This window comes from Tachyglossus aculeatus, chromosome 6, assembly GCF_015852505.1.
Source record: "Tachyglossus aculeatus isolate mTacAcu1 chromosome 6, mTacAcu1.pri, whole genome shotgun sequence".
Classification (NCBI taxonomy): Eukaryota; Metazoa; Chordata; class Mammalia; order Monotremata; family Tachyglossidae; genus Tachyglossus; species Tachyglossus aculeatus.
In genome coordinates this window covers 40818298-40934015 of record NC_052071.1, presented here as the reverse complement: position 1 = coordinate 40934015, position 115718 = coordinate 40818298, and the positions used below count along the sequence as shown (strand labels likewise).

Sequence of the window (115718 nt, the reverse complement as noted above, 5' to 3'; positions counted from 1 at the left end):
CTAAGCTCTGGGATAGATACAAGTTAATCAGGTTAGACACGGTCCGAGTGCCACATGGGGCTCACAGTCTTCATCCCCATTTTACAGATGAGGGAACTGAGGCACAGAGAAGTGAAGTGACTTGCCTGAAGTCACACAGCAGACAAGAGGCAGAGCAGGGATTAGAACCCAAGTCCTTCTGAATCCCTGGTCTGGTCTCTGTCCACTAGGCCATGCTGCTTCGTGGTTTCCCTCACTGTAAAATAGGGATGAAAATCCTGCCCCTGGGGATATGGGAACGAGAAAGGAGGAAATTCACCAAAGCACTTTGAAAAATAAAGGCATAAAGCTCATCCTCTAGACTGTAAGCTGGTTGTGGGCAGGGAATGTGTCTATCGTTGTATTGTACTCTCCCAAGTGCTTAGTTTAGTGCTCTGCACAAAGTGCTCAATAAATACAAATGAATGGAATATAAATCAAAGTATGATTATTTGGACCCTAAAACGACAGTCTCTCCCAGTAAAGGGTTAATGAGCACTTAGCGCTTAGTACAGTGCTCTGCACACAGTAAGCGCTCAATACATATGATTGAATGAATGAATGAGCAATCAGCTCCTGGAGCTACACACAAGAGATCTGTGCCTCCAAGAGGTGATAAAATTGACTGATAAGTTGCAGAAATCTATTTGCCTTTGGGGAATTTGAGCGAGTCGGGCTCCTGGGGCCGTCACCCTGCTCTCTTGGCCATGGAGATGCTGGCACTGCTCCTCACTGCACTGCACTGCACTACACTACACTGCATCGCCCTGCTGGACACTGCCCTGTATTGCCCTGCCTTACGCTGCCCGGCCTTAATAACTGTGGTATTTGTTAAGTGCTTACTATGTGCCAGGCACTATACTAAGCACTGGGGCAGCTACAAGCAAATCAGGTTAGACACAGTCCCTGTCCCACATGGGGTTCCCAGCCTCAATCCCCATTTTACAAATGAGGTAACTGAGGCACAGAGAAGTGAAGTGACTCGCCCAAGGTCACAAAGCAGAGCAGAATAATAATAATGTTGGTATTTGTTAAGCCCTTACTATGTGCCAAGCACTGTTCTAAGCGCTGGGGTAATAATAATAATAATAATGGTATTTATTAAGCGCTTACTATGTGCAAAGCTCTCACAAGGGGCTTACAGTCTTAATCCCCATTTTACAGATCAGGGAACTGAGGCCCAGAGAAGTTAAGTGACTTGCCCGAGGTCACACAACAGACATGTGGGGGAGCAGGATTAGAACCCACGACCTCTGACTCCCCAGCCCGTGCTCTATCCACTACACCATTCGTTCATTCATTCAATCAATCATATTTATTGAGCACTTACTGTGTGCAGAGCACTGTACTAAGCGCTTGGGAAGTACACCTTGCTACCTTGCACTAAGAAATGGGCAACAAAGGCCACAGACTTTCTAACAGACGTCCTGACTAAGTCCTCCTTTCCTTTTCTTCCGCTCCCTTCTGCGTCACCCTGACTTGCTTCCTTTATTCATCCCCCCACGCTGCCAGCCCCACAGTCTGTACGTACATATTTGTAATTTTTTTTTCTGCTAACGTCTGTCTCCCCCTCCAGACTGCAAGCTCATTGTGGGCAGGGAATGTGTCTAGTATACTGTTTTATTGTACTCTCCCAAGCGCTTAGTACAGTGCTCTGCACCCAGTAAGCGCTCAGTCAATACGATTTACTGATCCACGGATGGACTCTAGCCGGTGACATCAGCTCAGGAAATCACAGGGTTAACTTACTCAACACCAGACATTGCTTAAGTGCTGAGGAGACCGCAAAGAAGGTGTTCTTTCGCAGGCTAGAAGCAAGCCTGGCTGGCCTGGGTGTCAAGAAAGCTGGGTTGTCGTCCCAGCTCTCTGCCTCTTGCCTGCTAAATGACCTCAGTCAAGTCACTTAATGTCTCCAGACTTCACTTTCCTCACCTGTTAAATGGAGATTAAGCTACCTCTTCTTCTCCTTCTTAGGCTTTGAGCCCCATGTGGAACGGGGACTGCTGTATCTACCCCAGCGCTTAGCATAGTGCTTAGCATATATTCGTTCAGGGGTATTCACTGAACGCTCACCAGGTGCAAAACTCGGTTCTAAACGCTTGGGAGAGTACAATAGAGAAGCAGCGTGGCTCAGTGGAAAGAGTCCGGTCTTGGGAGTCAGAGGTCGTGGGTTCTAATTCCAGCTCCGCCGCTTGTGACTTTGGACAAGTCACTTAACATCTCTGGGCCTCAGTGACCTCATCTGTAAAATGGGGATGAAGACTGTGAGCCCCATGTGGGACAACCTGATCACCTTGTATCCCCACCAGCGCTTAGAACAGTGCTTTAAACATAGTAAGTGCTTAACAAATACCATCATTATTACTATTATTACAATAGTGTTGGTAGACAACATTCTTGCCCTGTAGGAGCTTACAAACATAGCAAGAGCTTAATAGATGTTACTTGACAAAAAAACGGAGGTCAAGTCAAAAAGCAAAAGATATAAATTAAACTTCAAGACTGAGAATAATAATATTAATGAGTAACTTCGGTATTTCTTAACTGCTTACTATGTGCCAAGCACTGTTATAAGCACTAGGATAGGGACACGGCTATCATTCATTCATTCATTCAATCGTATTTACTGAGCACTTACTGTGTGCAGAGCACTGTACTAAGTGCTTGGGAAGTACAAGTCGGCAACATATAAAGTCGGTCCCTACCCAACGGGCTCACGGTCTAGAAGGAGGAGACAGACAACAAAACAAAACATGTAGACAGGTGTCAAAATCATCAGAACAAATAGAATTAAAGCTATATGCACATCATTAACAGAATAAATAGAATAGTAAATATGTACAAGTAAAATAAATAGAGTAATAAATCTGTACAAATATATACAAGTGCTGTGGGGAGGGGAAGGAGGTAGGGTGGACTGGACACAGTCTCTGTCCCACATGGGGCTTGCAATCTAGGTAGGAGGGAGTGGGATTTAATCCTCATTTTACAGATGAAGAAATTGAAGCACAGAGAATCTAAGTGGCTTGCCCAAGGTCACACAGACTGTGAGCCCGTTGTTGGTTAGGGATCGTCCCTATATGTTGCCAACTTGTACTTCCCAACTGCTTACTACAGTGCTCTGCACACAGTAAGCGCTCAATAAATATGATTGAATGAATGAATGAAAGCAGCAGAGCCGGGATTAGAACCCAGGTCCTCTGATTCCCAGGCCTGTGCTCTTTCTATTAGGCCACACTACTTCCCAACTAGGCCATACTACTTTCCTCAGTTTCCCTCTCTGTAAAATAGGAATAATAGCCTCCCTCTAGACTGTAAATTCATTGTGGGCAGGGAAGTTTCTTACCAAGTCTGTTATATTGTACTCTTCCAAGTGCTAAGTACAGTAATAGGCAAACAGTAAGCACTCAATAAATACAATTGATTCATTGATTCCCCCTTTCCTACCTCACTAATATGGGGAGGAGAACCAGGAAACTCACAAAAGCACCTGGAAAAATAAAAGCACAATATAAAATCAAAGTATCTTAATTGCTTTATTTATCTGATCAAACTATCGGATCTCCTCCAAAACCTCTTCTGTTCGTTGGGTACCTCAGCGCACAACCTGTGTTGCTTGAGAGTTTCAATCTCTCAGCAGGCAGAATCTTGCTCTTGGACTGTTCAGTCATTAAGCTACTGCTGCCTGTGGTTTTTGTGGGTAGTGTGTATGCGTGAATTGTACCAAATTCAGCAGTAGGGCAAGCCTGCAGTTGGGGGGCGTGGGTGTGACTTTGTGGGTGACATTCTAGGGGAGGGGACTAAACACCTCGGTTTATTACAGCCCTGCTGTTGGGACAGGAGAAGGAGTATTGTATTGGACCTCGGGAGATCTGGGTGTTAGTCCCTGTACTGCCTACTCTGGCTGCCATGGGTGAAGATGGCACATGCCCTGTGCACCGCATTTGCCTGCCTAATAGCTCATTGCCCCCCAGGTCCCAGAGAGAACACAGCTGGCAAGGCCAAGAGGGCATAGATAGCTCCATGCAAGTGGATCAATTCCTCTCCAGAGTCTTGGGATCAAGGGACATGACCTTAGCCCACGTCCTGCCTCTGTCTCGGAATGCCCTCCCTCCTCAGATCCCTGGCTTCAAAGACTTACTGAAGGCCCATCTCCTCCAAGAGGCCTTCCCAGACTAAGTCCCACTTTTTCTCATCTCCCACTGCCTTCTGGGTCACCCTGACTTGCTCCCTTTGCTCTTCCCCGTCCTAGCCCCGCAGCACTTATGTAATAATAATAGTAATAATAATAATAATGGCATTAAGTGCTTACTATGTGCAAAGCACTGTTCTAAGTGCTAATATCTGTTGTTTTATTTATTTATATTTATGTCTGTCTCCCCCCCTTTAGACTGTCAGCCCATTGTGGGCAGGGAACGTGACTGTTTATTGCAGTGATGTACTCTCTCAAGCACTTAGTACAGTGCTCTGCACACAGTAAGTGCTCAATTAAATACGACTGAATGAATGAACGAATCCAACACACCTGAGGCATTTTTCTACCATGTACTGGTATTGAGGCAGGGCACTTGGGCATCCCATCCCTTGTACTCGGGCTTAGAGAAGTAATGTGGCCTAGTAGAGAAGCAGTGGCACCTAGTGGGTAGAACCTGGGCCTGGGAATCAGGAGGACATGGGTTCTAATCCCAGCTCCACCACTTGTCAGCTGTGTGACCTCAGGCAAGTCACTTCACTTCTCTGGGTTCAGTCAGTCAATTGTATTTATTGAGCACTTATTGCCTGCAGAACATTGTACTAAGTACTCGGGAGAGTACTTAGACTGACTGAGCCCCTTCCTTCCTCTCCCCCTCGTCCCCCTCTCCATCCCCTCCATCTTACCTCCTTCCCTTCCCCACAGCACCTGTATATATGTATATATGTTTGTACATATTTATTACTCTATTTATTTATTTATTTTATTTGTACATGTCTATTCTATTTATTTTATTTTGTTAGTATGTTTGGTTTTGTTCTCTGTCTCCCCCTTTTAGACTGTGAGCCCACTGTTGGGTAGGGACTGTCTCTATATGTTGCCAATTTGTACTTCCCAAGCGCTTAGTACAGTGCTCTGCACATAGTAAGCGCTCAATAAATACAATTGATGATGATGATGATGATGAGAGTACAGTGTAACAATATAACAGATACATTCCCCGTCCACAGAGAGCTTACAGTCTTGATGGGGAGACAGACATTCATTCATTCAATCGTATTTCTTTGTTTTGTATATGTTTTGTTTTGTTGTCTGTCTCCCCCTTCTAGACTGTGAACCCGTTGTTGGGTAGGGCCTGTCTCTACATGTTGCCGACTTGTACTTCCCAAGCGCTTAGTACAGTGCTCTGCACACAGTAAGTGCTCAATAAATATGATTGAATGAATGAATGAATGCAGGGCGCTATACTAAGCACTTGGAAAGTACAATTCAGCAACAAATAGAGACAATCCCTGCCTACAATGGGCTCACAGTCTAGAAGGGGAAGACAGACATCAAAACAAGTAAACGAGCATCAATGGTATCAATGTAAATAAATAGAATTGTAGATATATACACACCATTAATAAAATAAATAGAATTATAAATATGTACATATATCCACAAGTGCTTTGGGGCGGGGAGGGGGTAGAGCAGAGGGAGTGAGTGGGAACGATGGGGAGGGGAGGGGAGCAGAGGAAAAGGGGGGCTTAGTCCGGGAAGGCCTCCTGGAGGAGGTGAGCTTTCAGTAGGACTAGTTCCCTCATCTCTAAAATGGGATTTATCAGGACTGTGAACCCCATGTGGGACATGGCCTGTGTCCAACCTGATTATCTTGCCTCTACCTCAGCATTTAGTACAGCATCTGGCACATAGTAAGTGCTTGGCAAATACCGTAAAAAAACAAAATAAAATGAACAAACAAAAAAACCCCAAAGCACCATTGTGTGGGATGACTCTCATGAAGCATAACACCTACGCACACATAGAGATGTTGTAGGGGGAGGCAGTCAAAAGCAGGTTGGTTGAGCTCACTAGTGCGACAAGAGCAGATTTCCCGTTGCTTGGGCCCCTTCCTCTGCTTGTGGTCTCCCCACCCCCAGCCTCAAAACTGAACCTTCGCTTTTTAATCTCTGCGGTTCACAGACTGTTTTCTCCCTACCTGAGTTGGCTCCCTAATACCTGCTCCACCAGTTGTCCTAGGCTTTGTGACCTTGGGCAAGTCACTTGCAGCTTGGTGCCTCAGTTACCTCATCTGTAAAATGGGGATCAAATATCTGTTCTCTCTCCCACTTGGACTGTGAGTCGCCTATTGGGACAGGGACTGTGTCTGATCTAGGTATCTTGTACTTCACCCAGCACTTAGCACAGGGCTTGGCACACAGTAAGTGCTCAACAAATACCACCATTATCATCATTAGGAAGCAGTGCGACTTAGTGGAAAGAGCATGGGCCTGGGAGTCATAAGACCAGTCTTCTAACCCTGACTCTGCCACTTACCTGCTGTGTGACCTTGGGCAAGTCACTTCACTTCTCTGTGCCTCAGTTCCCTGATCTGCAAAATGGGGATTCAATACCTGTTCTCCCTCCTACTTAGACTGTGAGCTCCATGTGGGACTTGATGTTAGTGTATCTACTCCAGCACTTAGTACAGTGCTTGGCACATAGTAAACACTTAAATTCCATTAATGCTATTATTATCAATCAATCAGTGGTATTTATTGAGTGCTTACCATGGTCAGAGCCTTGTACTAAGCACTTGAGAGAGCACAATGCAACAGAATTAGCAGACATATTCCCTGCCCACAGTATTACAGAGTATTATTATTATTATTATTATTGTTCATTTTTAGCAGTTATTATTCATTTTTAGCAGTGTCACCTAAGCAGCAAGGGGCCATTCTCTGGGGCAAGGGGGACCCAGTTTGAAAAGAGTCACACAGTCAGCCAGCTCCACCCCCTCCCCAAGCTGGGCCCAGGTGAGGTTTAGGCAGACCATTGCTCCCCACAAGCCAGAGAGCGCAGGCATGGCCACAACCTGGGGAAAACTGGGCCGGAAGGTCAACCAGAAACAATAATAACAATAATAATGATTGCGGCATTTGTTAAGCATCTACTGTGTGCCAGGCACTGTACTAAGCACTAGGCTGGATCAAGCAAATCGTGTTGGACACAGTCCCTATCCCACATGAGGCTTGCAGTCTCAATCCCGTTTCATAGATGAGGTAACTGAGGCCCAGAGAAGTGAAGTGACTTGCCCAAAGTCACAGTGCAGGCAAGTGACAGAGCTGGGATTAGAATCCACGACCTTCTGACTCCCAGGACCATGCTTTATCCACTTCTAATCAATCAATTAGAAACTGAATCGGATCCTTTGGCTTGGGACCAAGGTTCAATATGTTTTTGCTTTCCTCCTGGCTGCGAATCTATGTTGCCGCCTATACTTGTCCTCCAGTGGGCTGGGGCATGAGTTCCCCAGTGACCCCAAGGGAGGCTGGGCACAGGTGGTATTCATCTGTGGGCAGCCTTGTGTCCGGGGACCCTGGCTCTCTTATCTCCCATTAATTTACTGCCATTCATTGTTTTTCCCCAAACTGCATTGGCAGACTTCTGCAAACACAGGGGAAATGCTACTGCATTCACCCCATCAGGGGTGCTAGTGGAAGGGTGAGACATGCAGGAGAGGCTAAAAAAACCTTAAGGCCATAGAATCTCAGCGATGCCATTGCCACAGAAAAAGGTGGGGGAGAGAATTTCACCAACTGATAGAAATTTTTCCACTCCCTGGTCGTGAATGCCTATTCCGGGGCTCATTTTGGGGACCAACAAGCATTGAATTTAATAGCATTGCATTCTGCCGGTTGAGATATTTTCCCTCTGATCGCCACGTTCCCTGGAGGCATTGTTATGACCATTTTCTTCTAGGGTAGAGAAGTGATTGGTAAACGAAGGAGAGAGACCAGTTAGTAGAAGACGAGGAGGTGAATGCATGGGAGGGTGGGTGGGATGAAAGGAGAGAACCAGTGTGGCCTAGTGGATAGAGCATGGACTCGGAAGTCAGAAAGACCTGGATTCTAATCCCAGCTCCACCACTTGTCTGCTGGGTGACCTTGGGCAAGTCACTTCATTTATCTGAGACTCAATTACCTCATCTGTAAAATGGAGAATAAGACTGTGAGCTCCATGTGGAGCATGGACTGTGTCTAACCTGATTAGCTTGATTACCCCAGCACTTAGTTCAGTGTCTGGCACATAGTAAGTGCTTAACAAATACCATTGAAAATAAGAAGAAAAAGGAGAGACTGACAGGTTGGTAATAGTGACTGGGTCACAGTTTTTATAGGGTACCTACTGATTGCAATGATAATTAATAATAGTTGTGGCATTTGTTCAGCACATACTATTTGCCAAGCACTGAACTAAGCGGTGGGGTTGATTCAAGATAATCAGGTCAGACGCAGTCCCTGTCCCACAAGGCGCTCACAGTCAAGAGGGAGGGAGAAAAGCTATTGAATCCCTATTTTACAGATGAGAAAACTGAGGTTCAAAGTAGTTAAGTGACTCGCTCGAGGCCACAGAGCGGGCAAATGGCAGAGCCCGGATTACAGCCCAGGTCCTCCACTCCCAGAACCATGCTCTTTCTCCTAGGCCACACTGTTACCCACAGTTCTAAGTGCTTGGGAAAGCAACAGCAGAAGCACAAGACCCAGTTGCTGCCCACAAGGAGCTTCCACTGGAGGAAGTGGCTAATTAATTTTTGGACTCACAAACAGGCACTAATTGTAGCCAGAAGGTCAACCCTGCCCAGAAGCTGGCCTCAAGAACCATTGTGCCCTGAATCAGAAGGCAGCTTCGAGTTGAGGCATCCTCAACCTCAGGGGCCCTGTGAGAATCGAAACCAACAAGTGTTGATTGACAGCCTTATAGTCACCACAGGCTTGCTTAGCTCTGGCTGCCTGTGGGGTTTTAGGGCTTTTTTTTGTTGGTGCTGATCCTTTGTTGTGGCTCTTTGTTTTGCTTGGTCTTTATTAGACTCTAAGCTGAAGCTCTCACAGTGCTGCAGTGGGACTACTCTGTGTCAGGCCTGAATTTCATCCCTGGTCCTTCAGATTCCATAGGCCTGTGGAACCGGGCTGAGCCTCTCCAGAGAAAATTTTAGACAGCATCCCCCATCACAAGCACACACACTTGCCGCTGCCTGGGCCCCTTAGCAAGGGGGAGGGGGAGGAAGGAAGCTTAATGCAGAGCTGAACACTCTTCTTCTTCGTTCTGGTTTCATCTTCCCCTGAAAGACATTTACATATGATTTCCCCACAGCTGCAGGACTACCTTTACCAGTGGGGCTGAGCAAATTCTTTTGAGGGGGCAGGGCTTCCCGTCTTGAGGTTACTGTGGGCCACCCCGGGAGCTGGGGCTGGGGTCTGGCCTGGCAGAGGGTGTTCAACCCTCTGGAAAAGAGAAGCAGTGTGGCCCAGTGGAAAGAGCACAGTCCTGGGAGTTAGAGAACCCAGGTTCTAATTCTGGCTCTGTCACTTTTCTGCTGTGTGACCTTGGGGAAGTCACTTAATTTATCTAAGCCTCAGTTACTTCCTCTGAAAAATGAGAGTCAAATCCTCCTCCCTCCAACTTAGGCTGTGAGCCCTGTGTGGAACGGAGACTGTGTCCAACCTGATCATCTACCCCAGAGCTTAGAACAGTGCTTGACACATAGTAAGTGCTTAAAAAATACCATAAGAAAGAGCTAAAGGAGTGGCTTTTGCCTCCAGGTTCCCAGGTAAAAGCTTGGTTCCTGGAAAGACCAACACAGCACCAGACCCAGCAGATGTCAGAGGGGCTACAAGTCCTTTAAACATTGGTCCTGACACATAGATCCAGGTTGGTAAAATTTGGAGCTTAGGCAGGCCAGACATTGAATTTTTCAATGCCTGATATTGTAAAGCATTTTAGTAAATTTTGGGATAGATCAGGTAGGACACACTCCTCATCCCAAATGGGGCTCACGGTCTAAGGAGGAGGGAGAACTGGCATTGAATCCCCATTTTACAGATAAGAAAACTGAGACACAGAGAAGTGAAGTGACTTGCTCAAGGTCATACAGCAAGCAAGTGATGGAGTTGAGATTAGAACCCAGGTTCCCCAGTTCACCCATGTGTACTCTTTCCACTAGGCCATACTGTTTCCCGATGGGCTTTGGTTGAGGAAGACCAGACTGTGTCATGTTGGGTGTCAAGACTCCAGCTCTGGCAGAGCTCTGATGGTATTTGTTGAGCACTTACTGTGAGCAGAGCACTATACTAAGCGCTTGGGAGAGTACAATATTAACAGAGGTGGTAGACATGTTTCCCGTCCACCAGAAGCTTACAGTTTAGAGGAAGACAGCTGATTAGACTCATCTTAGCCATGATGGTTCCTGTCTGTATGCTGCACCTTCAGCTCAGCAGCAGCTGCAAAAGCTGCTAAAAGAATTTGTCAAACCCATCAGGTGCTAGCATGCTATTAGGGGCTGTGGTGTACATACTAGGAAGCAAAGAGTCTTTGCCCTCAAAGCTCTTGCAGCCTGATAGAGCATAAGCTCCTCTATGACCACAGAATGGGTTGCTATTTGTTTTATATATCCCAAATCCTTCATTTAAGCCACTGCTCAGAAAATAGAGGAAGTAGACACAGAAATTTCAGAGTTGTCCAAATACAGATACAATTCTGACAAGATTGAGTGGAGCAGTGGGAGAGGGGAGGATTCGGGTCCTGAATTCTACTGACTCATTGTAGGAGGGTGGCGTCAGTTGGGCAGAGCTTCCTGGCAGGGGTGGACCATGAGCTGTGTTTTTCTGAGGAGAGATGCAGTCTGGCAGCCACAGGGAGAAGAAGGTCGCTCCATGTGGAGGGGAGTCTCAGACTTAGAAATGGGAGAGGGAGGACCAACACAGTAGAATTAGAAAACAAACATGGTTGCAGTAAAGAAAATGGGCTAGGGTTAAGTGGGAAAGTAGGTCCAGCCCAGTGTCTGGAGCCCCTGAAGGCCAAAGAAAGAAACTCGTCCTGGATCTAGGAGGTATTGGGCCATGACTCACATAACATTGTTGTAGACATGGAGGTGGAGGAGCAGTGTGGCCTGGTGGAAAGAGCAGGGGCCTGGGAGTCAGAGGACCTGGGTTCATTTTATTTACATTTTTATTTATTTTTATTAATGTCTGTCTCCCCCTCTAGACTGTAAGTTCATTGTGGGAAGGGAAAGTGTCTCTTTATTGTTATATTGTACAGTAAGTGCCCAATAAATATGCTTGAATGAATGCATGGTAGTTGTTAAGCGCTTACTAAGTGCTGAGCACTGGTTGAATCTTGGCTTTGCCACTTGCCTGCTGTGTGACCTCAGCCAAGTCACTGAACTCCTCTGGGTCTCAGTTTTCTTACCTGTAAAATGGGGATTCAATACCCATTCTTCCTCCCACTTTGACTATGAGCCCCATGTGAGACAAAGACTGTATCCGACCTGATTAACCTGTAGCTACCCCGGCACTTAAAACAGTGCTTGACACATAGTAAGCTCTTTTAACAAATACCATAATCATCATCATCATCAGTATTTGAGCCGCAGCCGGTCTGGTGAGAGGCTGGATACTGTAAACTCATTGTGGGCAGGAAACGTATCTGTTTCCTGTAATATTGTGCTTTCTCAAGCACTTGGCACAGTGCTCTGCATATAGTAAGCGCTCAATTCATTCATTCATTCATTCAATCATATTTATTGAGCACTCACTGTGTGCAGAGCATTGTACTAAGCGCTTGGGAAGTACACGCTGGCAACATATAGAGATGGTCCCTACGCAACAGTGGGCTCCATAAATATCATTGACTGACTGACTGACTGACTGAGGCCAGAGAGGAAGTGACAGTTCCCCAGGGATTCAGTCATGAGGGCCTGGTAGGGGATTTGCCTCTGGGGACAGAAGATGCTAGCAGTGTTGCAGAAACAGAAGTATCAGGGATTGGAAGTCACTGAGGAAGAAGCCGGAGCCTTCACCCGTTACCCTGCAGTTCTCCTTAAATCAGCAGCGGGGCATTTTCCATGAAAATCAATCAGAGCCTTTAGGCTTCCACTCCAGTGTGTTGCCCACTGAGGGAGTAAGGCACTGGGCAAGGGAGGAAACCATCCCTGATGGTGGGAAATGATCTAGATTTGGCCATTCCTTCTGCTCATTCCTTGCCCGTGTCCTCCCTCTGGCCTGGAACTCCCCCCGCCCCCACCTATATTTATGACAGAACACCACTCCCTCCACCTTCAAAGTCTTATTAAAATCACACCTCTTCCAAGAGGCCTCCACCTACTAAGCTCTCATTTCCCCTACTCCCTCTCTCTTCTGCATCACCTATGCAGTTGGTTTCACCCCACATTCAGCCCCGCAGCACTTATGTATATATCTGTAATTTATTTTTAGTGTCTGTCTCCCCCTCTAAACTGTAAGCTCCTTGTGGGCAGGGAATTTTCTTCCAACTCTGTTGCACTGTATTCTCCCAAGCACTTAGGACTTTGCTCTGAACACAGTAAGTGCTCATTAAATACCACTGATTGATTAATCGATTGGTTAAAACCAAGATTCCCAGACAGGGCCCAGGTACAGTACAACATGTCATCCTGCTGTCAACAAGCCCTCTGACTTTATTCATTCATTCATTCATTCATTCAATCATATTTATTGAGCACTTACTGTGTGAAGAGCACTGTATTAATAAAAATAGATCCAGAGAACCCACTCCCAGTTGCTTCACCAGATCTTAATCTGAAATAAAACTTTACCCTTTTCACCAAATTTATTTTCAGTAATATCTTTTACAAGGACCTCATCCAACACTTTGGATCAGAAGATTAGAAGCAGTATGCCCCTGCTGGATAGAGCATCGGCCTGGGAGTCAGATGATCTGGGTTTTAATCCCAGCTCTGCCACATGTCTGCTGTGGGACATTGGACAAGTCACTTACCTTCTCTGTGCCTCAGTTACATTATCTGTAAAATGGGGATTGAGACTGGGTCCAACTCGATTTGCTTGTGTCCCAGTGCTTAGTACAGTGCCTGGCATATAGGAAGCACTTAACAAATACATCATTATTATTATTATAATTTTCTGTGCCTCAGTTACCACATATGTAAAATGGGAATTAAGATTGTGAGCCCCATTTGGGACATGGACTGTGCCCAACCTGATTCACTGTATTGACCCCAGTGTTTAGTACAGTACGGTACAGTGAGAAGCAGCATGGTGTGGTGGATAGAGCCCGGGCCTGGGAGTCAGAAGGTCATGGGTTCTAATCCTGGCTCCACCACTTGTCTGATGTGTGACTGTGGGCAAGTCACTTCACTTCTCTGGGCCTCAGTTACCTCATCTGGAAAATGGGGATTGAGATGGGACAGGGATCGAGTATAACTCGATTTGCTTGTATCCACCCCTGCGCTTAGTACAGTGCCTGGCACAAAGTAAGCGCTTAACAAATACCATAACTATTATTACTACTTGACACATAGTAACTGCTTAACAAATATCCTTGAAAAGCAAACAGAAAAACCCAAATCCTATAATGATTTCCACTGCCTCAGTAACAACTTCCAGAAAGTGATTGGCTGGGGTGGCCATGCTATGGGAGCATTTAAAATCAGGAATCTTTCAATCAATCAATCAATTGTATTTTCTGAGAGCTTACTCTGTGCAGTGCACTGTACTAAAAGCTTGGGAGAATCCATTATAACAGAGTTGATAGACACATTCTCCACCCACAACAGGCTTACACTCTCAAAGGACTGAGAGGCATTAGGTGGAGGGTCACACTGATAGGATTTTTTTCTCTATCAATTAATCAATTGTATTTATTGAGTGCTTACCATGGGTAGAACACTGTACTAAGCACTTGGAAAAGTACAACAGAATTAGCAGACGTGTTCCCTGCCCATAATGAGTTTACAGTCTAGAAAAAACATCAGTCTCATATGAAAGAAAAATCCTTTATCAGGTCAGATTTGCCTTTAAGATTTCATTTGCAAAAATAAGTTAGATCCGGACCAAAAAGGACATTTTTCCTTAGAGTATATTTTTTTCTCAAAATGCATTTAGATCTTCTGCCAACCCACCTAGTGAGAATGTACAGATGTAGTGGAGTGGTCGGCGGGGATGAGAACAAGACCCGTGAGAACTGGGCAGTGGAGCGATCACATGATACTAATTTGGGATCTAAATTTCCTGCAAGATCTCAAGTACAGGTGGGGGCTTTCCCTGTTAATCAGTGGTTCAAGGCACATCATCTTCTTCTTCTTCCTGAGCGTGGGCATCCTTTGCCAACCCAGGAAGCAGTGTCTTTATTTGCATTTTATTTGCTGTATTCAGTCATCCATTTATAACTTGCTCACCACCAGGCCCTGGACTGCCCACACTGGCCTATAGAAGCAGTGTGACCTTGTGGAAAGACCACGGGTCTGGGAGTCAGCGGACTTGAGTTCTCATCCTGGTTCTGCCATGTGTCTGCTGTGTGATCTTGGGCAAGTCATTTCACTTCTCCATGCCTCAGTTCCCTCATCTATAAAGTGGGGAGTCAATCTTACTCCCTCCTAGTTAGACTGTGAGCCCTGTGTGGGACAGGCACTGTGTCTAACCTGATTAGCTTGTATCCACCCCATTCATTCATTCAATCGTATTTATTGAGTGCTTACTGTGTGCAGAGTACTGTACTAAGCACTTGGAAACCCCAGCACTTACAGCAGTGCTTAGCACATAAGAGCCTAGCAAGTATCATAATTTTTATTATTATAGACTAAAGTAGCTAGATGAGCTGTCTCTGTGGAATTTTCTCTTCTTTCATTGCCCTGTCACATTTTTTCTGGAAAAGGCTCCCTTGAGGGTCCTCCTTAATGTCTTTCCCCTAATTTGCATGGCATCGGCCCTGGCTCATGGCAGGATCAGGCTGCAGTTGGAGCTCCAAATTCTCCCAACTGGAATCTGGAAGGTAAGCTGCTTGTGAGCAGGGAATGTGTCTGTCTGTTGTTGTACTCTCCCAAGCACTTAGTACAGTCCTCTGCACACAGTAAGTGCTCAATAAATACAATTGAATGACTGAATAACTGAATGAAGAATCTGGCCACCCCAGTGGGCGATGAGCCCCAGAGTGGAGGCTAGCAAGGGGGTGACCCTGGGTAGTTACCTCACCTATAAAATAGATTCGGTACCATGAAGCAGCATGGCCTAGTGGATTAGAGCACAGGCCTCAGAGGGCATGAGTTCTAATCCCAGCTCTGCCACATGTCTGCTGAGTGACCTTGGGCAAGTCATTTAACTTCTCCGTGCCTCAGTTACCTCATCTGTAAAATGGGGAGCAAGACTGTTAGCCCCATGTGGGACAGAGACTGTCCAACCTAATTACCTTGCATCTACCCCAGCAATTAGAACAATGCTTGGCACATGGTAAGCTCTTAACAACTACCACAGTGATTATTATTACCTGCTCTTCCTCCTTCCTAGATTATGAGCCCCATGTGGGACAGGGATCACAGCCAATCTGAATCTCTTGTATAGAGCCCAGTGCTTAACATTTTAATAAGCTTAATACATAAGTCTTATAACATCCCCCTGTGGGGAGGAGAGAAATGGGACACAGAAAAGAGAAAAATGCTTAGTACAGCCTCCTGTACACAGTATGCTCTCAATAAATTCATTCAGTTCATGTTTATTGAGCACTTACTGTATGCAGAGCACTAAATACCATTCATTAACTAATTGAGTGATTGAGAAAAGAGAGAAAAGAAGACAGGCATCAAATGTTCTACAACTTCACTCAGGGTCCTTCCTCGGTTTTGCTCTCCCCTTTCACCTTGCTTCTGAGACATCAACTCCTGCTAAACAGCGAGCTGAATTCTGTCTCGCAGCTCTTGAAGTGCATCAGTGAGTGGCAACTCCTTACAACCCCTCCCATATTCTTCTTGCTGTCCTGGTTTACACCGGTCCAAGCTGAGCAATGCTCAGAGCCTCAGGCGTTAGTTAGTGCTCTCTCTTCAAATCAAAGACAAAGGAACAGTCAGGGTCCACTGGATGTTGTGGGCCATCTCAGTAGAGCTAAATAATAGTAGGTGGGGTACTTGTTAAGTGCTTACTATGTGCAAGGCATGACCTAGTGGACAGAGTACAGGCCTAGGAGTCAGAAGGATCTGGGTCCTACTTCCGGATCCTCCACTTGCCTGCCGTGTGACCTTAGGCGAGTCACTTTGCTTCCCTGTGCCTCAGTGACCTCATCTGTAAAATGGGGATGAAGACTGTAAACCCCATGTGGGACAGGGACTGCGTCCAGCTTGATTAACCCGTATTTATCTTAGTACAGTGCCTGGCGCATAGTAAGTGCTTAACAAATACTGTAAAAAATAAGGAGGATTCTGGGCCACAGTGTGGGCAGAGGCAGTGTCGCCTGGCTTCAGCTCTGAGGGGATTTAACACTGAGCTATAGGGTGCTTTCCCTTACCTCAGCTGCAGACCTTTGGTCTGGAATGCTCTCCCTCATACCCGACAGATAATTACTCTCCCCCCTTCAAAGCCTTACTGAAGGTACATCTCCAAGAGTCCTTCCCTGACTTAAGCCCTGCTTTCATCTTCTCCCACTCCCTCAGGGTCACCCAGACTTGCTCCCTTTATTCATCCCCCCTCCCAACCCCACAACACTTATGTCCATATTTGTCATTTATTTATTTCTATTAATGTCTGCCCCACAAAACTGCAAGCTCATTGCAGGGACAGGGAACATATCTGTTTATTTTTGTGTTGTACTCTCCCAAGCATTTAATACAGTGCTCCACACACAGTAAATGCTCAATAAATACAATTGACTGACTGACAGACTGACTGACTGTCCTCAGCTGCAGGGCCATGACAGATGAGGGCAGTGGGCTACATTTTTGGGAAAGGATTCCTGGAGTGCACAGGTTCCCTGGAAGTGGTGTTTCAGACCCTGCCTGGTGTGGGAAAGAAACCCCCACAACCCCGTCCCACTACTGGGCACCCTCCGACCCGCTCACCCTCCCTGCTCAAGGGCCCAGCCATCCTCTCTCGCCTTCACCCCTTCTGCCTTTCTCACCCTCCCAGGAAAGGCTCCATTTGACGAAATTTTCTTAGAACTCCATGTAGTTTTATACTCCGGATATAGGTAGCTTCCTGTTTGCTAGCTGAAGATAAAATCATACTTACAGTGGTAAAAGAAGGGAAAAAACCAAGAATGAGAAACAAAGGACGTTAAAGAGGTCTTGCAGATAAATATAAAACATTTGCCAGGCACTATCACCTCTTTTTTCCAGTCCTTGCTTGAGTTCTATTACCAGCACCACACAGGAAATCCAATAACTAAAAATCCACACACTTGACTGAAGATCCATTGGGTCTTTTGACTAGGTCTGGTCCTACAACTATCTGCAAAGAGGAAGTAGCCTGGGGGAGGTTGGGTGAGGGGGGGAGGTTCATGTTGGGGTTCTTCAGCCCCTAACAGCCCCCCCACCCACAAGCCCTCATGACATCTGTGGCAGACCCCACCAACCCAATGCTGAGTTCATGCTAGACAAGAGATACTAAAGGGATAAGTTAATGATTATACAAGACTCATGCTGAGGAGCAGTGTGGGCTACAGGAAAGGGCACGGGCTTGGGAGTCAAAGGACCGGTGTTCTAATCCCAGCTGCACCACTTGTCTGCTCGGTGACCTTGGGTAAGTCACTTCTCTTTGCTTCAGTTTCCTCAACTGTAAAATGGGGATTAAATACTCGTTCTCCCTCCTACTTAGACTGTGAGTTCCATGCAGGACAGGAACTACATCTGACTTAATTAACCTGTAACTACATCAGTGCTTAGAATGGTGTTTGACACAGGAAACACTTAACAAATACCATTAAAAAGGGATTTAGATGGGTAGCGGGAGCCAGGGGTCTTCTATAATACTAGGTAGCTCAGTTTTCATCAGGCTTGTCTCTTGTCTGCTTCTGATACGGTGCTTAATTTTTTTATGTCCAGTTTCTTATTTGCGCCATCAAACCTCTCTCCACCACAGCTCCTGCTGTGAAGTTCAATGATTCAAATGCTGCATCAGACTTCCTGTGGACCTGGGAAGGGAAGGCAAAAACATGGATCCAATTGGGAGGATCAGTATACACCGAAGGAACCCTCTAGGATTGGACCAAATTTAAGTGGATTTCCACAAAATGGTGGCCATGTGATGGACATGTGGTGGCCATCAGACCATGCTAAATGCCAGCATAGTGTGTGTGACTTCACATGTGCCTCACAATTATTGTTATTATTAAGACCAAATATGAAGGGAGTAGCCTCATGGACCCAGTAATAATAATAATGATAATGATGGTATTTAAGCACTATGTGCCAGGCACTGTACTTAGCACTGGGGTGGATACAAGCAAATCGAGTTGGACACAGTCCCTATCCCATGTGGGGTTCACAGCTTCATTCCCCATTTTGCAGATAAGATAACTGAGGCACGGAGAAGTTCCTCAGAGATCACGCAGCAAACAAGTGGCAGAGCCTGGATTAGGACTATTACCTTCTGACTCCCAGACCTGTGTTTTATCCATTACACCAAGCTGCTTCTCTATAACAATTACAACATTAATAATAACCACAGTGGTATCTATGAGGGGCTTTCTCTGCACCAAGCACTACGATAGATATAAGACAATTAGGTCAGTGGTGTGTCAGAAACCAAGCCCCTACACCATATTTATTACTCTATTTTATTTGTACATATTTATTACTCTATTTTATTAATAATGTGTATATAGCTATAATTCTATTTATTCTGATGGTATTGACACCTGTCGACTTGTTTTGTTTTGTCTGATGGTATTGACACCTGTCTACTTGTTTTGTTTTGTCTGACTCCCCCTTCTAGATTGTGAGCCCATTGTTGAGTAGGGAACATCTCTATATGTTGCCAATTTGTACTTCCCAAGTGCTTAGTACAGTGCTCTGCACACAGTAAGCACTCAATAAATACAACAGAATGAATGAATGAATGAATTTATTGAGCACTTACTGTATGCAAAGTAATGCCTCACAGGCCCACCTGAAGGCAGTCTTCATTAGGGTCCTATAAAGAGCTTTCAGGTGTTACTTCCCCTTCTTTTTGGTGGGTAGCTTCTCCCTTTTCTAGGTTAGACTCCTCCTTCCCTGTTGCTTCTCTATCCTGTTAGGACCTATCTCTCTTTGTTTGTGGTCTTATGGGGTCTCTGATTTTAGCAGTGTGGCTGATAATGGACTTTTTTTAACCACTGGACTTTCCTGCTTGGCTCTTGATGCTGTGGGCCAGTTCTAATTAGGTGAGAGAAACTTACTACCCCTAGGCCCAAATGTGGAATGACACACAGACTTTGGCAGAACTAGGGGAGGAGGGAATCAAGCCTCCCAAACATCCTGGGGACAAGTGACTAGATAAAATGTTAGCATATTTTGAGTGATGATAACTACAGTATTTAAGTAGTTACTATAATAATGACGGTATTTGCTAAGTGTTTACTAAGTGCCAAACACTTTGTACAAGATCAGTTTTGACTCAGTCTTTGTCCCCCATGGGACTCCCAGTTGAAGCAGGAGAGAGAATAGGTATTGAATCCCCACTTCACTGATGAGGGCCCTGAGGCACAGCAAAGTAGTTTGTCCAAGGTCACATGGCAGGCAAGTTGCAAAGCTGTGGTTAGAGTCTAGATTCTCTGACTCCTGGGCCCTTGCTCTTTCCGCTAGGCCATGTTCCTTCTCACTGTGCGAAGCACTGCGGCTGCTGACCACCCAGACATTTTCCAGCACTGTTAAATGTTATGGATTGGTGGATAATAAAAATAATAATAATAATGGCATTTATTAAGTGCTTCCTATGTGCAAAGCACTGTTCTAAGTGCTGGGGAGGTTACAAGGTGATCAGGTTGTCCCACGGGGGCTCACAGTCTTAATCTCCATTTTACAGATGAGGTAACTGAGGCACAGAGAAGTTAAGTGACTTGCCCAAAGTCACACAGCTGACAACTGGTGGAGCTGGAATTTGAACCCATGACCTCTGACTCCAAAGCCCGTGCTCTTTCCACTGAGCCATGCAGCTTCTCTCAGTGGATCACTGAAGGGGGCTGCAGTGCCTAAAGTACAGGCCTTTAAAGAGCACAGCACAGATCACTTGTGTTTAGTATAGTATTCTCCCCATAGATTGTGCTCAATGAATGGGATGGATTTCAGTCAATTGTATCTATTGAGGACTTACTCTGTGCAAAGCATCAGGTCTCCCACCTAGCTTTCATTTTTGACCACCCCCCGTGACAGAAGAGTTCTTTCTCTTTCAAACTGAGTTGTAAAGAAAACTCTCTTTAGGCTATAAGGTCCTTCTAGGCAGGGAACATGTCTACCAACTCTGCCCTTTTGTACTCCCCCAAGTATACTAAGCATTTAAGAGTAAAACAAAACTAGGCAACAGATATATTCCCTGCCTCCAACGAGTTTACAGTCTAGAGTGCTGATTCCTCTGCCCTCCCTGAGTTCATCATTGCATCTAAATGTTAAGGGGGCAAACTTGGGGACACCCCCAGTTAATGTATGAGAAATCCCTGAAGGATAGAAAGGAGTGATTCTCAATTACTTAGAATTGCCAAAGAGTTAGGGATGGGTAATCAGTGGTATTTATGGAGCACTTACTGTGTGCAAAGCACTGGACTACGCATTTGGGAGAGTACAAAAGAGGAGAGTTGGTAGACATATTCCCTGCCTAGAAGGAGCTTATAGCCTAGAGGGAGTTTTCTTTACAGCTCAGTTTGAAAGAGAAAGAACTCTCTCGTCATGGGGGTGGTCAAAAATGAAAGCTAGGTGGGAGACCTGATGCTTCAGGGAAGCCAAGGGCATGGTTAAGTCATAGGGATTGCCAGCTAAAAGGAATTCATTCCATTAACTGCTTTTGTTCTGCCTTTCTACTCTCTGCTAATTATTGCTAATTATCACAGCTGTCCTTGTAAAATGCTCACTGTGTGCCAAGCATTGTATTAAATTTTGAGGTAGATATGAGATGTTGAGATAATAATAATAATGGTATTTATTAAGTGCTTCCTATGTGCAAAGCACTGTTCTAAGTGCTGGGGAGGTTACAAGGTGATCAGGTTGCCCACGGGGGCTCAAAGTCTTAATCCTCATTTTACAGATGAGGTTAACTGAGGCCCAGAGAAGTTAAATGACTTGCCCAAAGTCACACAGCTGACAATTGGTGGAGCTGGGATTTGAACCCATTACCTCTGACTCCAAAGCCCGTGCTCTTTCCACTGAGCCTGTTCCACATGATACTCACATGCTAAGTAGGGGGAACATGTATTTAATCTTCATTTTTCAGCCATGGAAACAGGTGTCAGAAAAGTGAAGCAACTCGCCCAAGATCACCCAGCAAGCAAGTGGTGGAGCAGGATTAGAACTCAGGTCCTCTGCTTCCCAGGCCTGGGCTCTTTCCACTAAGCCATGCTGCTTTTGCTGGAGGGTAACAGCTAGTTTACTCAACCCTCTGTGATTTCTTCTGCGGAACCTCTCTCCTTTCACACTCCAGCACGTGAGCCTTGCCCATACTCCCTCACTGTCGGACTTTCCCACTTAATAGTAATAATAATAATTATTATGGTACTTACTAAGTGCCAAGTACTGTTTTAAGCGCTGGGGTAGATACAAGTCATTCAGCTTGAACATAGGCCCTGTCCTCTATGGGGCCCACACTCTGAAACCCCATTTTACAGATGTGGTAACTGAGGCCCAGAGAAGTGAAGTGACTTGCCCAAGATCACACAGCAGGCAAGTGGTGTAGCTGGATTAGAACCCAGGACCTTCTGACTCTCGGGCCCGGGCTCTATCCACTAAGCCACGCTTCCGAGTGCCCTCTCTGTTCCCTCCAGTGGACTCAGAGCCTGGCCTGTTCTTTGGTGCCCTCTTGCAGGATTAGTGATTCATTCATTCAATCGTGTTTGAGTGGTTACTGTGCGCAGAGCACTGTAATAAGCTCTTGGAAAGTACAATTTGGCAACAAATAGAGACAATCCCTACCCAACAACGGGCTCACAGACTAGAAGGGGGGAGACAGATCAGAAAACAAAGCAAAACAAGTTGACTGGCATCAATATAAATAAATAGAATTATAGATATATACACATCATTAATCAAATACATAGAATAATAAATATGTACATATATACACAAGTGCTGTGGGGCGGGAAGAGGGCTAGAGCAGAAGGAGGGAGTCGGGGCGATAGGGAGGAGGAGCAGAGGAAAAGGGGGGCTCAGTCTGGGAAGACCTCCTGGAGGAGGTGATGAAAGCCCCTTTCAAGGCCCAGGCTTATCCAGCCTTTTCCACTGGGTGGGTGTCCCGAGGGCATCCTTTCCATCACGGCAGCCCACCCTCCCCACTGTTGGTCAGCGCCCCCGTCTGTGGGTCTCATTGGTCGAGGAGACTCCACCCCTCTGGTTAAAAACAACTCCAGTGTGGGAGAGGATTGTCCTTGGGGAAGCTTCAAATACAAAGCCAGGAGAGACATCATGGCCCCAGACAGCTACCGATCCAACCTCCTGGCCGCGGTCCTCGGAGAGCAGGCCAGGCTGCAATGTGGGCCACCCAAGGGACTGACACCTGGGGGACTTTTTCTGGTCGCTTCCCCCAGGTGCTGTCCTACTTAGATTTGACCCTAAGAATTTCCGCAGGGGGTTGTCTGGGACTTCCTCCTATTCCGTCGAAGACAGTAACTGTTGTATGGCTGATCATGTGGCTTCCGTTATTAAGTCAGTGTCTAACTAACCACCCCTATCACCACCCCCACCCTCCCCCTCCCCCAACTTGCAAAGACCAGAGCCTTTGGTAAATGAAGCGCCCGATGCTTCTTCTGGGACGGGGCCAGACAGGGCAAGCAGACCAGCTTCTGTTTCCACTGACTGGGAGAAGTTTTCTCTGAAAACAACGGAGCCATGTTACGGCGCAAACCCTCCAATGCCAGCGAGAAGGAGCTGACCCAGAAAAAGAAGGTACGGGGCCGCGGTGGGGGAGCTAATTTCTTCATGCCACTTCTGTGCCCTCCTTTTCCTCTGGCAAAGCAAAGGGTATGGGGGTCTCCCGCCAGCTAAATCGAGTGATGGGAACAGGCCAGTGTTCACCTGGCTGTTACCCTCTCCCCTCACCCTTTCACCCTTCTGCCCCATTTTCCTCAGCTCCCCCTTTCTCCACTCCAGAACAATAACATCTAGGGAACTTCTCTTGGGCAAGTCACTTCATCTCTCTCTGCTTCAGTTTCTTCATCTGTAAAATGGGGATTCAATACCTGATCTTCCTCCTTCTTAGACTGTGTGCTCCATGTGGGACTTGATTATTTTGTATCTAGCCTAGTGCTTTTTATGGCATTTGTTAAGTGCTGTTCTGAGCACTAGGCTAGATACAAGGTAATCAGATTGGACATAGTCCCTGTCCCACCAGGGGCTCACAGTTTTAATCCCCATTTGGCAGATGAGGTAACTGAGGCACAGAGAAGTGAAGTTATTTGCCCAAGGTCACACAGCAGACAAGTGGCAGAGCCGGGACTAGAACCCAGGTCCTTCTGACTCCCAGGCCAGTGCTCTATCTGCTAGGCCATGCTGCTTCTCTAGGCCACGCTCCTTAGTACCGTGACTGGCACATAGTCAGTGCTTAACAAATATTATGGGGTTCCCATAGAGACCGAAAAGCCAATGCCTTTCTGCTGGGAGGGCAGGAAACCCAGGTACTGACCAATGGGATGAGAGGTCCATCAGGCTTATTATTATTTGTAATAATAATAAGAATACTAATGATAATGATAGTCTCACAAGCCCGCAACATTGGTGTCATCCTCGACTCCTCTCTCTTGTTCACCCTTCACATCCAATCCGTTACCAAAACCTGCCAGTCTCACCTCTGCAACATCGCCAAGATCCGCCCTTTCCTCTCCATCCAAACCGCTACCCTGCTGGTTCAATCTCTCATCCTATCCGGACGGGATTACTGCATCAGCCTCTTCTCTGATCTCCCATCCTCCTGTCTCTCCCCACTACAGTCTATACTTAACGCTGCTGCCCGGATCATCTTTGTGCAGAAACGCTCTGGGCATGATACTCCCCTCCTCAAAAATCTCCAGTGGCTACCAATCAACCTACGCATCAGGCAAAAACTCCTCACTCTCGGCTTCAAGCTCTCCATCCCCTCGCCCCCTCCTACCTCACCTCCCTTCTTTCCTTCTACAGCCCAACCCACACCCTCCGCTCCTCTGCCGCTAACCTCCTCACTGGGCCTCATCCTCGCCTGTCCCGCCATCGACCCCCAGCCCACGTCCTCCCCCTGGCCTGGAATGCCCTCCCTCCCCACATCCACCAAGCTAGCTCTCTTCCTCCCTTCACAGCCCTACTGAGAGCTCACCTCCTTCAGGAGGCCTTCCCAGACTGAGCCCTCTCCTTCCTTTTCCCCTCCTCCCCCACCCCATCCCCCCACCCTACCTCCTTCCCCTCCCCACAGCACCTGCATATATGTTTGTACAGATTTATTACCCTATTTTACTTGTACATATTTACTATTCTATTTATTTTATTTTGTTAATATGTTTTGTTTTATTGTCTGCCTCCCCCTTCTAGACTGTGAGCCCGTTGTTGGGTAGGGACCGTCTCTATATGTGGCCAACTTGTACTTCCCAAGCTCTGCGCACAGTAAGCACTCAATAAATACGATTGGATGAATGAATAATGGCATTTATTAAGTGCTTATTATGTGTCAAGCACTGGTCTAAGCTCTGGGGTAAATACAAGCTAATCAGGTTGGATACAGTCCTTGTCCCACATGGGCTCACAGTTTTAATTCCCATTTTACAGATGTGGGAACTGAGAGGTCCAGAGTAGTGAAGTGACTTTCCAAAGTCACACAACAGACAAGTGGTGGAATCTGGATTAGAACCCAGATCCTTCTGACACCCAAATTTAGAAGCTAAGGGTAGGAAACTTGACTTGAAGGCAGTGAGGTGTTTATCCTGCTGTTCTCCGGGCTTCTCCGGGCCAGTGGGTGGCTTCCGGAATGGGCACTCGTCATCCCTGCTGCCTCAGTAGAGCCGCAGCTGACAGAAAAAAAATGCCTCCTGCTGCAGGTGGAATTTGCATGAGACACACTCAGGCCTGCTGCCACTCTGTTCTTGGCACGGTAGTGGGTTTCACTGTTCATGCAACCAGTTAAAAGTTTCCAGTCAAAAACCACTTCCCCTCTTGCTGAGACCTCCATGGGAATCTGAGAAATGCATAGCTCTCAGGCAGGGCTGGCTTTCCCCCGTTCAAGAAGTCCCCTGCAACATTGGGGTCCAATCAAAGGAGTTGGCCTTCCCTTCCTCAGCTGCACTCATCTGCTATTATTGTCATCATCATCACTATTATTATTATTGTTATTCCTACTACCACCAAAAGGAGAGGCAGGGAGTGAACACAGTGTCCTTTACATTTAAAGATGACCCTAACGATAGCCAGATCTCATCCACAGGTATAGTTGAAAACACATCCCTCTCTATTGTCAGGCATAAGAATTACTTTCCTAAGTGCTTACTATATTACACTGTATTCAGCAAATAGTCTTACTATTGCTGGCTCCTTGCTGCCCAGACCTGCAACTTGCTGCCACTCCAGCAACGGATAGGCCAGTACGTGACAGAGCCTTTCAATCAATGAATCAGTTGTATTTATTGAGTACTTACTGTGTGCAGGGCACTGTACTAAGTGCTTTCCCTGGGATGTAAGTTTATGGTTGATGGGGGAAAATAGGGAGTCCCAACTTTCAGCAGGATAGGCTCTTGATCTGAGTTCCCAGTAGTGGCGATGGGTTTCAAAGAACCATTCACACTCTTTCCTCTGGTCTCCGTGTGGCCAACAGCACACAAAGCATGGTGGCGGGCAGGGTGGTTGTGAAACTGAATCAGGAATAATAATGGTATTTGTTAAGCACTTACTATGTGCCAAGCAGTGTTCTAAGTGCTGGGGGAGATACAAGGTTATCAGGTTGCCCCAGAGGGGGCTTACAGCCTAAATCCCCATTTTACAGCTGAGGTAACTGAGGCACAGAGAAGTGAAGTGACTTGTCCAAAGTCACACAGCTGGCAAGTGCCAGAGCTGGAATTAGAACCCATGACCTCTGACTCCCAAACCTGGGCTCTTTCCACTAAGCCACACTGCTTCTCGATCAAACAATGGTATTTATTGAGCACTTACTGTATGCATTATAAGCACTTGGGAGAGTACAACAGAGTTCATAGCTACATTCCCTGCCGACAAGGAGCTTACAGTCTTGAAAAGAAGACCGTCCTAACCCCTCAAAAAAACTAGCAAGTGACTTACATGTAAATATCTCTAAATCCCATTTCTTTTCCCTACCTATTTTTAACCTCTTTCGCCTGCTAAATTGTAAACTCCTTGAGGGTAGGAGCATGTCTATTCTATTGTACTCTCCTAGATGCCTAGTTCAGGGTGCCGAGTGCTCAGTAAATAGCATTGACTGCATACTTGAAATGATCATCTATCGGGGGTGTCTGAGAGGAGTAGAAAAAGAAATGATCAGGGAAAAAGTTGGTCGTGGCCTTGGAATTTCCACATAAAAAGTCATCCAATATGCAAATTCCACTGGGCACTGCTTGTTCTGGGTTACTTCAGGCCACTCTCTAAAGATTTCCAGGGTAGCCACCCTGGAACGTGGTTCTGGCTAACTCACAAACCTCCAGAGAATGGGTTGCAGGATGGCCAAGGTGGTGGTTACAACAGCAGCAGTGAGCTCAGTGGCAAGAGAAGCAAAGTGACCTAGTGGATAGAGCATCAACCTGGGAGTCTGAAGGACCTGGGTTCTAATCTCTGCTCTGCCGCTTTTCTGTTGTGGTAATTTGGGTATGTCACTTCACTTCTCTGTGTCTCAATTACCTCATCTGGAAAATAGGGATTAAGACCGTTATCCCCATGTGGCAATAGACTGTCTGATCTGATTACTTTTTATCTACCTCAGTGCTTAGAACAGTGCCTGGCACAAAGTAAGCATGTAACAAATACCATTTTTAGAAAGAGAGATGTGTCCTCCCCCTCTACAGATCCTTTGCTGTCAACACTGTTCCTGCTATATCGTTGCACACAGTTGGTACTCAGTGACCACTACCACAACTACTAGTTCAAGCACTTAGTACGGTGCTTTGCACACAGTAAGCGCTCAATATGATTGAGTGAATGCTAGTTGGCTGGAAGCGTTACTGTGAGACAGCCATCTTTCGGATGGCAGAGACTGAAATTCAGACCCTCCCATGGAACATGGAAAGACCAGACATGTTACATGTAGAAGCCCTTTGTCCTCTTAGGGTGTCACTGAAAGTGTAATTCACCTGTTCACGACGTCCTCTTAGGGTGTCACTGAAAGTGTAATTCTCCTTTTCATGAGGTAAAGTTCACACTGTGCTCACAAAAAGGCTAGTCTGCCGCTTTCTTCATTTTTGCTTCCTTGTCTCTCGATCTTTATGAAACTTCTATTCAAAAAGATCCACTCCTTTCTTGAAGTCAGTAAATAACTACCAACTGACCCATGGTCATGTGCGACGTCACTGAGCTGGTGTGCAGCATTGTCTGAGGATCAGTTTTTACCAATTCCTTTAAAATGCTTCCTCTTTCTTGCTTTTGGTTTCTCAATTTCAGTTGACCTTAGGGCAGCTGTTTTGTTATCCTATCTTCCCATCTAGTGTAGTTTTACTAGGAGGAACGTAGCTTCTATGTCACCTGTCCACCTCCATGCCAGAACTTCATTTTTTTGTGAATCTGCCTTGCCATTTGCTGTTGATTTGAGCCCATAAGTGATGCTGAGAGAACGGCTCAAGAAATATGACTCTCTTTGTGTGTGGTCCATATTGCATAGTCTTAGCAAAAGTTGAACAGCACTTCAGCTTTGTAAACCTTTAGTTTGGTCTGGTATCTAATACTCTGCCAGCACATTCTGTCTGACAATCTCCCAAAGAATGGGCCAGCCATCTTGATTTGGTTTTCTTCTTCATTGTTCATCTCTGTGACATCGGTCGGCTTGCTGCCTAAGCAACAGAATTCTTTGACAGTGTTTAGTACTGTGCTGCTACTATGTTTTTGGTTGAGTGTCTGGTTTCCCTGGTGCAGCTGAAATTCCCTTGGTTTTTTTTAGACCTGTTGTATGGAAAGGATGGGGAAGTTTCACGCTTAGATTTCCTAATGCTTTAGGAAAACATGTCAGGGGAAAATAGACGATTTGGTTTCTCCCTGCAGTGGCAATGAAACCATTTATTTATATTAGTGTCTGTTTCCCCCTCTAGATTGTAAGCTTGTTGTGAGCAGGGAACAGGTCTACCAACTCTGTTGTATTGTACTCTTCCAAGTGCTTAGCACAGTGCACTAGATACAAATGATTGATTAATAGTTTCTCCTAATTCTATGGTTCAGTGCCACAATAGGGGAGCTGAGAATGGCCTCTCTACTCTGTTTTTTTAACCACCTCAGTCTTTTTCCTCATAGTATTTTTTAAGTGTTTTGTTTCAAGCACCGTTCTAGAACACTGGGGTAGATACAAATTAAACAGGCTGGATACAGTCCCTGTCCCACACAGAGCTCACAGTCTAAGCTGAAGGGAGAACAGATATTGTAGTTGAGCAAACATAGGCACAGAGCAGTCGAATGATTTGCCCGAGGTCACACAGCAAGCAAGTGGTGAAGTCAGGATTAGAACCCAGGTTCTCAGTCAGTCAATCGTATTTATTAAGCACCTTACTAAGTGCTTGGGAGAGTGCAAATGCAACAATAAACAGACACAAGGTCCTGGGAGTCCTAAACCCACATCCGCCATTCTCGGCAGTCCCTGGCTCTTAAACCTGGGAAGAAAACTCAGCAAGTTCAGGGGTCATCCAGGGCAACTGGGGAGAGGGGTGTGGGAAGGGAGGTAGGGGCGTGCTTGGCTGTGGCATGACTTCTAGCAAAAGCTTCTGAAATGGGCAAAGGGTCAGAGCAAAAACTAGGTGCCGTGGCGGACAAATTTAGGGAATTTGTAAATCCCCACTGTGGGAGCACCCCCCCCCCCCACCCGACTTGTGCATTTTAGGGGTTCTGGGCCCTGAGCGGAAGCTGGTCTGACTTCACTGGAGTCACTGGAAGTAGAATAATAATAATAATTGTGGCATTTAAGTGCTTACTATGTGCCAGGCACTGTACTAAGTGTTGAGGTGGATGCAAGCAAACTGGGTTTGGACACAGTCCCTGTCACACACAGGGCTCACAGTCTCAATCCCAGTGTGACAGATGAGGTAACCGAAGCACAGAGAAGTCAAGTAACTTGCCCGAGGTCACACAGCAGACATGTGGAGGAGCTGATATTAAAACCCATGACCTTCTGAAACCCAGGCTGGGGCTCTATCCACTACGCTGTGTTGCTTCTCATAGAAATGGCATCTTTCGGGGTGCCACACCCCTGCACCCCCAAAACCGGGAAGACCTCCCCCCTCCCAGGAGCTAGCCATTTCTTAGATTAGGAAAATTGAGCTCAGGAATGAGCCAGGGTTAGGAACATCCCCTCCTCAAAAATCTCCAGTGGTTGCCTATCAACCTTTGAATCAAACAAAAACTCTTCACTCTCGGCTTCGAAGCTCTCCATCCCCTTGCCTCCTCCTACCTCACTTCCCTTCTCTGCTTCTCCAGCCCAGCCCGCACACTCCACTCCTCTGCCGCTAACCTCCTCACTGGGCCTCGTTCTCGCCTGTCCCGCTGTCAACCCCTGGCCCATGTCCTACCTCTGGCCTGAAATGCCCTCCCTCCACACATCCACCAAATTAGCTCTCTTCCTCCCTTCAAAGCCCTACTGAAAGCTCACCTTCTCCAGGAGGCCTTCCCAGACGGAGCCCCCCTTTTTTCTCTCCTCCTCCTTCCCTCTTCATTTCCCCCCCTCTGCCCTACCCCCTTCCCCTCCCCACAGCACTTGTATATATATCTGTACATATTTATTACTTCATTTTATTTGTACATATTTATTACTCTATTTATTTTATTAATGATGTGCATATATAGCTGTAATTCTATTTATTCTGATGGTATTGACACCTGTCTACTCGTTTTGTTGCCTGTCTCCCCCTTCTAGGCTGTGAGCCCGTTGTTGGGTAGGAACTGTCTCTATGTTGCCGATTTGTACTTTCCAAACGCTTAGTACAGTGCTCTGCATACAGTAAGCACTCAATAAATACAACTGAGTGAATGAATGAATGAACATCAAGAGGAGTATGCTAATGATGGGGAAAAGGAAGCAGTTAGAGGAAAGTCCATCCCTCAGATCACTAGTCCCACAAAAAAGACACCCCTACCTCAGCCTCAGGCTTTCTTATGACCTTGGCCCCATTTGGCTCTAAGTTTGAGGTGGAGTGGAGCCAGACACAGTCACTTCCAACATGGCCTGGTGGACAGAGCCCAGGCCTGAGAGCTAGAGGAATGGGTTCTAATCCTGGTTCTGCCACTTACCTACTGGGTGAGCTTGGGCAAATTACTTCACTGTGCCTCAGTTTCCTCACCTATAAAATAGGGATTAAATATATGTCCACCCTCTTAACAAATGCGAGTTTACAGCCTAGAGTGGGGAAGACAGACATCAATACAGATAATTAAAATGACAGATATGTATATAAGTGCTGTGGGGCTGGGAGGGGGAAGAGCAAAGGGAGCAAGTCAGGGTGATGCAGAAGGGAGTGGAAGATGAGGAAAAGTGGGGCTTAGAGAAAGCATCTTGGAGGAGATGTACCTTCAATAAGGCTTTGAAGAAGGGGAGAGGAATTGTCAGATTTGAGGAGGGAGGGCATTCCAATGTTGACAGAAGGGAATGTGACTGCTTATTGTTATACTGTACTCTCCCAAGTGCTTAGTAAAGTGTTCTGCACACAGTAAGTATTCAGTAAATACCACTGAAGGAAAGGAATACTGTTATTATTGTTATGATTATTACCTCAGTGATGACAATCAGCCACTCTCAGTTCCCTCCTTCCCCTCTATGAAAATAATGATGGCATTTATTAAGTGCTTACTATGTGCAAAGCACTGTTCTAAGCGCTGGGGAGGTTACAAGGTGATCAGGTTGTTCCACGGGGGGCTCACAGTCTTAATCCCCATTTTACAGATGTGGTAACTGAGGCACAGAGAAGTGAAGTGACTTGCCCAAAGTCACACAGCTGACAATTGGCAGAGCTGGGATTTGAACCGATGACCTCTGACTCCAAAGCCCATACTCTTTCCACTAAGCCACACTAAGCTCTTACTGTGTGCAAAGCACTGTACTAAACGCTTGAAAGAGTACAATACAATGACAGACACATTCCCTGCCCACAGTGAGCTCACAGCCTAGAGGGGGAGACAGACATTAATAATGATGGTATTTGTTAAGGGCTTACTATGTGCCAAGCACTGTTCTAAGCCCTGGGGTAGATGGAAGGTAACGAGGTTGTCCCACTTGGGGCTCAGAGTCTTAATCCCCATTTTACAGATGAGGTAACTGAGGCACAGAGAAGTTAAGTGACTTGCCAGAGTCTCACAGCTGATAAGTGGCAGAGCCGGGAATAGAACCCACCTAAACCTGTGCTCTTTCCACTAAGCCACGCTGCTTCTCTATTTCTCACATTAATATACATAAATAAATTATAGATATATACATAAGTGCTGCGGGGCAGAGAATCTGCAGAGGTGGCAGACTTCTGGAAGCAGGAGGGTGAGGGATAGAGGGAGGCAGAGACAGATGGCTCTAGCTACTGGAGGGAGATGATGAAGAAGAGGATGGGAGAGGAAAGAGGAAGGGATGGAGAGAAGATCAAAAACAGGACTGAGATGTGGCTGCTAGGCTATAAAAGAGACCAACCATAAAAGCTTTTGGTTTAAAATGTGATTTTTCATAGTGTACCAGCAAAGGAGACTATCAGTAAATCCTCATTATATTGCCTCTAGAGAGCACACTTTTGGTAAAAGATCTACAGCCTCAAGTATGACCTTCTACCAAGACAACGTTTAGACACACTAACCACAGCAATCAGCTGCTATATCCGATTTGAAACCATGCATCTACTTAGCAAGTAGTAAGCCATAACTCTGGTTGGAGATTCTCAGAACCTGGCTTTTGAAAATTAGACAGAGGAAGGCTGCTTCCACTAAATTGAGTTCAAAGTGACTCACCTATCAAGAAAACAATGAGTCAGTACCTCTGGGTGTTGTCAGTTGAGCTATATTGGTTGCCACCAGGTTAATTAACATGAACTTAATTCCAATCGGTTGGTGTCTTAAGAGACTTTCTAGTTCAGCTACCTATTTATTCTCTTTGGATACTAGAGGAGTTAGAAAACCCCCTCATTCTTAGCTATCGTGAGCTTTTTGCCAGGATAGGTGGTCTGGAGTTCATCATCATTATTAGTTCTTGTAGTAGCAGTTGTTGCAGTAGTAGCTGGTAAATTCCCAAGCACTTAGTACAGTGCTCTGCACACAGTAAGCACTCAATAAATACCACTGAATGAATGAATAAGTGCTTACCATGTGCTGGTACTGTGCTGAGGGCTGGGGTCGACAGACAATAATCAGGTTGAGGGCAGGACTTCATGAGCCATAGCAGAGAGTGCCCTAATCATTCATTCATTCATTCAGGTGTATTTATTGAGCGCTTACTGTGTGCAGAGCACTGTACTAAGCACTTGGGAACTACAAGTTGGCAACATGTAGAGACAGTCTCTGCCCAACAATGGGCTCACAGTCTAGAAAGGGGAGACAGACAACAAAACAAAACACTCAGTAGTATTTACTGAGCACTTACTGCCTGCAGAGCGCTGTTAGAAGTGTTTGGGAGAATATAATAAACAAACTCAATCCCTGCCTTCAAAGAACTTACACCCTAGCAAGAACAGGAGTGTGAGGTAGAGGCTGCAGGCTGTAAGAACAGAGTAAGGATGGTCTAGACTGTAAGCTCATTGTGGGCAGGGAATGTGTCTGCTGTATTGTTCTCTCCCAAGCACTTAGTACAGTGCTTTGTGCACGGTAAGAGCTCAATAAGTATGACTGGATAAATGAACAGGCTGATGCAAGCACACAGGCAGAGGTCCAAGCAGGCAAAATCGGGTTGGTCCAAAGAGGAACCAGGATCCAAAGAGGAACCAGGAAGGCAACCAGAAAGACAACACCCAGATGGCAGGCAAACAGGGTGTCACCAGCAAGAGTCAGGGCTAGCCACAGGTAAGTAGGAAGTGCTCAATAAATACCATTGCTTCAATTAATCAATTGTATTTGAGCGCTTACTGCATGCACAGCACTGTACTAAGCACTTGGGAGAGTACAATATAACTGAGTTAGTAGACATGTTCCCTGCCCACAAGGAATTTATAATCTAGATTGTTTGAGAAGGACCAAACCAGGTAGAAACTTCCATCATTTAGTATTTTAAAATGCAATTTCACTGTGATTGTCTTATGCCGTCGAGTCGTCTCTGACCCAGAGCGACGCCATGGACACATCTCTCCCAGAGCGCCCCACCTCCTTCTGCAGTCATTCTGGTAGTGTTTCCATAGCATTTTCTTGGTAAAAATATGGAAGTGATTTCACCATTGCCTCGTTCCGTGCAGGAAATTTCAGTCTCCACCTTCCACTCTCTCCCATGACGCTGTTGTCCAGCACAGGGGAATTTTGACTGGAAGTAGATGGCCTTCCACCCACTAGCCACTGCCCGAACTAGGAATGGAATGGATATGCCTCTGCTTGACTTTTGTAGTCGAGACTGGTACTGGAAACTCTCCAGGTGCGACCCTGAGAGGAGATTCACTGTGCCTCTGATGGAATTTTCTGCATGCCTGTTTCATCCCCCTAGCCCTCTTTCAGTCTTTCCACGAAACATTCTGCTTTTCTGCTCGCCTATCACAAGCTCAGCCCAAGAAGCACATTTCACTGGAGCTCACAATTCTTAGTTTTAAAGACTATGACTGCCTTTCTTCATAGGTCCACTCCATCCTTTCCTCTCCAACTCTCTGTGCCATATCAACCAAAAGTCTTTTGCAATTTGGTCATCTGGTTTAATACAGATTTTCTGCAGGTGGCGATGTCAAGTGCTAGATGTTGGCCAGAGGGTACTAAATTCATATACCTGACAGAGGGAGAGGAAGCTCCCTAATAATAATGTGTGGTTTTTGTTAATCGCTTACTATGTGTCTCACACTGAACTAAGCACTGAGGTAGATACAAGATAATCAGGTCCCACAGATGGCTCACAGTCTAAGTATTCATTCAATCATATTTATTGAGCATTTACTCTGTGCAAAGCACTGTACTAAGCGCTTGGAAGAGTACAATTTAACAATAAACAGACACATTCCCTGCTCACAGTGAGGAGGGATCACAGGTATTAAATTCACTTTTTGCAGATGAGGGAACTTTTTGTAGAGAAGTTAAAATGACTTGCCCATGGCCACCTAGAATGTAGGTGGCAGAGCCAGGAATAGAGCCCAGCTCTTCTGACTCTCAGCCCCATTCTCTTTCCACTAGTCCACACTGCTCCCTCGCAGGAAATTCTGCCCCTGTCACCTTGTGACACCTACCCAGCGTTGGGGAGCTCTTTCCTATTTATATTGGCCCATATGTGTCTTCGGATTATTCCCGCCCTTCCTTCTGACTTCAGAGGCCTTTCCTGTCCCTAAACCAGGGGCAATTCCAGACTTCACTTCTCTGTACTTCAGTTCCCTCATCAGAAAAATGGGGATTATGACTGGAAGCCCCAGGTGGGACATGGGCTGTGATTACCCTGATTAGATTGTATCTACCCCAGTACTTAATACAGGGCCTGGCACCTAGTAAACACTTAACAAATTTCATTTAAGAAAAAGCAAAAAAAACCCCCACTGCCCTTGGATATAATTGGAGTGGCAGGAAATAGATGGCAGGAACCCTGAAGAGCTAGGTAGGCTTTATAGCTTAGGTCTCTGCTACTTGCCATTCCCACACCTTAGCTACCAGCCCCCTCAGTGGGTTCCTGGTTGGCATGAGCCATTACATTGGCCCTGTCTGACTCTCATTATTCAATCATATTTATTGAGTGCTTACTGTGTGCAGAGCACTGACTCCCATTATGCAGGAGAGCGACCCCTGAACTGAGCGTCTTGCCCTCCTCACCTGTGACTTCTAGTCAGGATTGGCTGCTCTGGGCACTTTCGAATATTTGCCTTGTGGGATTAGCTGAATTTGGGGCACTTTCCAGGTGGGCAGTGAGAAGCAGCCTGTAGCCAGCCCGTGACATCTCACAGGTCCCAGAATCCCATCCTCTGGGACCTCCATTCAGGGGTTGGCATTCTGGGAATTTGCCTGGGCTGCTGGGAGGTGGTCATCTGATCCTGCCTCTGATTGATCTTTCTCTGAAAAAATTCACTAGTCAATTGTATTTTTTGAGTACCTACTGTATGCAGAGCACTGTACTAAGTGCTTGGGTGGGTACAATATAACAGAACTGGTAGAAACGTTCCCTGCCCACAGTGAGCTTAGAGTCTACAGGGGGAAACAGACAGTAGTATAAAAAAATTACAGATATAAGTACATAAGGGTTATAGGAGGGGTGAATAAAGGGTGTGAATCCAAGTGCAAGGAGGCTTGGAGGACGTATGTGCCAAGAATTTAGTACAGTGCTCTGCACACAATAGGTGCTCAATGAATACGATTGAATGAATGAATGCAGTATCCAATCTATGCCAGGGGATGAAGGAGCAAGTTCAGGAAGCAGTCCCAAGCTGTAGCTATCAGTCAATCAATCCTATTTATTGAGCGCTTACTTTGTAAAGAGCAATCAATCAATCATATTTATTGAGCGCTTACTGTGTGCAGAGCACTGTACTAAGCGCTTGGGAAGTACAAGTTGGCAACATATAGAGACAGTCCCTACCCAACAGTGGGCTCACAGTCTAGAAGGGGGAGACAGAGAACCAAACCAAACATATTAACAAAATAAAATAAATAGAGTAGATATGCACTTGGGGGGGGTACAATATAACAGAGTTGGTAGACACGTTCCCTGCTCATAATGCTCATAATACAGTTTAGCAGAGCCAAGAGTAGCTCCTTTGATTTCTGGATTTACTGAACAAGGTCACCTTGCCTCCTCTGTTTCTTCCAGCTTTCACTTCAGCGCTCCAGCAGTTTCAAGGATTTTGCCAAATCCAAGCCCACTTCACCTGTAGTGAGTGAGAAGGAATTTAACCTGGAGGAGAACGTGAGTCCTTGAACACCTGGGATGCGGTTGGTTCCAGGGAAACCCTATCTGTGCCCATATGAACAGCTCCTCACTATCAACAGCAGGACATGCTCACTTTTTAAAAAAATTAATGGTATTTGTTAAGAACATACTATGTGCCAAGCACTGTTCTAAGATACAAAGTTGGGCAAAGAGTCCCTGTCCCACATGGAGCTCAATCTTAATCCCCATTTTACAGATGAGGTAACTGAGGCACAAAGAAGTAAAGTGACTTGTCCAGGGTCACAGAGCAGACAAGTGGCAGAACTGGGATTAGAACCCAGGTCCTTTGGACACCCAGGCCCATACTTCTTCCACTAGGCCATGATGCTCTGCTTCTTTTGAGGCCTAGATACCTCTATATCCATGTAGTCTCCACAAATCAATCAATACTGCAAGCTCATGGATAGGGAACATGTCTGCTAATTCTGTTGTATTGCACTCTCCCAAGCTCTTAGAACAGTGCTTGGCACATTGTAAGCATTCAGTAAATACCATTGATTGATTGCAGAGCTCTGTACTAAGTGTTTGGAAGTGAGCAGTAGTTTGTGGACTGGATCGCTACCCATGAGGAGCTAGTGGAGTCACATGACACGCCTGTCTAATCACATTCATTCAATTGTATTTATTAAGCACTTACTGTGTGCAGAGCACTGTACTAAGTGCTTGGAAAGTACAATTCAGCAATAAAGACAATCTCTGTCCACAACAAGTTCACAGTCTAGAAGGCGGGGAGACAGACATCAGGACATCAGACATCAGGACCACCCCAAAGGCGAGGCATACTACTGAAAACCAGGCTGGAAGTGTGGGGGAGGGCTGGGATGGGAGGGAGGCCCCCACTGGAGATTTAGGGAGGCCTCTGTCCCTGCTGAACCCCGAGTTCCTGGCAGGTCCCCCAGTTCCACACTCAGTTCTCTAGAACTCCTGCCCTTTGCAGGCCAAACACAACTGAATGGGCCAGTAATCATAGTAATAATGATGGCATTTATTAAGCACTTTGTGCCAAGCACTGTGCTAAATGCTAGGGTAGATGTAAGATCATTAAATTGGACAGAGTCCCACATAGGATTGGGACGGAGGAGGGGGAGCAGATATTTTGTCTATAATATACAGAAGAGGAAACTGAGGCACAGAGAAGTTAAGTGACTTGCCCAAGATCACACAGCAGGCAGGTGATGGAGCTGGGACTAGAACCTGGGTCTCCTGACTTCCATTCCCTTGGTTTTTTTTTTTTAATCCAGTCAGTTCAAAGTGTTGTCAGTGTCACCCCAAAGTGGAATTCCCTGAATCTTATTGCATCACATTTCTGCTGGAAAGTCCAAAGGCCCTTTTATATGGTATTTAAGTGCTTACTATATGCCAGGCACTGTACTAAGTGCTGGGGTTAGATACAGGGTAATCAGGTTGGACGTAGTCCCTGTCCCACATAGGGCTCACATTTCACAGATGAAGTAACTGAGGCACAGAGATGTGAAGTGATTCGCCCAAGGTGTCACAGACAAGTGGAGGAGCCAAGATTAGAACCTAGATCCTTCTGATTCCCAGGCCCATGCTCTATCCATTAGGCCACACTGCTTCTCTTTGTCTTCATTGGGGACAGGCCCACAGAATGAGAAAAGAATAGTCCGAGGGCATTTTATTGTTTGGTTGGGGCAAGAGTTAAGCTGGCTCTGATCTCCCTAAAACCCTCAGAATTCACTGCCTGAGAACCCCACAGATTGAGCGCCCCCCTCAATCTACCTCTCAGCTTGCAGTCCGCTCTCCATATCTCTGTCCGTCCGTTGGGTGCCTGGCCCCTTCCCTGCTGGCTGTTCGCATCCTGTCCCATGACCCCGCTGCCCCTGGAACACTCCATCCCTGGCAGCCTTCTCACCCCAGACCTCTTCATGCCTCCTTGCAGATCCCTGAGGGTGACTCCAAAATTCCTGTCACTGAAGAAAATGGCAAGGGCGGGAGCGGCAAGAAGCTGGGAAAGAAGTGGAGGGCGGTCATCTCCCGCACCATGAACAGAAAGATGGGCAAGATGATGGTAAAAGCCCTTTCGGAGGAGATGGTAAGGAGGAGGTTAGGGAAGAGGCGAGCTGAAGTGGGAGGAGTTGTGGGAGGGGGCTAGAAGGTGAGTTGGATTCCATCCAAGTCAGATGCCGGAGGCTGCTCTTGAGTCCATGGGAAAACTTCCCTGGATGTCAAGAAGAGGGCAGGGTAACCAGGCCGGACTAGGAACATCCTGGAGTGGTCTGGCCCTGGATCAGGGTCGAATTAAGGCCACTGGAAGCCCTTGGAGAGTGTGCAGGACAGGGGGCTCACCTTCCCAGGTGGCCAAAAAGTCCCACAGCTGGTCATGCACTCCACTTCCTTACTGGCTGGGGCAGAGCAAGAGATGGCAAGTACTTTGGGTCAACTCTGGGGGTCCCTAATGGCTGGCAGGGCCCCTTTAAGGGCAGTGGGCCATGGACTACAGCCCCATTAGCCCAGTATTTAACTTAGCTCTGCCAGAGGCAAGTAACCAGATAATATAGCCTCTTGAGGTCCCCTTACTGGACCGAGTCTCTAACCAAATTCACTCATAAACCAGTCATTTCCCCAAGTAGATCCGAACTCTTGAGGTACCCCTGATTTTCCGATGGGAATGACCTGAGTTGGGGGCGGGGGAACCCCAGTGGATTCTGGGATTAGACAAAGAGCCAATTATCAATTGCCTTGATGACCTTAACCCTGTCATTCATTTAATCGTATTTATTGAGTGCTTACTGTGTGCAGAGCGCTTTATTAAGCACATGGGAGAGCACAACATAACCATAAACAGACACATTCCCTGCCTAGAGCAAGCTGTCAGCCTGGACCGTTAAGTCTTCAGCACAATCAGGTTGCCGTTTTTCTGGCCCTCGTGCTCTGGGCAATAGGCACCGCCAACTCGTCCTTGGAGGTTTTAAGAGTGAGGTGATTCCACTTCCTCAGTCTTCCCGGATAGGTGACTTTTCTAGCTAAGGGGATTCCTCCTTCCTAGGCTCCAGACTTCAGTCTACCAAATCGTCTCTGTCTTTCCCCCCTGCTCTTCAGGCAGATACTCAGGAAGAGGAATTAACCTCTCCAACGTCTCCAGACTGTGAAACTGATGGGCTGGGCCATGAGAAGGTGGCCATATGTTACCTGGAGCAAGAGGAGGACGACCACCAGCCCCTCAGTCGCCAGACATCGACTGGTGAGTTCCCTGAAAGAGGCGGGAAGAGCATGGGCCCAGAAGTCAAAGGACCTGGTTCTAATCCTGACTTTACCGTGTGTGATCTTGGGCAAGTCATTTCACTTCTCTGTGCCTCTGTTACCTCATCTGTAAAAAAGAGGATTAAATCCTACTCCCTCCTATTTAGACTTTGTGCCCCATGTGGGATAGGGATTGTGTCCAACCTGATTAGATTAACTTGTATCCACCCCAGAAGTTTAGAACAGTGCTTGGCACATAGTAAGCACCTCAGTCCTGAGGCTCTGGGAGTTGCAAGGGAAGCAACGTGGGCCCTTCAGAGCCCCAGAGAGTGGGGAGAAGGTGGGTGTCCCCTCCCGTCCTTCCCAACAGCCTCCAGCCCTGGGTTCTTCCACTCCTGTGCTGAAGCAGCTGACGCTAATGGAGGAAATGGAAAAACAAAAAGCCAACTTAATTCACTATAAATTCTCTCTCTCATGCTACAACTCCCACCATCTGCAAAACAGTGTTGTTATTCCTCCCTCAGACTTTCCCTTGTCCAGACCTACTGCGCTTGTTTCAAGCTTTCAGTTTTCCGCTTAACTCCCCAGTCCTCCCACCTTCTCCTTCTTAAGAACTAAGAACTTTATCACCTTTTTCACCAACATGCTGTGGTCTTTCTGGGGGGTTAGGGAGGTGGAAGGGGGCGGGGTGTGTGTGTGTGTGTGTGTGTGTGTGTGTGTGTGTGCGCGCGCGCGCGCGCACTCGCCCAACCTCTATAGCCTTCTTTAGCTTTTTAATGTTTTCTGCTCCGTAACTTGGATTTTGTCTACTTAAATCTTTATGTGTTTGCCTCTTCTTTCTCATTACTTGAGGGGTTTTTATTGTATTTGTTTAGTGTTTACTATGTGCCAGGCACTATACTAAGCCTGGGGTATAGAAGAAGCTAATCAGTTGGGCATAGTCCATTTCCCACGAGGTGCTCACAGTCTTAATCCCAATTTTACAGATGAGATAACTGAGTTCCAGAGAAGTTAAGTAACTTGCCCAAGGTCACACAGCAGGCAAGGGGCAGAGCCGGGATTAGAACCCAGGTCCTTCTGCCTCCTAGGCCTGTGCTCTATTCAGTAGATCACACTGCTTTTTGAGCTCTTCCGAGCCCTTCCGAGGCAGTAACCCAGATTGTTCTTCCTTTTATAAAACCTCCATTGCCTAGTTAGATCTCTGCAGTGTGGCCTCATGGATAGAGCATGGGCCTGGGAGTCAGAAGGACCTGGGTTCTAATCCCTGCACTGCCATTTGTCCACTGGGTGGCTTTGGGCAAGTCACTTAGTTTCTCTGTGCCTGTTACCTCATCTGTAAAATGGGGATCAGGATTGTGAGCCCCAAGTGGGACAGGGACTGTGTCCAACCCAATTAGCTAGTACCTACCCCAGCACTTAGAACAGTGCCTGACACACAGAAAGCACTTAACAAATACCCCAAATTATTATAATTATTATCAATACTGCTGATGGTTTGCATGACTTGGGGCTACAGTACCTTAATTTAAATAGCCATTCTCCCAGCTTGTCTCTCCCACAGCCCTTCTACATACAGCGTTGATAAGCAGTAATTTTCTCCTATCAATCAGTTCTGGGCATAGTAAGGCACTGTACTAAGTGTTTTGGAGAGTACCCAATGTATCCTGTCCTCAAGGAATTTATAATCTAAAGAAGGATTTTCTGGGCTCCTGTCCAAACTCAAAATACAGCTTTTTTGTTCTGAAAATGAATTCTGTAGTGTGTTTCCCATCTGCCTGAGGCTGGTACTCCTCTGTAAATCTGGGGAGAATCCCAGATTCCCCTCAAGCATCTGGGCTAGTGCCTGGTGTGTGGCAGGGAGGTGTACAGTCTCACTGGCTCCAGACTCACCCTTGCCCCAAACCACAAAGCCTTCGTCCATATATTTATAAAGCAGCACTTTGTATCTGGCACTGTGCCAAGCTTGCTTCATATTCCCTGCCCCTGAGGAGTTTACAGCATCTTTGAGTTTACAGGCTAAGGGGGAGGAGTTTCCTTCTGTTCAGAGACAGAACCGCTGACCGTGAGATGGAACCCATGGGTTTGGTTGCCATGGAGAGAGAATCTATTATTATTATTATTACCCTTATTATTATTATCACTACTACTAATAATAATAATTGTATTTAAGCACTCACTATATGTCAGGCACTATAGTAAGCACTGGGGTAGATACAAGATAATCAGATTGGTCAGAGTCCCTGTCCCACATAGTGCTCACAGTCTTAATCCCCATTTTACAGTTGAGGGGAATGAAGCACAAAGAAGTGAAGTGACTTGCCCAAGGTCACAAAGCAGACAAGTGGCAGAGCTGGAATTAGAACCCAGGTCCATCTGACTCCAGGCCCACACTCTATCCCCTAGGTCAGGCTCTTGCAAATTTACCCTCTGTGACTAGGAAAATATAATATTTTTTTTATGGTATTTAAGTACTTATTGTGTGTCAAGCACTGTTCTAAGTGTTGGGGTATATAAAGGTTTATCAGGTTGGGTACAGTCCCTGTCCCTCATGGGATTCACAGTCTAGGATGGAATAGGATTTAATCCCCTTTTTACAGTGGAGGAAACTGTGGCACAGAGAAGTGAAGTGACTTTTCTAAGGTCACCCAGCACGTACAGGGTGGAGCCAGGATTAGAACCCAGGTCCCCTGACTCCCAGGCCAGTGTTCTTTCCATTAAACTATGCTGCCTCTGGTCCCTTGACCTCCAGGGTGAGTGGTGCCCGGGGGCTGAGAGGGGAGTGGCATGGCATAATGCCAGCAGGACAGGCACTGGCAATGATGGTTACGGCTCACCCCATTCTCTGGTGCCAGTCACTGCCATGGACAGAATCATCCAGGACAGACAACAATGAATAAACGTTAAATATATACATTATGTCTATGTTTAAACTGAGGGTAAATTCCTAGTGGATAAAGCTCAGGTCTGGGAGCCAGAGGACCTAGGTTCTAATCCCAGATCCACCACTTGACCTCCTCTGTGACCTGTAATTGCCCTGTAATTTACTTATTTACATTAAATGTCTGCCTCCCCCTCTAGACTGTAAATTCCTTGTGGGCAGGGAATGTGTCTGTTTATTTTATATTGTACTCTATATTGTTTAATATAGTGCTCAGCACACAGTAAACACTCTATAAATCGATTGACCGACTGACTGCTCTGTGCCTCATTTCCCCAACTGCAAAATAATAATAATAATAATGGCATTTGTTAAGCGCTTACTATGTGCAATGCACTGTTCAAAGCGCTGGGGAGGGTAAAAGGTGATCAAATGGTCCTACGTGGGGCTCACAATAGTCATCCCCATTTTGCAGATGAGGGAACTGAGGCCCAGAGAAGTGAAGTGACTTGCCCAAAGTCACACAGCTGACAATTGGCGGAGCAGGAATTTGAACCCATGACCTCTGACTCCCGAGCCCAGGCTCTTTCCATTGAGCCACGCTGGGGATTCAATACATGTTCTCCCTCCTTCTTAGACTTTGGGACAGGGACTATAACTGGCCTGATTAACTCATATCTACCCTAGCACTTAGACCAGAGATTGACGTAGAGTAAGTACTTAATGAATATCATAAAAACTAAGGAGGTGAGGGAAGAGGAAGTTGTGAAGAGGGGAATTTCCAGATTCTGCAGTTGAGTTTATGCGTTGTTGCCAGGCTGCTGGGTAGTGCTGTCCCCCTGGTCTCCCCTCTGTAGTAGGGAAAACTGGGCACCATACCTGCCCTGGCTGTAATAATGAGTTTGAATGCAAATGAGAAGGGTGTGGCTCAGTGGAAAGAGCACAGGCTTGGGAGCCAGAGGTCAGGGGTTCAAATCCCGGCTCCGCTGCTTGTCAGCTGTGTGACTTTGGGCAAGTCACTTAACTTCTCTGTGCCTCAGTTACCTCATCTGTAAAATGGGGATAAAGACTGTGAGCCCCACATGGGACAACCTGATCACCTTGTATCCTCCCAAGTGCTTGGAACAGTGCTTTGCACATAGTAAGCACTTAAATACCATAAGAAAAAAAATGAAGTTGGTCACTCTCAATCCACACTGGAAGGAGAGCCCCTTGAACTCAGCATGAGAAGCAGCGCAGGCTAGTGGCTAGAGCACAGGCCTGGGAGTCAGAAGGATCTGGGTTCTAATCCCAGCTCTGCCACTTATCTGCTGTGTGAACTTGGGCAAGTCACTTAACTCCTCTTTGCCTCAGACACCTCATCTGTAAAATGGGGATTGAGACTGGGAGCCCCATGTGGGACAGGGACCAAGTCCAACCCAATTATCTTCTATCTAACCCAGCGCTTAGTACAGTGCCTGACATAGTAAGAGCTTAACAAATGCCACTATTATTATTATTCTGATCCACAGATCCTGAGACCCCCTTCCTACGGTTGTAGCTCTACTTTCCACCCGGATTCTCAACACTCCCAACCATCTTGGACAGGGAACCTATGCTTTTCCCTCTTTCTGTTTTGATCCCTCCAGACCCTACTTGTGTCCATACCTCTGAGGGCTTTTAATTGCATGTTCCGGCAGCTTGCAACCAGAACAAGCAGGGGGAGGGTTCTGGATTGACCACAGTATTGAAAAAAGAGCACCGTGTGGTGCCTCTATTTAAAAGGGGCTGGGGGAGCAATCCTGGAAATTAGACCTGTAAATTTAGTCCCCTCCCCTCAACGCACCTGGCAACGTGTGGGAAAAATCATTATTAAATGACTTTGAAAGTATCTCGAAGAGAACAGGCTACTCTCCTGCCTGACATGGAAAGAATAAGAGTCTCGGACTAGTTAATCAATCAATCAATGGTATTTATTGAGCACTCACTATGTGCAGAGCATTGTTCTGAGCACTTGAGAGAGTATGGCATGGCATAGTGGATAGAGCATGGCCTGGGAGTCAAAAGGTCAGGGGTTCTAATTTTGGCTCTACCATAGGTCTGCTGTGTGACCTTGGGCAAGTCACTCAACGTCTCAACTTAGAGAAGCAGCGTGGCTTAGTGGAAAGAGCACAGGCTTGGGAGTCAGAGGTCATGGGTTCTAATCCCACCTCCACCACTTGCCAGCTGTGCGACTTTGGGCACGTCACTTAACTTCTCTTCATCTGTCCTCCCCCTCCCCATCCCCCCACCTTACCTCCTTCCCCTCCCCACAGCACCTGTATATATGTATATATGTTTGTACATATTTATTACTCTATTTTACTTGTACATATTTATTCTATTTATTTTGTTAATATGCTTTGTTTTGTTGTCTGTCTTCCCCTTCTAGACTGTGAGCACGCTGCTGGGTAGGGACCATCTTTATATGTTGCCAGCTTGTACTTCCCAAGCGCTTAGTACAGTGCTCTGCACACAGTAAGCGCTCAATAAATATGATTGAATGAATCAATGAATAAGGTAGGACCCATTGGGAGCTGGTAGGGGGTTGTGGCAGGATAGCTAGACCAAGGTGGCCAAAGTGATGGTGGAAGTGGCAAGAAGGGGAGATAACTCGTCTTTCCAAACATTTCTTTAGCAGCAGCAGTCACCTCTGCTGCACCAGTTATGCCACCACTGTTGTCTTTTTCTTTTTATGGAACTTGTTAAGTGCTCACTATGTGCCAGAGACTGTACTAAGTGCTGAGGGAGATACGAGATAATCAGGTTGATCACAGCCTCTGTCCCACAATCTAAATCAGAGGGAGGAGGATTTAATCCCTATTTTACAGATGAGGTAACTGAGCCATAGAAAAGCAAAGTGAATTGCTCAAGGTCACGTGGCAGGCAAGTGGCAGAGCTGTAATTAGAACCCAGGGTCTCTGGCTCTCAAGCCCTAGTTTTCTCCACTAGGCCATGATGCTGTTCTGGATTTCCTGGGGCTGTTCATGCATGGAGGTATCCGGCATCAGTTTCTGGACATAAATTTCCATTAATGCCCACCCCAGGAAGATATCATGTACGTCCTAAGTATTTGAAGATGATGCTACTAATGGTGACGGCTATGTTGTTTGTTATTGTTTTTGGTATTTTTTAAGCACTTACTATGTCACAACTTCTCTGGGCCTCAGTTAACTCATCTGTAAAATGGAGATTAAGACTGTGAGCCCCATGTGGGACAACCTGATGACCTTGTATCTACCCCAGCGCTTAGAACAGTGCTTGGCACAAAGTAAGTGCTTAACAAATACCAACATTGTTATTATTATTATTATTCTCTGTGCCTCATTTACCTCATGTATAAAATGGGAAATTAGACTCCGAGCCCCGTCAGCGCTATTTTAAGTGCTGGGGGAAGTACAAATTAGTTATGTTGGACACAGTCCCTGCCTCATGTGGGGCTCACAATCTTAATCCCCATTTTGCAGGTGAGGTCACTGAGGCATAGAGAAGTGTCATGACTTGCCTAAGGTCACCCAGTAGACAAGTGGTGGAACTGGGATTAGAACCCAGGGTTGTCTGACTCCCAAGCCTGGGCTCTAGCCAGTAGGCCATACTCCCATGCTGCTTCTTGCTTCTTCTATGAAAATCTGGATGCTGAAATTACCCTTCAGAAAAAAACTAATGATCAATGGCTATATATATGGTCCACTGAAGACACCAATTTTTTTTAATTCTTTTAAATGTATTTAAGTACTTATGATATACCAGTCATATTTGGAATGCCCTCCCTCTGCCCATCCGCCAAGCTAGCTCTCTTCCTCCCTTCAAGGCCCTGCTGAGAGCTCACCTCCTCCAGGAGGCCTTCCCAGACTGAGCCCCTTCTTTCCTCTCCCCCTCGTCCCCCTCTCCATCCCCCCGTCTTACCTCCTTCCCTTCCCCACAGCACCTGTATATATGTATATATGGTTGTACATATTTATTACTCTATTTATTTATTTATTTATTTATTTTACTTGTACATTTCTATCCTACTTATTTTATTTTGTTGGTATGTTTGGTTCTGTTCTCTGTCTCCCCCTTTTAGACTGTGAGCCCACTGTTGGGTAGGGACTGTCTCTATGTGATGCCAATTTGTACTTCCCAAGCGCTTAGTACAGTGCTCTGCACATAGTAAGCGCTCAATAAATACGATTGATTGATTGATTGATTGATTTGGTAGAACTCCCTGCCGCTAAGACTTATTGGTGACCCGCTGCTCTCTGACTCTTGTTTGTCACATACAAAGTAGATCAGTCAATAGTATTTGAGTGGTCACTTTGTGCACAGCACTATACCAAGCACCTGAGAGAGAACAATACAAGATAGTTGGTAGACACATTCCCTGACCACAAGGAACTTACAGTCTTGAGGGGGAGACGGACATTAAGATAAATTATGGATATTCATTCATTCATTCAATTGTATTTATTGAGCGCTTACTGTGTGCAGAGCACTGTACTAAGCGCTTGGGAAGTACAAGTTGGCAACATATAGAGACGGTCCCTACCCAACAGTGGGCTCACAGTCTAGAAGGGGGAGACAGAGAGCAAAACAAAACATATTAACAAAATAAAATAAATAGAATAAATATGTACAAATAAAATAGAGTAATAAATACGTACATACATATACACATATATACAGGTGCTGTGGGGAGGGGAAGGAGGAGGGGATGGGGAAGGGGAGGAGGGGGAGAGGAAGGAGGGGGCTCAGTCTGGGAAGGCCTCCTGGAGGATATGTACACATGTGCTGTGGGGCTGAAGGTGGGCAGAATATTAAGTGCTTAGATCCAAGTGCATAGACAATGCAGAAGGAAGAGGGAATAGGGGAAATAAGGGCTTAATCGGGGAAGGCCTCTTGGAGGAGGTGTGATTTTTTTTTTTTCTTCATAAGGCTTTGAAATTGTGGAAGAGTGGTGGTCTGTTGGATATGAGGTGGGAGGGAGTTCCAACTCTGTGCCATGTTATCATCTCAGGGTGAACCAGTTATCAAATCCACCCTCCCAGTTTGCAGCTGATGCTTCTCTGCTCCTTCCTGCAGGCAGCGAATTGTGTAGCCCTGGATACTCAGGCATTTCCCGGGACAGGGGGAGCCTGGAGGAGGCCTCGCTACCCTACACAGGACCCTTCTGTGGCAAAGCTCGGGTCCATACGGACTTCACTCCCAGCCCGTATGACAGAGACTCCCTGAAGCTCCAGGTAAGTTTTTCCCCGCCGCCTCCCTCCCTCCAGGCTGGGCCGGTCGGCCGAGCTAGAGAAGTGATTCAGACAGGCTTACTACTCCTATTAAGCAATCGACAGGGCCCCGGTACATCTTGTGAAACCCTAGGGGAACTGAGAGCAAGAGCCCAGGCTTGGCAATTTCCAAGACACCCCACCCCTTCCCTGGAACTGACTGGGCCAGAGCTCAGCCAGCAGCTGCCTGGAGCTATTCCTAATTTTAGTAATTCCCCTTTTCTTGAGAGTCACTTCCCTGTCCCTCCCTCCCTCTTCCTACTTCAACTGAACTCCCTTCCTGCTTGCCCCCTCCCCTGCATAAATGAAACAGTGTAGTCTAGTGGCTAGAGCATGGGCCCAAGAGTCATAAGGACCTGGATTTTAATCCTGTCCCCGCCACTTATCCATTATATAACCTTTGGCAAGTCACTTCACTTCTCTGTGCCTGTTACCTCATCTGTAAAATGGAGATTGACTGTGAGACAAGGACTACGTCCAATCTGATTAGCTTTTATCTACCCCAGTATTTGGTATGGGGCCTAGCACATAGTAAGCGCTTAACAAATACCATAAAAAAATGCACTATCACTGGGAGTGAACACCTCATTGCCCTTAATACTAATCGTTGTCCTATTTAAGTGCTTACTATATGCCAAGCTCGGTGTGGGAATCCATCAAAACACAGAACACAGAGAAGCAGTGTGGCGTGGGGCTGAACATCATAATTGTGGTTTTGTTAAGCACTGATTATGTGCCGAGCACTATACTATGCCCTGAGTCAATAAAAGATAATCAGGGGCTTACAGCCTATCAATCAATCACAGTTAATGAGAGCTTAGTGTGTGCAAAGCGCTGTACTACACACTTGGGAGAGTACACTATAACACAGCTGATAGACTTGTTCCCTGCCCACAATGATCTTACAGTTCAAGTGAAAGGGAGAACAGGAATTAAATCCCCATTTTACAGATGAGGAAACTGAGGCACAGAGAAACGACTTGCCCAAGGTCGCACAGGAGGCAAGTGGCAGAGCTGGGATTAGAACCCAGGCCTTCTGACTCCTAGGCCCATGCTCTTTCCACGGGTCACTCCTACTAAAAGTTGAAGGTCAGGAGGAGGTGGTAGGTAGCAGAGGGTGGGGTCCAATAGTTGTCCCCATCCACTGGAGTTCCCCAAGGATCCCAAGAGCAGATGGGCTGAACTTCCCATCGGCCTCTCTGAACTCGAAGTCGGCATCCTGCCCTTGGCCCTAACCCAAGCTCATCTGCCATCCTGTGTTGCCGATTTGTACTTCCCAAGTGCTTAGTACGGTGCTCTGCACACAGTAAGCGCTCAATAAATACGATTGAATGAATGAATGAGAGCCGCGGGTGTTTTTTTAACCCGGCAGCTGCCAGCTTCCAGCTGGTGTTGATCGTTGCTAGGTTGGCCTTTAGGTGATTGTGGTTTTGGTGGTCTTCCCACCTGGGAGAAGCAGCATGGCTCAATGGAAAGAGCACAGGCTTTGGAGTCAGAGGTCATGGGTTCAAATCCAGCCTCCACCAACTGTCAGCTGTGTGACTTTGGGCAAGTCACAACTTCTCTGTGCCTCAGTTACCTCATCTGTAAAATGGGGATTAAGACTGTGAGCCTCCCGTGGGACAACCTGATCACCTTGTAACCTCCCCAGTGCTTAGAACAGTGCTATGCACATAGTAAGCACTTAATAAATGCCATCATCGTTATTATTAGGACCACTGGGAGAACAGACTTTCCTCCTGGGGGGTGGGGGGGGAACCATACAGACACGCATGTACATACCCCACCTCACTCCATTTGCGGGGGATTACCCTGAAAATGGTTGGGTGGCACAGAGCTGCAGCTCTCCCTGAAGCCCCTTCTCCCCTCAAAGCCTAAGCTTCAACTGCACCGTGTCCCCCACAGAAAGGAGACTTCATCCAGATCATCGAAAAGCCCCCAGTGGGCACCTGGATGGGGCTGCTGAACGGCAAAGTGGGCTCCTTCAAGTTCATCTACGTGGACATCGTGCCGGAGGAAGTGACTCCAGCCCGCAAGAGCCGCCAGCCCAGTAAGAGCAAACGCCCCAAGCCCAAGACCCTGCATGAGCTGCTGGAGCGCATTGGCCAGGAGGTCGGTTTCCGGGAGGGCTATGCGGGTATGGCAAGCTTTGGGACCTTGGAGAGAACCCTGGCACTTGTGCAGGTGCCCTTGTGGAGCAAGAACCAGCTCAATCGGGGGAGGGCTACCTGCCGGACAGCCAGGGCCAATGTTCGGAGGAAGATAGCATTGGCATTTAGAACCCACCCCAACCTCAGTCCCACAACACGTGTGTCCAGATCTGCAGTTTGGTCACTTATATTATTGTCTGTCTCCCTGCTTAGACTGTAAGGTCTTTATTTTTAAATTGTATTTCATTCTATCATATTTATTGAGAGTTTACTGTGTGCAGAGCACTGTACTAAGTGCTTAGCGCTGTACTATTGTATTTAAGCACTTACTATGTGCTTGGCACTGAACTAAGCGCTGGGGTAGGTACAAGCTGATCAGGTTGGATACGGTCTCAATCCCCATCATACAGATGAGGGAACTGAGGCACAGAAATGTGAAGTGACTTGCTCAAGGCCATGCGGCAGACAAGTGGCAGAGCCAGGAGGAGAACCCAAGTCTCTGACTTCAGGCCCATGCTCTATCTACTAAGCCACGCTGCTTCTATGCTTCACTGCTCCTCACTGTCAGGGAATGTATATACCAACTCTGTTGTACTCTCCCAAATGCTTAGTCCAGGGTTCTGTACATAGTAACTGTTCAAATACCATTGATAGAGCACTCACTGTGTGCAGAACACTACTAAGCATTTGGATGAGTATAATACAACAGTATTGGTAGACCCATTCCCTGTCCATAAGGAGTTTTCTCTTGACTTTAGGCCAACTGGCCTTATTTTCATAGCACCCAAGTGGCCAGCAATGGCAGCCCAGAGGACTGACAGGGTCATGCATAGTAGCAGGGGGCAGCCCATAGTTCTGCTAGTAGGTTTACTCATCATCATCAACAGTGGTATTTATTGAGCACTTAACTGTGCAGAGCACTGTACAAAGCACATGGGTAAGTCCAATACAATGGAGTTGGTAGACCCATTCCCTGCCCACAACGGGATTACAGTCTAAAAGGGGAGGCAGACTTTGAATATAATCATCAATCGTATTTATTGAGCGCTTACTACGTGCAGAGCACATAGTGTATATATATATATATACTATATATATTATATATAGTGTATATATATATATTATATATATATATAATGAGACTTCGACTCACTTTGGGGAACTACAAGTGACTTGGAGGATGGTTTCATCTGGACACGGTCTAGGTGGGGAGGGCTTGGTTGCTCTCAGGGCAGGATTGAAAGAGACTCTATTCCCAGGAGCATACATCCACCTTGTTACTGAATGGCTACCAGACCTTAGAGGACTTTAAGGAACTGCGTGAGACTCACCTTAATGAGCTGAACATCACCGACCCCCAGCACCGAGCCAAGCTGCTCACAGCAGCTGACCTGCTGCTAGACTACGATAGTAAGTGTGTAGCCTGGGAACAGGTTGTGGAGGGGGATTCAGTCTCTAACCACTTCCCTTACCTTTTCCCCACCCCCACTTCCTCCGCTGTCCCAGGACTCTTGGAGCTACCGAGGGATAGTCCTGCTTCTGAGGAGATTTTCTCCACCTTTAGACTCTCCAATCCAATCCAGAGACCCTGGAAATCCACTTGGATAGACACAGCTTTCTAGTTCCCATGCTCTGCAGATTGGTCTCTCCCAGATGGGATGGTGGGGTTGAGAAGAGAGAGGAAGCAGGGCCCGGTGTTCCCTGACTGAGGGAAGAGGGCTTGGCCAGAGGTGGGATTTTGGGGGAGCAGGGAAGAGGACTCCAGAGGCCCCTGGGCAGGCAGCAGGGATATGTCAAGTACCCGACCAGGGCCACAAGACACCAGGAATCCCAGTCATCCACAATTCAAGACACTTCCCCATGCCCTGCCTAGAGCCAGTGCCCAGGTTCCCACTGCCAGGTTGGGCTTCTATCCTATAGGGAAAATGAAGGCTGCTTACCCTGGCAAGAGCCCGCTCCTACACCAGGAGAATTGCCAATCAAGTGAGAACAGTGTTAGAAACAATCACCCCCTAGCTACCGACAGTGACTGACTCTCCCTTCAAACAAAGCAAAGAGGCAAATCCTTGAGCTGAAAGGGGCCCCAGTTCCATTTCTTAGAACAGTCACAAAGTCCTCCTCCCTGAGGAAAGAATCCATGCTTTCACCCAGTCTATCCTTTTGAGGCTTCCCCGTGTGGTTCTTAAAATTTGGTTAAAAAATCATCACTTTGGGTAATCATAGCACAAAATGCAGCTCTGCCGAAAGGAGGAGGGCATCTGAAGTCCATAACTGACTAGGACGGGTTCTGAGATGTTAACTGGCAAATGGGCCAATTTGTAATGCAGTCACCATATATTATCTAACATTTCACTTGAGTCCCTTTCTCAAGGCCAGAGTGAATGAATGTGGATTCCAAGGGAAGGAAGCTACAGTGGATTTCAGGGATAGGAGGGAAAACATTTTCAGCTTCCTGTTTTGGGGAACAAAACAGGTGCCCTTCTGCTGGTCTGTGACCATTCTCGTGCTCACGGAATCCACAGTGGATTCAGTTTTCAGTGAGCAATGCTCGTCCTCAATGCTACCCCAGGGCCAGGTGGTTCCCATTGGTTTCCCAGCAGTGTCTGTGATGGGGGTTCTCCATTATTCCTTCCCAACACTATGGAGGATGACACAGTCTTCATAACTATGTCTCCTTATCTGCATGCAGCATCTGGGAGATCTCTGCTCTGGGCAGGAATCGGTGGGCGGGGGGGCACCTGCCCAACTCTTGGGGAGGGGAGGGCTTCCAGCCACCCCAGGGTCCTCTCCATCACCAGGGAATGGTCACCCCCAAGCCCTCCTCCTTTCTCTCTCACACTCATTGAAATTCTGAATGTTAATTGGAGCGGTGGGGAGGAGGGCCGGCAGCTGGGATGAACTGGATTCGACCGCCTGCTCAGACCCGGGGACCGGGGCTGGTACCCACTTTTCTCTTTCAGCTGGCAGTGAGGTTGAAGAAGGAGGTGAGACCAACTGGGAGCCTCTGGCTTTACCTTTTGATCACAAAGTGGATATCCCAAGGGATTCAGGCTGCTTCGAGGAATCCGAGTGTGGACGGGAAGATGCAGAGCTGAACAATACGAAAGAGCTATTACAAGATATCTCCCTGGCAGAGTCGTCCTGAGATGTTTCCAAGGAGACCCAGACTCCCCTCCTGGGCCCTTCCTTCCTCGCCCCAGGAGTGGGCGTGACTCGAGTGGCTGCCTTGCAGCTCAGCCTTGGCTTCCCCAAACTGTACCCCTCAAACAGCGGGAAGGGTCACTGGATCAAGTGCAGTTGCCCAGTAAGGTCTCCCACAATTAGAGATCTAGGACCTACCGGGGAACAGAAGAACTCTCTCAAGGCAACGGCATCAAATGGGGCTGGGGACCACATGCTCATACCAGCTGGAGAATCTAGGGTGACTTCTAGTTCTCCCTTCATGGAGCAATGTCTTTTTAATCTATGTATCACCTGCACTGCACCCTTGTTTCAGGACCAAGGTTTGCCCATCATTATTAAGGGAAGACCGCCTCCTCCCCCAACCCCCTTCCACCCTACTGGGCTTCCAAAGAGATGGAGTCAGCTCTGGTAAGGACATAGCTTGGGTCTACGAGCTGAGAATCACCCAGCTTTCAATACTTGGTTCAGCCTGATGTAAAACTACTTCCTTGGGGGCCTTTTTTTGAGTCACTGACCTTCTTTCAAGGGCAGTGACTTTCTCAGATATTTCTCACCTCAGGTTTTCTGTTCTAGAATGACATATCATTGACTGCCATGTCTACCCTGATCTTGAGTTTGAGAGCACTCCCCGCTCTTAAACAGGACTGGTCCAATTGAAGAGAATTTGCACTCATTTGCCCCTCAATCCCTCCATTCGAGGACCCCATCGAGGTTGCTCTTCATGGAGGAAGAAAACCTGTTGGATTTTGAGCTCTTTCCTGCATGTCCATAAGTTGCCACCTGTAAGACAGAAGAGGGGCATCTGCTGGCAGGGAAATAATCACTAAGAAGAGTCCATCACCAGCTTCAGGCCCAATCTGAATTTACATATTCATCCTTTTGGGCACAGATTATTTGTGTTTTTTTTTTAAACCAAGAGCTGGTACACATGGTTGAAACTTCTGGATTGTTTTAGGAGCTGCAAAGTGCACAGATGGAGCGGCTTAGAGCCTACTGATTAGAAGCGTCAGCTATGTGACTGTACTCATTCAAGCAGCCTTGAAAATAGCCACTTAGCTACATGCCTAAGGCGGTTAACGTCTGTCCTGCAAGAAAAAAATGCTGGTTTCATTTTATGCCCTTGGGAAATGGCAGATCTGGGAAAATGAACCCAGACTGAGAATTGTTTGTACATACATAAAATGATGTAATAAAGTACAAATCCCTGCAGAAGGGCAGGGGTATTCTGATTGAACTTTCTCCCTTTGGCACAAATCTGGTCTCTCTCCCTGATTTCCATCTAGACCCAATCATTATCTTAGAGTTGGTATTGAAGCAGTGTGTCCTAGTGGATAGAGCATGGACCTGGGAGTCAGAAGGACCTGGGTTCTAATCCTGACTCCACCACTTGTCTGTTGTTTGACCTGGGGCAGATCACTTCACTTCTCTGTGCCTCAGTTACCTCATCTGGAAAAAGGGGATTAAGACTGTGAGCCCCACGTGGGACACGGACTGCATCCAACCTGATTAGCTTATGTCTTCCCTAGCACTTTATACAGTGCCTGACATACAGTAAGTACTTAATGAATACCATAAAAAAAAGTTGTGGCAAGGGAACACATTAGAGGCTGCATTGTTTGTGCTCTAGGATGGCCCTTCTTCTGAAGCATATTTGGAACTGGAATGATCAGGCTGAGAACACTGAAAATCTTATTCTGAACATGTATGGTTAGAGGAGGGATGGGTGTTGGGGGAAGGGAGGAGGAGACTGGGGTCCAAAAGCGAGGGAGGAGGCGTCCCAGCTTAAGTTTGATGCATGACAAATACAGTGTCAGGAACTGGATTATCTTTCCCATTAAAATGATGGGAGGTTCTTAGGTTGCGAGGTCTTAAATGATTTTTACAGTATCCCGAGCCAGCAGATCTATTCCCATGGCATCTACCTCATCCCTCTATAGAAGATGTTCCTTTTTCCTCCAGACAAGCTCGGAGAGCCCTACGGCAGCTTGGCCCTAACCATCCGCCCATCTGGTAAGGAAACAACTGGGGACTCCCTAAATGTTCCTTAAAGAGACTTGGGACCCAACGATTCCCTTATCTCACTGGGCCTGTTTGACCTCTCTGGCCTTTGGACTGGCACATAGTAAGTGCTTAACAAATACCATCATTATTAAAGCTAAGCCCCAAAGTACTGTGCTCCAGTACTTCTGAGAAGTAAAGATGGAAAGGGCTTTGAGGTTTACAAAGATCAAGAAATTAAACAAAAACTATGGGGAGGGTCATGGAATCAAGTTCAAGTTATAGCGAGTCAGGAAATTCAGGATGGCAATTCTACCAGGGGAGAAGACCGTATGTATAGGTTACAATAGGGTCTCGCTTAAATAAATCACATAAGTGGGCAGCACTACATACTATTCAGCTAGGAACACAATCAAATGGGAAGGAACTACCCTCTCCCCGCCAAAAAAACCCGATCCTCCAGGAAGGCTGTAAATAAATTGAATTCTTTGCTATTTTATGTGCAACTCCGCAGAGACTGCTGTAGCATTTGTATCACCACTTATAAAATGTGCCAGCGATAGCATCGCAAAACCATAGGGTAACGTATATGCACAAAGGCACAGGGAACTGTGCTGTGGGAACCCAAACTATGGAATTTCCTGACTTTTGTGTCTGCAAAATCTCACCATCAGCTTCACCTTAATTTAGGGGTTTAGTGGAGGTTTTTTAACATGTAGTTGAATCCATTGTGCTCCCCATTATACCCGGGGCTGAAGAATATTCATTGTTTTGGGGGTCTTTCCATACCTTATTTTATTTATTTTTTAATGGTAATAATAATAACAATGATGGCATTTGTTAAGCACTTACTATGTGCAAAGCACTGTTCTAAGCACTGGGGAGGATACAAGGTGATCAGGTTGTCCCACGTGGGGCTCACAGTCTTAATCCCCATTTTACAGATGAGGTAACTGAGGCACAGAGAAGTTAAGTGACTTGCCCAAAGTCACACAGCTGACAATTGGCAGAGCAGGGATTTGAATCCATGACCTCTGACTCTTAAGCCCGTGGTATTTCCACTGAGCCACGCTAGTACTAAGCACTATGTGTCGGGCACTGAATTAAGCACTGGGTAGATACATGATAATCAGGTTGGACACAGTCCCCATACCACATGGGGCTCAGTGTTAATTCCCATTTTACTGATGAGGTGACTGAGGCAGAGGGAAGTTAAGTGGCTTGCCCAAGGCCACCAAGCAGAGAAGAGGTGGAGCTGGGATTAGAACCCAGGTCCTTCTGAATCCCAGACCTGTGCTCTATCCACTAGGCCACGCTGCTTCTCTGCTATCAGATACTATGCTTGTTCCTGATGCTGGGTTCGGTCACGGTGCGGAGCCATTTAAGACATCTGCTTGACCGTTTTTGAGCTCTTGGGAAAGAGAGGGGGTGAAGAAGGGAAAGAACTATATTTAAATATTCAATAACCATGAAGTAGCCTCACTTCATTCTTGCTGAATGGATAAATGCCTTACTTACCCACCAAACCCCAAGTTAATTGATTTTGATGTATATACTGCTCTACGTGAATTTTTTTGTTAATTATAAGAAAAGTCATAGAGTAGGTTGAGGTTACAAGTAGCTTGAGCCTCTAAGTACATTTGAGTATTTAGGAGAAAATCATTCTACATGCAAAGTAGTGAATTCAGATGCTGGACCCCAAAAGTCACTTTCTGGACATTGAGGTCTCCACTGCAAAGTTATTCATTAGCAAAAAAAAAACTGCCTGGGTGACAGAATTTGATTTGTGCTTTCCTGAACGGACACAGACACCTGTTCATTAGCATTTGTGGGAAATATCTAAGTAGTAATAATGGAATTTGTTAAGCACTTACTATGTAGGTGCCAAGCACTGTTCTAAACACTGGGGTAGAGTCCAGGTAATCAGGTCATCCCACATTTTACAGATGAGGTAACCGAGGCACAAAGAAGTTTAGTGGCAGAGACAGCAGACGAGTGGTGGAGCCAGGAATAGAACCCACATCCTCTGACTCCCAATCCCGTGCTCTTTCCACTAAGCCATGCTGCTCTTTAGCACAGCTACAGAGGGTTAAATCAATCCCAAACTGCTGGGGTTTTGGGTTTTTTTTTTCTGTTTTCAAAACCCCTTTTCAAGTAAGTTGGATTAGCAGCAGGATTGTTTCCCCTGATGATTTCCAAACAAGGAAACCTCATTCACCTTGATTCCCACCCCACCTTACCATCAATGCTCACTTCTTAGTCATAGCATGCTTTGGTTGGAAAAAGGTAACTGTCATCGGCCCTCTAATCGTATTTATCGATCACCTGCTGGGGGCCGAGCACTGTAGCACTTGAGAGAGTTCAGTATAACAGTTGCTAGACCTGTACCTTGCCCACAAGGAGCTTCAGCCTAAAGGAGATTATTATAATAATAATAATAATAATGGCATTTATTAAGCGCTTACTATGTGCAAAGTACTGTTCTAAGTGCTGGGGAGGTTACAAGGTGATCAGTTTGTCCCACATGGGGCTCACAGTCTTAATCCCCATTTTACAGATGAGGTAACTGAGGCCCAGAGAAATGAAGTGAGTTGCCCCAAGTCACACAGCTGACAAATGGCAGAGCCTGGAGTTGAACCCATGACCTCTGACTCCAAAGCCCGGGCTCTTTCCACTGAGCCACGCTGCTTCTCTCTTGCCTATCAACCTCCTGAGAAGCAGTGTGGTCTACTGGCTAGAACACAGGCCCGGGAGTCAGAACCACCACCATGTACCTGCTACGTGACCTTTGGCAAGTCACTTCACTTTTTCTGTGCCTCAGTTATTTCATCTATTAAATGGAGACGAAGACTCTGAGCCCATGTGGGGACAGGGACTGTATCCAACCTGATTAGCTTGTATTCATTCAATTTAACCATATTTACTGAGCTCTTACTGTGTGCAGAGCACTGAATTAAGTGCTTGGGAGAGTCCCAATGCTTAGTACAGGGCCTGGCACCTAGTAAGTGCTTAACAGATACCTTAAAAAAAAACTTCTTCCCCAGAGTAGAGGGATTTACCTGCTGCTTTGGCCTCTGGTTAAGCATATTCCTCCATCCTAGAGCTACTACCCTAGTAGCAGCTTGGTGGAGGGGAAGGAGCATGGGCCTGAGAGTCAGAGGACCTGGATTCTAATCCCAGCTTCACCACTTGTTCGCTGTGTCACCTCGGACAAGTCAGTTCTCTGTGCTTCAGTTCCCTCATCTGTAAATTGGGGATTCAATACCTGTTCTCCCTCCTACTTTGACTGTGAGCCCCATGTGAGACCTGATTATCTTGTACCTACCCCAGTGCTTAGTATAGTGCTTAGCACATAGTGCTTGACAAATACTACAATTATTATTATTATTAGTCTGGGGTAATGCCTGAAATGTTCTGCTGCAGGCTATTGCTGTGTGACTTTGGGAAAGTCACAACTTCTCTGTGCCTCAGTTCCCTCCTCTGTAAAATGGGGATTAAGACTGTGAGCCCCCTGTGGTACAACCTGGTCACCTTGTAACTTCCCCAGCGCTTAGAACAGTGTTTTGCACATAGTAAGCACTTAGTAAATGCCATCATCATCATTATTATTATTATTCTCTAAATCAAATCTAATTCTACAGTCTAAATCTACTCGCAATCCCTCTAGAGCTGCCTTACCCTAGTTTGTTTGTATGACAGAAGAAAAGAAAGTTACTATTTGTGCACATAGCAACGCTCCCCTTGAGCAAGCTGGCACAGATGTAGGCTGGCAGAGGAAGTAGTGGGAGTGAGGTGGGCAGAGGGTGTGGCACAAGCACTGCCTGCAGCCGGAACCAGAAACTCAACCCCTCCTTCGCCAGCGGGAATCCTGCCCTAATCCAGTCCCTCCCTTTTCTAATGATAACAATAATTATGGTCCTTGTTAAGTGCTTACTATGGGCCGAGCAGTGTTCCAAGCGCTGGGGTAGATACAAGTCAATCAGGTTGGACACAGGCCCTGTCCCACGTGGGGCTCACGCTCTTAATCCCCATTTAACAGATGAGGTAACTGAGGCCCAGAGTAGTTAAGGGACTTGCCCAAGGTCAAAGCAGCAGGCACGTGGTGGAGCCAGGATTAGAACCCAGGTCCTTCTGACTCCCAAGCCCATGCTCTAGCCACTAAACCATGTTGCTTTTCTGCCAACAGCAGGGCTGGAAACCCGGTATCTCACCCCAGCCGAGATCTCCCCACATTACGATTTTCTCCTTCTCCCTTCAGTTTGCCAGCGACCTGTGGCCCTGTCTCCTTTCTCATTTCATTAGCTTTGAAAGGAAGCTATCCCAAGTTCTTCCTTCAGATGCTAGGCCTTCCTTCCTGTTTGGAGGAGGAGGACAGCCTGGGCCTGGTTCTGCACAGATCCATAATACTTGTAGGATTATTGAAGCTGGTCCGGCTTGAAATGCCAAAAAAAAGGAAGTACTGGAAATAATCAGGTTTGGGTTTTTCTTATGTTAAAGTGAAGTACTTACTATGTCTAACACTATTCTAAGCACCAGGGAAGGTACAAGTTAATTAGGTCAGATACAGTCCCTAACCCCCATGGAGATCACAGTAAGTAGAAGGGAGAACAGTTGAGGAAACTGAGGCACAGAGAAGTTAAGTGAGTTGCCCAAGGTCATACAGCAGGCAAGTGGTGGAGCAAGGATTAGAACCCAGATCCTCTGACTCTCAGGCCTGTGCTCTTTCCACAAGGCCATGCCACTTGGTGCCTATCCCTGGGACGGCGCATGGCTAAACTGATTTTTTTTACCTCCAGGAATCAAACAGACCTTCTTCTAATAAGCTTCAGCTTCTGACAACAGCCCAAACTCATTGCCACTGAGCACTGCTCCAAAATATCTCAAATGCAATACAAAAATCACGACATGGAAAATGGTCTATTGGAAAGACAGACGCAGCCTTCTGCCTCGGATAACATCTTCTACCATGACATCTTTTGTTGCTAAATAATAATTATGGTACTTGGAAAGCGCTTACTATGTGCCGAGCACTGATCTAAGCAGTGGGGTAGATACTAATCAGTTTGAACATAGTCCCTGTCACAAATTGGGCTCACACTCTTAATCCCCATTTTTTACAGATGTGGTAACTGAGGCCCAGAGAAGTTAAGTGACTTGCCCAAGGTCACACAACAGACAAGTGTTGGAGCCAGGATTAGAATCCATGACCTTCTTACTCCCAGGCCTGTGCTTTATCCACAACACCATGCTAAATTCCTTGCAGATGTTCTGCTCAGCCTCCTTCAGTGTTTCTCAGAATGCAAGCGCCTTGAGGATAAGGAATGTACCTTGGCTGTATTAATTGCCACTGAATTCCATTACAGAACCTATCTCTATATAGATAAGATACCAATATTTTCCATATTGTGCAAGCCCCTTGTCTTGAGAGTCACAGTTCTCAGAAATGTCAAGGAACAAGTCTCCTCTCTGGGAAAAGAGGTTGTTGGTACGTGTGTCACCGTGGAAACAGAATCATTATTCTGAATCAGGATGCCATTGCTTACATATTATAATTACTTGATAATAATTACTGTGGTATTTAAGTGTTACTATGTGCCAAGTACTCTACTAAGCACAGGGGTAGATACAAGATAATCAGGTCAGCTACAGTCCATGTTTCACATGGGGTTCGCAGCCTAAATAGGAGGGAGAAGAGGTATTGAATCCCCATTCTGCCAATCAGGATACTGAAGCACAGAAAAGGTAAGTGACTTGCCTAAGGTGACTCATCGGACAAGTGGAAAGGTTGGAATTAGAACCCATTTTGTCTGACTTCCATGCCCATGCTCTTTCCAAGGAAGAGGCCTGGGATAGATGAGTTGAGTGGAAAATAGGTATGATCGGTTTTATTTCTATAAAATAAAAGTGGGGGAGGGTGGAAGGAGTGGGGAGACTATTTCTGGAGCTGGGCCTGCCAGTGAGGTCCAGAGAGGGTTGGGAGAGGAACAAGAAGATTTCAGCATGGCTTAGTGGAAAGAGCCCAGGCCTGGGAATCAGAGGACCTGGATCCTAATTCAGGCTCCACCACTCACCTGCTGTGTAACCTTGAGCAAGTCACTTAAATTTTCCTGTGCCTCAGTTCCCTTTGCGAAATGGGAATTCAATACCTGTTCTCCCTTCTACTTAAACTGTGGGACCAGATTATCTTATCTCTAGGACAGTGTTTGGCACATAATAGGCACTTAACAAATACCACAATTATTATTATTAGGGATATTTCTCTGGGAAACTGGAGCTGGGGGCTTTGCACAGTTGCTTGGTGGGGACCTTTAAAACACCTCCTTTATTGTTCATTTTTCGCCTGCTCCCTTTAAAGGAAGTTCCTAGAATCTGCTGTAGAACAATCCCTGTTTAGCAGGAGGAAGATTCCATTTGCAGGTATGTGGCTATTAAGCAATATGCAGAGAGGAAGGAGGGACCAACACGTCAAGGCCGGTGAAAATACAACACATGGAGTCCAAGGATCACTGGACACAGAAAAGATATTAACTATCAAATGCACCATTTGTCAGCAGCTGTGGTGGCAGATTGATGCCCCTTGGAAAATTACTTTGGTGGGATAGTAACAGTAGTTTTCTAATCCCCTAAACTATAATTATTAGAGAACTTCCTGAGGTGGACATCTTCAGACTGATTTATATTCCTTCCTCCTCCACAAAAGTGATGGGGGTGGGGAGGAGGGAGGGAGGGAGAGAGAGGGAGAGGGAGAGGGAGAGGGAGAGGGAGAGGGAGAGGGAGAGGGAGAGGGAGAGGGAGAGGGAGAGGGAGGGAGAGAGAGAGAGAGAGAGAGAGAGAGAGAGAGAGAGAGAGAGATTGAGAGAGAAGGAAGAAAGGGACTGTCATTCATTCAGTCATATTTATTGAGCCTTACTGTGGGTCTGAATGCTCCGTTGGCACCTATATAATTGGGGCAATCAAACAGTGACTGGCTACAGTGGGGCTTGTAGTTCTGGGCCTAATCTGTGGGGCTAAATTACTTCTGGACCCTTTAAATAATAATTATGGTATTTGTTAAGCACTTACTGTGCGCCAGGCACTGACTAAGCACTAAGTGATATTCTTCTCTCAGTTAATCATTATCAAATATAAAAACCACCCCAAACTCCACTGGAGTGGGTTAAAACAGTGTGGCCCAGGGGAAAGAGCCCAGCTCTGAGATTAAAGGCCTGGGTTCTAATTCTGCTCCACTTGGCTGCTGTGTGCTTAATACAGGCCCTGGCCCGCAGTAAGTGCTTAACCAAGTACCACAAAAAAACAACAGTAACAACAAAAAACTTGATAATTGGGAGTGAGAAGATGGTCTTCTAAGTAACTGGGGTTAGTCCTAGAGTTCTTTCAACCAGCACATAACCAGCCTCAGTGAGCTACGGAACAGGTGACGCAAAGCACCAAAAGAAGAGATCAGGCAGTGGGGGACTTGATGAGGAGAAGGAGAGTCGACTGCCCAGGTGATGGAAGATCCAGTTTCAACCGGAGCCTGAGAGTCTCCATCCCTCCCACCCCCGGGATTTCAGTGGGATCCTCTACTAGGATTCCCACCGCTTGGGAACTCACATATCCTTGTGGGCCTCTTGCGCTGATCTCATCGGCGAAGAGGTCACAATTCCCCCACCGGTGCCTGTCCGTCGTATGGTTACTACCGCGCCTACACGAAGAAGGGTCAGATCGCCATCCTCACCCCTTCTGCTGGAAGTCAGTCAACACAGGGCGGGCCTAGTGAAGAAAATAGCGGGTGAAAGACCGAGTGCTGTCTCTACATTCCTCAGGCTTGGAGTGTAGGGCCCGGGCCTTGGAAATCCATCAGAAGGAGAGAAACGGTGAGTCCCTATGTTATCACCTTGGAACATCAAGGAGAGGCAGCATGGCATAGTGGACAGAGCAAGGGCCCAGGAGACAGACGGTTGTGGGTTCTAATCCCGGCTCCGCCACTTGTCTGCTGTGTGACCTTGGGCAAGTCGCTTCATTTCTCTGTGCCTCAATTACCTCATCTGTAAAACGGGGATTAAGACCCTGAGCCCCATGTAGGATAGGGACTGTGATCAACCTTCTATCTACTCCAGCGCTTTGAAGAGTGCCTGGCCCAAGGAAGTGCTTAACAAATACCACAATCATTATCATCATCAAAGCGGGCTCGCAGGAAAGAGATACAAGAAGCAACGTGGCCGGGTGGAAAGGTCCAGAGTCAGAGGACCTAGGTTCTAATCACGGCTCTGTCAAATGCTTGCTGTGTGACCATGGGCAAGTCACCTAACTTCTCTGTGCCTCCATTCTCCCTCCTATTTAGACTGTGAGCCCCATGCAGGAGAGGGACTGTGACCAACCTAATTAACTTGCATCAATCCCAGTGTTTAGCACAGTGTATGCACTTAACAAATACCATAAAAAAAAGAGCGGTGACAAGCCCAAAGAAGTGGGGTCCATGCTGGGAAGGGACTAGTCTTGCTAGGTGCAAAAGGAAGAATGAACCAGAAAAGAAATGAGGCAGAAGCAGAAAGAGATGGACATTTCTGAATTTCTTCAAGTGATTCAGGTCTCCTTCATGTATGATCTCAAATAATAGAGATTCTTTCATTAAGAAACACCATAGGACGAAAATCAAAACCACCACACATTTGTAATCTCACGCCAAAAGTGCCGAGTTAAATTGCATTAAATTAGAAAATATATTTAAAACAAAAATACATTTTTCCCAACACATTAAAATATTTGATTGGTAGAAGGGTAGGGGGAGGGGGATGAAGAGTGGGGAAATTTGACCATTATGTTCAACCTGACATTTAGCACTGGGTTGGGGGTGCAAGAGGTTACTATTGCAACCACACACACCCAAAACACACACACACTCTTCATAGGAAGGGAATTTGCCCGCCCCACCCATCCCGTCCCCAAGGTGCAGAAGGGTCAATTCCAGGCCCCAGTTGACCCCACCTGACTGAGGAAGTGGGGCTCATTAGGGACCAGCCAACGGCGGATCCCACCCTTCATCGGTCGGCCAGAGAGAGGAATCAGCCATTGAAAAGGTTAAACAATACGTAACCCACTCTGGGGGAAATCAGTTCTCCAACCTCCTCTCGGTCATAATAAAGTCTCAAGATTATCTCATCTGGTTAGCACGATTGTATCAGGGTTTGAATGGAATCGTTCCCCAGGCCAAGTTCCCAGACACCAAAGAGCGATTTGTAAAGGGAAAGAAAGCGGGAGAGATTCCCGATGAGAAAGGGAAGCGGTTCTTCGGACTAGACTTACGGGCTGGAATTAAGTACTGCTTCCTTTGTGGCAGAACTACCGAGGCAACAAACTTCCCTGCAATTTGATATGAGCCCCGGCTTCCCGGGACACTGACTTTGAGCAGCTGGAGGAGGGGCAAGCCTCGGCCCTCCTCCCCACCTCAAGGAACAGTCTGGGGAGGCCTGACTGACTAGAAAATGGCCTTTTGCAATCATTCCCCCGTGCGCTAGTAGTTCCAAACCCTACAAACATTCGTCTTAGTCGTCCTTCACCATTCTTGACTGCTCTCTACAATAACTCTGCACCAGGTCTCAGAGGCAGTAAGTGGGAGGAAAAAACCCATCTACTCCCTTCTGTCCAGGATAGAAAAGACCCCAGAGGTGTGCTGCTGAGAAGACTGTTTATTTCCATTCCTGCAGCAAAGGGGAAATGAGAATTTAGTATAGAAAAAAAATCTCATGATCTCTCCACTGAAGTTGAGGTCTAGGCTTCAATTAATCCTATTTACTGAGCAGTGACTACGTACTAGGAGCACTGTGCTAAGTGCTAGAGAGAGAACGCTAGAGTCAGTAGACCCAGTCCTTGCCTTCCGAGCACAGCGAGTGTCTGAATGCCAGCGGTGGGGAGGATCCAAGTTGCCCCGGCCCCTCAGCGCTCCTGATGAGGAAGGGGAAAGGAGAAGGAAGCAGGAGGTTTAAATCAGACACAGTTTAATCACCTTCAGACAGATTAAAAAAAAAAACTCCAGTTACCCCCTTCCCGCTCTCGACCCTGAAACCATCCAGAAGGACTGTGGCTCGTAACAGGACGGGAGAACACACATTATCTCTTAACAGAGTCACATTTAATGCACATGTCCTCTTCCCTGAAACACAGAGTGCAGGTCCCAAGCACAGCTAGCTCCCGGGAGAGGCAGTGCCACGAAACAATAAATGCCCCTCACTACCTCCCGCGCCCAAGGTCCGGTTGTCCCAGCATTCCCCCCCCGCCACTGAGTCAGCCAAGGGTGGAAATCCATTAGCGGGACCCACTGTGGTACCCGTCTCCGCAGGGAAGTGCGGCCCGAAATAGCTGCTCCTGGGTTTCCATCCCAGCTCTGCCCCTGGCCTGTCTTCCGGGACTGGGGAAAATGATTCAGTCTCTTCTGTGCCATGATTTCTTTGTCTGGGAATAAGGGACGATTCCTTCCTCACTCGGATCAGGTGAGGATCTAGTGTTTACAAAAGCACTTGGAGAGGTGCTCGCAAAGTGCAAACTGAGTTGTATTATTGTGGGGGCTGTCACTCCTCCTGACTAGAGCGAAGAGGAAGACCGGGGAGGGGAAAGGACGGCAGAGAAAAGGAAAGTGAGACGAGACAGAGAGAGAGAGAGAAAGAGAGATAGAAAGGGAAGGTGGTGCTGCTTGCCATTGGCATCTCACAATTGCTTACTGAGACGGATACAGACATCAAAAGATAGAGGTGGGCTGGGAAAGTGGGGGGATTGTTATCTCACTAAACTACTACGCAATAAAGTCATTTGTTTACTTCTAGCTAATCGAAAAAGAGTGGGATTGGGGTGGATGAGGGTGTGAAGAGTGTTGCAGGGGGGAGGGCCGAGAAGGGAGCTACATTAATAAATACAAGTATCCGGGGGACAGATCCCACCCTCCAAAAAATGGTATTTGCTACCTGGTATCATTGGCACTCAAGTGGCACGGAGGCTCTTCCAAACCTGACCTCGCCCCTCTCTCTGCTCTCTCAAATTCCCGGGGATGTTCCCAAATCCACCCTACGTCACACCTAGCCAGCCAGGATTCACATCAGGGTTCAGCCATGCAGCTCCCTCCCCTCCCCAAACCCCCACAGCTGGCCAAGCCAGGCAGGCCCGCTGCCACAAGCCCCAACAGTGCCAGAGGCAAGACCAACCCAGGAGAGCCGGTGTTTCCTGGGGCCAGAGGGACCACCCGTGGAGGCCACCAGATGAGTAGGGGAGCTGGCCGGACCACTCCCGGGTCCCGAGGTCCCGTCCGGTTACTCTACATGAGCCACGTCTTCCGTTCGTGCTTTGAGTCCAGGGAAAACAGCTTGCACCAAGTATATTCCAGTCCAGAATCAGGTGAAAAAAGACGAAAGCAAAATGGCCAAGGGGATTGCTTGCTCACCCTCCAACTCTGTTGTCTTCTCCCCTACCTCACTTCCATTAAACAAAAAAAGTTCTCTTCTGGGAACAGATGTTACTTCTCAGCTTCTTCTTCGGTCTCCGGAAGAGTTCCTGGGCTGAACAGTGGTTTCCCCAGCCCATTGGGTAGCATCTCTTTTGGAGCAAAACTGGCTTTCTCTGGCGGCTCACTGGAGCTTGTGGGTTCTGTAGGGACCTAATGAGAGAAATATGAGAATAGGTAAAAGTTCATTCACCAAACCCACACGTCAGAACCGCATTCCCACAGAGCCCTGTACACGGTAAGCGCTTAATAAATAGTACTGCTGCTACTACTACTACTACCCTAGGCTCCACTCTGGCCCTCTCCGGCCTGGATCCACACAATCAGGACCCCTTCCTCCAAGCCTACATCAGTGTTACACTGTAGTACCACGCCATCGCCAAGCGGAAGGCATTCCGGAAGACAGAAACAGTGACGCTCCGACCCTCCTCCTGGCCTAGGTTCGGAAAGGGATCGTGTTCTACTGGGGCGGTTTGGGGCTCTTTCCCAACTGGTGAAGTGGACCTCCTCCTGACCTTGTGGGCAATGGGGAGATAGGGAGGAAGAACCCTTTTTCCCACAGTGCTCTCCGGCCAGGGGTGACTTGGGTCACCGTTGGCTGTTCTCTGGGATGCCCTAGAATCCCGTGGGGAAGCTCCCAAAGTCACGGAGCCCACCTTCCTCAGCCTGACACATATTGGGTGCTAGAGAAGCAGCGTGGCTCAGTGGAAAGAACACGGGCTTGGGAGTCGGAGTTCATGGGTTCAAATCCTGGCTCCACCAACTGTCAGTTGTGTGACTTTGGGCAAGTCACAACTTCTCTGTGCCTCAGTTACCTCATCTATAAAACAGGGATGAAGACTGTGAGCCCCACGTGGGACAACCTGATCACCTTGTATCCTCCCCAGCACTTAGAACAGTGCTTTGTACATAGTAAGCGCTTAACAAATGCCATTATAATAATAATAATAATTATTATTATTATTATTATCACCCCCACACAGCATTCCTGGGGCCACCCCGGAAATGACTCAGCTTCCTGAGGCCTTCCATGCAGGAGCCAAATCAGAACTAGATTTCCTTAGGCCAGTCATCATCATCATCACCATCAGTCGTATTTACTGAGCGCTTACTATGTGCAGAGCACTGTACTAAGCGCTTGGGAAGTACAAATTGGCAACATATAGAGACAGTCCCTACCCAACAGTGGGCTCACACTCTGGCCTTCCCCAGCCAGGACCCACAGAATGAAAGTGGGCTAGATTGGTCTGAAATTAACTTCCTCCGGGTGGGGGGGGAGGGGTGCAGGGCTGCAGTGCCCAAAGGCTTGGAGCAAGCCAGATGATAAGCCCACCCGGCTGTGGCAGCAGCCCATGGCAGCCTGTGGCTGCCTGAAGATTGCCCGATGTGCCTCAGTGGGGCCCTTCAGTTGCCATTTGATTGCCCTCTGGAGGACTACTACAATATCACACAAACTGGTCCTGCTAGCTAGAGAACTTAAAAGGAGAAGTCGCAGTTCTTTCTAGCTGGTGTAAATGATACCGCTGGATTGGCTGGTGGGCCGCTCGGTATTTTTGGAGAAAGACTACTAAGCCTAACAATAGGTGCCCCGGGGGTTACTGATGGAGTGTGGCTGAGCCCAGTAAAGGCATTCATTCCTTCAGTCGCATTTACAGAGCACTGTAAGAAGCGCTTGGGAGAGGACACTGTGGAACTTTCTGAAGCCCTCCTGTTTCTGCCCATACCTAGCCCCAGCTGAGTTTATGCATTCAATTCATTCAATCATATTTATTGAGCGCTTACCGCATGCAGGCCACTGTATTAAACGCTTGGAAAGTACAATTCAACAACAGAGACAATCCCTGCCCACAATGGGCTCACAGCCTAGAAGGGGGGAGGCAGGCATCAAAACAAGTAAATGGGCATCAATAGCATCAATATAAATAGAAAGAGAGATATATACACATCATTAATATAAACAGAATTATCAATGTGCGCATATATGCACAAGTGCTGGGGGGGTAGAGCAAAGGGAGCAAATTGGGGCGATGGGGAGGGGGAGCAGAGAAAAGGGGGGCTTAGTCTGGGAAGGCCTCCTGGAGGAGGTGAGCCTTCAGGACAGCTTAACAAGCACGCCTCTTTCAGAGTGTGGAAATGCCACTTAAGATCAAAGCTGAGTTCCCAGTGAACTCCCAAGCAGGGTGTTCGGATAACGACTTGACTGGTTCCTGCTTGGGAGCCCCTGAGAGAGACATCAACTCCCTCAGCCCCATAACCAGGGAGGAGGAACAGCACGGATGCCGGACATACCCCCGTCATGCTCCAAAAGGCCCTCCTCACACCCCACACCCCAGCTAATTACCCTCACCTTCCCGTCAAAACAGCGTGGCTTAGCAGATAGAGCAAGTCAGAGGACCTGGGTTCTAATCCCGGCTCTGCCATGTCTGCTGTGTGACCTTGGTCAAGTCACTTTGCTTCTCTGGGCCTCAGTGACCTCATCTGAAAAATGGGGATTAAGCCTGTGTCCAACGTGATTGACTTGTATCTACAAGAACAGTGCTTGGCATGTAATAAGCACTTAACAAGTACCATAATAATCAAAATAATAATAATTGTGACACCTAGGACACTTAAGTTTGAATTGTGCTGTCCCTGAGGGACAGGAAATAGCTTTTCATAACAATCACCAGAGCCGCTGGTGATGTTGAAGATGATGATTATTGTTAAAACCACCATCATCACCTTTATCCCTGGATGGGCTAGGGCAGGAGAAGGGGCAGCAATAGGGGGGGTGGGAGGACAGGGAAGTGTGAAGGTTAAAGTTAGCGCCCCTCGGCCCAGCAGCCTGAACTGACCAGCAAGTACCAATCTGTTCTGGAGTGGGGTGACAGTGAGGAGCTGCATGTCCTAGTGGAAAGAGCACAGGCCTGGGAGTTAGAAGACCTGGGTTCTAATTCCGGCTGCTTCACGTGCCTGCTGAGAGACCTTGGGCAAGTCACCTCGCTTCTCAAACCTCAGTTACCTCATCTGTAAAATAGGGATTCAATACCTATTCTCCTTCTTACTTAAACTGCAAACTCTGTATGGGACAAGGACTGTGTCTGACCTGATTATCTTATATCTACCCCAGCACTTAGAAGAGTGCTTGACAGATAGTAAGCGGTTACAAATACTGCCCTTATTATTACTGCACCTGCCACAAACACCAGGAGGGAGAGAAGGAGGCTAGGTGGGGAAGAGGAGATGGCCCTACCTCAGGCTGCCTAAGGAAGATTGGCTTTCAGAACAGGATACCATGAGAATTTGCAGGTTCCCACCAGGCTGGGGGTAAGCCCCTTTCCTAGCCCACCATCAACTCACCGTGGTCCCACACTGGCAACCAGATTAGCCTTATCATGGCCGTGCTGTCCACAGAAGGAAGTTTGCTACCATTCAATGGAGTGGCACTGCAGCCCCTCCCTGCACCCCGCTGATCATAGGATTCGGGAGCCCAAGTCCAAGATGGTGGCAGCAACAGCAGCAGCGAACCCGGGCACCCAAGCAAACTCCCCTCCCAACAGTCGGTCCAAAACCTCCGGTCGCTAGCTGGAGACCGGGAAGGTTGGGCCCTTTCTGTGAGCACGACACCTAAATGCTCTGCCACAAGAAACATTGGGTTTTTTTTTTTTTTTTAACACAGATTTCATTAATGGGGTTCACTGTGACGGTGAGAAAAGTCAAGTCTCCGAAGGCCCCTTCTAAAGGCCTCAGCCCCCTTTGGAGTCAGCAAAGTTAAGTGGCCCCTGCCAAGGGGGAACAAAGGTCAGTCAAACATGTTTATCCACAGGGCGCCTTGTGCCCTGGCATTGAGGTGGGCCTTACGAGGACCCAAGAGGGCCTATTCCCTAGGTCCCAGTGGCTTCAGGCCCCCCTCCCCAAGCTTGCCAGACTAGACCACTTACTGCAGTCTGTGGCAGGGGACTGCTGCTGCTTTCTTGAATACTGGGGGGTCGGGTTCCACTTTCCTCCAGCGGCAAAATGCCCCTTCTGTCCAGCACGCTGCAGGGAACAGAATTAGGGAGAATTATGGATACACTTCTCCACCCCTCCTTGAAACACCACAAGCCCCCACTTCTGCAAACAGCAGCTCCCGGATCTAGGGCCCTCGTCCACGAATTCCATTTTCCCAAAAATGGCAGGATCTGAGCTCCCCTGTAACTCCCACAGATTGGCACCATGCCAATCCATCCACCCTGGGAATATTAGAAGGAGGACGATTTATTGAAGTAACCGAGATGACGTTTATGTCAAAGAAGCAGTGTGGACCAGTGGAAGGAGCACGGGCCTGAGAGTCAGAGGCCTGGGGTTCTAATCCTGGCTCCGCCACTTGTCCGCTGGGTGGCTTTGGATAGGTTGCTTAACTTCTCTGTGCCTCAGTTTCCTCAACTGTAAAATGGGGCTCTGATTCCCGTTCTCCCTCCTGCTTGGACTGTGAGCCCCATGTGGGGCAGGGACTATGTCTGACCTAATTAACTTGTATCTACCCCAGCGCTGAGAACAGCGTTTGACACAAAGTAAGTGCTTAGCAAATGCCATTTAAAAAAACCCATTTGGAGTTCTTGAAGTTACTAAACCAGAGACACTACTTAGCAGGCAGAATTGCTCAAAAAGAGACAATGTCTAAAACAGGGGGAGTAGAAGAGAATAAAACAGATGGCACGGATAGAAAAGGCAGAGAAACCCTGCCTAAGGAGGCGTCATAATGACCATGAGCAGCCATGAAAAACAGTGCAGTACTGCAGTGAAAATACTAAATACTATTCAGGAAGCAGCATGGACTAGTGGGAGTCAGAAAGACCTGGGTTCTAATCCTGGCCCTGCCGCTTGTCTGCTGAGTGACCTTGGGCAAGTCACTTAACTTCTCTGGGCCTCAACTGCCTCACCTGTAAAATGGGAATTAAGAGTGTGAGCCCCATGTGGGACAGATGCTGTGTCCAACCTGATTAGCTTGTATCTACCCCAGCACTTAGAAAAGTGCTAGACACACAGTAAGCACTTAACAAATATAATAATAATTATTATCATTAGGTATGCAGCCACAGGAATGTAGCAACCTTGGGAAAAGCCCCCCACACTACTGGGAGGCAACGAAGACTAGTGGGAAAGAGCACAGAACTGGGAGTCCAGAGCACCAGGTTCTATTCCTGGCTCAGCCGCCTGCCTGGCTGGGTGACCCTGGGCAAGTCATTTAACAACTCTGGGGCTTAGTTTCCTCATCTGCACAATGGGGATAAAGTACCTGTTCTCCTTCCTCATTAGACTGTGAGGTCCATGTAGGACAGATATGTGCCCAACCTGATGGTCTTGTATCTACTCCAGGGCTGAGCAGAGTGCTTGACACATGGTAAATGCTTAAGAGCTGCCACAGTTATCATTTTTACTATGATTAGCCTGTGAAGCCAGGAAGGTGATGTGGGCCTTTGAGTTATTTCTTGCTCTTTAAACCCAGATCCTTGGGGCCCTGATTTCCCCAATGGGCAAGAGTAATAGCCCTGGGTTCTTCAATGCAGCAGGCACCCATCATGCTAAACAGCAAAAGGGCCCTGGCCCACCACAATACAGGGAAATAGCTTGGCCTTAGTGGGTAGAGCACTGGCCTGGGCGTCAGATGTCCTCGGTTCCAATCCCAACTCTGCCGACTGCTTATTGTATGACCTTGGGCAAGTCGCTCCCCCTCTCTGTGCCTCAGTTTCCTCAACTATAAAATGGTGATCCAATAGCTGTTAATAATGATGGCATTTGTTAAGTGCTTACTATGTGCTAGGCACTGTACTACTTATTCTCCCTCCTACTTAGACTGTAAACCCCATGTGGAGCAGGGACTGTGCCTGACCTGATTCACTGATATCTACCCCAGCGCTTAGAACTGTGCTTGACACATAGTAAGTGCTTAACAGATATCATTTAAAAAAAAAAACTAGGCAGACCCAACGACCTGCTCCTGAACTGTGTCTGAAATGGGGTACGCAGGGAGGGCAAGGTGGGTGGGCAGGCGCCATGGATTTCCTCCCTGGCTCTTCCCACTGGCCCAGCCAGACCAGGGACCAAGGCGGAGTATTCACCTCACCATTCCCATTTCACTTCCATTCCAATCTAGCCGGGAACTAGATTGGAATTTAGTTTCAATCCCCACTTTCGACAACCGGCAGCCACTGGCTCACCGTCAATTCTCAGTCCTGCCGGAGGCCTCGGGGGGACCTTGCAGTTTGCTCCGCTTTGTAGTCTGCCCTCACTAGGCCCTGTTTTTCCAGAGCCATAAGGAAAGATCCCAGCCTGGGGAGAAGGGAGTGTCTTGGACCCAGCAACCAGGGCTCTGGGCCTAGCTTGGACCCAGGCAGTGCCCCAAACTCCAGGCTACCCATCTGGGGGCCAGCTCCGTGATCCACCGCCATCTTCCAACTCTTACCTGGGGGGTAAAGGGCCGCACAGCACCTCACAGCAGTTCTTCACGATATTGCCATGACTGTACGGGTTCTGCACCCGGTTCTTCCCGGCCCAGGAGCCTTTAATCTGCAGGTACAAAGATGAGTCAATCAATCAATCAATCAATCAATCGCATTTATTGAGTGCTTACTATGTGCAGAGCACTGTACTAAGCGCTTGGGAAGTACAAATTGGCATCACATAGAGACAGTCCCTACCCAACAGTGGGCTCACAGTCTAAAAGGGGGAGACAGAGAACAGAACCAAACATACCAACAAAATAAAATAAGTAGGATAGAAATGTACAGGTAAAATAAATAAATAAATAAATAAATAGAGTAATAAATATGTACAACCATATATACATATATACAGGTGCTGTGGGGAAGGGAGGGAGGTAAGACGGGGGGATGGAGAGGGGGACGAGGGGGAGAGGAAAGAAGGGGCTCAGTCTGGGAAGGCCTCCTGGAGGAGGTGAGCTCTCAGCAGGGCCTTGAAGGGAGGAAGAGAGCTAGCTTGGCGGATGGGCAGAGGGAGGGCATTCCAGGCCCGGGGGATGACGTGGGCCGGGGGTCGACGGCGGGACAGGCGAGAGCGAGGTACAGTGAGGAGATTAGCGGTGGAGGAGCGGAGGGTGCGGGCTGGGCAGTAGAAGGAGAGAAGGGAGGTGAGGTAGGAGGGGGCGAGGTGATGGACAGCCTTGAAGCCCAGGGTGAGGAGTTTCTGCCTGATGCGCAGATTGATCGGTAGCCATTGGAGGTTTTTGAGGAGGGGAGTAATATGTCCAGAGCGTTTCTGGACAAAGATAATCCGGGCAGCAGCATGAAGTATGGATTGAAGTGGAGAGAGACACGAGGATGGGAGATCAGAGAGAAGGCTAGTGCAGTAGTCCAGACGGGATAGGATGAGAGCTTGAATGAGCAGGGTAGCGGTTCGGATGGAGAGGAAAGGGCGGATCTTGGCAATGTTGCGGAGCTGAGACCGGCAGGTTTTGGTGACGGCTTGGATGTGAGGGGTGAATGAGAGAGCGGAGTCGAGGATGACACCAAGGTTGCGGGCTTGTGAGACGGGAAGGATGGTAGTGCCGTCAACAGAGATGGGAAAGTCAGGGAGAGGACAAGGTTTGGGAGGGAAGACAAGGAGCTCAGTCTTCGACATGTTGAGCTTTAGGTGGCGGGCAGACATCCAGATGGAGATGTCCTGAAGGCAGGAGGAGATGCGAGCCTGGAGGGAGGGGGAGAGAGCAGGGGCAGAGATGTAGATCTGGGTGTCATCAGCGTAGAAGAGCAGGGGCAGAGATGTAGATCTGGGTGTCATCAGAGTCTTCCTCAGGGCCGCCACTGTTTCCCAAATTGAGACAATGACCCCCGCCAAGAGTATGGTTCCCGCAGGACCGCACCAAGAGATAAGGGAGAGCCTGAAATCATTTTTGTCAGGACAAAGTGAGCTGAGCTGAGGAGCCAGAGAGAAAGGAGTGAATCTGGAAGGAAACGGGAGGTAAGAGGAGAGAGTGGGAAGGCAGTTACTCACATCTTCATTTGTGGTCTGGTTGAGGGCCACCAGGAATGTATGGAATCCAGTTAACCCCACGACAGACCAGAGGGTGAAGAAACAGATGAGCACTTCCAGAACAGTGACTTCTTGTTAAGGAGCCAAAAGAATAATTCGAGGTCACCCCCATAACCTAGCTCACCCAGGACATCCTGCCCCATCTTCACTCCTCATCAATTCACAAAACTATCCAACAGTGGTACTTACTGAGCGCTGCCCGTGTACAGAGCTCTGTTCTAAGCACTTGGGACCCTGACAATAACTTGCGGTGTGACGTTGGGCAAGGCACTTAACTTCTCTATGCCTCGGTTCGCATGTTTTCCCTCCTACTTAGACTGTGAGCCCCACGCAGGACGGGGACTGTGTCCAACCTAATTAATATGTATCCGCCCCATGGCTTAGAACAGTGTTTGACATGTAGTAAGCGCTTAACAAATGCCAAAAAAAAAACAAAAAACGGGAGAGTACGATACAACAGAGTTGGTAGATCCATTACCTGTCCAAAAGCTCAGATGCAACAGTGACACCAGGGAGAGAAGGGAGATCTGATTATTGGAGCTCGCTGTGGGCAGGAGGAATGTGTCTGTTTGTTGTAATACTGTACTCTCCCAAGTGCTTTGTACATGTGCAAAGCACTGAAAATGCTCAAATAAATATGATTATTTGAATGAATGGATGGGCACAGAAGTATAAGATTCTTTCTTCCGATTCACTGCATGAGGATACCCAGGCAATATTTATGCACATATCTGTGTGTTCATGGATTGATTTATGGGCTTACTTCTTTTTATGGTATTTGTTACGAGCTTACTATGTGTCAGACACTGCTCTACGTGCTAGGGTAACTACAAATTAATTAGGTCATGTACAACCCCCATCCCACATGGGGCTCACTAAGTACGAGGGAGAACAGGCATTGAATCCCAATTTTACAGTTGAAGAAACTGAGGCACAGAGAAGCGACTAGCCAAAGGTCACACAGCAACCAATTGGTGGAGCCAGGATTAGAACCCAGGTCCTCTGACTCCCCAAGCCAGTGCTCTTTCCACTGGACCACTGTATAGATCTTCTCTCATCCCCTTGGAGACATTGTTTTGACAGGAACGGTGGCTTGTATTTTTTCCCCATTGGGCTGAAAATTGCTCAGGAGAGGGATTGCAATTTCTACTTCTGCACATGTACCAAGGCCCTAGCCAGCGCTCTGCACACTGAACGAGCTCAAAAACGACTGATGATGATGATGATGTTGCTCGGGAAGGCTGACAAGAGACTCTTGAGAAGCTTCAAACTAATCTGATTTTCTATATAATTCCACAGACTGCCAACTCACAGGACAAGGTTCATGTCTGAATCCCGTCTGAATGGATTTGAGAAACAGCGTGGCCAAGGGGAAAGGACACTGTACTGGGAGCCAGGAGTCCTGGGTTCTAATCCCCACTCTACCGCTGGCCAGTTTGGAGAACTTCAGCAAGTCTCTGGAACTTCTCGATGCCTCGGTTTCCTCATCTGTAAAACGAGGATCAAATACCCATTCACCCCCCAGCGTGGCTCAGTGGAAAGAGCATGGGCTTTCGAGTCAGAGGTAATGGGTTCAAATCCCGGCTCCGCCAATTGTCAGCTGGGTGACTTTGGGCAAGTCACTTAACTTCTCTGGGCCTCAGTTACCTCATCTGGAAAATGGGGATGAAGACTGTGAGCTCCCCATGGGACAACCTGATCACCTTGTAACCTCCCCAGCACTTAGAACAGTGCTTTGCACATAGTAAGTGCTTAATAAAAGCCATCATTATTATTATTAGATGGGGGGGGGGGGTCCCTCTCTAGACTGTAAGCTCGTTGGGGGCAGGGAAGGTGTCTGTTATATTGTACTCTCTAAAGAGCTTAGTACAGTGCTCAGTAAATACGAGTGACTGACTGACGTGTAGGACAGAGATGGTATCCAATCTGATTATCTTGTGTCTACTCCAGCAATTAGCAGAGTGCTTGGTACATAGGAAGCAAATAATAATAATACTTGTAGCATTTGTTAAACACCTACTCTGTGCCATGTACTGTCCTAAAGCACTGGGGTAGATACAAGATAATTAGGTCCCACATGGGGTTCACAGTCTAAGTAGGAGGGAGAGGGGAAATTAATCTAGGTTCTACTAATTGCTGATGCTCAGGGACTGTGAAATGTAACAGTTACGGAATATGTGCTTTTGGAGCTCTACAAAAGGCTTTGTGATTGGGATGGGCAATGGTGGCCAGGGAAAGTTAATGATGGCATTTATTAAGCGCTTACTATGTGCAAAGCACTGCTCTAAGAGCTGGGGTAGATACAAGGTAATCAAGTTGTCCCACATGGGGCTCACAGACAATCCCCATTTTACAGATGAGGTAACTGAGGCACAGAGAAGTGAAGTGACTTGCCAAAAGTCACACAGCTGACAAGTGGTGGAGCCGGGCTTTGAACCCATGACCTCTGACTCCAAAGCCCGTGCTCTTTCCACTGAGCCACGCTGCTTTAGCCAGGTTCCTTCCTACCACGTGCTCACCAGGCCCAGCCATGGCTTCAAAATTCCCACATGGTACACGCTAGGGAGGGGCCTTCTCCTGGCTCCTCTCCCCAGCAACAACACACCGAGGGTTAAACAGAGTGGTTGCCAAGAAAGGACCAAGAAGCGGAGCCTAGTGGACAAAGCCCAGGCCTGGGAGTCAGAGGACCTGAGTTCTAATTCCGGTTCTGCCGCTTATCTACTGGGTGACCCCGGCCAAATCACTTCACTTCTCTGTGCCTCAGTTACCTCACCTGGAAAATGGGGATAAAGACCAAGAGCCCCGTGTGGGACATGGACTGTTTCTAGCCTAATTATCTTGTATCTACCCCAGCGCTTAGTACAGTACATGTCACAGAGTAAGCGCTTAACAAATACCATTTTTTAAAAAAGCAGGGTCTACTCAGGAGTTCATAGTCACCACCGGGGCCCATGAGGAAACTGAGCCGTGGCAGGGACAGAGGTGGCCCATGATGAAAAGGTCACTGCCAGGGTCTCCCCCAACTAGATGGTAAACTCACTGTGGGCAGGGAATGTGTCTATTGTTGTATAGTACTCTCCTGAGTGCTTATTACAGTGCCCTGCACACAGTGAGCACTCAATAAATAAGACTGACTGACTGACAGACAGGTGGGGCGAGTGGTGACAGGTTGGGAGATGGCAGGAAAACCTTCAGATGCACTGGCCTTGTGGAAATCTAACAACAGGGTCCAGAAACTGAAAAGACCCACCGGGTTCTCATGAGCCAACCAGCTACTCTTCAGCCAATAATCCAGAGAGGCCAGACACAGAAGGAAGAGGAAAGGGGTCTCAAGAGACTCATCTATAAGGCAGCTGGCTAGTCTGGAGATGAATCAACCAATGGTATTTTTAAGCACTTACTATGGGTAGAGCAATTAGGTACCTGGCTATAATTTTACTTATTTATATTAATGTCTGTCTCCCCCTCTAGATCACTGTGGGCGGGGAATGTGTCTGTTATATTGCACCCTCCCAAGCGCTTAGTACAGTAAGCACCCAGTGAATACTACTGACTGGCTGAACGATTAGAGCACTTAGGAAAGGACAATATAACAGAGTTGGTAGACATGGCCCCTGCCCACAAGGAGCTCAGAGTCTAGAGGTGGAGAATCGACGCCCCTCTCTCTCAACCTTTTTCGGGAGAGAAGAGGGTGAAGGAAGCCTTTCTTCCCAGGGGCATGGAGGGGTTGAAGATTGGAATAAACCCAGAGCTGACTGCACTCGTGAACACCTCCCTCCCAGTTACAGGCAACTCAATAGAAGCAGCATCACATTGCTATTCCTGGCTCCGCTTTTGCACTCTCCTCAGAACTCCCCCAGCAGACGGAAACCTTCACTCCCTCAGGCCGCCTGCTGGCTCTCCTAGCTCCTATTTGATTTCAATTTAGCCATAGCCCTCCGGTTTACGCAGATACTAAAATCCACAGGGTATACGCTGAGGAGAAAACTCAGGAGACAACCTGTTTTGCGGTGGTTTTACCTTCAATTCCTTTGAACCTTTTTTCCCCAGGAACTCGAGTCCACCTGTCCCACTGTTTTTGGACTCCTCCCTACCCCCAGTTTCAGGGTTTAGTGGGATTCCACACTCTCTGCTCGGGGAGCAGCTGGGATGAATACAGACTAGGAAGAATTAAGAGTCCCAGAGATACTGTATTCAGTCTGAAGGAAGGATATGTTCCTGGTGTTTCTTTCAATGTTGCCAGGAAGCCAATCTTCAAGGATTCTAGGAGACATTCAGAGAACGAGAGAGAGAGAGACATTAGCCTTTAAGACACCTGCAGGGAAGGATTAGTTTAATTCCCTTGGAAAGATAATTCCTTCTTGCTCCTCCCTTGATTCCTTTTCTACTCTATTCACATAACACTAAGGCCTGTCCTCCCTTAGTCTATCCTTGACCCAGGCACAATCCCTTTCCGGACTCTTCCTCCTGTCTTTTCCCTGTTAAAAACCCACCGACTCAGTCAGCCTGGCCTGGTTTCATGTTGGACTGGACTGACAAAGATATTGCCGGGTGGGCCTAGGGGTAGATGGGACGGCCTCCCAGGCACCTGCATCAGGGATGAGGGTGTTGCCAAAGCAGAAGAGGCTGGCCGTGTCGCTAGAGGATGTGCCAGATGACCCCATGGGCCGTTGGTCACATCCAATCCAGGGCATTTCCAACCAGAACTGGCCAGCACTGACAGGGTTCTGGATACCCTGCCCACATAAAGGTACAAACTCTGAAGAAATGACAGTCGCCCTGCTAGGGGACCAATATGATTGTCACGGCTCTGCCCTGTCCCTCATCCCCTCGATAGCAGATATGAGGAGTTATCGGCAAGTGTGACAGGCTCGTTCCAACCTATCGGGAGGGGCTCTGAGGTCCAAGTTGGCCTCGGCTGAGGGGGTGGAGAGCTCTTCTGAGAGAAAGAGATGTGTCAGATGAAAACACTATCAAAGGGCTCTCTCTCTCTCCCTCTCAGAAGAGGTACTGACACCAAGACAGGGTCCTGCAAAAAAATCCCTCTACAATCATGGCTGCTTACCCTGGCTGGAAACAACAGTGGCAGAGGAAAAGCGATTCCCATTTTGCAGGTTCACACCACTTCCTCCATCTTAACTCATCCCTTTCAAAGCTGGCTGGGAGCCAAATGGACTCCCACCGAGACCTGGATCTGATCTCAGGCCTGAGGCTGGGCACCTCTGCCCTTGGACCCCAACAGACCTCCAGCCCCAGAAAAGTTGCCGAGAAGGCCCGGCGCGCAACTCACTGAGGGCCACGTAGACGATGTTGAAGGCGAAGACGTAGATAGTGAGGAGCGAGAGAGAAAGGATGAAGAGGTAGAAGTAACGGTAATTCCTCTTTCCTACACAGTTCCCAACCCAGGGACAGTGATGGTCGAAGCGCTCTGTGGGGGAGAGAGGGGAGAGGTCAGCACCAAAATCAGAACCCACACACACCCTCTCGACAACAGCAGAGCAGGTACAGAAAAGCTTGGGTCTCCCAACATCTGCTTCACTGATCCAGTTCAGTCTTCTAGGTTTCCGTGGGTAACCCTGCTACACACCTCTGTGAGGGCTCCTGAATACACAAAGGCTTTTCAACCAGCCAGGAGGTGAGTTTGGCAGGCCTCTGCCCACCTAAGCGGAACTCCTCCTCTGAGCTCCCCTTTGTCTACTGGTCCCTTAGACTAACTTTTTTTTTTCTTTTTGTGGCCCTTGTTAAGCGCTTACTGTGTACCGGGCTCTGTATTAAGAGCTGGGGTAGATGCAAGCTAATCGGGTTGGACCCAATCCCTGTCCCACATGGGACTCACAGTCTTCATCCCCATTTCACAGATGAGGTACCCGAGGCACAGAGAAGTGAAATGATTTGTCCAAGGCCATACAACAGAAAAGTGACAGAACCAGGATTAGATCCCAGGTTTTTCTGATTCCCAGCACCGGGCTCTACCAACTGGGCCATGCTGCTTCTCTATGTGGGTCCGCCCTCATTACCTTGCATCTATCCCAGAGCTCAGAACAGGGCATGGCACACAGTAAGTATTTATCAAATACCACCATTATTATTATTAATTATAGGCAGTTAGGGGAAGGAAGGGAGAGGGTTGCAGTGATCATATGACCAAAATACATTCTCTTTTGTCACAGCACGGAAGCTCACAAAGCACTGCCATCTGCAATAAAGTCTGCATCAAAGCGGAAGCCATGGAATTTCAGCCAGTCACTCTTCCATCACACTTGGCAAGGACCTCTCTTGATTTCCATTAAAGAAGAAAACAGCCCGTTTCCCTACATGGCTGGAAAGGATATTTCCTGTGGTTCTGTCCAGTGGCTGCCTCCCCATCTCTGCATCGCTGCAGCCTCATCGGCTTTTTGGTCAGATAGCATCACTGGTGCTTTGGTCAATTCCACTGCCATTGCTGTCTCTGCCATCTGCCTCTTTTGAACCAGAGGTAGCACCTTTGATTTTCTGTTCAACCTGACAAGGGTCAAAAATTACCTGACTTCGCAAAAATCATCATTTGAATATTTCTGATTTTCGCTTAAATGGTGTAGAAGTCTAAAAGGGGAGTTAAGCCCAGAACAACCCACCCACCGCTCAGAAGTGTTTACGGCAAGCCCCCTAAACCCTCACCTCTTGGTGAGAAAAAAGAACCAAACATATGCAGCCTTGAAGTGGGGAACCTACTACTTAAAGTGGGGAAGCAGCATGGCTTAGTGGAAAGAGCCCGGGCTTGGGAGCCAGAGGACGTGGGTTCTAATCCCGGCTCTGCCACTTGTCTGCTGTGTGAGTTTGGGCAAGTCATTTAGCTTCTCTGTGCCTCAGTTCGCTCATCTGGAAAATGGAGATTAAGATTATGAGCCCCACGTGGGACAACCTGATTACCTTATCTACCCATATCTAACAGTGCTTGGTACATAGTAAGCACTTAACAAATGCCATTATTATTATTATTATTACAAAATAGATTCTGTCGATCTGTTTATTAGTCTTTTAATTGGCTGCTTTTGCTCTGACCATTTGGACCAGGGCTCTTCCTCTTCACTCTTGTATTTTTGACAATATGTGCCCACTTGGCAATCAGTAATATTTACTGAGCACCTCCGAGGTGCAAGGCATTGTACTAAGAGCTTGGGAGAGAATACAGAGGTAATAATCCACACCACCCCTGCCTTCAAGGAGTTCACAATCTAACAGAGGAGACCTACACAAAATAATTTAGAGATGGGGGAAAAGAGAATGGAAAGATAGGTGAATAAGTGCTTAAGAAGTGAGTATGGAAGTTAACAAGTGCCAAGGTAGGGAGGAAATGACCTGGGGAGGGGGGAAATAATTGGAGAGTGTTTCCCGGAAGAAGTGGAATAACCAGAGAGCTTTGAAGATAGGAAGGAGAGCTATGGTGTGGTGGATCTGAAGGGGAAGGGAGTTCTAGACTGAAAGGGACTCACTGTGCCTCGTTCTTGCCTGTCTCGCCGTCGACCCCCGGCCCATGTCCTCCCCCTGGCCTGGAATGCCCTCCCTCCGCACATCCGCCAAGTTAGCTCTCTTCCTTCCTTCAAAGCCCTACTGAGAGCTCACCTCCTGCAGGAGGCCTTCCCAGACTGAGCTCCCTCCTTCCTCTCCCCCTCCTCCCTCTCCCCTGCCTTACCTCCTTCCCCTCCCCACAGCACCTGTGTATATATATATATATATATATACACATATATATGTTTGTACATATTTATTACTCTATTTATTTATTTTACTTGTACATATTTATTCTATTTATTTTATTTTGTTAATATATTTTGTTTTGTTGTCCGTCTCCCCCTTCTAGACTTTAAGCCCGCTGTTGGATAGGGACCGTCTTTATATGTTGCCAACTTGTACTTCCCAAGCGCTGAGTACAGTACTGTGCACACAGTAAGTGCTCAATAAATACGATTGAATGAATGAATGAATGAATGAAAGGGTGTGAGGACGAGAGTAGAGCTAAGAACAAGAGACAGGTTAGCTTGAGAATGAGGAACGCGTGTAGGGGTGTAATGAGAAAAGAACACATATGTTTGTTGTTTGTTTTATGATGTTTGTTAAGTGTTGTTTGTTTGTTTTATGGTATTCGTCAAGCGCTTACTATGCGCCAGGCACTGTACTAAGTGCTGGGGTAGCTACAAGATAATCAGGTTGAACACAGTCCACGTCGCACATGGGGCTCACGGTTTTAACCCCCATTTTACAGATGAGGTAAGTGACTTGCCCAGGGTCACACAGCAGAGAAGTGGCAGAGCTGGGATTAGAACTTAGGTCCTTCTGACTCCCAGGCTAGGGCTCTATCCACTAGGCCATGCTGCTTTTCATGTAAAAGGGAGAGAAAGCTCATGAAGTGTGTCACAGCCAATGGTCAGGATTTTGGCTTGGTGTAGAGAGGAATCAGTAGCCACTGGGGATTTTTGAGGAGTGCAGACACAAAAGCAGACAAATGTTTCAGGAAAGATGATCCAGGTGGCACAGTGAAGCATGGATTGGAGAAGAGAAAGACTGGAGACAGGGAACCCAACGAAGAGGCTGAAAGACTAGTGAGAAATGATGAGGCCCTGGATCAAAAAGACGGCCTTCCTCTCCACATTGAGCAGAAACTCCTGACCTGTGGCTCTCTCCCGCCAACATATCCACTCCTTTCTTGCATTAATAATAATAATGGCATTTATTAAGCGCTTACTATGTGCCAAGCACTGTTCTAAGCACTGGGGAGGTTACAAGGTGATCAGGTTGTCCCATGGGGGCTCACAGTCTTAATCCCCATTTTACAGATGAGGGAAACTGAGGCCCAGAGAAGTTAAGTGACTTGCTCAAAGTCACACAGCTGACAACTGGCGGAGCTGGGATTTGAACCCATGACCTCCGACTCCAAAGCCCGGGCTCTTTCCACTGAGCCACGCTGCTTCATTCCTACTAATCGACTCACTGTGCCAGTTCCTGTCAGTCCTGCCTCTTGCTCATGCATTCCCCTCTACCTGAAACTCCGCTCCCCTCATAGCACTTTCGCCTCTATCTTTTTATTCTGTTACATCCTCCTATTTGTAATTCATCTTTGTGTCTGTCTCCGGAGCTAGACTGTATGCTGCTTGAGGGCAGAGATTATGTCTCCTAATTCTAATGTACACCCCAAAGCCTTAGTACAGCACTCTATACATGGTAGGTACTCAATAAACACTACTGATTGAAGAGAGAGTCCAAATCATTCCCAAAACTATTTTACCCTTTTTCCCCCACCCACTTTCCCTGCTGACGCACCTTGATGAAATCTCAGAAAAATGAGTAAAATAAAAACTCAAAATAATGGAAGACACTCTGAGGCAGTTTCTGGGGGCTCTCACTGGGACACATCATATGGGATTGGATTCTGCTGCTCTGAGGAGTTCTATTTTTTCAGGACAGGACAAACTAACTCTAGGGTTAGATTCTGAGACAATATTCCTAAACTCCCAGATACTACAAAAAAAGGAAGACATCAATCACCTTGGATAGCGTAGTATTCAAGCAATGGTATTTACTGAGAGCTTAACTGTACTGAGCGTTTGGGAGAATACAAAAGAGCTCATACACGTGTTTTTTTAGTAAATTAAAATCTGTAATTCAACGGCAAAAACGAGTGCTAGAAGAAACTGGGAAAATCTCTCTATTTTCTTTGAAGGGCCCAGAGGTAACAAGGGGGAACTAGCAGCTATGGCCCTTTTACTGCATGGCTAGACTGCCTGTGTGTGCTTTTAAAGATTCTGTAAATTTGTGGATTTGGCCAGCAGGCCCCTCCCTTTGAGATGCTAATCAAGGATTATCCAGATCACATGTTCTTCAGCCCCTTCAGGAGGTTGAGTCAATGAAGGAAATAAGATGCATCGATGCACTACTGTCACACCAACTGACTTTCCCAGGGACAATGAACTTCAAGATTGCCTGGGGGACCAGTGGAAAGCTAACACCAATTTACCAAGGAGATCTCTCCTAAGGACAGAGAATCAGACAGATGGGCCTGTAAGCTCTTCCTCTAAGCCATAAGCTTGTTGTGGGCAGGGAACGTGTCTGCCAACTCTGCTGTACTGTACTCATCCAAGCACCCCGGACTCGTTTTAAACCTCCTCTGTTTCTGGACACCTGACTGACCTTTGTAGGATAAAACTGCAGGGCTACACATGAAGTCTGTCTCTCAACTATTCTCTAGAATAAGTCTTAAACTGAGCCTTCTTTCTCTCAAGTCTGTGTCATTGATGATGGTGATGACGACGGTCTAATACTACCTGAGGCAAAGTGTTTGCTCTCCATTATCAAGGGAGTTTGAGCCTTCCACCGTGGTGGGATTTACTGATAGGGAAAAGTAAATTCTAAGAGGATTTGACCTAGCGATCCCACTATTATAGCGACTGAGTGAGCACCAAGCAAAAGCTACCTGTGAAGGAGTGACAAGAGAACCATTTGACTCTCCTCCCAAGGTGCAAGGGGCTAGGGTTTGGGAGAGACAAGCCCTACCCTGTAGAAAGTTCGCTCTACAGAGTGCTGGACAAATAATAATAGTAATAACGATAACGATAATAGTGGTATTTGTTAAGCACTTACTATGAGTCAAACACTGTACTAAGCACAAGATAATCAGGTTTCATATGAGCCTCACGGTCTCAGTAGTGGGGAGAACGGATATTAGATCCCCATTTTGCAGATGAGGGAACTGAGGCACAAAAAGGATAAGTGATTTGTCCAAGTTCACACAACAGGTAAATGGCAGTCAGAATTTGAACCCAGGTCCTCTGACTCCCAAGCCCATGATCTTCAAACAGGTCACACTGCTGTTTCTCAATGACCCCTTGACAAACCTAGAATTTCTCTTCATCTACGCCTCTTGACCATTACAGTAACTGGACTTGCATTAAACTTCCTCTGCTTCTGTACAAGGCCTCGCATTAAAGTTCCTCTGTTGCTGAACACTTGACGAACCTCTGTAGGATAAAACTTCAGGACAACAGGACTGCAGCTGAAGTTTGTCTGTTGCTTAACTATTCTCTAAAATAAATCTTAAACTGAGGATTCTCTGTCTCAATTCTATCAATCACTGAGTTAAAAGTGAACATCTTTCTGTCATCTCTCAGTGCCTCCTTAATTCCAAACGCTCATCTCCGGCCTTATATACATGACCCAAGACTACATTATATATTATAAATGACTTATTCACATTAATGACCATCTCCCCCTCTAGACTGTAAGCTCGTTTTGGCCAGGGAACATGTCTGCTAATTCTGCTGAACTGTACTCTCCCAAGCGCTTAATATAGTGCCGTGCACATAGGCACTCAATAAATACGACTGATTGACTGAGATTTAATGTTGCTATTGTGGTCTCTAAGTCTGTCTTTAAGCTTCTAGGAGGGGCATAGAGAGCTTTACGCTTCCCGAACGATAAAGAATGCGGACTTCATTTCTTCGGCTCACTATGGACTTCTAGGACGAGGTGCGTGCTGGGATTTCTTTCTTTTTATTTACCTGCCAGATGGTCTTTATACTCCAGCACTCCCTTTAGGTTGAACCTGAGACCCAACCCTTTAGGTTGAACCTGAGACCCAGATGTATACAAAGCAGGCAATCCCAGCTAAATTGTAAGCTCCTTGAAGGCAGGGAACCTTGCTGTTGTAGCCTCCCAAGCACTTAGGTGCAGTGTTTCACCCTGAGTAAGAGCTCGACAGATACCGTTGAACGATGGCTTGATGTCTCTCAGCTCTCAGAGCTGTGAGAGCACGGATCCACTAGCTACTCTGCTAGTTGGCCAGAATCTGTATGGCACCATCACGATTCCAAATGGACCAGCCGATCAGACAGTCGCGGGATCAGATTAATGCAGAAATCTTATTATCTTCCACTATACAGTAATTCTGGTACTTGTTAAGCGCTTACTATGTGCCGAGCACTGTTCTAAGCTCTGGAGTAGATACAACTTCATCAGGATGGACGCAGTCCCTGTCCCACATGGGGCTCACATTCTTAATCCCCATTTTACAGATGAGGTAACAGGCCCAGAAAAGTTAAAAGACTTGCCCAAGGTCCCACAGCCCAGAAAAGTTAAAAGACTTGCCCAAGGTCCCACAGCAGACAAAGGGAGGAGCCGAGATTAGAACCCAGGTCCTTGTGACTCCCAGGCTAAGCCACGCACACAGCAAATGCACAGAGTATCAGCAACTCTGGTCCCCATATGAAAGGTTTCTGATCAGCCAACATCCAGTGGCAACATCAGAAAGGCTGTGGGGGGAAAGAGTACAGTGGTGGGAAGCCAGCAACGCTAGACTCAGATCTCCACAGCCAGTCTCTCTCTGGCGTGGCTGGGGTGCTGGGGAGAAGGCTGAAGAACGGGACTCTCCCCTCAGTTGGATTTCTCCCTGCTCTTCCCACCCCACCTCCCTCAAATGTCCCTGAGCCGACCCTACTGTCCGTTGCAGCCACCCCCTCCCCTCATCATGTTTTGGGGGACTACTTAAAAGATGAATGGGACAGCTCAAATAATGAAGCCAACAGGAATAACACTTAGGTCGGTGCCTGGCACGTAGTAAGTGCTTAATAAATACCACCATTATTATTACTATTACAACAGAGCTTCATTTAGGTGCTAGAGATCTTGGTGAACGGGACAAGTTCCAGAACACCATGGCATATCCACCTTGTTGGCTTTAGGCTCACTTAGGAGCTTCATGCCCATTGCCCACACTTTGTTAGTTATGCCGGAACAAATGAAAAACATCCCTTCCCTGGACTCGGGGTCAGGAATGAACTCATATCTTCAGGGCCTTGCTTGCTTTCAAGAGAAAATATTTAACATTAAAGATATTTAAGCAGTAAACATTGGCTACCGGGGCACAACCTCTTATCCCTGTCCTCCTTATTCTTACGGCTGTGAGCCCCTTCGGTGTCTCCACCTCATCCGTGAACTTTGTTCCCAGTGTTTAGTACAATCCTCTGCACATAGTAAGCATTTAATACTCTCACTACTACGGTTAAATGTTGGCGAGGCAGTTAAAAGAAGCTTCACACCCTCCTGAAGCAAGGAAGGTGGAAGGAAGTTTATTTTTTGATCTTTTAGTCGAGTCCTTTTCCTGTAGACCAGGAGAAAAAGAAGCTGGTGAAACCTTGGCTCGTTGTGAGGCTTCTAAGCAATAAAGGAATATCACAAATAAACACAGACCTTCGTCAAACGGGTAGAGCCAGAATTTCTTGCATCATCTACTTGTAGGTTTCACCTGTCCACGCACTCCCAGCTAGCATCCCTGCCAATCCCGCTCCTAACCCAATGCCCGTCCACGCCACTGCCCTCTGAATGCCAACTTGTCTACAACCTCGCATGCCCCAACCACTGTGGCACTTTACTCACCCACACAGTTGTCACAGATGCTACAGTGGGAGGCCCGAGGGGGCCGGAAGATCTTGCAGGTGTAACAGTACTTGAGCTTCACTATCTGGTTGTTGATCTGGAAGTTTTTAATGCGTGGGGGTGGGCGCTGGCCCTGGGGTACCGTTCCGTTCGTTGCCTCTGCAAAACAAGAACCAGTCAACACCACGGGATCGGTTGCTCTCGACATCTCTCCCAACTTTTCGGTCATTTGTTCGATCGTATTTATTGAGCGCTTACTGTGTGCTGAGCACTGTACCAGGCGCTTGGGAAAGTACTGTACAGCAATAAACACAGATAATCCCTGCCTAACTAGCTTAGAAGCAGGGAGACAAACATCAGTACAAATAAAGAAATGACAGATATGTACATAAGTGCAGTGGGCCTGGAGGGGGGAAGAACAAAGGGAGCAAGTCAGGGTGACACAGAAGAGAGTGGGGGCAGGGGTAGCGGGGGGTTAGTCATGGAAGGCTTCTTGGAGGAGAAGTCTATACGACGAGGGGCCTGAAGACAGCAAGGTGAGAAGCAGCGTGGCCTAGTCAGTCGGTCAATCATACTTATTGAGCACTTACTATGTGCAGAGCACTGTACTAAGTGCTTGGGGGAGTATAAAACAACAATAAACAGACACATTCCCTGCCCACAAAGAGCTTAGAGTCTAGACGGGGGCTTACACTCTAGGGAGAAAGAACATAGGCCTGGGACTCAAAGGAATTGGGTTCTAATCACGGCTCTGCCACTTGTCGGTTATGTGACCTTGAGCAAGTCACTTCACTTCTCTGGGCCTGTTACCTCATCTGTAAAATGGGGAGTGCCTTATGTGGGACAGGGACTATGTCCAATCCGATTATCTTGCATATAAGCCAGTTCTAGTAAAGTGCCTTCCACAGAGTAAGCTCTTAACAAATACCATTAAAAAAAAAAGGGAAGTGGGTAGGGAGGGTGGAAAGTCTGTCCCCATAAACACGGATATACGCATACAACAGAAACCCCAGGCCCAATCTGCCTTGTTCCCTGTCCAAACCAGGCTCTTCCTCACCCTGTCTGTACCAGCCTGTCCAAGCCTGTGAATAACATCTCAGGTTTTTCGGGGTGCTTTTATTTTCCAAAGCGCTTTCCCCTCGCTAATCGCATTTTTGTCCTTGCAACACCCCTGAGAGGCAGAAAAAGGAAGGTGCCGCTCTCTCCGATGTATAGATGAGGAAGCTGAGGTTAAGTGACCTACCGAAGAACTCACGGCAGGCCGGAGGCCCAGCAGGGACTAGAACGCAGGTCCTCCGACTTCCAGATCTGTGCCCTTTTTGCCACTGGGCCTCGCTGCTTCCAGGGAAGCCAGGGCCTCAGAACCTGAGGTGGCCCTCATCTCACTTCCCGGGGCCTTGCCACACGTGACCGCTTGCCTCGTCGGCCCATCTGCGGGCCAGGATGGCAGTGCCGCCCAACAGTGAATCGATCAAATTGCCAATTTGTACTTCCCAAGCGCTTAGTACAGTGCTCTGCACATAGTAAGCGCTCAATAAATACCATTGATGATGATGATCCCAAGCCATTTTGGTTTGGCCCCGGGGCTCCTCTCCGGGAGCCGGAACGCCATGACGGAGGATAGAGAAAGGAGAAGCCATTTGGGAAGGAAGGGATAACTCAAACCCAATGTGTAGGGTTCAGCTCTGTACTGATCTGGCTCAGGTCCTGAAGGAACCCCAGGTCACTTACAACTGTGTGGCCTAATGGATAGAGCACGGGCCGGGGAATCAGAATGACCTGGGTTCTAATCCCGGCTCCGCCACTTCACTGCTGTGTGACCGTGGACAAGCTACTTCACTTCTCTGGGCCTCAGTTACCTCATCTGTCAAACTGTTGGTTAAGACTGTGAGCCCCATATGGGACAAGGACTGCGTTCAACTTGATAAGCTTCTGTCTACCCCAGCACTTACTACAGTGCCTGCCACAGAGTAAGCGCTTAACAAATACCATAAAAAAAACCCTCCCCCTCTCTTCTCCCAGAGAGGCAGCAGGAGGCCAGCGTTTCCCTGGCGTGTGGCGCAGTGGATCGAGCACGGGCCTAGGTGTCAGAGGGTCTGGCTCCACTATTTGTCTGCTGTGTGGCCTTGGGCAAGTCACTTCACTTCTCCGTGCCTCAGTTACTTCATCTGTAAAATGGGGATCGAGACTGTGAGCCCCGTGAGGACTGTGTCCAACCTGATTAGCTGGTACCTACCCCAGTGCTTGCCACATAGTAAGCACTTAAATACCACCATTATTATGGTTATTATTATTCGCACTGACACTACTCTCGGTACCCAGCTGGACACACTCACCTATCTCCATTTCGATGAAAGCGGCTTCGTCGGGCAGGGCCCGGGGGATGACCCCGGGGTCGCTGAAGCTCGTCCGCAATAAAGTGGCCATGGAGAACAGGAAGAGGACAGCGGCGAAGACAGGGATGGCGGGCGACAGCTGAACGGCCAGGTAGCGACACCTGGGGAAAGAAGTTACCATTAAACTTGGCCGAGACAGCAGTAGAGCCTGCCCACTGCAGCCCAGAGCTGCCACTCCGTTGACCGTGGGAAAGGCTTTGGCTCAGGCCTCAATCATTCCATCGGTGGCATTTACTGAGCGCTTACTGTGGGCAGAGCACTGTACTAAGCGCTTGGAAGAGTATAATACAACAGAGTTGGTAGACTGTAAGCTCACTGTGGTCAAGGAATGTGTCTGTTATATTGCACTTTCCCCAACCGCTTAGTACAGTGCTCTGCACACAGTGGGTGCTCAGTAAATACAATTGACTGACACTTTCCCAGCCAAACAGTAGCTTACAGTCTAGAGAAGCAGTCTGAGAAGCAGCGTGGTCTAGTGGGCAGAGCACGGGCCTGGGAATCAGAAGGCCCTGAGTTCTAATCCCAGCTCTGCCACCCAGCTGCTGAGTGACCCTGGGCAAACCACTTCACTTCTCTGTGCCTCAGTTCCCTCATCTGTAAAATGGGGACTAAGACTGTGAGCCCCACGTGGGACAGGGACTGTGTCCAACCCGATTTGCTTGTATTCCCCTCTCCCCCACCAGTGCTTAGTACAGTGCCTGGCGCACACTAAGCGCTTAACAAATACCACATTATTATTACTATTATTATTATTAAAGGGGGAGGCAGATATTAAAATCATTACAGATGTGAACAGAAGTGGTGTGGGACTGTGAGGGTGAGGTTGAAGGATGAGGTGTACTGACCTTAGAACAGTGCTTTGCACATAGTAATCGCTTAATAAATGCCATCATTATTATTACTGACCCTTCTAAGGAGAAGGAAAATAGAGGGTTGTTATAGTACCAATCCAACAGCCACCTTTCTAGCACTCCCATATTTATAACTTCCCTCCCCACCTGGGGAGACACATATATTCAATGATAACTTCAACTATCAGTTCTGATCACCCTGCAAATATTTTTAGATCTGTCCCTGCATTACAATTTCTCTTCCTCATCGGCAGGGAAGAGAAATTCCCGAAGAGGAGAGTGTTCTAAATGAGAAGTCAGTCAGTCGGTCAATTGTATTTGTTGAGTGCTTATGGTGTTAGACTAAGTGCTCGGGAGAATACACTACCACAATAAACAGACACATTCCTAGTGCTCGGGAGAATACAATACCACAATAAAGACACATTCCCTGGCCACAGCCAGCTTACAGTCTATAGGGTGAGTTTACAGTCTAGAAGACTGTAAGTCAAACACGATTTCAAAAATTAATAATTGTGGTATTTGCTAAGAGCTATGTTTTAAGCACTGTATTAAGTGCTGGGGTAGATACAAGGTCATCAGGTCCCACATGGGGCTCACTGTATAACTAGGAGGAAGAACATATATTGATTCTCCATTTTGCAGACAAGGGAACTGATGCACAGAAAAATGAAGTGACTTGCCCAAGGTCACACAGCGGACAAGGGACGGAGCTGGGATTAGAACCCAAGTCCTCTGTTCTCCAAGCCCTTGGATTAGAACCCAAGTCCTCTGTCCGCTCCCAGACCCTTGGATTAGAACCCAAGTCCTCTGTCCGCTCCCAGACCATTGGATTAGAACCCAAGTCCTCTGTCCCTCAGACCCTTGTTCTTTCCACTAAGGCATGCTGTTTCTCCAAGACTAAAAGCATCAGGGGGAAAATGTTTAATAGACCTCAGACGAAACATTCCTTTTATAATAAAACAAAGCCCGTGTGAGCAAGTGGCTAGTTTCTTTACTAGGCGCCCCTGCCCACTGCTGCAGAAAAGTTGGAACGTCCCAGAGAGGAAAAGAATTGAAGTGAAATCTAAGGACGACACAGCTTTTTTGATGAATTAAGTTTGGGGAAAGGACGTCGGCAGCACATGAAAATCCAAGCCATATGATTAGTCACTGGAGGGACTCCAAACTTCCATTAAGGGGAGAAAACAACAAAAAATAGAAAACAAATGAATATGTGCTGGGCCAAAGATCATACGAGTCCAGTTCCCATAACTACCTGCTGAAGAGACTAGATAAACAGTCAACACAACACCACACCGACACTCTAACCAGGAACTGGGAGCACTCGTCGCTCATCGACTGCTATAAGAACAGCTCAACGAGCCGCCATGGAATCACTGGACGGTTGCCCTGGAGAGTCGAAGATGCCGTGGCCGTTAATGGCCATTTGTGGCTGGAAAATCTGACGTGGGACCTGAAGTCCCGTCCTTCATTTTTAAGAGTCAGTTACGGCTTGTAGAGCCTGTTGCTGCTGGTGGTTCTGCCTCTTTGCCTCAAGGGCTGCAGGATATCTGTGCTCGAAAAGAACCACCTCATCTCCACCTGCCGCCTGCCAAATCGGATTTGTCTGCTGCCCTTGTTTCCCAGCTTTCCACAGCTACGCCACTTTACTTGGCAATATGCTGTGAGTTCTTAGAATGTTTTTTTGGTCCACCCTGCTTACAGTCTCATCATCTGATCATGCAGCAATCGCTCTGGGGAGAGTGTGGTCATCTATCGTTCTCCTAGGTCTGACTGACTCGGTAGACTCGTGCGATGACGATTACTTCCAGGCTGCAAGTTAAGCGTGTCTTCTAGGCTCTTGCTGTGAGCCCCAGGTGGGACAGGAGCTGTCTGACCTGATTCATAATAATAATAATAATAATAATGGCATTTGTTAAGCGCTTACTATGTGCAAAGCACTGTTCTAAGCGCTTGGGGGGGGGATACAAGGTGATCAGGTTGTCCCACGGGGGGCTCACAGTCTTCATCCCCATTTTACAGATGAGGGCACTGAGGCTCTGAGAAGCGAAGTGACTTGCCCAAGGTCACACAGCAGACATGCGGTGGAGCCGGGCTTCGAACCCCTGACCTCTGACTCCAAAGCCCGGGCTCCTTCCACTAGGCCATGCTGCTCCATCTTCTATCTACCTCAGTGCTTAGTACAGTGTAAGCACGTAGTGCTTAGAGAAGCAGCAAGGCTAAGTGGAAAGAGCACGGGCTTGGGAGTCAGAGGACGTAGGTTCTAATCCCACCTCCGCCACTTGTCTGCTGTGTGACCTTGGGCAAGTCACTTAACTTCTCTGTGCCTCGGTTACCTCATCTGTAAAAGAGGGATTAAAAGCGTGAGCCCCATGTAGGATAACTTGACTACTCTCTATCTACCCCAGTGCTTAGAACAGTGTTTAGCACATAGTAAGCGCTTAACAAATACCATCATTATTATTATTATTATAGTAGTGCTTAACAAATGCCATTATCATCATCACCATGACGCAGATGCATTTGCCTTGCCATCAATCTGTTTCCTGGTGACCATCTTTGGGGACACAACTCCCTGCTCTGTTGTGGGGTGCCAAGAGGTGCTGACAGAGACACTACACTTCATCTGCAGCTTCCAGAACAAAGAAACAAAGAAATCAGTTTAGATTCTAGTTTCCTAGAGAGTTTCTGGAAGTGCCTTCGGGATCACAGTTTCCAGGGCCACCCTTAGATGAATGGAATGCAAACGCAGAAGTTTAGCTGCTCCAGTAAACTGACCCCCAAAGGAGGTACCACCCCTAAATGGCCCCTCCATGAGAAGACTCTGGGATCACTCCACAGTTGCATCAGTGTCACTTCACTTCCAAGACATTTGAAAATAGCTCAAATGACCCTGAGGTTGTTGAAACGAGAGGTTCGATGAGCAACCCAACACTCATAATCTTGAAGAACACTAAACAACATGGATGTTCTTTGCATTTTAGCCTGAGTGTTAGGCTGGCTGCTTCATGCCATATTCTGGCGGCAAATATCCCAAAAGTCATCCTGGTTTTCTAGTTCTCTGTTTCAGTGCATCATTCATTGGTGCTCTGCCCAGGTAGCAGAATTTGGTAACAGTTTTTTGTATCTCTGTGATGCCAATACCTGAAAGCATGTGGAGTTCCTTGGTGCAGCTTGGCACGTAACCTGGGTTTTCTTCAGAATATGGCCCTATGTCAACTGTACAAAAGTCTTCCACGACCCCTTGAATGTATTCTAACAGGCACGTTTCTCATCCGCGATCCTGAATATATAGACTTTGGGATAGAGTATGTAGCCTTTTGGAATACGAGTTTCTCAGATGACTGAAGCGAAAACACCCTTGATAGTGATAATGCAGGCCCGGGGCATTTCCCCTCATCCTCTGCCACTATGAAGATCAAATACGCCTGGAGATTCCCCCTCTATCAGCCCTCTCCCACCCCCATTTTCTGAACAGAGAAAGCAAACCCAGTTGGCATCAGCCTGGTAACTGAACATCTGGGGATAACTCAAATGTAGCTTAAGGAGTCAATGCCTGGAGCTGGCACGTGCCCTTTCAGCTGGGATTCTTTAGACACATCCTACTGAATTCATCTGCAAAACCTACACAAAGGGACACAATAGCCTCCTCCCCAGTGCCGCTTATTGGCAAACATGAACACTACTTAATTTTTATCATACACAGAGGGCATTCTTTGGAGAATGCAATCACTTGCCAGTGATTTTCTTAATGTTCTAACATCAGTGAAGAAGTGTAGGAATGGGATTTTAGGGCTTTTTTTGTGTTTGGTCTGGTGGTGTTACTAGCAAGCCTAAAGAAACTATCTTCAGCTTTTGGGTGTTTGTTAAGCACTTACTGTATGTGCTAGGCACTGTACTTAGCTCTGGGGCAGGTACAAGCTAATCCCGCTGGACTTGGTCCATATCCCACATGGGGCCTCACAATCTTAATCCCCATTTTACAGATGAGGTAACTGAGGCAAAGAGAAGTTTAAGAGACTTAAATGACTTCTCAGCCACTGCCACACTAGAGCAACAAAACTGGATGCTTTACCCAGTGCTCTGTCCAGCTCCAGCCGTGATGGGGAAATGTTCAGGCGGGGGTGCCATCAAACCTGCTCTGACCAGCCATCATGAATGAACTTCAACATCTCTGTGACTTCTCTGGCAGTCGAATGTGTTCAACAGCTGCCAGGGTTCAGCCCTCTGAATGATGCCAAACATTCTTGTCAAGCTAATGAATGGTGGTACTCCTGGAATTTCTTTATGTCCTATGCCACAGAGATCACTTTCATGCCTTTGTGTGATGTAAAGTCACGATGCAATTCTGGGAGAATGAGGTGTGCGGCTGTCTACAAAAGGATCCTGGCCAGGATCTTGCTAGCATCAGAGAGTAACAAGAAGCTATGATATATTTCTTCTTAAAGACGGAAATAACGATGGGAGAGGGTGGGGTATGATATCCTATGGAATTCCCCCACTGCTCCTTTGTCTAAACTGTAAACTGATTATGGGCACAAAACCTGTCGGCTAATCAATCAATCAATCAATCAATTGTATTTATTGAGCGCTTACTATGTGCAGAGCACTGTACTAAGCGCTTGGGAAGTACAAATTGGCATCACATAGAGACAGTCCCTACCCAACAGTGGGCTCACAGTCTAAAAGGGGGAGACAGAGAACAGAACCAAACATACCGACAAAATAAAATAAGTAGGATAGAAATGTACAAGTAAAATAAATAAATAAATAAATAAATAGAGTAATAAATATGTACAACCATATATACATATATACAGGTGCCTTTGGGGAAGGGAAGGAGGTAAGACGGGGGGATGGAGAGGGGGACGAGGGGGAGAGGAAAGAAGGGGCTCAGTCTGGGAAGGCCTCCTGGAGGAGGTGAGCTCTCAGCAGGGCCTTGAAGGGAGGAAGAGAGCTAGCTTGGCGGATGGGCAGAGGGAGGGCATTCCAGGCCCGGGGGATGACGTGGGCCGGGGGTCGATGGCGGGACAGGCGAGAGCGAGGTACAGTGAGGAGATTAGCGGTGGAGGAGCGGAGGGGGCGGGCTGGGCAGTAGAAGGAGAGAAGGGAGGTGAGGGAGGAGGGGGCGAGGTGATGGACAGCCTTGAAGCCCAGGGTGAGGAGTTTCTGCCTGATGCGCAGATTGATCGGTAGCCACTGGAGGTTTTTGAGGAGGGGAGTAATATGTCCAGAGCGTTTCTGGACAAAGATAATCCGGGCAGCAGCATGAAGTATGGATTGAAGTGGAGAGAGACACGAGGATGGGAGATCAGAGAGAAGGCTGGTGCAGTAGTCCAGACGGGATAGGATGAGAGCTTGAATGAGCAGGGTAGCGGTTTGGATGGAGAGGAAAAGGCAGATCTTGGCAATGTTGCGGAGCTGAGACCGGCAGGTTTTGGTGACGGCTTGGATGTGAGGGGTGAATGAGAGAGCGGAGTCGAGGATGACACCAAGGTTGCGGGCTTGTGAGACGGGAAGGATGGTAGTGCCGTCAACAGAGATGGGAAAGTCAGGGAGAGGACAAGGTTTGGGAGGGAAGACAAGGAGCTCAGTCTTCGACATGTTGAGCTTTAGGTGGCGGGCGGACATCCAGATGGAGATGTCCTGAAGGCAGGAGGAGATGCGAGCCTGGAGGGAGGGGGAGAGAGCAGGGGCAGAGATGTAGATCTGGGTGTCATCAGCGTAGAGATGATAGTTGAAGCCGTGGGAGCGAATGAGGTCACCAAGGGAGTGAGTGTAGATTGAGAACAGAAGGGGACCAAGCACTGATTCTAATTAGCACGGCTAATTCTGGTGTGTCATTCTCCCAAATGCTTAGTACAGTGCTCTGCACATAGGAAGTGCTCAATAAATATCACTGATTCATTGCTGTCTGAGAAAGGTATTCAGCAGCCCGTCTAACCAGATCCTACCATTCCTGCTTGAAAATCTTGGAAGGCGGGCCATCGGGTTTGGCCATATATGCAGGAGGGAGTTCAATTCAATCGTACTTACTGAGAGCTGACTGTGTTCAAAGCACTGTACTAAGTGCTTGGGAGAGTACAATGCAACGATAAGGGGACACAATCCTTGCCCACAATGAGCTCTTCACACCTTGTGGTGAAGGCCACGAAAACCAGCAGATTCTCCGGTCTTTGCTGGGCTTCTTCCTCAAAGTTAGCGCATTTTTAAAAATCACTGGCACGAGACTGTCATCACCCCTCTGTACATGATTACGCCCGGGTCCCTCCTTCAGCGGGGCTGAATCAGTGTTATTTGGTCGATAGACGTGTTGGGAATAAGTAGAAGGCTTTAGTTTAATTGTAGTCTACACAACTCCAATCCATTCAATCTCTGCCCTTGGCCACTTTGTAACTTCCCTTTTCTATTACAATAGAGCAGTCCTTTCACCGGGAACAGATGGGGGCTCAGAGTTCAGTCAAAGTGTTGCTTGACTCCAGGTGGTTCCCAGATCATTTTCATAAAGATGAAAGGCCCTTTTTCAGGAAAATCTGGTCACGCCCAGGATGTTGATGGCCTCTGTCTCTATATGTTGCCAACTTGTACTTCCCAAGCACTTAGTACAGTGCTCTGCACACAGTAAGCGCTCAATAAATACGATTGATTGATTGATTGATAATGGACAACACCTCAAAGGGTCCCTCGTACGGGTATTAGTCAAGAACATTAGTCAGGAAGTCAATACGGCTGTTGCGTTCAGGTGCTTCTTGCAGGACACCAAAGTTGTGGGACACCTTGGCAATGAGACATCTGCTTCCCACCCTGGACTGCTGTGGCTGCATTGCTAAGCCAGTCCACCATTTAAAAATAATAATAAAAATAATAATAACTGTGGTATTCATGTGCTTACTACATGCCAAGCACTGTACTGAACATTAGGGTAGATACCGGATCATCAGGTCCCCCTTGGAGTTCACAATCTAAGTAGGAGGGAGAATAGGTATGGAATCCCGATTTTGCTGATGAGGGAACTGAGGCACAGAAAAATGAAGTGGCTTGCCCAACATTTAGGTTTCTTAGGACCAGGCAGCATGGTATAATGGCTAGAGCACGGGCCTGGGAGTTGGAAGGTCATGGGTTCTAACCCTGGTTCTGCCACATGTCTGCAGTGTGGTCTTGGGTAAGTCACTTCACTTCTCTGAGCCTCAGTTACCTCATCTGTAAAATGAGGATTGAGACTGGGAGCCCCACTTAAGACAGGGATTATGTCCAACCTGATTTGCTTGTATCCACCCCACCGCTTAGTAGAGTGCCTGGCACATAGTAAGTGCTTAACAAATACCACAGTTATTATTATTATTACTACAATAATCCAAAATGTTCAAGTCTCAAAATCAACAATGACTTAAACAAATAAACAGCCCTGTTCAGATCCTCAGCATACCCACAGTGACATTGTTTTAGCTGATAAACAGAAGATGGGCTCTGTGATTATTAGTTGAGTGTTGGCTCACTGCCCTAAAGAACCGAGAGAACACTCTGGTGAGGGTTCCAATTCTGTGTTCTGATGATTTTCCTCCATGTTTTGGCATCACTGCTAAAAAAAATTGTTTTAAATACTCCTTAACAAAAAAATTTTCAGATGGTGGACCTACAGATTCCTGTAGAACCTTTTCTCTTCTTTATATACATAGAAATATGAATATATTTGTACTGCTCTAATAATGTCGAAGCTCTTCCGTTTTGGGGTAGATATAAGGTCATTATAGTCTTTAATGACCTTGGGTTGAAGGACAGAAGCTAATTCCCACCTGTGAAGTCTTTCTTGGTGCTTAATGCTGTGCTCTGCAAACAGTAAGCACTAGTAATAATAATGATGGCATTTATTAAGCGCTTACTATGTGCAAAGCACTGTTCTAAGCGCTGGGGAGGTTACAAGGTGATCAGGTTGTCCCACGGCGGGCTCACAGTCTTAATCCCCATTTTACAGATGAGGTAACTGAGGGACAGAGAGGTTAAGTGACCTGCCCAAACTCACACAGCTGACAGTTGGCGGAGCCGGGATTTTAACCCACCACCTCTGACTCCAAAGCCCATGCTCTAAATTCTATTACTACCCCTACTGCTCCTGGGAACATTCAGACAAGTGGCTTTCTGATGGCAGAGATGACCAACCCTATGTTGAAGGATTGTATGCTTCCTGAGGGCAGGGATTCAGTCTTCCTTCTCTACTGTATTCTCCCAAGCACTTAGTACGGTGCTGTTTACATTGTAAGCGCTCATAGATACCAATGATTGATGACCCTGGACAGTCACTGCTCTATGGCGAGAAGTCCCCACCTTGAAGAAAGTATATCTGGAACCCTTCTCCCTGAGCTTTCCTCAGGAAACCTGGATTTACTCAATGTTGCAAATCAACGCCTTTGCAGATCAGATCGTGCACAATTAAACTGGCTATTCCTTCTGCGTGATTCCGGTTCTCAAGGCATGGGAGTATCCTCATGTTTTATGACATGATGTTTATTTAGGTAAAGTCCCCTTGCTTTGAAAAGTACCAGAGGGCATAGTTTTGTGAGAAGAATCAATCAATGCTAGTTATTTATTTATTTATGTATTTTTAAATGTATTTGTTAAGCACTTACTATGCATCAGGCACTGTACTAAGCAGTGGGGTAGATACGAACAAATCACATTGGACACGGTTCGTGCCCCACATAGGGCTCACAGACTTAATCCCTATTTTACAGATGAAGTACCTGACTCCCAAAGAAGTGAAGCAACTTGCCTTGGGTCAGCCGGCTGGCAAGTGGCAGAGCGAGCTGGAATTAGAACCCAGGTCCTTCTGACTCCCAAGTCCGTGCTCTACCCACTAGGCCATGGTGCTTCTCTAATGGCCTTCTAGACTGTGAGCCCACTGTTGGGTAGAGACTGTCTCTATATGTTGCCAACTTGTACTTCCCAAGCGCTTAGTACAGTGCTGTGCACACAGTAAGCACTCAATAAGTACGATTGAATGAATGAATGAATGGGCGCTTATTGGGTGCAGACCAATTATTGTGTGTTGTACTAAGAGCTTGGGAGAGTACAATATATCAGGGTTGGTGGACACGTTCCCTGTCCACAAAGAGTTTACAGTCTAGAGGCAGACACAGACATTAATATTAACAAATTACGGCTACATACGTAAGTGCTGTGGGGCAGAAGCAATGTTTTGGGTGTCCTTTCTAGCCCCGACCACAGGTGAATGAGGTCCTTAACAGGGTTTGCTGTCATTCTTGCTAATCGCCACTGGCAGGCTTTCAGGCCCATCTGGACCACTGCACAGTTGCAGTAGCATTGTAATAATAATAATAATAATAATAATGATGGTATTTGTTAAGCGCTTACTATGTGCAAAGCACTGTTCTAAGCGCTGGGGAGGATACAAGGTGATCAGGTTGTCCCACGTGGGGCTCACAATCTTAATCTCCATTTTACAGATGAGGTAACTGAGGCACAGAGAAGTGAAGTGACTTGCCCAAAGTCACACAGCTGACAATTGGCGGAGCTGGGATTTGAACCCATGACCTCAGACTCCAAAGCCCGTGCTCTCTCCACTGACCCACACTGCTTCTCTTGTAATATGGCCTGGTATTTGTTAAGTGCTTACTACGCACCAGATACTGTATTAAGCCCTGAGGTAGATACAAGCTCATCAGGTAGGGCACAGTCCATGCCCCCAAACTCCTCACCCTTGGCTTTAAAGCAGTCCGTCACCATGCCGGCTCCTACCTCACCTCGCTTCTCTCCTTCTACAACCCAGCCCGCACACTTCGCTCCTCAAGCGCTAACCTTCTCCCTGTGTCTCCATCTCGCCTGTCTCGCCACGTCCCACCTCCGGCCTGGAATGCCCTCCCTCCTCAATTCCGACAGACAATTCCCCCGCTTCAAAGCCTCACTGGAAGCACATCTCCTCCAAGATGCCTTCCCAGACTAAGCCCCACTTTTTCTCATCTCCCGCTCCCTTCTGCATCACCCTGACTTGCTCCTTTTGCTCTTCCCCCCTCCCAGCCCCAAAGCACTTACGTACATATCTGTCATTCTATTTATTTGTATTGATGTCTGTCTCCCCCGATGTAGACTAAGCTCATTTGGGGCAGGGAATTTCATTCATTCAATCGTATTTATTGAGAGCTTACTGTGTGCAGGGCACTGTACTAAGCACTTGGGAAGCACAAGTTGGCAACATACAGAGACGGTCCCGACCCAACTGCGGGCTCACAGTCCAGAAGAATGTCACAGTCTAGGGAATGTCACCGTTCATTGTTGTATCGTACTTTCCCAAGCACTTAATACAGTGCTCTGCACACAGTAAGCGCTCAATAAATACAATTGATGAATATGGGGCTTGCATTCTTAATGCCCACTTTACAGATGAAGTAACTGAGGAACGGAGAAGTGACTTGCCCGAGGTCACACAGCAGACAAATGGTAGAATCCTTCTGATCCCCAGGCCCATGCTCTTCCCACTTGGCCACGCAGCTTTCTTTTGGTAGAAAACTCTTCTCTGGATCCAGATCTACCCAGGCCAAACCCAGTGCTCAATGACAAAATTACATTTCCTGGCTGGGATACCACTTGTAGACACCCTCCCTCAACACATCAACCCCATTATGAGCCAGTATTTCTGAGTTTTTCAGCTCCAATCCCTGTCCCCCAAAACTCTGCCATTCCCTTTGTAACCTCCGAGCTTGGCTGCGCTGGTAGCAGGGCGTGGGGGACAACCAGAGACCCCAGTGCTTCTGCACAGCAGCTGCTAATCGGGTGCTCTCCCAAGCTCACCAGGTGGCCTGCTGGACGATGCACTTAATCCCAAATCCCCTTCTGCCAAGGAAGAAACAAACAGTTTTCAGCTGGGGTAGGGACCGTCTCTATATGTTGCCAACATGTACTTGCCAAGCACTTAGTACAGTGCTCTGCACAAAGTAAGCGCTCAATAAATACGATCGAAAGAATGAATGAATGTTACCACAAAATGGACTGTTTGCCAAACCCTCGTGGGATGGACTGAAAATGACAATAGGAGCGTGTGAGTTTGGGATTTAAAAAAAAACTCATAGATTTGCCTCAAGGGGGACTTGGGTACGCTGAGTTCTCACTATGTTCACAATTCTGGGTTAAACTACAGGCTGAGTCCCTTATATACAGGACAACCTCGAGCACGGGCCTGGGGGTCAGAAGGTCATGGGTTCTAATGTCGGCTCCGCCATTTGTCTGCTGTGTGACTTTGGGCAAGTCACTTCACTTCTCTGGGCCTCAGTTCCCTCATATGTAAGATGGGAACTGAGACTGTAAGCCCCCTGTGGGACAGGAGCTGGGTCAACCCGATTTGCTCGTGTCCACCCCAGCGCTTAGTATGGTGCCTGGCACACAGTAACAAATGCCACAATTATTACAAAGAACAGGATTAAAAATGGAATAGCGAGAAACTCTGAGGCCTAGTAAAGCATGTGCCTGAGAGCCAGAGGACCTGGGTTCCAATCCTGACTCTACCACTTGCCCAAGAGCACCCAGCAGGCAAGTTACATAACATCGCTGTGCCTCAGTTTCCTCAACTGCAATATAAGGATTCAGTACCAGTTCAGCCTCCTACTTAGGACTGTGAGCCCCATGTGGACAAGGACCGGATCTGGCCCGATTAACTTGAATTAACCCCAGCACTTAGAACAGTGCTTGACATTCAGCAAACGCTTAACAAATGCATTTTTAAATAAATGCTGTTCCCCAACACCATCACCAAAGGTGGAAGGGAAAAGGGGCTTTAAGTACATGATTTATGGCCCAGGAAAAGAGGGATCTGCAAGTGGGAACCCTCAGAGAAGCAGTTTGTTTGCTTTATGGTATTTGTTGAGCACACACTAAGTGAGTAGGTACAAGTCAATTAGGTCAGACACAGTCCCTGTCCAGCATGGGGCTCACAATCTGAAGTAAGAGGGAGAACAGGTACTGAATCCCCATTTTACAGTTGAGGAAACTGAGGCACAGAGAAATTAAGTGACTCATTCAAGGGCATAGAGCCAGCAAGTGGTACACACAGGATTTGAACCCAGGTCACCTGACTCCCAGGCACATGCTCTTTCCACTAGGCCACGCTGCTTCTCAATGGTGAACAGAGCACGGGCCTGGGAGTTGGAGGAGCCGGGTTCTAATCCCAGCTCCGCCACTTGTCTGCTGTGTGTGACCTTGGACAAGTCACTTCACTTCTCTTTGCCTCAGTTCCCTCACCTGGAAAATAATAATAATGATGGCATTTGTTAAGCACTTACTATGTGCAAAGCACCGTTCTAAGTGCTGGGGAGGATACAAGGTGATCAAATTGTCCCACGTGGGGCTCACAGTCTTAATCCCCATTTTAAAGATGAGGTAACTGAGGCACAGAGAAGCTTAGTGACTTGCCCAAGGTCACACAGCTGACAATTGGCAGAGCGGAGATTTGAACCCATGACCTCTGGCTCTCAAGCATGGGCTCTTTCCACTGAGCAATGCTGCTTAAGACTGTGAGGCCCAAGTGAGACAAGGACTATGTCCAAACTGAATAGCTGTATCTACCCCAGCAGTCAGTAACTGCCTGGCACATAGTAAGCACTTTATAAGTATCACAAAAAAGTACAATTATTCCCTGTTACAATTAAAGAAGTCATAATACAAACATGCTGGAGAAGCAGCGTGGCTCAGTGGAAAAGAGCCCGGGCTTTGGAGTCAGAGGTCATGGGTTCGAATCCCAGCTCCGCAACGTCTGCTGTGTGACCCTGGGCGAGTCACTTAACTTCTCTGAGCCTCAGTTACCTCATCTGTAAAATGGGGATTAAGACTGTGAGCCCCATGTGGGACAACTTGATCACCTTTGTATCCACCCCCAGTGCTTAGAACAGTGCTCGCCACATAGTAAGCGCTTAACAAATGCCATTATTATTATTATTATTATTATTATTATTATCATTATTAGTTACTCAAGGCACTGGGTCATCAGATTGGATCCTCCTACTTCCTCATTCCTCTCCTTTGAGACCTTGTTTGCAACCAGCTCTGAAATATTGAGGTTGTCAACCAGTCAGGAGGAATTTAGAAGCAAGCACACACCTTCATACCTGGGGCTTCCTCCCAGGAGATGCCGATACTCTAGAAATGCCATTCTGACAGATAGTACTCAACCTGACTTCCCATGAAGGAGGTCTTTGTCACTGAATAACAACCGTAATTGTATGTTTCATCCCCAAAGACCTTCAGGTATGTTAGAAAAATGCCCTCTCAAACCAACTTCATACTCAGGTCTATCTCCAAACGGCCGCAAAGCCAACTTAACGAGAACTTTACCCAAAAGAGCAAGCGCTAAAACAAGATGGCCCTCAACCGATCAAAACAGAGGGTGTTTTAAGCCCAGGATTATCAGCTCATCCTGGGTCTGGATGGACGTCCTGGCTTGCCATTAACCACGGTGAAATTTTGCCCCTATAAAAAGTTGGTGATTCACCAGGGAAGAGTTAAAACTTGGCTCTTCTACAGATATAAGCTAAGGAAAAGCAAATGTAATTCATAGGGAACCAGAAAGGGAAAAGGAGAAACTACAACAAACACAAACACACAGGAGACCTAGCTGAGATCCAGGTGCCCCAGGGGATCACTTTTCTATGAGCTACCCACAGCCAGCAGCAAATGAGCATTTTACCAAGGCCTCTACAGACTTCTCTTTTCCATTCTCACTGTAACGTTTGTCTTCACCCCTGGGTGCATCCCTCTTTGATGACCCTAGGTACGAAGCAATCATAAAGACCCTCACTCGCCCACCTTTGGTCAGTGTTCAGAACGTTTAGCTCAGGGGACGGCAATGCCCGTCCCTGGAGGTGCTCGGAAAACCTCAGGACGCAGGGTATAAACTAGCCCCCAAGAGATTACGGTCAGTTTTAATTATCAACAGCGGCAGGCCAAAAATAGCCTTCCTTTTAGGACTCTTTTCCCCATCACCGAGAAGCCACTTGGCAGTGTAACTTGCCAAAGTACCATTCAGCACCCTAGAGAGGCCCCTCCTTTAATTCTCCTGCCTTCACTACCATATCAACTCCAGTTACTGGGGATAAAGGAGAGAGTTCAGTACGTCACGCCTCCCGTTTCCAACACGGACCACCTTTTAGGCTGACTGAGAACTTTCCGAACTTCAGTCTCGTCTCGAGGCAAGCAACTCTCCTCTCCTGGACTTTACAGTGCAGGATGATCCAAGATTCGGGGCAGACTATTTCACCAAGATGTCACCTTAAATGGTTATGTCTCCCGACCTCACTCTGTAGGTCTCCTAACAGCGAGCGGGTACCGTCATTACATCCGATCTCTAGAAATCGTGTCACCCAATCTTAATCGTTTTTTCTGACGAGAGGAGGAAGCGGAACCCAAGATGCCCAAGGGTTCAAACCCGCTGCTACGACCGTGAGAAATGAGTTACGATCAGTATGGGTAAGTTCCACCCCTTGGCTTCAGAGGACGGGGAAGAACACCCAAAGTCCTCGCAGACAAAAATGCTCCCAAACAGGAAATTTCTTCCCCAGCCCAGAATGCGGTAATCATTTTAGTCATGGAACACAAGCAGAAGGAGCGCCATAGTTGGGCAACGAATCTCCAATCTGAACTCACTCAAAGGCAAAGAAGAGAGCACACGTCCCCAGGATGAGGAAGAGCGTGAGATAGAAGATGCCCTTCTGCCGGGCCATCATGACTCGCCCATCGCAGCAGAAGGTGTTCCTGCCCGGTAGCTTCTCCCATTTCCGCGTCACCTTCTTCCTTACCACCATCACAGACATGGCTGCGCCTGTGCACGCTTGCCTTGGCTTATCACAGGAGGCCAACGGCCCGGACTGAACCCACCCGCGGCGCCACGCCCGCTGCCGACGGGTCAGGCATCATCAAAAGTCCAATCGCCGCCCCTGCGAAAAGTGAAAGACGAAAATCAGGCCCTCATACTTCTGTAGAGTTCAAAACCCTTTCCCAGAGGAAGCGTGATGGGGAATCCCGGTTCCTAGTAGATTACAGGGAAAAGGACGTGAGAACCCTCTTCTACTTAGGTGCTCCGGGTCCCATCCATCCCCTCTCCTCCCTGGCCAAATGGGACACACTTTCACCATCTATCATCCCCCGGCTTCTCCGGGGTTTTCCAACCTGACCGCCCCCGTGGGTGTGGAATGAGTTTTCTGTCCGCCACATCTCCTCTGGCCAGATTTCCACCTCCGGGGACCAGGAAATAGACACTCCCGCCGGCCTGGCTCCTCGGATCCTGAAATCATCGGGTCCGAAGATGCGATCCCGTCGTGAAGGGTGAGGAGCGGACTTGGACTGGAGAAGGGTTGGCGGGAGGTGAGGACGGTGGGTGGGGAGAGGCAAGCCTACTTGTTTGATTGTCTGTCTCCCCCTTCTAAACCGTGAGCCCGTTGTTGGTAGGGATTGTCTCTCTCTGTTGCCGAATTGTACTTTCCAAGCGCTTAGTCCAGTGCTCAGCACACAGTGGGCGTTCAAATAAACGCGATCGAATGAATGAATGAAGCCCGTGGTTGGGTAGGGATTGTCTCTCTCTGTTGCCGAATTGTACTTTCCAAGCGCTTAGTCCAATGCTCTGCACGCAGTGGGTGCTCAAATAAACGCGATCAAATGAATGAATGAAAAAAATGGCAGCATCTCATTAAAAGTAAAGAAAGTGCCATTCCTGGTGGGAAAAGGAGAAGCAGCGTGGCTCGGTGGAAAGAGCCCGGGCTCGGGAGTCAGAGGTCATGGGTTCTAATCCCGGCTCCGCCACTTGTCTGCTGTGTGACTTTGGGCAAGTCACTTCACTTCTCTGGGCCTCAGTTCCCTCAGCTGTAAAACGGGGATTAGGGCTGCGAGCCCCCCCGTGGGACAACCTGATCACCTTGTATCCACCCCAGCGCTTAGAACAGTGCTTGGCACATAGTAAGCGCTTAATAAATGCCACTTAAAGGGGGGGGGGGGGAGGGAACACGAGCAACCCCATGGGTTCACGAGGGATCCCTGGGCCTAACCTGGGCCCGGGCGGCGGCTCTCGGGTCTCAGGTCTGGATGGGGGGCGCGTCCCGTCGGTGGGACTGTGAGCCCACTGTTGGGTAGGGACTGTCTCTATATGTTGCCAAGTTGTACTTCCCAAGCGCTCAGTCCAGTGCTCTGCACACAGTAAGCGCTCAATAAATACGATTGATTGATTTGTCAATCAATCGTATTTATTGAGCGCTTACTGTGTGCAGGGACTGTCTCTATATGTTGCCAAGTTGTACTTCCCAAGCGCTCAGTCCAGTGCCCTGCACACAGTAAGCGCTCACTAAATACGATTGATTGATTGACCAATCAATCAATCGTATTTAGTGAGCGCTTACTGTGTGCAGAGCACTGTACTAAGCTCTTAATTCAATCAATCGTATTTAGTGAGCGCTTACTGTATGCAGAGCACTGTACTGAGCGCTTGGGAAGTACAGTCAATCAATCGTATTTATTGAGCGCTTACTGTGTGCAGAGCGCCGTACTAAGCGCTTGGGAAGTACAAGTTGGCAACATAGAGAGACAGTCTCGACCCACCAGTGGGCTCACAGTCTAAAAGGGGTCCTGAAGGGAAAACGACGGGAAGAGAACGATTGGGACTGGGGGGGGGGGCTCACCTGAGTCTTCCATGCCAGGGAGTGGAGGCCTGGGCGGGGATGGGGCCCAACCCCGGAGGGTTCTGGGAAAAAAAGCCAGTTTCTGGGGGTGCCTTCCCTTTGTGCCCCGGGGCTGGGCCGGGCCGGGCTGTACCACCGCCCCGTCCCCCGGGGGGGCCCGGCCACGTGCCTCCCCGCGCCCCCGGCCCGCCTAAGGCGGGGCTCCCCGGCCGCTTACCTCAGCCCCGGCGGCCAGCGGCGGGCAGCGCGGCGCTGCTCCCCCCCGCCCCGCCGCCTCGTCCTCGCCCTCCTCCTCCCCGCCCTCCCCCGCGGCCCGATGGAACGCTCCGCGCGTCACCGGGAGCCTCCCCGGAGCCCTCTCGCCATTGGACGGGGCCCCGCCCCGCCCCCCGGGAGCTCCGTCCCCATTGGCTGATCAGGACGCCGCTCAAAGGGGCCGGGCGCGCCACCCCGCCCTTCTGGCGCTCGGGGTCCTAGCGCCGACGAGTGGGGGGGGCTCGATAGGCTGTGGCCGAGGAAGCACGTGGCCCGGGGATCCGAGGGTCTTGGCCTGGGGTGGCGGGGACCGCTGGGTGGTCGCCTGGCCGGGGAAAAGCTCCTTCCCAGGCATTCCCCCCTACTGAGAGCTCACCTCCTCCAGGAGGCCTTCCCACACTGAGCCCCCTCCTTCCTCTCCCCCTCCTCCTCATCATCAATCGTATTTATTGAGCGCTTACTGTGTGCAGAGCACTGTACTAAGCGCTTGGGAAGTCCAAATTGGCAACATATAGAGACAGTCCCTACCCAACAGTGGGCTCACAGTCTAAAAGGGGGAGACAGAGAACAAAACCAAACGTACTAACAAAATAAAATAAATAGAATAGATATGTGCAAGTAAAATAAATAAATAAATAGAGTAATAAATCTGTACAAACATATATGCATATATACAGGTGCTGTGGGGAGGTAGGGCGGGGGGGGATGGGGAGGGGGAGGAGGGGGAAAGGAAGGAGGGGGCTCAGTGTGGGAAGGCCTCCTGGAGGAGGTGAGCTCTCAGTAGGGCCTTGCAGGGAGGAAGAGGGAGGGCATTCCAGGCCCGGGGGATGACGTGGGCCGGGGGTCGATGGCGGGACAGGCGAGAACGAGGTACGGGGAGGGGAACGAAGCTCCTCCCCCTCTCCATCCCCCCCCACCCCCACCCCGCCTTACCTCCTTCCCTTCCCCACAGCACCTGTATATATGTATATATGTTTGTACGTATTTATTACTCTATTTATTTATTTTACTTGTACATATCTATCCTATTTATTTTATTTTGTTAATATGTTTGGTTTTGCTCTCTGTCTCCCCAGTCTAGACTGTGAGCCCACTGTTGGGTAGGGACCGTCTCTATATGTTGCCAACTTGGACTTCCCAAGTGCTTAGTACAGTGCTCTAAAAACAGTAAGCGCTCAATAAATACGATTGATTGATTCGTTCAATCCTATTTACTGAGTGTTCACCTTGGACGTATTTACTAATCTATCAGAACAGTGCTCAGTGCTTAGAACAGTGCTTTGCACATAATAAGCGCTTAACAAATACCATCATCATCATTTATTTTGTTAATGATGTTAATAACAATAATCATAATCCCTTCAAAGCCCTACTGAGAGCTCACCACCTCCAGGAGGCCTTCCCAGACTGAGCCCCCTCCTTCCCCTCCCCATCCTCCCCACCTTACCTCCTTCCCCTCCCCACAGCACCTGTATATATGTTTGTAAATATTTATTACTCTATTTATTTTACTTGTACATATTTATTCTATTTATTTTATTTTATTAATATGTTTTGTTGTCTGCCTCCCCCTTCTAGACTGTGAGCCCACTGTTGGGTAGGGACCGTCTCTGTATGTTGCCAACTTGTACTTCCCAAGCACTTAGTACAGTGCTCTGCACACAGTAAGTGCTCAATAAATACAATTGAATGAATAATCATATTTGTTAATAAGAATAATAATGGCATTTATTAAGTACTTACTATGAGCGAAGCACTGTTCTAAGCGCTGGGGGATACAAGGTGATCAGGTTGTTCCATGTGGGGCTCACAGTCTTCATCCCCATTTTCCAGATGAGGTCACTGAGGCACAGAGAAGTGAAGTGGATTGCCCTAGGTCGCATTCATTCATTCAATCGTATTTATTGAGCGCTTACTGTGTGCAGAGCACTGTACTAAGCGCTTGGGAAGGACAAGTTGGCAACTTATAGAGACGGTCCCTACCCAACAATGGGCTCACAGTCTAGAAGGGGGAGACAGACAACAAAACTAAACATGTGAATAGGTGTCAAGTCATCAGAATAAATAGAAGTAAAGCTAGATGCGCATCATTAACAAAATAAAATAAATAGAATAGTAAATATGTACAAGTAAAATCAATAGAGTAATAAATCTGTACAAACAGCTCACACAGCTGAGAAGTGGCGGAGCTGGGATTCGAACCCATGACCTCTGACTCCCAAGCCCGGGCTCTTTCCACTGAGCCATGCTGCTTCTCTATAGCTATAATTCTATTTGTTCTGACGATTTTGACACCTGTCTACATGTTTTGTTTTGTTGTCCATCTCCCCCTTCTAGACTGTGAGCCCGTTGTTGGGTAGGGACCGTCTCTACATGTTGCCGACTTGTACTTCCCAAGCGCTTAGTCCAGTGCTCTGCACACAGTAAGCGCTCAATAAATACGATGGAATGAATGAACGTGTGCACAGCACTGTACTGAGCGCTGCCTCAGTTACCTCATCTGGAAAATGGGAATTGAGACTGGGAGCCCCAAGTGGGACAGGGACTGTGTCCAACCCGAGTTGCTTGGATCCACCCCAGCACTTTGGACAGTGCCTGGAACATTGTCAGCACTTAACAAAGGGTTAACATTGAATGAATGAATGTTGTTGTGTTGTAATAATAATAATGACAATAATAATAATGGTGGTATTTGTTCATTCATTCAATCGTATTTATTGAGCGTTTACTATGTGCGGAGAACTGTACTAAGTGCTTGGGCGGTACAAGTCAGCAACAGATAGAGATGGTCCCTACCCAACAACAGGCTCACAGTCTAGAAAACTGAACAACAACTGTGAACAATAACTAGAACAACAGACACTCCCTGCCCACAACAAGCTCACAGTCTAGAGGGGATGAAATGGGACCTTCAGGCTCTTCCATTCATCTTCCTTTGGAACCAGGAACTCTCCAGTCTTGGACTCTCACTTACTCAGAAGGCCGAAATCTTCTGTCTTTCTCTCTTTATTCCATTCCTCCGGCCTACATATAAAGCTCTTATCAGGGGTGGAAATGTGGGGCTGGCGGGGAGAGGAGGCAACTAAATTCAGGGACTTCAATTGGTATTTGTTGGGTGCTTATTATTCATTCAGTCATATTTATTGAACACTTACTGTGTGCAAAGCACTGTACTGAGCTTTTGGGAGAGTACGCCTTAACAACAGATACATTCCCTCGTCCCCCTCTCCATCCCCCCCTTCTTACCTCCTTCCCTTCTCCACAGCACCTGTATATATGTTTGTACATATTTATTACTCTATCTATTTATTTTATTTGTACATATCTATTCTATTTATTTTATTTTGTTAGTATGTTTGGTTTTGTTCTCTGTGTCCCCCTTTTAGACTGTGAGCCCACTGTTGGGTAGGGACTGTATATGTTGCCAATTTGTGCTTCCCAAGCGCTTAGTACAGTGCTCTGCACATAGTAAGCCCTCAATAAATACGATTGATTGATTGATTGATTCCCTGCCCACAAAGAGCTCACGGTCTAGAGAGAGCTCATAATAATAATAATAACGATGATGGTATTTGTTAAGCACTTATTATGTGCCAAGCTCATGTGCAGGGCACTGTACTAAGTGCTTGGGAGAGTACAATACAACAGAATTAGCAGATGCATTCCCCACCCAGTCTAGAGATTACAAGGAACAGAAATAAAGGCTAAAGTTCCCAGATAAAGTAGTTTCCTTTCTCACCACTGGTCAGAATGGGGAAAGGGAACAGGTTCTTCCAAATGTATTACCTTAGTCGGAGTTCCCAAGACACTTTTTCCCGACTTTTCCCTCCCAGCCCTATCCAAAAAGATACAGATCTGAGATCCTTAAAGATCTAGTCAGGTCTAGGTTTTGTTTCCGGATTCCCTGCCACCCCATGCAATGATATGCAACCGCCCTGTGTCACTGCTAGCCTTCTTCCTTCGGACATTTGGTTGCTGCATATATAGGTCAGACACCTGTCAACACTCCAAGAATGGAGCAAGAGTGATCCAAAAGAAACGCCCCAGATAACTCTGGTGAAAAAACAAGGAGTAGGTGGCAGTGATCAACAGTCAACAACAGGAAAGCAAACCAGCCCGGGAAAGATAAAAGAAGAAAAATCAGATTAATTCTCTGGTAGGCCTGAGGCAGTGGAAAAGGGAGGGCGTCTCCTTTACCAAAATGTAGCCCTCCTACCCTTACCCTTACCCATTCGCAAAGTCACACAGAGAAGCAGTGTGGCTCAGTGGAAAGAGCCCTGGCTTTGGAGTCAGAGGTCATGGGTTCTAATCCTGACTCCTCCACTTAGCTGTGTGACTTTGGGCAAGTCACTTAGCTTCTCTGTGCCTCAGTTATCTCATCTGTAAAATGGGGACTGTGAGCCCCACGTGGGTCAACCTGATGACCTTGTACCTATCCCAGTGCTTGGCACATAGTAAGCGCTTAATAAATGCCATTATTATTGTTTCCTCCTTCTAGACTGTGAGCCCGTTGTTGGGTAGGGACTGTCTCTATATGTTGCCAACTTGGACTTCCCTAGTGCAGCTTCTCTGTGCCTCAGTTATCTGTAAAATGGGGATGAAGACTGTGAGCCCCACATGGGTCAACCTGATGACCTTGTATCTATCCCAGTGCTTGGCACATAGTAAGCGCTTAATAAATGCCATTATTATTGTTTCCTCCTTCTAGACTGTGAGCCCGTTGTTGGGTAGGGACCGTCTCTATATGTTGCCAACTTGGACTTCCCTAGTGCTTAGTACACTGCTCTGCACACAGTAAGCGCTCAATAAATATGATTGAATGAATGAATGAATGAAATTCACATGCCCCTAACTCCAGGACATTTTCCTGTCCCTATACCTAGCAACAACTACAATGGAGGTAGCAGTTTGTGTTTGCAGATGACTCTACAAACAGTGAAAGTATTTTTTTTTTTGTATTTGTTTACAACTTACTATGTATCAGGCACTACACTAAGTTCTGGGGTAGATTGGAGATAATCAGGATGGACACATTCCTTGTCCCGTAGGGCTCTCAGTCTTCATCCCCATTTTATAGATGAGGTAACAGGCCCAGAGATGTGAAGTGACTTGCCCAGGTCACGTAGCAGACAAGTGGCGGAGCAGGGATCAGAAGCAGCATGGCCTGGTGGTTAGAACACGGACCTGGGAAGCAGAAGTTTCTAATCCTGGCTCTGCCCCTTGTCCGCAGGGTGACCTTGGACAAGTCACTTCACTTCTCTTAACTAGAACAGCTGCAGCGTGGCTTAGTGGAAAGAGCACGGGCTTGGGAATCAGAGGTTCTAATCCCGGTTTATTCATTCATTCATTCAATCGTATTTATTGAGCGCTTACTGTGTGCAGAGCACTGTACTAATCGCTCCACCACTTATCAGCTGTGTGACTTTGGGCAAGTCACCTAACTTCTCTGTGCCTCAGTTCCCTAATCTGTAAAAGGGAGATTAAGACTGTGAGCCCCATGTGGGACAACCTGATTACCTTGTACCTACCCCAGCGCTTAGAACAGTGCATGGCACATGGTAAGCACTTAAAAATGCCATCATTATTATTATGATGATTCTCTGTGCCTCAGTTCCCTCATCTGTAAGAATGGGGACTAAGACTGTGAGCCCCATGTGAGGCATGGGCTGTGTCCAACTCGATTAGCTTGTATCTACCCCAGCACTTAGTACAGTGTTTGGTCCATAGTAAAGGCTTAACAAATACCATTTTCTGAAAAAAGGTCCGCTGAGTCCCAGGCCCATGCTCTTCCCACTAGGCCACACTGCTTCCACGCGTGCGTCCACATGTGTGAATGTTGTTGAAATGCGCTCTTACCTACTTATATTCCCATACGGAAACAAAAAGTCCTCTGACTCCTTTGCTCTTTCCATTAAGCCACCCTGCTGCCACACAATAATAATGATGGCATTTGCTAAGCGCTTACTATGTGTGAAGCACTGTTCTCAGCGCTAGGGTGGATACAAAGTGATCAGGTTGTCCCACGTGGGGCTCACAGTCTTAATCCCCTTTTTAAAGATGAGGTAACTGAGGCACAGAGAAGTTAAGTGACTTGCCCAAAGTCACACAGCTGACAAGCTGCGGAGCCGGGATTAGAACCCATGATCTCTGACTCCCAAGCCCGGGCTCTTTCCACCGAGCCACGCTGCCACACGTGCATCCACATGGGTGAGTGTTACTGAAATGCTCCCACTCCTACTCCTGATAAAATGAGGCAGAGTACCTTCTCAGGGCCGTCGCCATTCCAACTGAGCGTCCTTTCCCTAAGTAGAGAAGCAGCGTGGCTCGGTGGGAAAGAGCACGGGCTTTGGAGTCAGAGGTCCTGGGTTCAAATCCCGGCTCCGCAGCTTGTCAGCTGTGTGACTTTGGGCAAGTCACTTAACTTCTCTGTGCCTCAGTTACCTCATCTTTAAAATGGGGATAAAGACTGTGAGCCCCACGTGGGACAACCTGATCACTCTGTATCCACCCTAGCGCTTAGAACAGTGCTTCACACATAGTAAGCGCTTAGCAAATGCCATCATTATTATTGTGTGGCAGCAGGGTGGCCTAATGGAAAGAGCAAAGGAGTCAGAGGACTTTTTGAGTGAGACTTTCTGAGTCAGAGGACTCAGTTACCTCATCGGCAAAATGGGGAGTAAGACCGTGAGCCCCGTGTGGGGGCACGGACTCTGTGATTAGCTTGTATTAGCTCTGTGATTAGCTGTGATTAGCTTGTGACTAGCGTTTAGAACAGTGCCTGGCACATCGTAAGACTTCAAGCTTATTTTGGGCAGACAATGTGTCTGCTAATTCTATTGTAATGTACTCTCCCAAGCACTTAGAGCTCGCACGTAGCACTCAATAAATGCCATCGATTGATTTAAAAATACCATTTTTAAAAAAAGGAGTTGAAGGGGAGTTGAGTAGCAGTATTGGGCTTTGAAGGCAGTGGCAGTTGACTAACAACTAAAACAATCCTGGGAGAGAGGAACATTATTAGAACTGACTGACCTGAGCCTTTTGCCAACCGCTCTTCAGAACTCCCTCTCACTCAACTCTGCCCAATCTCCATTCGAGTCTTACCTTACCCAGCAACATTCATTCATCCATTCATTCATTCATTCAACCATATTTATTGAGCACTCACTGTGTGCAAAGCACTGTACTAAGCACTTCAGCACCGTACTGAGCTCCAGCCAGTTTCACACTCCTAAGTCATCAGCTTCAAGGCATTAAAATTTATTTTCTCCTCTGCCTCTGGTCATTCCCTTTCTCAGCTCTCTCAGCCATAGACTGAATCATTAGCACCATCATTTCCCTACTGAAAGCTCACCTCCTCCAGGAGGTCTTCCCAGACTGAGGCCCCCTTTTCCTCTGCTCCTCCTCCCCTCCCCATCACCCCAACTCCCTCCCTCTGCTCTACCCCCACCCCACCCCACAGCACTTGTGTATATATGTACATATTCATCATTCTATTTATTTTATTAATGATGGGTAAATATCTATAATTCTATCTATTTATATTGATGCTGTTGATGCCTGTCTACTTGTTTTGTTTTGTTGTCTGTCTCCCCCTTTCTAGGCTGTGAAGCCATTGTTGGGTAGGGATTGTCTCATTTTGT

The 115718-nt window shown here is 47.4% G+C and overlaps 2 protein-coding genes across 5 annotated transcripts; one reads left to right on the top strand and one right to left on the bottom strand.

Annotated features, from left to right (window-relative positions):
* Nucleotides 1-22865: 22865 nt before the first annotated feature.
* Nucleotides 22866-54262, top strand: SASH3 (SAM and SH3 domain containing 3). Of its 2 annotated transcripts, XM_038748047.1 has the most exons (8): nucleotides 22867-23072; nucleotides 36220-36315; nucleotides 38240-38392; nucleotides 39400-39541; nucleotides 47498-47655; nucleotides 49597-49803; nucleotides 51101-51251; nucleotides 52802-54262. In XM_038748047.1, exons 1-8 carry the CDS (start codon nucleotides 23016-23018, stop codon nucleotides 52984-52986), a joined length of 1149 nt encoding a protein of 382 aa, XP_038603975.1. In that variant the 5' UTR covers nucleotides 22867-23015; the 3' UTR covers nucleotides 52987-54262. The 2 variants fall into 2 exon arrangements, with proteins under 2 accessions (XP_038603976.1, XP_038603975.1); XM_038748048.1 differs by lacking the exon at nucleotides 36220-36315 and having other exon boundaries at nucleotides 22866-23072.
* Nucleotides 54263-64982: 10720 nt separating this feature from the next.
* ZDHHC9 (zinc finger DHHC-type palmitoyltransferase 9) lies at nucleotides 64983-107922 on the bottom strand. Of its 3 annotated transcripts, XM_038748075.1 has the most exons (11): nucleotides 107821-107913; nucleotides 106322-106495; nucleotides 105800-106089; nucleotides 90243-90403; nucleotides 87907-88065; nucleotides 79793-79930; nucleotides 78717-78765; nucleotides 74464-74566; nucleotides 72917-73020; nucleotides 70413-70509; nucleotides 66505-66645 (listed from the first exon to the last, which is right to left on the bottom strand). In XM_038748075.1, the coding sequence occupies exons 3-11, from the start codon at nucleotides 105964-105966 to the stop codon at nucleotides 66505-66507; spliced, it is 1119 nt and encodes a 372-aa protein (XP_038604003.1). In that variant the 5' UTR covers nucleotides 105967-106089; nucleotides 106322-106495; nucleotides 107821-107913. The 3 variants fall into 3 exon arrangements, with proteins under 3 accessions (XP_038604004.1, XP_038604003.1, XP_038604002.1); XM_038748074.1 differs by lacking the exon at nucleotides 106322-106495 and having other exon boundaries at nucleotides 107821-107922; XM_038748076.1 differs by lacking the exons at nucleotides 106322-106495; nucleotides 107821-107913 and having other exon boundaries at nucleotides 64983-66645; nucleotides 105800-105966.
* Nucleotides 107923-115718: the final 7796 nt, after the last annotated feature.

Excerpts from the sequence above, each read along its gene's own strand:
- SASH3 (XM_038748047.1), top strand. The coding sequence starts at position 23,016 with ATGTTACGGCGCAAACCCTCCAATGCCAGCGAGAAGGAGCTGACCCAG. Across the intron at positions 38,393-39,399 it reads AAGCCCTTTCGGAGGAGATG|GCAGATACTCAGGAAGAGGA; the intron begins GTAAGGAGGAGG and ends CCTGCTCTTCAG. Across the intron at positions 39,542-47,497 it reads CAGTCGCCAGACATCGACTG|GCAGCGAATTGTGTAGCCCT; the intron begins GTGAGTTCCCTG and ends TCCTTCCTGCAG.
- ZDHHC9 (XM_038748074.1), bottom strand. The coding sequence starts at position 105,966 with ATGTCTGTGATGGTGGTAAGGAAGAAGGTGACGCGGAAATGGGAGAAG. Across the intron at positions 78,766-79,792 it reads CATCGTCTACGTGGCCCTCA|AATCCTTGAAGATTGGCTTC; the intron begins GTGAGTTGCGCG and ends AATGTCTCCTAG. Across the intron at positions 70,510-72,916 it reads TGCGGCCCTTTACCCCCCAG|CGTGCTGGACAGAAGGGGCA; the intron begins GTAAGAGTTGGA and ends TGTTCCCTGCAG.